Source organism: Primulina eburnea, chromosome 11 (assembly GCF_022965805.1).
Source record: "Primulina eburnea isolate SZY01 chromosome 11, ASM2296580v1, whole genome shotgun sequence".
In the NCBI taxonomy this organism is placed as follows: domain Eukaryota; kingdom Viridiplantae; phylum Streptophyta; class Magnoliopsida; order Lamiales; family Gesneriaceae; genus Primulina; species Primulina eburnea.
The window spans coordinates 38,142,852-38,287,030 of record NC_133111.1 but is presented as its reverse complement, the minus strand read 5'-3'; the positions used below and the strand labels follow the sequence as shown (position 1 = coordinate 38,287,030).

At 34.2% G+C, this 144,179-nt stretch overlaps 10 protein-coding genes, 1 long non-coding RNA gene, 1 other non-coding gene and 2 pseudogenes across 31 annotated transcripts; 7 read left to right on the top strand and 7 right to left on the bottom strand.

Annotated features, from left to right (window-relative positions):
* The first annotated feature begins 7,193 nt into the window (after positions 1-7,193).
* Positions 7,194-9,835, top strand: LOC140805827 (uncharacterized). The gene is made up of 3 exons (XM_073162146.1): positions 7,194-7,637; positions 8,678-8,794; positions 9,540-9,835. Exons 1-3 carry the CDS (start codon positions 7,290-7,292, stop codon positions 9,615-9,617), a joined length of 543 nt encoding a protein of 180 aa, XP_073018247.1. The 5' UTR covers positions 7,194-7,289; the 3' UTR covers positions 9,618-9,835.
* Positions 9,836-13,809: 3,974 nt separating this feature from the next.
* LOC140805826 (sister chromatid cohesion protein PDS5 homolog D-like) lies at positions 13,810-17,881 on the bottom strand. Of its 2 annotated transcripts, none has more exons than XM_073162144.1 (8): positions 17,655-17,881; positions 16,684-16,794; positions 15,862-15,947; positions 15,682-15,733; positions 15,327-15,413; positions 15,195-15,238; positions 14,500-14,551; positions 13,810-13,988 (listed from the first exon to the last, which is right to left on the bottom strand). In XM_073162144.1, the coding sequence occupies exons 1-8, from the start codon at positions 17,841-17,843 to the stop codon at positions 13,962-13,964; spliced, it is 648 nt and encodes a 215-aa protein (XP_073018245.1). In that variant the 5' UTR covers positions 17,844-17,881; the 3' UTR covers positions 13,810-13,961. The 2 variants fall into 2 exon arrangements, with proteins under 2 accessions (XP_073018245.1, XP_073018246.1); XM_073162145.1 differs by having other exon boundaries at positions 15,862-15,938.
* A 507-nt stretch (positions 17,882-18,388) lies between these two features.
* LOC140805825 (sister chromatid cohesion protein PDS5 homolog D-like) lies at positions 18,389-26,503 on the bottom strand. Of its 2 annotated transcripts, XM_073162142.1 has the most exons (7): positions 25,144-26,503; positions 24,254-24,416; positions 23,518-23,721; positions 23,185-23,366; positions 22,958-23,093; positions 22,701-22,868; positions 18,389-18,988 (listed from the first exon to the last, which is right to left on the bottom strand). In XM_073162142.1, the coding sequence occupies exons 2-7, from the start codon at positions 24,401-24,403 to the stop codon at positions 18,389-18,391; spliced, it is 1,440 nt and encodes a 479-aa protein (XP_073018243.1). In that variant the 5' UTR covers positions 24,404-24,416; positions 25,144-26,503. The 2 variants fall into 2 exon arrangements, with proteins under 2 accessions (XP_073018243.1, XP_073018244.1); XM_073162143.1 differs by lacking the exon at positions 25,144-26,503 and having other exon boundaries at positions 24,254-25,133.
* A 2,486-nt stretch (positions 26,504-28,989) lies between these two features.
* Positions 28,990-33,205, top strand: LOC140805824 (NAP1-related protein 2-like). Of its 2 annotated transcripts, none has more exons than XM_073162140.1 (10): positions 28,990-29,246; positions 30,615-30,737; positions 30,835-30,885; positions 31,103-31,174; positions 31,296-31,406; positions 31,487-31,548; positions 32,310-32,370; positions 32,488-32,547; positions 32,684-32,725; positions 32,858-33,205. In XM_073162140.1, the coding sequence occupies exons 1-10, from the start codon at positions 29,115-29,117 to the stop codon at positions 32,945-32,947; spliced, it is 804 nt and encodes a 267-aa protein (XP_073018241.1). In that variant the 5' UTR covers positions 28,990-29,114; the 3' UTR covers positions 32,948-33,205. The 2 variants fall into 2 exon arrangements, with proteins under 2 accessions (XP_073018241.1, XP_073018242.1); XM_073162141.1 differs by having other exon boundaries at positions 28,992-29,246; positions 32,491-32,547.
* A 7,084-nt stretch (positions 33,206-40,289) lies between these two features.
* LOC140805823 (uncharacterized) lies at positions 40,290-51,429 on the top strand. 9 transcript variants are annotated; one of them, XR_012112345.1, is made up of 12 exons: positions 40,291-40,706; positions 43,225-43,423; positions 43,841-44,061; positions 44,717-44,813; positions 46,319-46,471; positions 47,360-47,541; positions 47,814-47,949; positions 48,037-48,204; positions 49,451-49,621; positions 50,495-50,676; positions 50,948-51,084; positions 51,171-51,306. XR_012112345.1 is itself a non-coding variant. In XM_073162138.1 (11 exons), the coding sequence occupies exons 3-11, from the start codon at positions 43,958-43,960 to the stop codon at positions 51,196-51,198; spliced, it is 1,221 nt and encodes a 406-aa protein (XP_073018239.1). In that variant the 5' UTR covers positions 40,292-42,197; positions 43,225-43,423; positions 43,841-43,957; the 3' UTR covers positions 51,199-51,429. The 9 variants fall into 9 exon arrangements, 2 of the variants coding, with proteins under 2 accessions (XP_073018240.1, XP_073018239.1); XR_012112347.1 differs by lacking the exon at positions 49,451-49,621 and having other exon boundaries at positions 40,290-42,197; XR_012112346.1 differs by lacking the exon at positions 43,225-43,423.
* A 1,078-nt stretch (positions 51,430-52,507) lies between these two features.
* Positions 52,508-56,548, top strand: LOC140805822 (E3 ubiquitin-protein ligase SPL2-like). Of its 3 annotated transcripts, none has more exons than XM_073162137.1 (6): positions 52,508-53,045; positions 54,285-54,386; positions 54,608-54,772; positions 54,865-54,986; positions 55,519-55,638; positions 55,974-56,183. In XM_073162137.1, exons 1-6 carry the CDS (start codon positions 52,644-52,646, stop codon positions 56,032-56,034), a joined length of 972 nt encoding a protein of 323 aa, XP_073018238.1. In that variant the 5' UTR covers positions 52,508-52,643; the 3' UTR covers positions 56,035-56,183. The 3 variants fall into 3 exon arrangements, with proteins under 3 accessions (XP_073018238.1, XP_073018237.1, XP_073018236.1); XM_073162135.1 differs by having other exon boundaries at positions 52,537-53,045; positions 56,087-56,548; XM_073162136.1 differs by lacking the exon at positions 54,608-54,772 and having other exon boundaries at positions 52,523-53,045; positions 56,087-56,548.
* A 6,565-nt stretch (positions 56,549-63,113) lies between these two features.
* On the bottom strand, positions 63,114-64,571 carry LOC140804900 (ethylene-responsive transcription factor ERF114-like). Of its 2 annotated transcripts, XM_073161055.1 has the most exons (3): positions 64,164-64,571; positions 63,496-63,843; positions 63,114-63,390 (listed from the first exon to the last, which is right to left on the bottom strand). In XM_073161055.1, exons 1-3 carry the CDS (start codon positions 64,318-64,320, stop codon positions 63,236-63,238), a joined length of 660 nt encoding a protein of 219 aa, XP_073017156.1. In that variant the 5' UTR covers positions 64,321-64,571; the 3' UTR covers positions 63,114-63,235. The 2 variants fall into 2 exon arrangements, with proteins under 2 accessions (XP_073017156.1, XP_073017155.1); XM_073161054.1 differs by having other exon boundaries at positions 63,114-63,843; positions 64,164-64,568.
* Positions 64,572-75,248: 10,677 nt separating this feature from the next.
* LOC140805816 (probable alpha-mannosidase At5g13980) lies at positions 75,249-83,485 on the top strand. Of its 3 annotated transcripts, none has more exons than XM_073162124.1 (30): positions 75,249-75,549; positions 75,768-75,851; positions 75,931-76,019; positions 76,267-76,441; positions 76,632-76,751; positions 76,922-77,008; positions 77,093-77,164; positions 77,288-77,401; positions 77,612-77,712; positions 77,810-77,903; positions 78,003-78,170; positions 78,244-78,330; positions 78,587-78,652; positions 78,723-78,779; positions 79,022-79,241; positions 79,334-79,473; positions 79,639-79,704; positions 79,787-79,846; positions 79,934-80,005; positions 80,561-80,608; positions 80,699-80,818; positions 80,982-81,047; positions 81,743-81,855; positions 81,978-82,062; positions 82,254-82,364; positions 82,441-82,533; positions 82,674-82,721; positions 82,833-82,901; positions 82,998-83,221; positions 83,266-83,485. In XM_073162124.1, the coding sequence occupies exons 1-29, from the start codon at positions 75,307-75,309 to the stop codon at positions 83,193-83,195; spliced, it is 3,066 nt and encodes a 1,021-aa protein (XP_073018225.1). In that variant the 5' UTR covers positions 75,249-75,306; the 3' UTR covers positions 83,196-83,221; positions 83,266-83,485. The 3 variants fall into 3 exon arrangements, with proteins under 3 accessions (XP_073018225.1, XP_073018226.1, XP_073018227.1); XM_073162125.1 differs by having other exon boundaries at positions 78,723-78,783; positions 79,026-79,241; XM_073162126.1 differs by lacking the exon at positions 75,931-76,019.
* Positions 83,486-93,417: 9,932 nt separating this feature from the next.
* Positions 93,418-96,665, bottom strand: LOC140805814 (transcription factor ICE1-like). Its single transcript, XM_073162123.1, has 4 exons — positions 95,396-96,665; positions 94,206-94,442; positions 93,840-94,010; positions 93,418-93,766 (listed from the first exon to the last, which is right to left on the bottom strand). The coding sequence occupies exons 1-4, from the start codon at positions 96,491-96,493 to the stop codon at positions 93,683-93,685; spliced, it is 1,590 nt and encodes a 529-aa protein (XP_073018224.1). The 5' UTR covers positions 96,494-96,665; the 3' UTR covers positions 93,418-93,682.
* A 7,476-nt stretch (positions 96,666-104,141) lies between these two features.
* On the top strand, positions 104,142-111,566 carry LOC140805815 (ATP-dependent Clp protease ATP-binding subunit ClpA homolog CD4B, chloroplastic-like; annotated as a pseudogene).
* Positions 108,505-110,401, top strand: LOC140804441 (chaperone protein ClpC, chloroplastic-like; annotated as a pseudogene).
* An 8,706-nt stretch (positions 111,567-120,272) lies between the features above and the next one.
* Positions 120,273-120,379, bottom strand: LOC140806455 (small nucleolar RNA R71). The gene has a single exon (XR_012112529.1). It is a non-coding gene; the product is annotated as a small nucleolar RNA R71 (small nucleolar RNA).
* Positions 120,380-133,442: 13,063 nt separating this feature from the next.
* LOC140805808 (uncharacterized) lies at positions 133,443-142,832 on the bottom strand. Of its 4 annotated transcripts, XM_073162116.1 has the most exons (8): positions 142,672-142,832; positions 142,395-142,493; positions 140,428-140,501; positions 140,003-140,155; positions 139,328-139,374; positions 136,821-138,506; positions 136,116-136,308; positions 133,443-134,081 (listed from the first exon to the last, which is right to left on the bottom strand). In XM_073162116.1, exons 6-8 carry the CDS (start codon positions 138,419-138,421, stop codon positions 133,869-133,871), a joined length of 2,007 nt encoding a protein of 668 aa, XP_073018217.1. In that variant the 5' UTR covers positions 138,422-138,506; positions 139,328-139,374; positions 140,003-140,155; positions 140,428-140,501; positions 142,395-142,493; positions 142,672-142,832; the 3' UTR covers positions 133,443-133,868. The 4 variants fall into 4 exon arrangements, with proteins under 4 accessions (XP_073018217.1, XP_073018219.1, XP_073018218.1 ...); XM_073162118.1 differs by lacking the exon at positions 140,003-140,155; XM_073162117.1 differs by lacking the exon at positions 142,395-142,493.
* LOC140805810 (uncharacterized) lies at positions 134,356-136,105 on the bottom strand. The gene is made up of 2 exons (XR_012112344.1): positions 135,027-136,105; positions 134,356-134,951 (listed from the first exon to the last, which is right to left on the bottom strand). It is a non-coding gene; the product is annotated as an uncharacterized lncRNA (long non-coding RNA).
* Positions 142,833-144,179: the final 1,347 nt, after the last annotated feature.

Sequence of the window (144,179 nt, the reverse complement as noted above, 5' to 3'; positions counted from 1 at the left end):
AACGTGTTGTTGTTACACCTATCGAACATGCTCAAAGGTATAAGACTATGCAAAGTTTCCAACCTATATATCATATATATTTTTATGACTCATCATTCTTCCATATAATAAATTAAACATTTTACCTTTTTGACAGGAGTTCCATCGGACTGTATCCATCAAGTTTTACAGATTGCTCCTTACAATATAACCATGTAGTCGCAACAAATTGTTCCTGAAGTAGATTCTTTCATCAGCACTTAGCACAACTTTGTATTATTTCATACCTTATGGTGTATAATAAATAAGTTTTTTTGAAAATAATATATGAGAACGGCATAAGTTTTGGTTCTGTTATTCAAACATATATAATATTAATACATAATAACATCCTGTAGAAAAGAATGAACTTGTTTAGTTACTTATCGTAGCTGAAAATACAATACTCATCAACTAGAAAGACAGATATTATAAATTTATTTGAAAGAAAATTGAAAAAATGTCTGATGACTTCAACTTCCTTATGCCTTGCGTTTATGTAAGTCTCTCTGGATCCGAAACTCGGACTCCAAAAATTGTAGATAACTTTTGAATTATTCTTTGCGAGATGGTGCTTACAGTATCTTGTAGAGGATGGTTGAGTGGTTCATTCTTCCACTAGCTAATGACCCAATATTCCATTAATTAGTAGACCTATATTTTTGTGGCGGTGAGTCACATCTCACTTGTCTTCTTTATTTCTGCCAGGAAATTTTTTGTTTTTGAGGTCATGAGGAAATTGTTGTTTTTTTTTTGTGGTCCCTCACCACTTGGTCATGTCTCTACAAGATGCTTTCAATCAGTTTTTGGTCGAAAACCTTTATCGAATTCTGGCTCTTTTTGGTTTGGGCATTCTGTAAAGATGTTTTCTGATCATCTTCCTATATGAGTCATGTTAGAACTTTCTGGCAAATTTCTTTGTTCCCGGCAGTTTTTTTCTTTTCAAACATATCTTCTGCAAAACTTGTAAATTTTTATGTCATAGTATTTATCGGAAAAGATACATTTACAGAATTTTGGTGAAACTTAACTTTGTCCATCTTTGTGTGACAGACTCATAATCCCCATTCTCGTCGAGTGGAGATTTCATCTTCATTGAGTGATGAAACGAGAGGTGTTTCATTTTTTAAAAGATCATTGATTAACTTCAAAATGTTAATGTCTGGCTAGTTCTGGTTTTGGTGCTGGTGTTGAAAAAGTATAGTTCCAAAAATATCTAGTGCTGAAATATCTGGGAAACTGGGTGATGTAGTGTAAGGCGCATATTTCGCACATTCAAACACAAGCAATACTTTGACCCACAAGAACAAAGAGGTGGCTTATATGACAGACGGAACATAACAACATCCACAATGGGGATCCCGTCATGTAGCACTTTGACCATAGAGAAACAAGAGGTGGCTCACATGCATCCCACATGCAACACTTTGACCCGTAGGAACTAAGAGGTGGATATATCATCCAGAATATCACCAAAACATAACCAAATTAAGAATTCCAACAAATAAGGAACAATAAAGCACCAATAACAACAAATATGCATCCAAATCCATTATTATGGAGCTTTTGCGAAATAATGTCGGAATAGGAGTGTACGTACCTGAGATCTTTATATAAATTGTAATATTTAAGCATAAGTCTCGCGTAACACCAAATCTATAAACATATGTTATATGCATTAGCTAACATATCCTAAAATAATATTTCAAATCAATTTATTTTTAAAAACTATCAATAATATCTAAGACTCCATATCATTAAATAATTGGCTTCACTTAATTTAACAACACTACATACAATTGTACGTTGATGATTCGTATTATAATTACACTAACCAAGATATAGTTTTACCAGTATTCAAAATCGTAAAATATTCCATTATGACTTTTAAAATTATATAAAAGTGACGTAAATGTATGTCTAAAAGTTTTAAAATATAATAGTTTCTATTTGCTAATTGAAATATGATATACGTATGACTCAGAGCATCCACAATGCTAGGGTGTTATAACACCCACCAACTCATCAAAAAGCATGGGGTCCACTGCCGCATATTCATTATAACAACATATCTCTTTTACTCACATTCTTTTTAACATTCAAACTCATTATTTATGGGTCTCACTGCCGCATACTCATTATAACAACATATCTATTTTACACACATTCTTTTTAACATTCAAATTCATTAATTTAATATTTAAAATAAAAAATAAAAAAATAAAATATATACAACGATTTACAAATGAAAATTAAAAAAACCGGAAAGTCAAAATTTTAAAACAAAATTTGAATGAAAAGTAAAAAAAAAAATTAATTTTTTTGTAAAAAAAACCGGAAATTCAAAATTTGAAAACAAAATTAAAATAATTCAAAACAATCGGCGACAGTTTTTAAAATCCGTCGCTAATAGCGTCGGTTTTTTTTTAAAACCATTGTTAATTGTCCAATTTTTTTTAAAAAATAATCTGACAGATGAACGCCCACTCACAATGGAGAGAGATCCATTGTAAATGTTCTTATACCCAACAACATGAATTTGATATGATTTAGAATAATCCAAATAGATTATAAACTTGTAATTAAATACTAGAATCTAGATTTAGAATACCCGAAAGATATAAATTTGAAGACATCATAATTGAAATGATTTCCAATAAACAACCTATAAACTTAAACTTTACAATTAAATTTCAAATATTTCCCAATCACAACTTTAAATTTAATCTAAAATGTGTATTCCATCTAGGGATGTCAATTCGGGTGGGTTGGGTCGTGTTGAGCAATAACAATAATACTATTCAAAAATTGATCAACCTGAACCCAACCCGAATCGGAGCCAACCCAAAAACTCTGAACCCGAACCTGAACCCTGAATCAACCCGATCAACCCATCAACCCGTATAACCCGATTTTGAATTTTTTAAAGAAAATTAAATAAAATTCAAAAAAAATTATTTTAATTTAAAAACATAATAACAAAATCTCTCATATATATGATTTAAATTTGAAAGTCTAATCGTAGAAAAATAAAGTATATTTACTAAATCAAATAAACAATTATTTAAAAAATAAAAAATGTTCAAAATAAATATTAAATTATGAAAATTTATGATATAAATATACAATAAATATTTTTTCAGACAAAAATATAAAAAATGTAGGCAATATTTATTAAGTATATATTTTTTTAAAAAAATAAATTTTCGGGTCAACCCAACCCAATCCAACCGGATCATTTTTTCAGGTCAGCTATCAGGTCGAACCCGATCTGACCCGAACCCGAAAACTCCAAACCCAAACCTTATTCTTTTCGGGTTAAACCGTGTCGGGTTGATGAGTCGTGTCGGATTTTAACATCCCTAATTCCATATAATCCAATTTTTATTAAATATGTTACACCTAAAATCCAATTAAAACTGAATCTAAAATAAGCAAAAATGAACAAAAAGAAACTAGCATAACTTACTGTTATCAAGAGATGCTAAATTGATATGGTAGACTTCTATTCTTAATTCGATCGATGATGGGTGATGATTTTATTCTTCAGTTTTTTTTTTTTTTTTTTTTTGAACAATGGTGCATATGGTTTGGTGGTAAGGGTTTTACGTATAATCATTATAGAAAAGGGTTTTGTCTATGTAATTGGGTAATAACACAAAGTCCAACCCCAATAAAATTCAATTAACTAAAAAAAACTACTATTGACTTTATCTAAAAGTTGCTCATTAATTAAAAGATAATTCAAAAATCATGGTGTGGAGAACATATTTTATTTGATTTCACTTATTTATTATTCAAATATTATCTTGATCAAAGCTTATATTATTTTATCTAATTATATCGATTTTTCTTCATAATTACTTGGCTACTATTTCGGGTGTAACATGTAGTATAAATCGAGGCAAGAGCTCAAATTCATGTCATGCTTTGACTTCCTTTATATTGAAATTTGGTTTCATCCATATCTTATGATACTTTCTTATTGTATCCACTTGGATTGTAGCTAGGTTGATACATATTTTTGTTTTCAATTTCTCTCAGTTATGTTGATATACCTGAAATAGAGAAACTATAAGCCCGTTAGTATCAACCTTAGATTTTTCTTTGTCGGTTAGAAGTATTAAGTTGATCTCTCCATCTTTTATCCCAATGTGAAGGGTTGACTTGCAGGCTTGAGATAAGGATCTGGAGTTTCAATTTTTGTTTGGGCCGACTCATGTAAGGAAGATCGTGACTTATCACTTGAGCTAGGGGTACTTGAATCTCTTATACATGTATAAATCCATATACTTGAAAACTCTCCTTTTGAGAAGCCGTGGTTTCTCAGTTGTTTGGAGGATAGACTTTTGTATTATAGATCATAACTGAGTAAAAGCTTGTAAACAACCTATAATATGATCAGATATAGTGCTCTTATTAGCTTGTTGTACCATACCCACAATATCTGTATTAAGGACAAGCTTGTTGAACTCGTTTTAGAGAATCCAAGACTATTTATAGGAACTTATTACTCCGAATCATAAGTTTACCTTAGAAATCATTTATGTTTCTCTTTGCTCTTGATGTCTAATATTAGTTAGATCTTATTGTAAAATTTTCAAATTATTGGAATAATTCATGTAAATATTTAATCTCGAACCTAGCTCCGGATTCATGAATTTTACCTAAGCTTTGGTACAATTTTTATGGTTCAGTATAATAATTTCTTAATAAAATAGAATAAAAGATAGTTTGGGCATTTTTTGAAAATATTTAGGCTTTGAGAACCAATTTTTGGCAAATTCTTTGAAACATAAAGGACCAATTTGTGATAGTGGAAAAAAAAGATTGAAATGGGATTTTGTTAAACAATAGGGATCGGATTGGGTTTTTGTCCAAATTATATGGAACATATAAAAAGTAAATTGTGACATATTTATTTTTAGTACATTTATTATGCTTGCCAACACTACTTATAAAGTTATTGTGGGTTATCAATTTTCACATATTTATTTATGTAACATTATTCATCTATCACTATCTATTAATCTATTAAGAATCTCTCTAATAGAGACAACAAAATTGGTCTGTTTTTTTATTTCCCAATTTTGTCCTTATTTCATATCACAATTACATTTTTTTTATTTTTTTTAATTTCAAAAAACATTTTTTTTATTTTTTTAAATTATAATTACTCAAATAGCACTTTAGTCCCTCGATAATTTGTCAAATTCCACTTTAATCTATAGATAATTATAAAAAAAACTGTAGCAAAGTAGCTAGTATTAATTATGTGAGGTCCATAGATAGGGAAACCGAAATGTGGTCCAAATTTGTACAAATCGGTCGGATGATCAATAGGGTGGGTTTGTTATATATTAACTAAATCCACCTAACTAACAATCGGATTGGTTTTGTCCATGCTAGAGCACTAGAAGGTCTTGAATCATATATTAGGATAAGTGCAATAGTTAAAGTGTATTTTATGAGTGGGTTAACAACTGATGAGGCGATTCTTAATCTAAATCGATTCTTAACTTACCATGTATCCGATGATCACTTATTTTACTATCGGTTGATAAGTTGATCATTTTCTCTGATAGATGATCAAATTACAAGTTATTATATAAGCATATCAAGCTATCTATCAGGTCATTATCTTCTCAAATATTATATTTTCCATACTTAGAAAAATTCTAAGCGTTGCTTCCTCGAATAACTTTATCATATCAGCTCAAACTTCACTCTTACCAATTTAAGTTTTTCAAGAGTAGTTTGACTAGTTTCAATGGATTTTTAAATACATCTTTCTTAGGTGTCATTTAAAATATGCATGATTCAAATAAGTTTCTCAAATCAAAACAAATCATAATACTGCTAAATACTTTATTAACGTTTGTTGAAAAGAACCCTTTATCAATTTTTGAAGACTTAGCTTTATTTTTAAAAGCTTGAGCTAACTGTGACATTCAACAGGATATAAAATTATAGATTTTCTAACATATTTCAAAATATTCGCAATTTTAAAGATTCGTTAATAATAAATGTAATTTGATGATGGTTGTGAATATTCAAACATGATTTCATTTTTTTTAAACGTTTTTGGGAAATAATCGATACTACTCACTCTTAAATTTATGTTTATAAATGTTGATATACTTGTATTGTATGGTATTTTTCGTACACTTGAATGTTTTCTAAACCTTCAACTTATGCTTCAAATTGCATAAATTACACTTTTTTACACGAAAGAAGGCAAAATTGCTATAGTAAGTTAAGGTATATAAGTATTTTTTTAGTTGGAGATGAGTTTGTTACAGTTCAATGTCGAATCTGAGACCCCATCCCAAACTTAAGACATTTGTGTCAAGTGGACTAAAAGCCATCGAAGGGGTATCTTAATACATTTGTATCAAGTGGACTAAAAGCCATCGAAGGGGTATATAAACTTTTGGCTTCTAATTGGTTACAATTTAGTTTTAATGTAATAAATTAATTTTTTTTACCATTTAGTGCTTTTTCCCCCAAAGTGTTAGCATGGAATACACACCATATAAGCAATGATCGGTGTCATGTTTGTGATATATAACACCATATTGGCTGACTCTAATGAAAATTGAATAAAAATACCAAAGAAACCAAGTTAAATTTTGATTATTTTCTTCGGATTGCAATGCACTTAGATTTCTTCTGATTCTCTTGTTTTTTCCTGACCATCAACATGGAGTAACATATGTTTGGGAATCGGTTTTTCATCCTAACATGGTGCAACGAAAATTTAAAATTTTTATTTTGACTATCAAAATATGAAAACGTCATATGTATTATATATAAAACTATTGTAAAATCAGTTCACATAAAATTTAAGTCTGATAATGGCTCCAATTATTCCAATTTTCAAGTTGAGATTTTTTGTTTTGTTGCACCAAATTTGGTTGTTTGCTCCAGATCGAAATAACCGAATCAACTATTTGAACTACTGTCTGAAATCAATTGATGTTAATCGAAATAATCTTGATTTTAAGATGAGTAGACGGATCAACCCTATCGATATTTACAATAAAAAATAATACTTTAGCGTAACAATTAATATTTTTTTATGAATGACTCAAATAAGAATAATATATTTTTTCATAAAATACGACTCATGATACCGTCTCAACTAAATTTTTGTTTTTTAAATTAAATATTGTGTGATAGTTTATAGGTGTCCTACTTGCTGGCTACTAGCAAGTAGCAACCATATCCCAACAGTTGTAAATCTGAAAATCCAAGCTCTCCCTCTCGTCATGCCCACGCTAATCTCATCCCTTCCCAATCATTCATCGACATGGATCCAGAAATCATATCCATTTTCTGGGATCTTATTTAAGGGGAAGAGTAATCGAAGCAAGCAGAATTTCAAGCCATTTAACGCGAGAATTATGGCTGCCACTGAGGGATCTGCTAAGAACCAGAGCAAGTCTAAGGAAGAAGAAGTCGATAATGGCGATGACTCATCGGTTCCTTCGTGGGCTAGACCCGGTTCAGATGAGGCTCCTCCTTGGGCCCGCCAAGAAGCCCAGAAAGATTCAACCGGGTTTGAGCTTCCCTTCTATGTTTACTTGCTTTCATCTGCCGTCGCGGCCATTGCTGCGGTAATTGGCCATTTATTCTATTTGACTGCTGAGTTTAAGAATTTTATGTGTAAAGGTTTGATTTTTATATGATGCTACGAAAAAAAGTGACCAATTTTGAGATCTTGAGTGGTAACCATTGCAATCGAACAGCTCATGTCATCTCTCTATGAATAAAGCAAACTAGAAGGATCGTCAGGATGTCCCTCCGATGCACAACGGGATCGAACACGAGTAGAAATCGTAGTCTTTTGTGCTAATGAGAGTATATTGGCTAAACTTTTCGAGTTGTATCACTCCCTTATATATGGTTGTTGACTTAAGATTGTAATCAGTTGGGGATGCTATGGGATACTCCTCCTACGGCCGATACTTGGCTATAAGTTGGATTGGATTGAATGACTGAATTTGCTTAAAGCTCTGTGGAACCAAATTGAATGATTTTTGTAATGGATTTGGAACATCCTCTCAGTCCATCAATTTTGAATCATTAGGCTATCTCCAAGGCTTCATGTTGAGCTTTTTGCGTTTGAATTTGCCCGTCTATCCAAGTATTTGATTTGCAAAGAATTTCATATTAGACCAATAGTGGGAGGATTTAGAATCCATGACAATCATCATTGAAGGGAGAGTAGTATGAAATTGACATAAATCAAACCCGTCCATACAAGTAAAAGGAATTTAAAATCCTGGACGTCGAATTGAATCTCAGAGGGTCATGGAATATCAGCCTACTAACAGTCAATGTATTATCTGATTTGGATGTGGTTTTCATGAAATTTTGTCGATTATTTCAAGAGCTTGCATTCTCTTATCAAAGAATTCTATGATGAACTTTAGAACTTCTAATGAGCAAAAGATAAATTCCATTTGGAATACTAGATTTGTACTGCACTTTGGAAAAGTTGTAAGCTGGATGGGACATCCTCATAGTTATGACTCGCTGATCTCGAGCAACTAACCATATATTGCAATTATGGTGCCTATTTTCTTCAACATTCTTTGTCAACAATATTTTCCAGTGTTTACCCTATCTTATGAGTTTGAATGTTGGACTGCAGATTGGTTCAGTATTTGAATATGTGAACGAAAGGCCTGTTTTTGGAATTTTGAACTCTGACAGCGTGTTTTATGCTCCGTTGCTTGGCTTCTTCGTATCCGTAGGCATCCCGGCATCTGTGAGTTGTTTTATCCTGCCTTATTTATTCACTTTCAGTGAACAAAGTTTCATAGTCATAATTTGGCTAGATGTTCGAAGCTTGGCAATGCAATATTTCCAGCAACAAATACAGATATAATAAACAGGTATTCACATTTGCAACTGAAGAGATTCGGGGATTACCCATCTTTTCGGTCCAGTGTAGCTCAGGTAGAGAGTGAGCATCTGAAAGCATCCAACAAATAATTTTTGTAAGAAAACAAAATGACATTTTTCAACCTTTTGAGAAAAATAAAGAATTTTCATCATATGAGCAAATGGAAATAAACAAGTGTCCGAATTGACAATGGTTTTCCTGGACTATGTATGTCTGTATATTTCCGTTATTATTTTTGGAAAACAAGAGTGCAGGATCCTCCTGGTTGTGCTTCTCAAAACATCCAGAATGGGACAAGATCATTCAGAAAGATAACTCAAGTTCTTAAAAAATCGATTGGTTCTAGTGTTTTTCATATTTGATTTCATAAGCAAAGTTATTAATTTGTTTGGAACATGATTGACGAGGAAATGTTAATGTTGCGTAGCTCATTTAAATATTTGAGTTGCATTATTACCTTCACTTATAGATATTTTTAGTTCAAAGACAGTTGTTGAGTCCTATGGTTAATTTAATTGACATCAGGCTTTCTCTCTAGTTATTCGTTGAACTCCTCAAAACAAGGCAGATTTAACGCTTCCACTCGACTTTCATGTCATATATGCAGGCATTTCTTTGGTTCAAATCAGTTAAAGTTGCTAATAAAGAGGCCGAGGAGCAAGATCGAAGGGATGGGTTTTCGTAGTCTTCTTCTCATATTTTTTTCGCTGTATATGTCAATGTTCCCTACATGCAACTAATTCTGCGCTCAATCTATGTGAAGATGGATAGGATCACATTGGTGTTGACGCATTCTCATCTTTGCTTGTGCAGCCATGGTTAGGCTGACGCTTCAATGTAAATTACGATCCATTTTCTCTACGTTTTTTAATCCATTCTGAATCTTGCCTTGAGGCGCGACAACCCATATGTCTCATAGTCTTGTTTTCATGTACTTGGTGCAGAAAAAAAATCTTAATAAAAACATTTCTTTATACCTAGGAAGGAATGTTGCCACTAACTGTTCATTTAAGCATTCAACACAACTTGGCTCAACTTTTAACATGCTTGCTCAAATAATCAAAGGAAAATAAAAATTTAGGATTTAAGTAAAACATCAACAAACCAAACATGCAAGAACAAAGGATTTTATTTTGTTTGCTTCTGGGCACTAGGGGCAGCGGCCCCCTCTCCTGAAAGCGGGCGCCCCAACGCTACTTGGTCATCGGGGCAATGCCCCCAAAGCTCGGTGTTTTTTTATGGAGATCCTGAAAATTCCAAGGACAACATATTTCAGGTTACTAATCCATCCACAAAAAGATATCATGCTTTCATACTTAAATAAATTGTTTCATGATATGCATAAAACTCGTATAAAATGAATTACCTCACAAAAGATGTATTGAATTCAATCCACACACACCATGAAAACAAAAGTATAGATGGTGGTTATTGTTTTGATGGTATGTTAAAAATTGAATAAACTTGTCTTTCTTTGTTGGTTAGGAGCCGCGCTTTGTCTATGCTACCTCATAGCACTGACAATAACTCATCGACCTCGAGACACACATGTCCATCAGCCTTCGTTTGGTTCGTTCCCACAGACCTTATAGGCCAAGCGTCGAGGTTCAATTGCTCTCCTATCAGAGGCAATTTGTAAGGCTCATGGGCCTACCTCTTTTGGGTCTTGCAATCACATCTCTCGTGATACTCCATGGAACCTCACCCACAGAACTCCCCGCTCCTGGTAGTGGAGTACGTGCATGCCCAGGTCTTTTTAATCCAAGATTAAAATGACTTGAGTAGGCACGTACGCCACTGTCAGGAGTGAGGAGTTCTGTGAGTGGGCTCTATGGGCTATCATGAAGTCTGTGATTGCAGGAGCCAAAAGAGATAGGCATATGAGACTTACACAATTATTGTACCATAAGAATCTCGCTCTCCATAATTGCACTCATCACAATCCATGATAATCAAACCCATACCAAGACTCTGATACCAGTTCGCAGGATCAAGTGATTGCCGCTTTGGTTTTGTCACCGGATTACACCATATGAGTCGAGAGGTCTGCTTCGAGTGAACGATGTCCTCACATACCAACATAAGTCTTTTCAGAGTGGTTATGTCCCCTAATTCACATCTTTTTTGAAAGAAATTCTTTTGTAATTCCTTACACAAGGATTCAAAAAATACCATATCATCACCTACACACGCAAATTGTTAATAAAACTCCAAAATGCATTTTATTTTTATCTCACTCACATGCACCTTGAGAAAACTTCACGGTGACACCCATGTCAGAATTCTTCCATGTCAATTAGCAAGTTTAACTTTGGAGTTTTAAAGTTATGGGTTCCGAAAAGAAGATGCATTTTGATTTTATGCGTAATACATATCAATTCCTTTAAGCTCTCTCTAATCTGATGTGGAGTACGGAGTTGTTCGTTCTTGTTCTTTTCGCCTAGAAGCATCGTCAGGAGCCACACTTTGTTTTTGCTACCTTTTGGATATCGCTTGATTTGAATGATAATAATTTGAGTGATCAATTATAGATAAATAATATGATGTGATAAAATATATGATATTTGATATGATTTTGATAATGTTGATTAATTTTGTGCATTTTCTCATATGACCGAAATACACCTATGATTAATTATCATTTTCCCACTTCTTTTTTCTTGAAATTAACCTATCATTCTAGATTAAAAATTAATCTTATAATTTGAATACGCTTTGACAAGTAAATATTTTACATTAAAAAAATAAAAGGAATTATCACTATGTTGGTAAAGAATATTCAATTATATTATACAGCCGTTATAAATTTATTTATCTTTATTTTTGCTTAATAATATTATGACAAAATATTTTACGATGTTTCTTATATTTCAAAGCTAATAATAATTTTTAATAATTAACACACAAAATCATTTCAACTTTGCAAAATTCCCAGCCAATCCCCATATAAAAAAAAACATGTAATTTGCGATATATTATCTACCATGGAAACCAACTGTTCTTTTATTTCCTCCTCCACCCATAAGAACTCGCCCAATTAATTCTTTCAATTACTTTTATTGTCCAATGTTTCTCCCCATGCCTTCTTTTTTTTTTTTTTTTTTGAAGAACTCTCCGATGCCTCCTAATTTTGCAGCAAAAAATTTGCTAATTTCTGGTGTCGTCCATGGTGGTGGTGAGCATAGAGATTAGTATGAAATTAGGTTTTTGTTGCTGAATTCACGCTCATCGGCCCCGGGACACACATGCCACCAAGCGATTCACTTCGTTCGTCCCCACAAATCTTAGCAGGCCAAGTGTCAAAGTTCGATTGCTCTCTTAATAAGGGCAATTAACTACTGTAACCTTAAAATATCACTCTCAATAATTGCATTATTTGCAATCCTCTGATATCAGTTGGTAGGAGCGATCACTTGCGGCCTTGGTTTTGTCAGCGTTATACGGGTCGAGAGGCCTGCTTCGAGTTGGTGATGTCCTCATTGACCAACACAAGTCATTTTAGTGTACTAACGTTCTCACCCACACACACGGTAGAAAAATTCTCAATGGGTAACTCGTCCAAAATTACTCGACATACCAATTGTTGAAGTAACTTTTTTGTGATATGATGATCATCTTTCTTTCTTCTCATAGCTAACGTTGATTATAAGTATAGCAAACTAACAAATAAGTTCTCTTATCCGAATCTTGAAGTCCTTGTAAGACCTCCAAGTGTCGAGTCTCTTGAAGCTTGTTCGGATCCGATGATCTGACTTAGTCTCTTATCTGTATAATTCTCTGAGCTTCTATGATCTTCGGAGTGTCTTAATTGATATATATATACATAACATAAGCCAAAAACTTGTGTGAGACGGTCTCATGGGTCGTATTTGTGAGACAGATCTCTTATTTGGGTCACCCACGAAAAAATATCACTTTTTATGCTAAGAGTATTACTTTTTATTGTGAATATGGGTAGGGTTGACCCGTCTCACAGATTATGATCCGTGAGACGGTCTCAAGAAGAGCACAATATCATCCCAAGAACAATTTCAAACTGAAAATCTACAGTAGTATAAATTCTAGTTCAGTTTACCTTGCATCTTAAATTAAATCAACTCTATTTAAATCCATTCCAGAAAATCTCAATCAACCAAAGAATCAACATGAATCGATGACTCAACACTTGCAGCTATATTTTCATAACAATAACACAAAATTTTCCCTCAATTCGAAAGCCATTTGGTATTGAAAATTTTTAAAATAATATAAAATTGTAGCTTAAATCGAATGAAAAAGTAACATATCCAAGGAGATTTTACTTCAGGTGCAAATTACCTCAAAAATCAAAAATCAAGTCATGTTTGGAAAAACTGACTGGGATAAAATGGTTCGAAAAGAAGTTTTATTTATTTACTAAAATAGTATAATCACTTTTGGACAATCAAAATCGCCATAATATTAACTTATGGATTCTGATTAAATTAAGGAAGATAACACAAAATCAGAGTTTAAAAAGCACACAAAACTGCTTTTTTTATGTCAAAATCTAATAATCACTTTTTTTAATAATTGCAAACACTAACTTAGATTGAAATTATTGTCAAGTGGACTTCTTTTTTGAAATTTTCGTAACTTTAAATATATTTTCTAGATTAATGATGAATTAACTTTACTTCATGCACATTTTTTTGAATTAGAATTTTTTGTATAAGTTTATAATTCTTTTAATTGTATTTCTATAATTATGACATTTTTCTGATGAACCCATAAATAGCAGCCACTAAGATTCTCAAAATTGATGTACATTCATTCATGTGGTAAAAAATTAATTTGACAATTAAACAATTTTTAAACGACAAAATTTAATACAAAATTTTAGATTTTAATTCGAATCCTTATAAAATTACACTATAAAAGCTTGAAAGCATATACGACATTTATCCATTCGATAATATTTACAAAAAGAATAGATTGTTTTTTCAGAAAAATAAAATAAAAATAGATTGCTAATGTTGCCACTGTTCCATCTCGTGAAAGATGAGAACAATCAACCCAGAATTTGTTTCCATAGCCCCTAATACAACAACAAACGACTGAGTAATAAATTATAACAAAATTATACAAAATTATTTATATATTTTGTGTTGCACACTTTATGCGCATGGTATCTGAAATACGGTTGATTTCATCCTATATGTAGAAGCACTATCCCCATGATAGATGGGGATAGAATCAATGGCTCAAATTTAACCACACATACATGGGGTCCACTAATTTTTTTAAAACCACATATGTGTGTGAATCTTGTCCATCCAAATCATGTGGGGCAGTGCCACCACATGTAGCATCGACCTTACCCTGAAAACCCATAGCTCCAAATACAACAATTAAATGATTGATTAATAAATTATAATAAAATTGTTTATAATTTTATGTTGCACATTTTATGCAGAGGTGCACAATCCATGAAGTATCGACTCATGCAAGAACATTTACTTCGAAATACTTGAGCTAAGAACCCTATGATGTGCTATCCGAGTCAATTCAAAGCTACAGTTAGAGTTACTTTATAAAAGAACTCTCACCGTCGGTTTCGCCTCCGAAGAACGAGGAGATTTGCCTCTACGTCCATGGGATCTGAAATGTCAAAGAGCAAAAAAAAAATTCCACAAAAATTAGCAGCATTCTGAAAAACGAAGTCGGAAGCACGAGGAAAACAGGAGAGGAAATAAGAAACTGATGTCTGAATCCTTTGTGTCTACTCCAGTCATCCGGATGGCTTCAAAAAAATTTCACAGCAATTAAACTGAGAGCCATCCTTGCGATATAAATATAGGGGGTGCTTAAGCATCTTTAAGACAGCAAAAGATGTAATTGAATATCCGAATAAATTTGGTCTTTGTCTTCACATCACATACAAGTGTATGCAATGGTACTACTATCGACGTCGTTTCATTTATGTAAAAGAGAGACTCGGGCATGATACAAAGATATTTAGAAAGGTGTTCCAACTAGTTAATATGTTTCAATCACTTTTGCAGCTCTAGAAAATCCATCATTAAATTAAAACATCAGAGTTCCAAGATATCAAGATAAAGGTGGATAGACAAATAAATAAGCACAAACAAGAGAGAATTTACTACCTCTAAAATATAAGAACGAAAAGGAAAGTAAAAATACCAAATGGAAGGAAATTTTGTGATTAAATCAAGTAAAAAACAGTATAGATCGACTGGCCTAACCGCCTAAGAAATTGCAATCAAGTTGAAGATATACATACACGACTCTTGGGGCGCTAGGAGGTGGTGGAACAGTCTTCTGTTCCTGTTAGATTGATAGATTAAAGAACACCCGTGTTACATAACAGAATCATGTAGAAGAGGAAAAATAGAAAAGTAACTCCAACACCCACATGACTGCACAAATTATTATCATCTATCACGTCCCAAAGCTCCTTCGTAAGGTCCAGTATTTCTGTTTCACCATCATCATAATCAACCTGAATGAAGTGATAAAATGATGGCAATCAAAATTAGAATAAATGATTTCAGTGCCGTACAATCTAAACTTGATTTGTCCTGATAGTGTTATTGACAAATTAAGTTAATGCCACAATAGGTTCAGAGTTCATCTTTAAAAACAGTGGCATTCTGCATTTGCAAAGTGCGGTAACTTATGTAAGTACATAGAGAATCTGAACATGTCAAAGTAATTTATCATGACAAGTTAGATACAAATAGTAATATAGCTACATATGCAATTTTTACCTGGTGTGTCTCTTTCAAATGGTCAAAGGATGTAACTTTTCCTTCATAATACCTACAAGAAAAGAAAGTCATGGGGCAAACAGATTATTCTCACTGATTCAAGTGTTGATGGACATGACGAATCAAGAAATTCTATATATACATCCGTGCTGTCAAGTTACAATGATTTGAAGCACTTACGTCTCATCCAGAGGCCACCAAACTTTTATTTTGCGGCCAACCAGATTCTCATCATTGCTTTTTTTGGCACCGTTTACCTCAAAAGCCTAGAGATATTGTGTCTTATTAATTTAGAAAAGATAAAGAGTGAAAGAATATGAATTTCCAAAATGAAGATAGATTAAGTATAGACAAGGAAGATAAACCATAAAATTTTGGTGGACAAAATGCTTAACATAAGCAAAACAGGAAATAAATAAAAAATACACTTGGAGTTTGAAAGGAGTTTGAAAGCATGTTTTAAACTGGCTAATCACACTGCTGTAGAATGGAAAGGGAAATAAAAGTTAAGAAGACAGAATAAGCATTGGAGAGGTAAAATGATTTATGCATTAAACAAACATACTTGTTGAAAAGATGAACAGAGATGGTTAAGTATGGCCTCTACTTTATATGAAAAATCGCTTGCATGTGCAAAGGCAGATTTCTAGGACAGATTAAAGTTTTTCAAAAATTTTACAGATACGTGAACATAAGATAAAATGATGAGCAGATAAAACAGTTTTTAGAATAATTGAAACCTCAACACAAGGAAGCAACCACATTGATATACATCAGGATGGATAAACAGCAGTAGGGGGATGCAACAAATATTTCAAGGAGGCAAACAAATAGAAAACAATTGCAAAGTCAGCACAAATAGAATGAGATTTTTCTAGAGGATGTGGTTTTAGCCAAAGTTTGCACAGCTCGACAGATGTATAAGAAAATAAGTAAAGACTATTTCGACATGGTAAAATGGCAAAACCTATTCAACTCAGTGTCTCAGACTCTCAGTTATACCTTGACAATTGTATCTCCAGTCAGATTCTCAGAAACAATAGTCTTTCCCTTGCTTGTCTCGCCCAGAGCTTTCTTGGCCAAAGAATGTTGCCTTTTTTTCTTGGAAGAGATCTGGATTCAATCAGTTTAGAACCTCATCATTCAGTTGAATATAAAAAAAGGAAATTTTGAAAATATATATGTCGTGATAAAATGTAGACATACATGGCAATTACTACAAATTGAGAAAAAAAATTGATATCATAAATTGCTTGGCACAAAAACTCCGTGAAAAAATATACATTAACGTCTTTCCTGGGTATAAATTCAAAATATAATCAGATCGACAAACAGATCAAAAAAATGGAATTTAGGGTTGTATTGTACAACATTTTTAGTTATTTGCGAGCCAACACCAATTTTTATACCCAATTCAGCACAAGTGAAGTTGTAGCAATGCCTATTCGAAGGTTAGAAAACCGTTGAGAAAAATATTCATGATGTTCTTTTTTATTTTCACATGGATTTAAACCGGAAGTTAGATTCCACGGTGCTTCACCAAGTGGATCTAGCTACTACACTTTTATAGGCAGGAAATAAACAGCGGCGTGAGGATATAAATATATTTTATCTGATGAACAGAGAAAAAATTAATCAAATGCTATCCTTTATCATCAATAATTTTAAACTCACATTAATTTATCAAACAATTGCTTGGAAATTAAAAAGACAGGGCGATGAGATATCGGGTATCGAGTATATAACGAAATAATTAACCAAGACAGACCTTTTCCTTAGGTAAGATAACTACCTTCTGGTACTGTGGATTAGAGATTTCCACAGAATGAGATTCCCCTCAAGATGATTTGTTTCTTGATTGAGAACCAATGTCCGCACACCATAAAAGACATGTATGATGTAAAATTCCGAAAAAACAAAGAATATATTTTTACACATGAACAGCAACGAGATATAGCCAACTATGTTATTACCTTTCTCGGGATATCTCCTGATAGATCCTCAGATCTGACACTCTTGCACAGTTCCTTTTCTGATCGATCTACCTTGTTCAAAGTTCCTAGTCCTTTTTCCAAGTTTTTTGAGATCCCATCAATGCTGTTGGCTGGTAACCTTTTATCTCTGACCTTGCTCAATTCTTCCTTTAAATTTGTTAGCCTCATCTGAATCTTTTGAAGTTGTTGCCTCAAGAACTATATTTGTGTTCATCACTTTCTTTCTAGGAGATACCTTGGTAATGTATCTCTTCCTTTTCATTGGATTTTTCAGCATCCCATCAGTCGTACAAGCATGTTTATTTTTCCCAGACCTTTTCGCAAGTCTCTCTTTTATGCATTCCTCATCAGCAATATCTTCTGAAGTCATTGTTTCGCTTAAATTATTTACTGATGTCGGCAATAAAAATAGACCATTGTCCTGATCAAGAGTTCCATCTTTCTTCTCTTGGCTAAACTTCTTCTGAGGTTTCAATTCAGCATTCGTTGATTCCCTCTCAGGACTTGAGGATAACTGTGTTGACTTGGAAATTGAGTTTTTGTTCCTGCTATTTTTCCGGTGATGAGAGTCTTCATTTGATGCACATTCACATAACATCCATAAAGGATCATACCCCTCTTCTGCTCTTATTATAGAGCTTGGTTTTCGAATCCGTTTTCTCAGTATTGGAGAATCGTCTCGTTTCAATTCTTGTTGCATGTGATGTGTGCCTCTATTCAACAGGTGGGCCATTTATGAATGTGTCAGTAGAATTATTCTTCTCCAAAGAATCGTCATTGTGTTTTGCATCATGATGTTTCTTCGGAGAAACTTGTTCAAATGGCATCCAGGCAGAGCTAACACCCTGGGATGACCCTTCTCCAAGACAACTATTACCAATTAAAATGTCAGAATTTATCCTATCAACATCTGGTCCGGATGTGAAATTATTTCTGTCTAAAACACTTTTTTGCTGATTGATTTGATCACCTACATGTGTCACCATTCCACAGTATTCATTGGTGTTCTCATTATCCTGCAGATTATCATTGCCATTGTTCTCTACCAGCTTAGATAATCCACCATCTTCAGTTAGATTAACTTCTCCATGACAACAAGCTTCTATTCCCTTGTCTTTAGCCTCTTGGAGGACATTTTCTCGCCAATTGATTTGATCAAAGGAATTTGGCAATGTCTCATTATTCTCATTGATATTACCATAAGCTTTCGTATAATCACTGCAATTCTTCTCCACTAAATTAGCTAATACAAGATCTCCCGCCACACTAACTTCTCCACGACAACAAGCATCTCCTCCGATCTCCTTAGCATTCTAGAAAAAAAAACAAACAAACTAACATTTGGTCATTACAGACCACAGTAGCAAGGTCACCTTTGAAAAAAAATTATACATAAGCATGAACATAATTCTGCTTAACAATGTTCCACCATTTACATATAAAAAGAAATTACTGTTACAACAGTAATAGTTATAGAAAGAAACCACACTAGATCGTCTAAATTGGAATACTGGAACCTTTTCTCGTTTACATATCGAATATCATGTGAACATAGTCATAACTATAAATACCAAAAAAATATTGCAGAAGACTGGACGAACCAAATACAAGTTAGTAAGACGAAAGAAATATATTCCAGGTATAAAAACACAAATATCCATCTGCATTAGGAAAGTAAACTAATCGTATGTATTCAAGACACTTAAGAAAATAACAATGTACTGTCAATACCATAAAAAAGTGGAGCTACTTGTCAGCCAATATCGAATCACTATACATACACGGTAACTTCGCTAGGGACCTTGTAATTGTCATTCGCTAGCCACACAACTTCCCTATGATATTTTTTATTCAATTATCTGATTACAAGTCTACATCACACGTATAAGTTTTTAGATGCTACTCTGGTTAGACCTAGAATTGCAACAAAATTGACAGCTTTCAAAAAAAATCTTTCTTCGATATTGCACATGAAACAAATATTGATGAAATAATGATCTAATTATTCATCATAATTGAATACAGTACATAGAATCCAAAATCATAACAAAGATTCCTGAGATAAAGGAAACAATACAACTATAAAACTGACAAACCATCATGTAAGGGTTCTACCACATATAACATATATATTCTATATTGTTAATGAATGATGTTCAGGAACTCGTTAACTCCTCCTCAATCTATTGAACAAATAAGTCTCGGAATAAACTAGAAGCATACCCCATGTTCTCATCTAATTTGCCACCAATATGCACCTACCGGACATTGGTTGTAAATCCGATGGTTCTGCTTTCAAGGAAAGTTGGAACCACAACTGGGATCAGAATGGAACCATTTGGACGCGATTCCGATTCCGGTTCCTTGCGATTTTGCTTCTAGTTTGGTTGAAGTTTGAACCGATATGAATCGAAGTTTGTTCTTTTAAATTTTAATGGTATGGAAAAAATAACAGCACAATTTGTGAGGTAAACCAACTAAAGTTAATTATTTAATAACTAGTTACAAAATATTATGATTATTTAATTTCTCAACAAAAACTAAATAATAGGGGTTTAGATTTATTTAACCGTGGTAGGAGTTAGATTTAATAATAACGAGTTTCGATTTCCAAAAGACGGTTCCGATTTTGCTTCACGGTTGCAAGAGAACCGTGGGAGGGTCTACCAGTATGGGTTCATACTGATGTACGACTAGCTCTTCTAGATATGAAACAAGAGAATGAAAAGAGACTGAAATGGAAATGTATGGATCCAAATAGGTTCCTTCGCTCAATTCTCTTCTTGAAAAGGAAATTAACGTAGAATTACCGGTTTTCAAGAAAAGTGGAGTTTCAAGGGACATAAATAGCTATTATGATGGAAATAGCATATGTAACACTCTTCGGAAGAAGAATACCCCTACAAGATGGACCTAAATTGCTCTTTACAAAGTTACGCCACTATCTTAAAATATGCCAGATCCAAATATTTGAGGAAGAGAATCGTGGAGTCTTATGGGGGAAATAAATTTCTCACCAAGTAGAAGAGTTCAAATTGAAGAGCCATAAGGGAAGTCTCATGATAGATTTGCGGTAGTTAGCATAGCCTCAACCGCAAAACATTTGGAACATTATTAGTAAATATGATAGTGCATGTTATCAACAATGTGACAGTTTTTTCTCCCTAAATAATTTTGTTTAAGCGTGTAAGCACACTAATCATCAGAGCAAGATATCTTAATTTGTAAGATTATTAAAAATTACTTCTTGCCATTGTAAGTAGGAAAACTTGAACATATGTTTGAAAATATTCAAGACAAGGTATAGAAGTGTTTAAATATGGAATTGGTTTCAGATTTTCCTTCCATGGGATAAATCCAACATGATAAGTACAATTATTAATTAATGTAATAAACAACTTTATTCCAAAGATATTTGGAGGTCATGCAGGACCCCGAACATTACCATGAACAAGATGAAAACTAATACTTTTGTATATGTTTTGCAAAAATACATGTTTACATTTGAAACAAAGAATGTCTTATTGATAAAAAAAAGTCTAGATATAGATATTTTAAATAATTGAAGCTAGGATGATCAAGGAGTTCATGCAAAAGAATAACATCTGATTTGAGAACAGGAAGAAAGAATTTTTGGATGTTATTGGGGACTTGAAGTGGGCCTAGAGATAGTAGAGACCATTTCTTTCCTTGGAACCACCAATCATCGTCTTCAAAGGTAAACACCAATGACACCACATCCTTTTTTTCCTTTGACTTGTGGTTTTAGTTTTGGGTGGTTTCCAAATCTGAAACAAGTTGTGTATTCTCAATATTTGTGGAACGTAACACAATTCATTTAAAGTTTTCTCCCATCTTGGCTTCCAAAAGAGAAGCTTTGTTCCAACAAATTTCCCCCGAACTATTTTAAATTTTACTCCTCGAAGAAATGAAAAAACTACCGTTTTCAAGCATTTGGTAATAGTATATTGTCAGCAGACTATTCCAATCTATATTCTGCAAGACAAATCTATTTCTTGCCATAATTCAACCAGCTCATTAACTTGCTCCATGACTCATTTACTGCCTTGCTGTTTATTACGAATAGAGGAACAAAATTCAAGTCATTGAGATAAATTTTACAAATCAAAATTCATCTCCTGAGGCATTTTTGAAGAATAGATGTCCAATCAAATTTTGGATCCATTGATCTTATCAGCCACTTCATGACTATTGATTATCTACTTTCCATGTCCAGTAACCAGGATTTGCTGAATCTGGTGCAGTGACAACCAATCAAACCATTATCCAAAATTTGATCCATTTATTTTTTGCCGGGTTATTCATAGACAGTGGTCGATTTCGATGGATGATAAGAGACGTAGCTTATTGAGAGGAGAGTTTTGATTGGGTAAAAATCCAACGAGTTCTACTAGAGGATGGCTTGAACGTACCGACTACCGCTAAACGAATATTGAAGAAATAATTTTCCATCAGGTTTTATGGCCCCTAATTTGAATCATTTACTTTTGCTGGATTATTCAGACAGTGGCTGATTTTGATGATATGAGACATGTTGAGAGAAGAATTTGGATCTGGTAAAATCTAAGGAGCCCTACTAGAGGAGGATGGCTTGAACGTACCGGCTACAACTAAACGGCTAGAACTAAACAAATATTGAAGTAGTTTTCTATCCGACTTGCTAATTATAATGGAATACAATATATATGGCCCCTAATGATGAAAAAGAATCCAACCATAAAGGAAACAAGACTACTGTGAAACTAACAAATCACTATGAAAATAAACTCTTGGATATACTAAATAACAGAAAAAAGATAAATCTCCAATCTTGGGATTCATTATCATTCCAACAGAACATGAATGTCGGAAACATGGAAGCACAATTCTGATTTGCTAATACACTACATCTAAAATTCAAAGTAAACTGAATTTAAAACTTCAAACATGTTGTTTTCAGTCTAATTAAAGGCATAATTAATCTATCATTGATGAATAATCTGCTTAATTACTAGAGAAACACACCATGTCGTCACTTTGAGTCGTGCCATGCAATGACGATATAACAACATCATCATACTCCTGAACTGCTACTCCCATGTGTCTAACAGCTTCTGGGAGATAGTTTTTCAGGTCATTGGCACATTTCTCGTATACCTTTCTTGCAAGCTGGAAGGCACATGGTGAAACATTCTGAAAGCAAAAAATCGAGAGGATAAAAAAGAGAGTATGAAAATACTAAAGTAAATAAAATAAATCTAAAATAATAAGAGCAGTTGTACTTCATTTCCCTTCTTCAGAGTAGAAAGAAGGATCTTAGCAGCCTCCAGTGTAAACTCTTCGGAATCCCCAGCATTTTGAATCATTAGAACCATTATGTGTTCCATGCTAGAGGGAATTTCTTGTGGATGGCTCGATCTAATGTTAGCAAGGAAGAAAATGCCAGTAAGTGAAGAGGTAATTCATGTTTGGAATAGAAAATTGAGGAAATAAAGTGTGAGAGCATTACTGAATTCCATCCAAAAATAGGTGGAACATTTCAACAACTGTGTCATGCAACTCAAGGTCCAACATTAGAACACATGTTTGACAAGAGGAAACAGTCTGAATGATTGAAACAGCTTTTGAATAAGCACGACCAGCCAGGGAAGGCAATTTTTGGTAAGCAGTATTAACAAGCTTAAAAAAATCCTGCAGAAAAACCAGATAAATTTTATCAACTGTAAATGATCGATGGAGAAGATGAGACAATAAAATGTTTTTTTATTTTGAGTAATTTAAAACAACAGAAGCTGATAGATGAAAATGAAAAATGAAAGAACATCATCAAGCTCAGAATTACCTTCATTTGGTCTTCGTCGTAGGGTTCTTTAGGTGCTGTTAATCTTATGATCTCACTGATGCAGGATACCACTGTAATTCTGACATCGACTTCCTTGTGTCTCATAAGGGCATCGGAAATTAGTGCCTCTTCGGCAGGTTTAAGTGCCATTTCTATCAATGGCTTGCGATCTTGCATTAAATGTTGAAGAAGATGCTCTAGTTTCTGAAAGGCCAATAAGAAATCAAAGTTCAATACTGAGTTGATTTTAATGTTTTCAAACATAACCAAATAAAAGAAATCCAAAATGTTAATCTCGATCATCTCATCAGATTATGAAAAACATCAAAGATCCGGTTATTAAAATCAGTTGTACCCGGTCTGATATGTTGAAATTAAGACACTTATCTTGCTTTCTTCAGAAAAATTGCAATTAATTAATCTCCACAAGGGTACATCTTTGACGAGGTGATCGTTGAGAATTAGAGAGATTTGACGATGAGACATTCCTCAAATGATGTTACAAATATTTGAGTATAAAACATCTTCAAACTCGAAAAACTTCACATCAACAACAAGATTATCAGCAAGGATAACCAGTTTATATACATTCCGAATAGGAAGAAGAAAATCAACAATCCTCAAGAAGCTTGAATCTCAGTATCAAAGACCTATTAAGCCAAACTTTTTGGAAGTAAACATAGACAAAGATAAAGGGACACATCAATTAAATGAGAAAGGGATAATTGGGACCTACATCCAGTTTCCTTAGAAGCTCCTCAATAGAATCACCAGGTTTAAGAAGCCTGTTCCCATATTCAAGAAGCACTCTCTTCAACTCCTCCTCCATTTCTGTATTCCAAGCATCTGAGCTCACGTCTCTTTCTTCAGAACTTGGAGCGGCCATTTTCTCTCAACAACTTAAAAGTCAGGAAAATAAAACTCTTGTTATTCAAACTTTAAACGTACACAAGAGGATCGTTTATGTTGGAATGACGAGTGAAAATGACTCGGCTTTTGTGCAAAATGGAAAACATGCAGCAGCCTGGAAACGTGGCTTTATATACTTGAAAATTGTTTGCAATGTTTTGGAAGAACGCTATTGAATAGGAGAATGGCTTTCGGTAAGTAAAATCCAAAAAGATGATTTTGCATTCAAGACTCAAACAGAAACAATTTATGTGCAGATACTGGCAATTACAAGGAATTGCTGTAATCCTATGTGATTGCTGTAATCTTATTAAATTGGGTTGTGTGACAGTGTATATTTGTGCTTTGCGTCAGTTTGTATGCTCTTCTGCCTGCTTTACATTTTTTTCCTCTTATAAAATTTCTCGTCTTAATAATGACACTCATATTACTTTCCTAACCACTGATTTTTTTTTCCAAATTCTCGCAATATTAGGAATGAAATCACAATATGATTTTTTTAACATTATTTTCTAGTTGACTTGACCCTTTATTTGTTTCTCTTTTTTAGACAGATTACAGTGCCATTTAAAAATGCAGTAACTTGGCTACAAATATTCAGTAACTAAATTTTCATCAAAAACCAACATAAGTGAATATGGTACGATTCCTACAACTAGTTTTTTAAGTTTTTTTTTTCTTTTCTTTTCATATATTATTTTGTAACATAGTACTTACCAGGATAGATAAAGCGGATACACTGTAGGCCCTCCACCTTCCGGACTTGGATTTGTACGACAAAATAAATCAATCAACCAAAAGCTCGTCTCTAACACAAAAATATGTCGCATATTAACATCCAAGAGAAAAAAGGTCATGCCCCTGGTGTCTGTTGAATACTCTATCTAGCTAGAGTATTGTTCAGGTTTCCTACCGGCGATATGGTACACACCACTGAAAATGTACATTATCACCACCACCAATATGTCTGGCATTCAATTCCTCCAGAATCTCTTTGTTACTTTGGCTTTATCATAGCCCAAAAATCTCAATATATGCTAATTAGGATTGTACTTGCAAGCCTCTTTGAGAAAAATTTGGTGCCTAATACCATCACCTCTACTTACTGCAGTTCGTATACAACACACACACACCAAATATTCTCCTTCTAACCGGTGTCTGCAGCCGCCACATGATCTTGTTCAGAACCTGCCATAAAAGTCACTAATGGCCTTGTCCTCTTAAACCATACGCCACCCTGGAGGTTTAGGCATCTTCTACGGCACTAAACCAGGTCAAGAGAATCAATATGATCAAACCCGAAAAAAATTTCTTCTCCTGCTCCGAGAATTTCACATAAGCTCCAAGACACGCTAGAAGTCTGAACCATGTAACAGACTTCGGCATTGTTTGATGTTTCAATTAGAAAATCATTCATCGAGAAAGCAAATCTTTGTTCAACCAAATTAACCTGACTGTGTAACAGCAAAATATGGCAGTTATCCAAGACAAGCTAAATTTCTCAGTAAAAACTATGAGATATCTTTGAAAGCTCCAGTCCCTCCCTCCGATGCAAATTAAAACCCAGATCAAGCAAGGCAAATAAAAAAAATCAAAACTTTATGGATCAATGCTCTTAAATATGAGTTTCGCTAGCCAGGTACATTAAATTGCACACTCGACCGATAACGGGGTTGGCCCCTGCCCCTAAGCCATTCCATAATTTATCCAAATTCCCAAAAACAACACGTCTTCTTGAGAAAAGTCAAGAGTTAAAAGTACTCCAACAAGCCAGTGGCATCACTGTATCTCTTCAAGAACTCCCCACACTAGCTCCAACTCCTCCATTTTCGTTCACCCAGTAAGAAGAAAATTTAACCAAGACATCGAATCATTTCCACCGTCCACACCTTCATGGTGCCCAATAAATAAAGCCAAAAGCATCATATTCCCTGCATCCACATTTGGCTCAGTAATTTCATCAAACACCTTAATCGACCACAACATAACACTGCAATTATGTTCATGCAACTCTTCCGGCGCTAGCCAAAGATGGGAATCGTGAAAATTGATCAGCATTTTTTTTTTTGAAAAGACCCAATTAAAAAAAAATCCAATAAACCACTAACCATTTAAATCAACGGGAAGTTGGTGAAAAATTTTCAATCAAAATATTTCATTGGATTATTCTCTACTCACAAAATTATGGTATTATGTCATATAAAATATGGTATATTTCATACGGAAATATTGTACTATGTGAAAATATGATACTAAAAAAATATCCAAAGACTAAACAAAAGAAAAAAAAAAAATCGAGGGCTGATCTTAATTTTATCAAGAAATTAGTATTTTTTTCAAAATTAGCATAAGATATAATCAGGTGTTATACATGTCACCATGTGTGTGCATGTGTATATGTACATGCACGGGCGCGGATATAATTATTTTTAAAAAATATGATTTGAATATAATATAAAAGAAACTTTAAAATATTTTAAACTAGTATCAAATAAATGATTTTAATTTTATCAAGAAACTAGCATTTTCCAAATTTAGTCTAAGCTATAATAAGGTGTTATATTATACATGTGTGCTTATATATGTGTGCGCGTGGCGCGGATAAATAATTTGTTTTCGAGAATTTGTTGGTTTATTTAACTTATCAAAAATATATACTTAACATCCACAATCTATTTTATTATTGTTTTAAAACAAGTTCCGGATAATTTGGAATGAAGATAACAAAATTTTGATAAATTGGAACTTTTGGTATGAACTTGAGAATGATTTTTTCAGAAAAAATTAATTTTTCTTAAGATATAATTTTTTTTTCTTTAAATTCATATAAAAATATGATCGGTCACCGATAGGAATAAAAACGAGTCCAGGTTGGGGTAATTTGGCAAAACCAAAGACCCGCCCTGCCTTTCTTTAGACTCGACATGTCCCGCCCCACGGACCCGACGGTTCAATTTGGGTTGGAGCCGTACCCGTCAAAAATATATAATTTTATATTTATTCAATAAAAAATTTAAAATTAACAAATAATTTAATTTATATTAATATTATTCAGAACAAAAAAATATTATCACAAGGTAAAATATATCGATTTTTATTAAATTGATAACCAAAAAAATTTGTAATGATATATTTTTATACTAAACATATAATGATAAAATATAGAAATATTTTGGTAGACCTGCTTGTAGACCAGCTAGATCGGGTCTGGTATTATACTGATTTAAATATAATCAAGATAAAAACTTGTGTGAGACGGTCTTACGAGTCGTATTTGTGAGACGGATCTCTTATTTGGGTCACCCATGAAAAAGTATTATTTTTTATGTTAAGAGTATTATTTTTTATTGTGAATATGAGTATGTTTAACCCGTCTCACAGATTATGATCCGTGAGACGGTCTATCATGAGACCCACTCTATGATCAAACCAAATTTCAACATGTAATAATTTCAATTGCATATGACTCGCCATTAATTTTTATAATTATGATATTATCTCTATTTAAATATAAATCAAATTAGTTATAAAACTACTGTAAGCACGCAATGCGTCAATGTCACTAGTTTATTTTTAACATATTTTGTACATATTAATTATTATCGGGTGTTTAACTTTAATTAATAGTATAAATATTTCGTACAGACACATCAAAAATAATTATTATCGGGTGTTTAACTTTAGTTAATAGTATAAGTATGTACTGAGCACATATAAAATATGATGAAATTTATAACATATTAAATATTAGATTTGGTCGATGATAAATCTAGAAAATATTAGTTTTGAGGTATTCACAATTATATGTATGTGAATACATATTGTCTATGTATAAAATAAATAATATGTCGCTTATAAAATAGTCTCATAGGTCTATTTCTGTTAGACGAGTCAACTCGATTCATACGTAAAGTGAAAATTAATACTTTCATTATATAAAATATTATATTTTTATGAATCGGGTCAGGTTGGAGATCATCTTCCAAAATTGATGTATGAGATCGTCTCACTGAAGTTTTGTTATAAAAAAAAACTCGTATCCGACCCGTCACACAAAAAATATCACCTTACACATTAGAAAAACTTAAGGGTATAGTTAAATTAATTGCGCTATATAAATAAAGTCAAAGAAATTTTCCGTTTACTTCCTAATAAAAAAAAAGAAGGAAAATGACATAATATTTTATAATATGATTTTCAAATCTATTAGCTTAACTAATCTAATAGTTAGAGTATTTCATGAATCCAAAAATATTTTATTATTTATGAAATATGAAGGTGATTTCAAAGAATAATGCTAACATGTCTAATCAAATTTGTACGACAATTATTACAACACAAAAAATTCATTATCAAAATCTAACGATAAATTCAATATAAAATCTCAGTAGATAACGATAAAATATAACAATATAAAATATCATTTTACGATATATGGATCATAACTTTAGCATTACTCGATTTGAAATTGGAAATATGATTTCATGACGAAAGCCCAAACATTATTAGATAATTTCATCTTTAATTGGAAGTTATACCATTTTGCTTGTGATAATGGCGAGCCCACTCCATTTCTATATATAACTATTCCACATTAAAGGGTTAGGGTTTAAGAAAAGCCCTTGTGGAAACAACGGAACCCAAAACGATTTCCTTTCTTCCTCCAATTTTTAGGGTTTCAAAGAAGCATGGGGGTAGACAAGGGGAAGAAGCTGAAATCGGTGCAAGTAGAGGAAGAAAACAACGGCGCTGAGCACGTTGACGGAGACCTGGTTCTTTCTATTGAGAAGCTTCAGGAAATTCAGGACGAGCTTGAAAAAGTACGTATATAATTTTATTTAGTTCTCCTGGAATTTATTTTTCTTGGTTATGTTCATGTTTCAGCTGCCTCTGCCAGAAAACTCAGGAATTTTTTTAGGAAGGTTTTCGTTTTTGTTTCCTTTTTTTTGGGTTTGTAACTGTTAGAATGCAAATGTTATCGCGTTCTTGTGTTATACTATCGCACTGAGGAATTTTTGAGAAGGGTGCATTGTTGATTTAATGAGTATGATTAATGTTCTAAACCTTGGAATCTGATATTTGTGGATGAGCTTGATTAATAGATTTGTCCTCTGGAATGGGTTTTTTTGAATTCTGAACTGAGTTAAATGGGATTATATTGTATCCAGGGTGTTTTTTTGGGGTCAAATATGCCATCTTACGCGAGCTTCCGAAATATCTCGTTCTTTGTGCCTGTTACATCCAAACGACGTGTGTCAAATAATCTTATAAAATTCTTAACATTTTAAAATTGATAGGATATTTCGAATTGGTTTGGGTATATGCATGCATTTTGCAGTCAAAGATACGGTCATACGTAAGATCATAAATCCTATGTGGAGACTTGAACGTCTTATATCAAGATGTGTAAGCGATCATTCTTGTAAATTACTTTATCTATTATATATCGAGTATTTAGCTTCTCAATAATCTCATTCATGACTTTTATATCTTCTTTCTTACTAATTATAGAGTTTTGCCTGCATTGATGGAAGATTGTTTTGGAGATTAATGTAAAAATAATATGTCCTTTTGCGCCCTAATTCCGCGATTTTGAATCCGAAATTTGTTCCAGCCATCTAAATCTCTGAGCTTCATGTGCGGGCTTTCATATCAGCGAAGCAAATGTGTCTGCTTGCTTAAAAGAAGTTTGAAATGCTTTTATTTGTGGTTTCACTTTTTCTTTGTAAGTTATTTTTTTGACGCGCTAGGTTTTACCGATTCATGTAAGTACTTTAGTCTTGCAGACACTAATCTGAAATATTGATATAGTGTCGTGTCGTTAAACATTGCTAAAGATTTGCTATCACAGATAGGCCACTGGATTTTTTTCCATTTATACTTGGTTTGTATAAGCAATTATTCTTTAAATGTGCATTTTGACATTTGTACTGCATTGTTGTCTGTATTTGTCATTATGTTTTCTGGTGACATTGGTCTGTGTTAATATGCGTGTCATAAATTGTCCTAAGGGGTTTCACAGGCAATGTGTACATTTTATTAGCTGTAGAGGCAGTAGATTGATTTCATGCTACATAGGTGCATCTCTTTTCATTTTGAATGCATTTCGATTCTGAAGTGATCAGAAATACACAATTAAAAATTCTGGTGACACTACTGACTCAATTATGTTTGTTTTGTGCTTTCAGATCAATGAAGAAGCAAGTGAGAAAGTCTTGGAAGTGGAACAGCAGTACAATGAGATACGTAAGCCTGTCTATGATAAGAGAAATGACCTCATAAAATCAATTCCTGATTTTTGGTTGACTGCGGTTAGTCTTCAAGAGAAAGAAAAATTCATACTGGCAAGACCTTTCACCGCTTGAAATGCCTGTTTCTCCGTGATTGAAAATTGCCCTCTTTTTGCAGTTTTTAAGTCACCCCGCCCTCAGTGAACTTTTGACTGAAGAAGACCAGAAGGTTCGAGTTTTCTCTCTTCTGCTTCTCTAAGACTAAGTAAAAACACAGAAGCAGCTATGATTTGTTTAAAATGTACTGTCTTCACCGTTCCTTTTCTTCTCACTTTGAAGCAGTTGTTGCTCTTACAAAAGGTTCTACAAAGCTTGAATAGATGCTTTATTTAACCACATGATATTTTTTTCTAATGTGATCAAGTGGCTTCCTTTGTTTCTGTTAGATATTCAAGTACTTGAATAACCTTGAAGTGGAAGATTTCAAAGATGTTAAATCTGGATACTCGATTACATTTGTGAGTCTCCACTCTTTTCCCCTGTGGCTGTGGCAGTTCTTAGATCGCCAAAATTTTAAATTTTGGTTTAGTTTAAAAAATTTGTAGATGATTTACAATAGTTCTTTGGTTTTCCCTGCAGAATTTCAAACCCAATCCATATTTTGAAGATACTAAGCTCACAAAGACTGTTACTTTCCTTGAGGAGGGAACAACCATCACTGCCACATCAATAAAGTGGAAAGAAGGCATGGTAAGCTTCCGAGTTTTGGATTTAAAGAATATGAAAATTTCACTGAATTTCAATTCATTGTACATGCCTTGCTGTTGTAGGGAATTCCTAACGGTGTTGCTGAAGATAAGAAAGGAAACAAGCGATCTCATACCGAGGAAAGGTTGATCCTTCTCTATTGCTTTTATTTTTTTCCATTCTTGATGTGGTAGGAGGTGAGACTCAGTTCCTTAACAATCTTCCGTCCTAAATTTTCATCGACAGAGTTAGTCATCTATAACTGTTTTACAAGTTCACATCATGTCTTTTCATTTATATTATGATAATTGGTAATATGCTAAAGAAATAGAGTTTTGCATATTAGGGCTTATCATATTTTTGTATGATTTTTTTTCTATTAATTCTCTGTTGGGATCTAATATTCTGTAAAGGAGGGTGTTATTGAGTTACAGAATTGGTGATAATCAATGTTCATTATCAATTTTCATTCTTACAAAATAACTTCCTATATTGGAATTCTTAATTATGTAGTAAGATACTATGTTTCTAGAAATTTCTCTGACGATTATATTTTTTTCCTTGGCCTTTTTCCTAAAAAAAATCTCCACCAATGCTCTCAACTTGAATTCAAAAGTGGCTACTTATAATTTGCTTTATGGCGAAGATATTCACAGATTCTTCATTAACATTGATATTGACAGCATGAGTTGGTAACTTGTTATAGGTGGATACTGCTATTTAAAGCCCAGTACTTCCACTGAGATTGGGTTTTTGTGAAAAATATGTACTTTACTGATTCTCAGATCCATTTTAAAACTAAAAGATATAGATCCCTTTCAGTTAATTATAAATATGTTAGTTTGCACCATGCATGCCTTATAATGTTGCGTTAGTCACTTATTTCTGTTACGTTATCCAATTCAGCTTCTTTACATGGTTCAACGACACCCAACATAAAGGGGATTTGGTTGAAATTCACGATGAGGTACATTGGGCCTCAATCAGTTTTTTGTTTACAATTTTTTTATGAACTTGAGTCATTTTAACCAGCTTTTCCAACGGCACTCTTGTTTCCTCTTATAATTTGAAGCCCACGTTTTAGCAGGTTGCTGAAATCATCAAGGATGATTTGTGGCCAAATCCTCTCACATATTTTAACAATGTACAATTCATTTTTTACTCTTTTTTCAATCTTGTTTTATACAAGCGAATGCAAGTTTATTGCATGCTCGGCTTTATGTTCGACTTGCCTTTTATTTGTTGTATTTTTTTTTACTGTTTTTAACTTCTGCCTGTAGGAGGCTGATGAAGAGGAATTTGAGATGGACGATGATGACGAGGTAAGTGCAGAAAATTACCGTACATTTCTTTCTTCTCCCACTGAATATAGATTATGATGGGCTGTAGCATTTTTAGAAAGATATTTATATGAGATGACTCTACACTTATCCCGATATACCATGTCTTTGCAGGGAAAAGGTAGTGAAGAATCTGAAGAAGGCGATGACGATGATGGCGAACAAGATGATGACGACGACGACGACGACGAAGCTGAAGATTGAGACAAAGAAAACCAGAATATTTTAGGGAGTTTGTTCTCATGGTTTTTGCTTGTTAAACAGTAGCATTTGCGAACCGGTCTTAAGTTTAAGAGGGATATATGATAATCTACTTCATTTGAACCCATTTGTCGTTATGCAATTTTGTATGGACTCTCTTTTAGAAAGTTTAATTTCACTTGTTTTTCATAGTCCTGTAAAAACATCAGCGGGCATGAACCCGAGATTTTAGTCGCTTTTGCCTTTTGGCTGTGTAAAATATTTCCCTTGTCTTGTTCAGTGCATATCACTCGATTTGTGCGTGTCATCCTCGTGTATCGATCTTCCGGATATTGTTTTAATTTGAACCTTTGTTCTGATATGTATATCAGTATATCGTGTCGCTAAGGTGTGCATGCATGGTTAGAATAGTATCGTCAAGGACTCATTTTGATACACAAATAGATAAATGAATAGAACTTGTTAGTGATAATTATAAGTAGACACATTTAATTTTAAAATAAAAACAGGACCAAAAGCTTCAAACCCACATAAGGATGACAAAAACCCGGTTAAAACGGATTGCGAAGTGTGTTTGGAAATAGATCGAGGGTGGTAACGTGTTTTAATGGACCTGTCCTAATATATTAATAATATATTTTATATTAAATAATGAATGTCTTACAATCAGGCTGCGTTTGGTTGGAAGGATATGATAAACTAATGATTAGTATGTTGTTTTGAATTCGTATATGCTACAGATTATTGTGAACCAGTGAGAGTATATACAGTTCCAACCAAATCAGAGCTGAATTCAAGAGTTACAGTAATTCAGAAATATGATCAGAATGTTCAGAACTAGATTTCAGTAATCAGAGTCGAGTAACAGATATGTGATTTTGTATTTTGTATGAGATTGATTATCTTGTGATGTCAGATGTGTCAGAATTGTACAGATGAGCTTGATATCGATAGTCAGAGCCGAATACCAGGTAGGTATTTTCTTTCATTTATGTTATTAACTGATTTGTTTATATCAGTAGTTCGGATCTGAAATCACAGATAGGGTCAGAAAGGCACCTTAGTGGATTCAGTTTCCAGTTTGATGATTGAGAATATATTATATTCGAACAGATAGTTTTGATATAGACAGATGAGAGCAGTTATGACATAATTTGTACTGAAATGTTGGCAGAAATTATACTGATATGTCTGAATTGCTAACAGAAAAGACAAAAAGATAGAAATCAAAAGATTTATTACAGAATTTGTATATTTCTGATTAGACATGGGGAATATATTTCGATGAATTTCGTAATAAGATCATTGCAATACTTCCCAGATTGTGATAGGATATGATTAAGATTGACAGATTGTTCAATCTATATCTATCAGTTTGTACCAGATAACGTACAAACATGACCAAATGACACAGATCGATGTCAGAGAAGTGGTCAGAAAGATCAGAATGCCACAGTAGATTATGTCAGATTGTGATTTTGCTTGAATTTGTATTCGTGACAGAATATATCATGAACTCTCTCTTAGATTGTTTCACAGATTGACAGGCAGCCAGAATGGGTTATCCAGCTATTAGAAGCCTTTGATACAACTTTAGTACTGGATGTTAGCACTAGTTGTTATGACTTATTATCATTGTAGGAATTACTATATGACAATAGCTATTAAAACAGTTCAGAATAGACAGACTTAAGAAACCAACGTCGGATGATGACGATTGGTATTTGAAGCCAAAAGATTGCATATGTCCTTGATTGGGATAAACAGACTGGGTAACAACTACTGGCATTGGGTTGTTATGAATTGTGATTGGTTTATACGGATGTTGTATAACCAACATGGCAAGATTGATTTTGTCAGAAGGACTGGAGAAGTATTATGACATTATACTTAATGAATTCTTATTTCAGACTGGAATCAGATATTTGAGTTTGATTTAACTCTATTATGTATTTCCTCTAATATCTACGAAGTGATTGGTTATGAGTTCGAGGACGAACTCAGATCTAAGAGGGGGAGAAATGTAAGGCCCAAGAATTACATAATCGATAACCAAGATTATTAATCGTCATTAACGTGAGACTCGGACGATATGAGAATGCATGACATGCAATGAGGGAAGAAAAGACATGAGAAAATAGGGTTTGCAAGACCGCACCCTCGCCCAGAACAGGAGTGCACCCGCGGTCATGCAATGATGGATTTTTGCAAGAAAGGCCGAAGCCACCCCGCACCCGCGGTGCAACTAAGACCGCACCCGCGGTTGAGTAGCAGAAGGTTGGGGGTTTTTGGAAATGGCCAGACCGCACCCACGGTGCTAACAGGAGCGCACCCGCGGTGGTGTCACCGCACCCGCGGTCTGAGCTTTCGAGAAATGCCAGGATAGGCATTGCACGACCGCACCCGCGGTGCATGACATGACCGCACCCGCGGTCATGCGTGGTTGCTGAAAAATGATGCCACGTTTTCGGATGTTGCATGCAGTATATATATGAGCATGACACGTTGATTCCTTCAGAGAAACTCAGCAAAAGGCACGAGAAATTCTCCAGAAAATCCTTACGCATTTTAAATTGCGATTGAGAAAGATCCGTCTATCAGAATTCGAATCTGAACGCAGTATACTGTTCCTCGTGCTACGAGCTACACAAGGACGTAAGTTTTGTTACGTTTAGACTTGATTTGAAATTATGATATTGTCAAGAACTGAATATGATTCAGATATAGCATTTCTACTACCGTAGACATTGTATAATCGAAGTCAGATTTCAGAATAGACTGGTTATGCAATTGGTATGAATTGTGAAAGATATTGATTGATATTTTGATATCAGAATTGTGTTAGTATTCAGAGTATGAATTGTATTGACACAGATTATGAGTTCCAGTATTATATTTGTGATGTTCAGATTGACGGGGTTATTCAGATTGTATTGTTATGCCGTCGAAACACCAGTTGATTTATATTGATCAGATTCAGTATTGATTGAGATTGATCAGACTCAGTAATTATTCAGATTATATTGTAATGTCGATGATATGAATTCGATTGTATCTTGTTCAGATATTGATCAGATTGTATACTGATTTGAGTATTGATCAGAACATGGTGTGTATTGAGTTATTCACTGACACAGCGTATTAGATATTGTCATTTCAGATTTGATATGGACAGAGTTGAATACAGATCATCGTCTTCGTCAGACCGGGACGACAAAAGTATAATTCATGTGATATTTGGGAAGATACAACTCAAATAGATCCTATTTGAGTTTCCCAACAAAATCACATATTAGATTATTGTTATATTTTGATATGAATATGTTTTGTTTATGTGTTGATATGATATGCTTTCTTTACAGATTGTTATTTATTGCATTTAAGATAGGGAGTCTTGACAGCTATTGTCAATTATCTAGATGTTCGGTGTATCTCAGCTTAGGAGCAGCTCTGACTCCTATTGCCAGCCGTTGATACAGCTCAGACCGAAATCTAGGAATAAGACGTACAGTCACCCCGAGTGGGAGGGTAGGTGACAGCCAGTGACGTCTTATTCACACCGGGATCCCTAGAGTTATAGTTGAGTCGAGTCTAGACATGATTTGACTAGAACTACATGTGTTTATAGAGGTGGTTTCATAGACTATGGAACCCATGTTTATTGCTTTCAGTTATGATAGCATGTTTATATGATTTGATTTGAATGGCATGTTTAGCTGATTTGAGTTGCATGCTTATTTTGATTTACTTTCATAGACTATGAAATCTATTGCTTTAATTTCATTCAGGATATAATATTTCATGATTTGATTATGTATATGCATGTTACCATGTTTATTACTGGGATTTATTCTCACCGGAGTTATCCGGCTGTTGTCTTGTTTTGTATGTGTGCATGACAACAGGTGGGGCTGGATCAGGGTCAAGAAGACGATAAGAGAAGACGAGTTAGCGTGGTGATTCCGGACTTACTGTAGACTTGTTTCATTACTTGAACTTAGTAACTAAACTTTAGACGTAGGTTGAAAAATAATGAATTAATTTTAAGTGCAAAATGGTAAATAGTGACATATCTTTTTCATATGAAGCCCAAATGATTTGAGATTTGGATATAACGTAGAAAACTCAAAGATAAAGAAGTTTCATGTTTTGAGTATTGAAAAATTGGATCGTTTGACTGATCCGAAGGGATATATCGAAGTTAAAATATTAAATAGTATATATTATATTATATTATATTATATTATTAATACAATATAATATAATATATTATTAAAAAAATTAAAAAAAAAACATAAAATTGAGACGGTGGAATTGAAAGTTTCAATTTCCACAGTACATTCATTTCGTGCGACAGAGGTGAGAAGGGAGAGAGTTAGAGTTTTTCGATTTTCTTTTCGATCGTGCGACTTAACGGTTTATCCAATCGATGAACCGACTTCAGTTCTGGAATCGTTGACACGAGGTCTTCGATTTGAGGTATAAATCTTATGTTTTTGGTGATGTTTCAAATTCGTCGATTTTTGGAATAAATCCGATAAATTGTTAAATCATACAGGAACTGAAGATTGTTGAATAGTGTATGATTTTAACGAAGAAGGGATGATTATAGTGATGTTATTTTGAATTATTCTTAATTTATTATAATTAGAGAATTTTAATAGTTGGATTGAGATCGGAGAATTATTTGTCAGTTGTTATTAATTCTGATAAATATATGCGATAGAATAACCGACAAGAAACTAAGTTTTGAAGTCGGAATTGAATTATGATATGATTATGAGTTGATATGAATTTTTGAAGTTTCAAATGATATTTGAAACTCATATTAATGATTTTGGAGTATGTTATTGATTGGAATGAGTATGTTATTGATCTAGATAAAGTGTAATATCAATATCTTCAGGCTACATCAACTGGAAACGAAGAATTGAGGTATGTTGCGACCGGGTAACATACGACATGTATCTGTATTATATGATATATGATTGGATTGATTGGATTGGATTGGAATACGTGTCTATGTGCCTATTTGATGATTTGATGTGGCATACATGACATTGAGATTGAGTATCGATGTACAAAATAAATGTTTTGTTAACACACATCATTTTATGCATACATCGATACATGACATGCACGTTGAGCTATGATCCTTGGATACCCTGATATGATTTGATTGGATTCCGGGGTTTGTGAACACAATCGCTATGCTGGTATTATATGACCCGTAAAGCATAGACAATTGTGGCCCCATATGATTGGATATGAGATGTGGGATTGATGGCGCTTCGTCGATGCTATCATATGTGTATTCCCATATCGGCCGGTGTGCCAGATCGAGCATTGATTTGATTTGATAGCGATTCGATTGATTCTGACATGTGCTCAGTGGATGGGCATTTGACCTGATACCTCCACGACATACATGCATTGCATACCATATATCATTGTTTAGATACTTGTGGTATATATTGTGGTTGTTCCATACGGAGCTTTGCTCACCCCCAAGGGGGGCTGTTGTTGTCTTTGTGTGTGGACAATGGCAGGTACTCCAGGATATCAGGAGACCGGAGAGGGTACTTCTGGTGGGAGCCACAGCTTGGGCTGAGGTTTTATGTTTATGTCTGATTCCCAGTATATATGTATATGTATCTATATACCGGGGCATGTCCCGAGGATATGAGATGTTTGTATGTGATTGATTACGTGTGGGCGTGTTTATGATTTGAATTTAGATACTGTTTTTAGTATTTAAATATCAGAAGAGATATTTTGGGCTCATTGTAAAGAAATTTTAAACCCGTTTTCCGCTGTGATTAATTAAACCCTAATCAGATTGCATTGTAATAACGATTAGGAGTTAAGGGCCCCACAAAAAGTAATATTTTTTCATAGATGACCCAAATAAGAGATATATCTACAAAATACGATCCGTGAGACTGTCTCACACAAATTTTTGCCAAACCTTATTGGCGCCAAGCGTGAGAGAATGCTAGACGTCTGGTAAGTTCTCCCACAACAGGAGAAAGGATCCCATTGACGCAACATGGCTCTTCGAGTTCTGGAGAAGGAGACCTGACGATGCTTTGACTAGAGAAATAGAAGAGGAGTTGAAGAGAGTGGTTCTTGAATGTGGTAACATGATTTTTCAACCAGGTGATTTTGTTGAGGAGCTTCTGCGGAAACTTGATGTGATCCCCGATCGGCTCTTTCTCATTTAACTCGTGTATTTCCTTTATGCAATCATGTCTATTGTTGTGATAACGAAATTTGATGATTCATTTATGAGATTTGGGGCCAATCACTCTAATTTCTGAGAGGGTAAAAACTTATGTGAGACGGTCTCACTGGTTGTATTTTGTGAGACATATTTCTTATTTGGGTCATCCATGAAAAATTATCATTTTTTATGTTAAGAGTATTATTTTTTATTGTGAATATAGGTAGGGTTGACCGGTCTCACAGATTAAGACCCGTGATATGGTCTCACATAAGACTCACTCTTCTGAGAGCATGACGCCACTTGGCCTATTTGGCTGGTAGCGACTTAATTAGTTTTTTATATCAAGATTCGTGTTTTTTTTTAAAAAAAATAAGATTCATTGTTTTGAGGACAGATAGTTTTATATTTTTTGTTTATAATTACTGATAATTACGTTGATTTTTATTAATTTTTTCAAGTTAAAGATTCTTTTGTAACTAATGATTTGATCGACATGTATAGAATGACTCATTCATGATCCTCTATCAAAAACGGACCGGACCCATGATTTTCTCATTAGAGACTAATTTTTTATGAAAACAATTTATTAATAAAAATCGAGGGATCATACCTCTTTATGTTTGTTAATATTTTAACTTGTTTTATGTTAATAACGATACAAAATTTTAATAGATTAATATCCTAAATATTCTCTAAATTTAATGCTTGATGCTTTGAACAACTAAATTATTTTGTATAAAAATATTGCATGAAAATTTGATGGGTTCACGAAAAAATCATTTTCTACCTTTAAATTAACTTGCACAATTAATTTACTTATATTATTTTATACAAGGTGTAATTTTTTGAATTTAATGATATGCATAATAATATCCTTACTTTATATTTACAATGTTATTTTTTCTGCCCAAGACCATGTCATTGAATTTTCAGGTAAAGTTGTCCATATACACAAACAATATGGAAGCCCAAATAACTAAAGAAAAAGTCCATATAATTCTGGCCCAATGTAGATTGGGGACAGATCGGATTTCACTAAAACAGATAAGCCCATTAATAGGCCCAATATATGAAGCCCAATTGATCAAGCCCACAATAATTACCAACTCAATTAACACTCGTCTGTCTTCTTTTTCTTCCTCGGCCATTATCTGTGTAATAATTTGTAAAAATGGCATTGCGATCCAGAAAATTCATAGAATTGGTTGAAATTACGTTTGACGTGTGTCAAAAGATCGCATCTGGCGAGAATTTGGGAAGAATCGGGCTCCCGGATTTTGCTTTTCATGGGTTCCGAAATTCTGCTTTTTGGATTGGCGTCTCAGAAGTCAGAAACTAGAGCATCTTCTTCGACATTTGGTCCAAGATCGCAAGCAATTGATAGAATTGGATCTTAAACCCGATAAAGAGGCTCTAATATCAAATGCCCTTCTGTGACATGATGAAGTGGATGTAAGAGTTACAATGGTTTCTTGCATCACTGAGATCATAAGAATGTCAACACCTAATGAACCCTTCCATGAAGAACAAATGAAGGTATTCCAGGCTTGTCAAGATTTTCTTTTCCATAGATCGGCTTATGATGATGATATTGTTTCTGCTTTCTCCGATAATCACTGTGTAGTTAATTGAGGTTTCTTGTGTAGGATCACTTTAAGTTAGTTAACACTGCTTAAAAGTGCTATTTAAGATTGATTATTCCTATTGATCGTGATGAGTTTCTCTAGTAATATTATTGTTATTAATCAATTTAAGATTGATTATGCCTTTTGATCATGGGGGATGCAGTTCAGGAGTATGAAGATGTAATTGTATCATCATTCTTCGGTGCAACTCCAAGTGATAACACAGTGTGTTTCTCTAGTAATGTTGTAGATATTAATCAATTTAAGATAGTTATTTAGTGTATCTGGTAATTTTCCTTTTTGTAGATGATTGCTTTGTTTCAAAGTAATCTTATTTCTTTATCTTTCGATTGTTTGTTATTATTCTACCATGATGAAATAAATCAGATGAACAAATTATTTATTCCATATCTGCTTTAATGGATCAAGAGCTAGGACCTCTAGGCTATCCAGCTATCACTTTTTTCAGTAGCAATTCCAAAAATTAACAGAAAGTGCTACTCACGCCATCCTCCTTCAGTCCAGAATCTCCTTGGATCAAAATTCCTCATTCAGTACCCTATGTCCTTTATCATCACCCGAAATCAGCCACTCTCTAAAAATGAACTAAATAAATGAGTCAATTTTATGAATCACTTCAATAAGTTCTAGTAGCTATTGGTGATCCTAGTGCACAGGATTCTGCACCTCATACTTATTGGGAATGGGATTTAGATGATTCAATAATCATGGTATGTCTTATAAGTCAATAGATCCAAAGCTTTTATGGACATACAGTTTCGACAAAAATACCCTCAAATTTTGGAGGATTGTTCAAGACATGTATTTTGACTCGCAAAATTCATCTCAATTGTTTGAAACTCGTTTATTTGTTTGCAATGCACGACAAAGAAATAAATAGGTCACTTGGTATTTTAGTGAGCTGGTTGAAATATGGAAAGGAAATGAATTTGTTATATACAATATGAATTGGAAATTCTCAGTGACAACATATTTTATGAGCAAATTCTTGAGAAAGATTTTTAATTCTTTGAGGACTCAATAAAGAGTTGGAGGTTAGTTTAAGGGAGAATCTTTGGAACAAAGCAAGCACCTTCTTTCCAATTGTGACGCTTTCTCCGAAGTCACGAGGGAAGGAAGCTGAACAAAAGTCATGTTACACCCCAAAATTATCGAGTAAATGCAACTTGGTTTAGCTTTGGTAGCTACCCAAAACCACGACTCAGAAGGAAAGCAAGATGTGTTGTGATAGATGTGACTAACCTTATGGGATTTGTATTGTGGAAGGATGAACGGTAATGTTGAGGGATGAGATTTTCTCTACCACCTCCCGTTTTCTCACCAAGATCCCACTTAATTTGACAAACTTCTTCATCCGCTTTGGTGCTTTCTTAGTATGAAGGTTGGCATAAACACCTTTCATCCAAATTTCAATTATTTGAAACATCAGTTCTGGACTTAACGATCAATAAAGGTGCTCTTATTTTCCAATTTAACATTTCATTTTTCCAAAAAATCGTCCTCATTATTATATCAAGCATCAAAACCATATTTTGATCTTATTCGTTGTGACACTTGAGGTCTTGCATGATCTTAAAACATCGGTGAAATTTGACGGTTTATTACTATAATTGATGGCAGTAATGGTGTATGTTGGACTTCTCTCATGGAAAAGAACACATAAACATTGTTATATCCAAAACTTTTCCATCAACATGTCTCATATTTTTCAATCGCCATTGAGAGTCACATCAATGTATATTGAATTGCTGATACAGATATGGTAAAAACCAATGTGATCGGATCAAATATGGGATTCTCGCGATAAGTAAGAATTTTTTTTACGTAAGCAGTGATGTCATAATCACATCCCAATCTAACAATTAAGGTTGATAATTGTTGTCTTTGGAGCTATTTGGGAAAAAAATCTTTAGTTAATGTGGAAAAATTGTCACATTCTTGAAGAGGTGAGGCTATGCTAACTACGATGTATCGTGTCAATAGAGTTCCTAGTTGATTATGAACTTTTTTCATGAAAGAACTAGATTTCTCTTCAAAAAAGAAAAACTCTACCCAACTCCATAAGAAATTTTCCTCATGAAAGACTCCTTGATACTTGTTCTCCTAAAATGTTTGGGTGCATTATATTCTTTTTAGTTCCAACCTCTCATGAGAAAAGCTTGATTCAAGGAAATTAGGTCCATCTTCTAGGCATTTTATTCTTCCCGAAGAGGGTACAATTGTTATTTCTCATCATTAAATCAACTCTATTTTCATGTAGACAGACTTTCTTGAAAACCGGCCTTTCCATTTATTCAAGCTTAACTAGAATAAAAGATAATAATTAAACAAAAGATAATAGGAAGATCTTAATTCAAATAATGATAGTAACATCTCAATATTCTTTCATGGTTTTTCGTTTTTTCCAGAATGTTGAGGAGATGGGAACACATGCTTGTGGCCATGAACAAGTTAATCTGGCTGGAGATCTTATATTATCTAGTTTAGAGGAGAACTATTGCATTGATAATCTGAAAGATATTGAGAATATTGATGAGAATCACGGGACAGTGCCAAATTCCTATGATCATACCAACTGTCAAGAAAATGTTTCCCTAGATGCTCAAGGTATGAGAATAGAAACTTCTTAACATAAAGAAGTTAATCTACAGGATGATGAGAACCTCAATGAGAATCCCCAGAAAGTGGCACATTTAGGTGATCAAATCAATTGGCAAGAAAGTGATTTGGAAATGATTAATTCTACATCAGGACCAGATGGATTTGCTCCTTGCATAACAATAAAAATTTTGATGAAATGAAAATTTTTGGCTCTTTGACGGAACAAAATTTACTACCATCACATGCTACATTGACGCCATCTAGACAAGTTTCTCATGTGATAGATTGTGATACTATACATAACGAGGATTTGTTGGATAAACAAAATTCTCCGGATGCAATCAATCCGGAGTTAATATTTTCATTGGTTCCCTGTTTTTCATATTCAACTCTCTAATGAGTTGGTGAATTGCTGGGTTCCAGGCTTTTCTAAGAATCGGCAATGTTCTTTTGCAAAGAAAGCTCCTGGAGAAACAAGCAAGAGAAAGACTGCTGTTTCTGAGAATCAAACAGGAAATATCATTTTCAAGGTATAACTGAATGAAAGTGCAGACTTTGGGTAAAACATATCATCTGAACGAAAAGGTCATTCTAAGGATATCTCTGGTCCAAAACAATGGAGTGAAATTCCATACCAAGAAAAGGTATTACTTTATTGATGGTTTCACTACATTTGATATATGGTCACATATTCTGTTAAGTTTATTAACATAGATTTATCTTCTGAGTGCTCTTCAAAATTCTGGATGATAAAAGAAGTAACCTGGAATAGTTTTCTATTTGGTCAATCCCCTAAATATTTTTATCCCCCACCGCGGTTTATAACTCCTGATTTATAAAGTATAGTTGCTTCCTTGTTTTGAGGATTGAATAAGTCTTGTGCTCATATATTTAATGTCCGCAAAAAGTTAGATCCATCGTCCATCGATTAGAGGTTACTAATCGTAAGTGTTGAAACCATTATTATACAAGTTATTTCTGCAGTTTGATTACAGAAAATATAAAAAATATACTATCAACTCGAACTTCTCAACAACATTTAAGTATCTTCAAAAGAGAATTAAAATGCAGTTACCTGATAAGTTTTGAAAGCATCTTAGTATCTTACAAATGTATGCTATGGCAATGCCTTTTATTTATATTTTTTTTGTTCTTACCAATTTTCAATTGTATAATTTACTTTCTTACTTAGTTGTTAATGAGATGTACGTGACGTATTATAATGGATTTTATTATTTTGGAATCCATATTTTTTAATATATAACCCAACAATTATGGTAATGAATCTATGAATTCTAGAACTATACAAAGAGAAGGAAACATTCTTTGGCCAAGAAAGCACTCAGAGAAACAAGTAAAGGCAACTAATAATGAAATGGGAGATATCGTTATCAAGGTATTTTAGAATATATTTTACTTGGCAATTGAATTAAAATGATATATGAATTTGATAATTCATTATAATTGTCTAAAAACAAACAAATTTTCTTAAAGATTATATGACAGTTTATGTCTTGATAAAATGTAATTACTTGATAGGTATTATAATAATGTTGCTCCAATTAATTATTTCAGTGACTATATTATATTTTTATTTTTTGAGGGAAGGATATTATACTCTTATTTGTTCAATATGAGGGGAAAAACTTCTAGTTCAAATTACGATTAATAACTTTTAACTTTCAATCGATTATTACATAACTATAAGAATCATATTTGTCATGCTCATGGGTTAGAGATAGTTCGATCGCAAAAATTATTTTCTTGCAATCCAAAAGACTCAAAATAGGATCTTGATTATTTTACGTTTTAAACATGAATTCTCAGTCAACAAATTAAGCCTGTTTGTCTTTGCACCAAGATCTGCACATTTGCAGGTTGTATATTATGTTTTTTGATGAATGATTTGTAAATATTCACATGTCGGTTGCAGTTTAATGTTATTCCCTGGTAGTTGGTATACAATTCTATGGATGATCAAGTTGAACGGCCAAAAATTCGTGTTGTCACGGGGAAGTGGAAGGATGTCACCATAACGGTTAAGTTGAAGATGTATAAGACTATGTTTAAAATCAAGATGCTCATATGTTAATCGGAGGATATTACATTCATCATTCTTTGATGGAGAGACCTTAAGAAGAATTTGAAGTGTTCTCACAGTAACGAAACGAAGGAGGTTATGACACAAAAACCAAGTAAATTAAGCATGTTCTGGGATCTGTTGGGCTGTGGTAACAAATTAACAACAAATAGATTATGGAGAAATTAAATAGACATCATGCATGACCTTTGTTTTGGTTGATTGATTTTATTTTTTTATGCAAATGCAAGTCCAGGAGAATGAATACCTTCCTGTATTTGTTAGATTATCCACCTTCGCTAGGAAGAAGACTAATTCTATGACTATGAGTTGTAACATGTTCACTTATATATATATATATATATATATATATATATATATATATATATAAAAGAAATTATTACACTGAGATACAACACCGATACAAAATTTCATGTAATCTCAATGCAACATGATTACAACAATGAGATAGAATTACAACAATTCCTTGTAGTACTGCCCATATATATATTATATGTACATTGATTGTATTTGTATGTGTATGGACAGCGAAATCATTCTTTTGGATTGTACTTACCAAAAGCTATTCTCCTCTTCAATAGCGCTCTACCAAAACAATGCAACCAACTTTTTCTATGCAACAAAAATCCTATAAAAACCACATTTCCAGGTTGCTGTTTGTATTCCATTTTGCTCAAAAGCCGAGAAATATCGTCTTTCCAACATAAAACGAAACGACCCTATTGTGCATGTTGAAGCTCGCATAACATGAGTTTCAAGTTTTCTTTTTCTCTTGAGTACTGAGTTGTTACTACAAAAAGATGGCCACTCCGAATTCTGGAGAAGGAAAGGTGAGACACGATGGTGCTTTGACTAAAGAAATGGAAGAGGAGCTGAAGAGAGTGGGTCTTGAATCGGGTATCATGATTCTTAAATCATGTTATTCTATTGAGGAGCTTCTGCGGAAACTTGATGTGAGCCCCGATCGACTCTTTCTCATTTAACTCGTGTTTCCCCTTTATGCATCATGTCTATGGTTGTTGAAAAGGAATTTGATTTTTTTTTTTTGAGATTTGGGGCCGGATTTGACTCGAACTTGAGTAACTCTCATTTCTGAGAGCAGGGCACTCAACCTATTTGGCTTGTGGCAATTTAAATGGTTTTTGATACCAAGATTCATGTTGTTTTTTAAAACAAGATTCCTTCGTTTTAAAGATCGGTGATTTTATAATTTATATTCAGAGATGCTTATAATTTTGTTGATTGTTGTTAAATTTTTTGAGGTAAAGATGTTTTTGTAACTGATGATTTGATCAGCGTGTGTAGAATGACTCATTAATAGATCTCTATCAGGAGCGGACCCAAGATTTTCTTATTGGAAGCTAATTTTAATATGAAAAAATATTTATTAATAAAAATCTATGGATCTTATCTCTTTATGTATGTTTTTTTTAGAGTATTTCTTTCGTATGTTAATATTTTAACTTGTTTGCATTTTTTTATTTGAATAGCAATCATGCAAGTAATGAGAAAAAATTAATAGATTAATATCCTAAATATTCTCTAAATTTAGTGGTGAATGTTAGGCTGTATTTAACAACTAAATTATTTTGTATAAAAATATCGCATGAAAATTTGATGGGTCCATGAACAAATAATTTTTTATCTTTAAATTAACTTGCAGAATTAATTTACTTAGACCATAAGAATGACAACACCTAATGAACCCTTCAATCAAGACCAAATGAAGGTATTCTGGGCTTGTCAAGATTTCCTTTTCCATTGATCGGCTTATGATGATGATATTGTTTCTGCTTTCTCGAATAATCACTATGTGTAGTTAATTGAAATTTCTTGGGCAGGATTACTTTAAGCTACTTAACACTACTTACCGAAAATTGTCGTCCATGGATGGTCGAAATCACGCAAAATCTGTTTCAATCATCCAAGATGTTTCTGCTTGTCAGATATGCGTTCGGATGTTGGACTTTGAGTTGCACAACACCATTCTTGAGATTTTCCAACTTTTCTTGGACGGGATACAGTAATTACTGCTTATTTTTCCTCTCTTTTATTTCATCACATACTAAATTTGCATGCCAATATTACATATTCCTTGTTTCAGATAATTTAAGTCATTATCAGTCTCCACGATTGGGAAATAATATTAAAACTTTCTATTCATTGCACTTGTCATTTAGGAGAATTAAATAGATCGAGTCCGGAGCTTACAAATGATATCTTTACATCTCATGTGATATTTAATCTTATTTCATAGTTGGGAACTCACTTAACTTATCTTCTTTGTAAATTTAGATCGAATCAACCACAAGAAATATTCTCAAGCATGGAACACATCACGACTCTGATAATTCAATATATTGAGGAGTCTGATGAGTTCATGGTGGAGCTTACTAAGATCTTTCTTGTTGCTTTAAAGAAAGGAAATAAAGTAACTTATTTTAATCTTTTAGATTAATTTTTACTGATAACAGTATATCCTATAATCTCTTGATTCCATTACTTCTTTTTCTTTCAGAACATTTCACCATGTGCCTTTCAACTAACGAGAAAGGTATTTGAGAAATGTGCAGACATCATGCACAATTCTGTTCCAGAAGCTGTAAGACACATGGGGGATGCAGTTCAGGAGTATGATGATGTAATTGTATCGTCATTCCTCGATGCAACTCCAAGCAATGACATGGTGTGTTTCTCTAGTAATGTTGTAGTTATCAATCAATTTAAGATAGTTATTTAGTGTATCTAGTAATTTTCCTTTTTGTAGATGATTGCTTTGTTTCAAAGTAATCTTTTTTCTTTATCTTTCGATTGTTTGTTATCATTCTACCATGATGAAATAAATCAGATGAACAAATTATTTCTTCAATAGCTGCTTTTATGGATCAAGAGCTGAGACCTCTAGGCTATCTGGCTATCACTTTTTTCAGTAGCAATACCAAAAAATAGAAGAAAGTGTCAATGGCTACTCACGCCATCCTCCTTTAGCCCATAATCTCCTTGGATTTTCCTAATCAAAATTCTTCATACAATACCCTATATCTTTTATCATCACCTTAAGAAAAATTTGAAGTGTTCTTACAGTAGTGAAAAAATTGGCTCGAAGGAGGATAGGATACAAAAGCCAAATAAATTAACATGTTCTGGGATCTGTTGGGCTGTGGTAACAAATAAACAACGAAGAGATTCTGGAGAAATTAAATAGACATCATGCATGACCTTTGTTTTGGTTGATTGATTCAATTTTTTTATGCAAATGCAAATCCAGGAGAACGAACACCTTCCTATATTGTTAGATTCTCCACCTTGGTTAGGAAAGAAGAATAATCCTATGACCATGAGTTGTAACATGTTCACTTGTATTTGTTTTTAAGATGAAAATTTTGAAATTGCACTTATAGATCTCACCATTTATAGCAGTCTAAACATGAATAAGAAATAAAGGGGTCCACCAGAAATTTATGACAAAATCTTGAAATATAATTAACACCATATTTCATTGAATTTTATTCATATTCTAGTGATATTTGAAAGAGAAAAAAAATATATCACACTGAGATACAACACATATACAAAATTTCAGGAAATCTAAATTCAACAAGATTACAACAATTCCTTGTAGCACTATATGTATATGTGCACATATACATTGATTGTATTTGTATGTGTATGGATAGCAAAATCATTCTTTTGGATTGTTCTTACCAAAAGCTCTTCTCCTATTCAATAGCTCTCTTCCAAAACAATGCAACCAACTTTTTCTGTGCCACCAAATATCCTATAAAAGCCACGTTTCTAGGCTGCTGCTTGTATTCCATTTTGCACAAAAGCCGACTCAATTTTTCTCGTCTTTCCAACATAAAACGACCCTTTTGTGCATTTTGAAGCTCGCAGAACAAGATTTTCAAGTTTAGTTTTTCTCTTGAATACAGAGTTGTTACCAGAAAAAAATGGCCACTCCGAATTCTGGAGAAGGAGACGTGAGATGTGACAATGCTTTGACTAAAGAAATGGAAGAGGAGTTGAAGAGAGTGGTTCTTGAATACGGTAACATGAATCTTAAATCATGTGATTCTGTTGAGGAGCTTCTGCGGAAACTTGATGTGAGCCCCGATCGACTCTTTCTCATTTAACTCGCGTATCCCCTTTATGCATCATGTCTATCGTTGTTGTACAGGAATTTGATTTTTTTTTTTTTGAGATTTGGGGCCGTGTTTGACTCGAACTTGAGTAACTCTCATTTCTGAGTGCTGGATGCCACTCAGCCTATTTGGCTTGTGGCGATTTAAATGTTTTTTGATACCAAGATTCATGTTTTTTTTTAAAAACAAGATTCATTCGTTTTAAAGATCAGCAGTTTTCTACTTCATGTTTAGAGATGCTTATAATTTTGTTGATTGTTGTTAAATATTTGAGGTAAAGATGTTTTTGTAACTAATGATTTGATCAGCATGTGTAGAATGACTCATTGATAGATCTCTATCTGGAGCGGACCCAAGATTTTCTCATTGGAAGCTAATTTTAATATGAAAAAATATTTATTAATAAAAATCTATGGATCTTAACTCTTTATGCATGTTTTTTTAGAGTACTTCTTTTGTATGTTAATATTTTAACTTGTTTGTGTTTTTTTTTTTTGAATAGCAATCATGCAAGTAATGAGAGAAAAAATTTAATAGATTAATATCCTAAATATTCTCTAAATTTAGTGGTGAATGTTAGGCTGTATTAACAACTAAATTATTTTGTATAAAAATATCGCATGAAAATTTGACGGGTCCATTAAATTAACTTGCACAATTAATTTACTTAGACCATAAGAATGTCAACACCTAGTGAACCCTTCAATCAAGACCAATTCAATGTATTCTGGGCTTGTCAAGATTTTCTTTTCCATTGATCGGCTTATGATGATGATATTGTTTCTGCTTTCTCGGATAATCACTATGTGTAGTTAATTGAAATTTCTTGGGCAGGATTACTTTAAGCTACTTAACACTACTTACCGAAAGTTGTCGTCCATGGATGGTCGAAATCACGCAGAATCTGTTTCAACCATCCAAGATGTTTCTGCTTGTCAGATATGCGTTCGGATGTTGGACTTTGAGTTGCACAACACCATTCTTGAGATGTTCCACCTATTCTTGGATGAGATACAGTAAATCACTGCTTATTTTTCCTATCCTTTTTAATTCATCACATACTTAATTTGCATGCCAATATTAAATATTCCTTGTTGTAGAGAATTGAAGTATTATTTGTCTCCATCATGGGTAAATAATGTCAAAACTTTCAATCGATTGCACTTGTCATTTAGGAGAATTAAACAGATGGAGTCAGGTGCTTACAAATGATATCTTTGTACCTTCATGTGACATTTAATCTTATTTCGTAGTTGGAAACTCACTTATCTTATTTGCTAAATTCAGATTGAACCATCCACAAGAAAATTTTGTAAAGCATGGAACACGTCATGACTCTGATAATTCAATATATTGAGGAGTCTGATGAGTTCATGGTGGAGCTTACTAAGATCTTTCTTGTTTCTTTAAAGAAAAGAAATAAAGTAACTGATTTTAATCTTTTAGATTAATTTTTACTGATAACAGTGAATCCTATTATCTCTTGATCCCATTACTTCTTTTCTTTCAGAACATTTCACCATGTGCCTTTCAACTAGCAAGAAAGGTATTTGAGAAACGTGCATACAACATACACAATTTTGTTTCAGAAGCTATAAGACACATGGGGGATGCAGTTGAGGATCATTCCTTGGCTCAACTCAAAGCGATAACGTGGTGTGTCTCCTAGTAATCCTGTAGTTATTTAGCAATTTAAGATTGATTATGCCAATTGAACGTGGTGTGTTTCTCTAGTAATATTATAGTTATTAATCAATTTAAGATTGATTGTGCCTTTTGATCATGGAGGATGCAGTTCAGGAGTATGAAGATGTAATCGTATCATCATTCCTCGGTGCAACTCCAAGCGATAACATGGCGTGATTAATTTAAGATAGTTATTTAGTGTATCTGGTAATTTTCCTTTTTGTAGATGATTGTTTTGTTTCAAAGTAATCTTATTTCTTTATCTTTCGATGGTTTGTTTTCATGTGCCATATCTGCTTTAATGGATCAAGAGCTAGGACCTCTAGGCTATCTGGCTTTTATTTAGCCCGATTTATCTATCTAGACATGTTAAAACTAGTGGAAATTGTCCTGCTTGTCCATTTACACCCCTAAATGCCAGCATAATGTCATGTTTTACTTTCCTTTTTACCACAAAATTGTTCTCTACTCGCTTGTAAGAAATCCATGTCCTTGAATTTTTTTACCATTTCTAAATCAATAAGATCGTGTCTCAACTTTTTCTCTTGGATATCTTTATCTTGTAATGTAAAACCATGCCTGGCGGCGGTCTGATCGAAGAGACGACTCAAACCAGATATACATAGAAATATAGATTTACCAAATTGAAGTGGCCTATAGGCTACACCTCAAGTTCTTAACATGTCATACCGGGATTTTTATACAAAAATTATACAAACTTTTAAATATTTTTCATTCAAGTCGAAAACTGACAATGAATAAGTAGGACGTAGGGATGCTGATAAATACTCTGGGAAGATTTATAATATGTCTAAAAGATTGGCTTATGAACAATTATATTGGCCCCAAGTATTTTATGAAGACGAGAATCAACGAGTCTCGTGAAATAATGGAGTTGAGAAGAGTTTTGAATTGAAGAAATCTCGAGAGAAATCCAATTAATTTTTTTGATAAATCGAACAGTATCGATTTTTTTTTCTTTCTGAAAATGGAATAATCGGTTAATTCGGTTGTCAACCGTGAGTCCGTGATAACCAAAGAAGTAAAGCTCAAATCAAAGATTTGTGAATCGATTTTAACTTGTAACCAAAGAAGTAAAGCTCAAATCAAAGATTTGTGAATCGATTTTAACTTGTTTATAAATGATTGATAGGTGAATAGCTAAATGGGCCACTTCCATTGGGCCATAGTCCCAGCCCACTGTGCTTTTCATGGCCCACAAACATGAACAAATACTAAGCAATTATCCATTTTAGAGGCAAATTCACATCACGCGCGAAATCAATTGGGAAGCTCGATGTCCGCACACGATCGCGTGGTAGCTACGGTTCTGGCGCAGCTGTCGCTCACGGCTGACTGCGCATTCCTCGGAGTTGGCCTTGTTTACGTCGCGTTCCGCTCCATACGGAAGTTTTTGCTCACATCATCAGCAATACATAAAATTCGTCAATTGCCTTATTCTCAGATTTCGGATCTTCGGTCACTCTGTTCAGACGATAAATTTTCAGTTAATTATTCTCAAAATAGCGAAAATCACTCCAACAGCGAGGAGGGTGGAAATATAGTGATAGTTAGGGGTATCGTGGAGGCGCAATCTGCGGTGAAGGGGCAGTGGACGAATCTTAGGGGTTATGCGAATGATGTGATTGTTTCTCGAGAGTCAGGAGAAAAAGGCGTTGTATTGGAACAAACTCAAACTGTATGTTTCGTTTTTTTTTGTGCTTATTTGGTTTGATTTCCATTTGACCTGATGTTGCTGTTGGCTCTTTGAAAGTTGTTTTAGCTTGAATTTCTTCTATTTATCGGTTTCCTGAAGGTTCAATTTGAAATTGTGGAGTATGGGAAGAAGAAAAAGGTTTTAAACTTCACCCAGATTTGTATTTTGTGATTATATGTTGATGAATTTGTTGGTGGAATTATGTGTGAACTACTAGAATGATGTGTTGGAAGTTGAATTGAAAGTTGATTTGGATGAAGAGAAATGATAATGATGAGCTTGTGCAAGTTTAGAGGGATTTGATGGTGTCGAAAGCTTTGAAGGATTGGTACCGAAGATGCCGAGCTATGCGGAGTGGACACTCCTAATTTTTTTTGAAGTATTGGAAACGGATAAGAAAAGGCAAAATCAGTGTCATTGACTTATTGCATGTTTCACCAGTCGGATATATCATGGACACGGCTAGAATACGTCATGTCTGACATGACGGTGACATGTTTCGAAAAAAAAAATTGGCTTTTTTTTTAAAACTCTCAGAATTGTTTTTGGCTTTTTTTTAAAACACTCAGATTTTTTTTGGCTTTTTCTTTTTAAATCAGAGCTTTTAAATCAGCGCACTAAAGTTGTAAATTGTATATATTTACATAAATTTATATATATTTCTACAATATATTTATATAAATACGTGTATCTCTACAATTTTTAATATTAAATATATATATATATATATATATATATATATATATATATATATATATTTCATAATTATCGTATTCTAGTCGTATCGTCTCTTGTATTTTCAAAAATTTTCGTATCGCCGTACGTATCAAACCTGTACCCATATCCATGTAACATTGATGCTGAGAGAATTGAATCGAAGAATATCTGATTTTTGAATACTTATAGAAATATACAGAAGGTTGTATGTGGATTGTGGAGTACTGGCTTCATTTTGAATTTTGTAATAATCTTGAGCGGAATGTTGTTTCTTGACAGTAGCGTGATGCACATTAAGAAGTAGTCTTTTTGAGTAACCATCACTCTATGAAAAAACTCACGGTTGAAACATATTATACCATGATGCCAACTTCTATATGAGCATTCCTTAGGAATGGCAGTCTACTAAAGTTTATACCCTTTGTAGCATTGAACTGATTTTTCTTCATTTTTTCACTTTCTATTATTAATTGACTTATTTCTCTCATATTTATTTTTGAGGAGTATATATACAATGAACGGAGTGGAATAATAGGTTGGAATTCAGATCTACGCATTTTGCTTCCTAGATCTTGGAAAGAGGAAGGGTCGTCCTCAATCAGAATGGTAACTTGTTATGGTTTCATATATTTAGTTGCACTTGATTCTGGTCGATAATATGATTTAATGTGAGATTTCGCAGTTGTTGATGTTTTATTTTCCCTCTTTTTTTATGTAACATTTTAAACTCATGGTTTCATTATATATGCATTTCAGTATTTTCTCACAGAATTCAGCATCGTTAATGTTGATGTTGATCTGATGAATGACTGACATTTTCCCATCAGGTTCCCTTTGTTCTTGTTGAATCAGGAAAAATATCTGATTATGTTCATATCAATATGGAAGGTTCAAGACATCCATTACCGCTCATCACATTATATCGTCATGTGCATCCTATCAATGCTTTTCCTAGTACTTTTTTGCAGGCGCTTTTCGGGCATAAGTATCCTGTGCGTTCAATCTCGTGAATGCCCTATGATAAAAAGTTTCTTGAGCTGATTTTGTCTTACTTTTCCCTAAAATTTATTTATATATGTTGCAGGTTGGTCTGCTGGACGAAGAGAAAATACTTCCTCTTGGAAAGGATGTAACAGTTGTTGGTACCTGCAGTTTTAGAGATGGGATTCCTGAGATCAAATCATGCAAAGACCTTCCTTATTTTCTGTAAGGAAATTTTCTTGAAATTCATTTGATAGTTAAGATAATACACTTCAAGATTATCTTTATTTTGAATTTGTTGTAGGATTCTCAATCAACTCCTCTGAAAGTATGAAAATTATGCATTTTTTAATACCTCGATTGAATATTTTTGGTGGTTCTCATGAGATGCTTAAAATAACATACATTTGCATTTATTCTTGGGTTATTCTTACAATAACTATGTATACTGAGAATATGGATATCCTATTTTATTGACCTTTTACCGAAAAAATTTGTTTGCCACTTTTCGTTAGTCGGTCCACCAATGCTGCCAGAGAAATTCTATATTGCTGCATTCTGGTTATTTCATGCTTGAAAATTGTAGTGAATTTGTTTAGTAAAACCAAAGAATTGTTCTTTTGTGATATCTTATGTATTGGTTATTTTTAATAATGCTTCTGTGTTTTTATGGAACTGCAGCTGCATCAATCTTGTATATGTTTTTTGTTTCGCTAAATCTAATTTAGGGAGCTGACTGTAGCAAAGATTTATGTAGATCTGAAATGACCAAGGATCAGATGATATCAGATCTTTCCTTCAAAACTAAAGTGCTAATGTGGAGCGGATTTGTATTTGGTTCCCTCGGAATATGCGTCCTTGCCTACTCTGTTGCAAGGTAAAATTTATTAATCTAACCACGCTTTCTTAGAATTCAATACTTTTCCTAGAAGACATCGTGATATGTTTGATATACTTTGTCAGATGTTGGCACTTAAAGGAAAAGTTTGAATTATATTCTTTTATCCTCCACCTTACTTCCCTTTAAACTGATTCCTTGATGCTTACGTTCATCTTCATGCATAGTGTGCTCTAAATCATCAGTTTTATGTTGGCACAAAAGACACACTTATACTATCGTTTTCCTTTAATTTAGATTCCTTAAGACTGATAATGTTGATACGTTAATTTTAACGGATATGAGATTGTGTGCTCACCTTCACGGTTTTAAAGGGGCTTAAATGGGACAATTGATAATTTAAAATGGGAGATGGATCTGCTCGTGACAACCTAAAGGTTACGAAATAGCACTTTTTCATGACGTCTTTGTTTATTACTCTCTTCAGAAATTGGATGAAATGGAAAGCATGGAGACAACAGAGAGAAGCCCGACAGCAACACAATGATATAGAAGTTTCATCTCCAGTGGCTGTTGCAGAAGAAGAGTCTGCAGATGTGCCAGACGGAGAGCTATGTGTGATTTGCCTGACTAGAAGGCGTCACTCTGCTTTTATTCCATGCGGGCATCTTGTATGTTGTCAACGTTGTGCTCTATCAGTCGAGCGTGAATTATCACCCCAGTGTCCGGTATGCAGGCAGTCAATCCGAAGTTCAGTAAGGATATACGATTCTTGAAATAGATCATAGTTAGGACTTAGTTGTTAGGCAAGTGATCCACATTTTTTGTTGTATATTTTAGGACCATTGACATATTATGTAACAAGCTATATATGCTGCAAGAGCATTTTGTAAAACACGTTAATTTAAGACGTGGAATGCATGATCTGATTTACAGGTTCATACCAACACTTATTTACTAATGAAATGATTATAAAAAAAAACCCAAATAAAATTAACTAGTTAATGGAATGAAATTTGGTCGAATTATTAACTGATAACGAAATGATGAACCCAATACTTCGGCCCAGACAAGCCCATTATCTAGTATTATTAGATTGTATATATAATTTGACTTATAAAAAATATGAAGTATCTATAATTAGTCTAATAGTTAAAGACTTTCAAGGTTTATACATGTTGTCCGTGTTCCATTTTTCTTAGGCGTTGTCTGTTATAATACTTTTAAATATTCTATTTATTTTTTTAATTATTATATTCTTATTATTGAAATTTATATGCAAACATATAATAATTATTTTCTTATTTTTGTATGCGTGGGTTGGGGTGAGTCGGGCCCCCCAAACTTATAATCCTAGATCCACCCCTGTAGGTGATGCTCCCGATATTTCATGTAAGGCTTGTGCCCCGACGTGGTGAATATGAGTAATCTCAATTGGAGGATGAATAAGGCTTGAGGGGAGGCCCAAACCATGAGAATAATAGTAAAACTTTGTTTGAGTAGAGGATTTTATGGAATACAATCAAAGCTCCACATTAAAAGATTAAGATGGAGATCATGAGTTAATAAGATGAAATAATATCTCCATTGGTATGAGATCTTTTGAGAAAAATCCAAAAACAAAGTCACGAGAGTTTATGCTCAAAGTGAACAATAGCATACTATTGTGGAGATATGTGATTTCCATGCCGCAACATGAGTCATTTGAAATACATTCTATTTTGTGTATCTAATGTGTACATAAGTATGATATTAATTAAGAGTTCATTTTTTGTTTTATTGTTAAAAATAAAACTCTAATCAAAATACGTGGATTTCAAAATCATTCATCTTAATGCAATATTCCAATGTTGCGTTTGAATTAATGAATTTCAAATGCATAGACTTCAGTATATATTCAAATGTATTTCCATAGTTCAGAAAAAGAATATCATAAATTTCAAATAAAAAATTTTCCATGTTTATATACTGCTACATATTAGTTATGATGTACTTCAATTTCACTAAATAATAGATGCATTTAAAATTCATTCTAATTTTGTGTTACAATCATGTAAATAAGTAAAGTATAAATTTAGAATTTCGTCTATTATTTTATTATTAACACTACAAATTATAAATTTCAAATTCATTCGAACGTGCAATTAGACACCGAAAGGCTTGACCAAATCCTACAAACTTTTAAGCAGGCTTGGAAACTTTCAAAAAAAAAATGAAATGAATTATTATTAATTAACGTACAAGTGTCACGCCATGGCCTCCAAGTCTTGTTGGACCAAATGCATGCGATAAACAAGAAAATAAGTGCATGGGACCATCCTTCCTAAAATTTCTTCGAGAAAACTAAAAAAATAATCATTTTTTTTTTCCAAATTTGACTGCCTAATAATATTATTTTTAATAAATATTTACATAATCGCTTCTTTTTATATAAATAATCGGGCCTAAGGACTCGATTCACACTACTTCGATTTGAATTTCGAAATTTTAATTATACGAAATATTTAAATAAAATCAAATACTATCATTTTTTTTAAAATTATTGTTCATAATTATAAGCATGATTTCAAATTCAAAACAAGATTGAGTTCAAAAATTTTAAATAAATAAGCTAGATGCACGTGTGGAGACAAGAATTTTGTGGGTCGGCGCCGAAAAGCTTGTCGAGATATTAAAAAAAATTTCTTGCATGAAAGTGAAGCAAAATCAAGCTTTAATTAGGTACCTTTCATTCTTGTAAGCCAAGAAAGGAGAGGAAAATTATTAATATATCATGCCTTCTCGGATGCTCAATACCGAGATCGATGAGAATGATTGTTATCAATTAAATAAAAAAAATTCTAAGATTTTGGAAAATTTATATTTTTTGTCCCAAAATTATACGTTTTTCGTTTTTGGTCATGTTGTCAGTCAATTTACGGGTTTGATCCATTAATTTTAATCGGAATACGGACATACAATCGGAAAATAATGACATTTCACCAAAAATTTCTTGTTGTGTGCCATGCCAGAAATGAACAACAACAACAGAAACATACATGTTTAATTCACTGTGTTTATTTCACTAAGGTCATCTCCAACCCGTTACGTTATCTTAGTGTCGCACTAACTTTAAAATAGTGTAATCCCTACACCAAATATAAAATTCATCTCCAACCCATCAACTCTAAACTCTACACTAAAAAGAATATTCTCGGAATATTCCCTATTATTTTATTAACAACAAATAATTTATTTCACAAAATATTTATGAACACAATAATTAAAATATCATTAATATCTAAAAGCATTTCTATATTAAAATTAATTATATATATTAATGAATTAAAATATTAATTAAATATATATTTATAATTACTTTTAAAACAATTAATATTTTATATTATTATTTTAAATACTTAAACTTATTACTTAATTAAATGTAGTTAACTAATCATTCAAAAAAATTACGATCACACATATAAATATTTTGAACATAAATTACTAACATACAACCAATATTCAAATGATGCTTATAAAATAGAAATGACACACAAATATCCAACTTTTAATTAACGGAATTACTATATAAATCCCATAAATGGTCGATTAGTGCATCTCGTAGTGCGAAGTGAGCCTCTCCGTCCCTTATTTTTTTATAACGAGCAAGAAATTTTTGAAATCTTATATTTTGATCCGTAACCATTTCCAAAAAAAATTGTATCATTTTCTTTCATTTTCAAAAAATTAGTGTTTGAAATCTTAATTTTTTTTAATAATTGTATCTTTGTATTCAATATTAATTAATTTAATTATAACTACATAATTAAGATATTCATGGCATATTTTATACTATTTTATTTACTACAACTAATTTATTAACATAATAATATTGTCTTTATTAAGTATGTATTAAATTAAAATATCCAAGTTTTTTAAAATCACTTTTTTAAAATTTATTGTTTGAAATAATACATTTTAATAATTAAATTAGATTATAAAACTAATTATATAATATTTAGAGTTTAGGTAAAATAACATAAAAGACAATTACAAAAATAATAATAATAATAAGCAACGCTATTGCTACAATGTTGCACCACTGTAGCAAATCTCTATCTTGGTGTCAAACATAGCGCTGGGTTGGAGAAAGGAACAAACTACATCATCTTGCTTTTTACCTAATTTAGAGCTCGATTGGAGAAGCTCTAAGTGAAGTTGGCTTTATGAATCTTACTACTTTATTGTGTCATATCTATTATTATATTCTCATCTATATATAGATGGTGCGTACGTGAGCATTCGAGTGAAAAATAATTAATATTAAGAAGTAAATTAGTTGACTAATACCATAAATTGACCAATAACATTAACAAAAATAAGTGAAAACGTGCAAGTTACATGATAAAAATGTAATTCTCTCTAAAATTTAATGTATAATTTTTACAAACTCGTACAATGAGTTTAGTTAACGCGGTCTCTGATTACAGTGAAATTTTCACTGATAACAAGTGGACGTGTATAATATATACCCTAACATCTATTATCAATATCATAGACCAGTATTTTTAATCATGTATAAATTTTTAATCATGTATAAAATATTATATAAATAATTTCCAAAATGATTTTTATGTCTGTAACAAAATCGTCCCAAGTAGAACCTAAAATACAATAAAAACGTGCAATTCCACGCTTGGCATTTCAATCAATGTTTTTGTACTATATTAAATAATTTCGTGCTAGTGAAAAATGGATGTACGGAGCTATAATTAATTAGTGGGACGGAGAGATCGGCTAGACAAATTTTCAGCGGTAGCAAATGGACATACGTAAATTATTATCATTCTTTCGGCACTAAATTTGGACTTTTAATCCTAAAAAACCAATATTTTAATCATGTATATTATAAAAGAAAAATTGTATTTTTATTTTTTAAGTTTATATGTTTTGAGTTTTAGTCATGTAACTTGACGATATTTGGTTTTTATACAGTAACTTGAATTTTTTTTGTTTTAGTCTTTTTTTTTCGTAACAAGTCAATAAATCTTCAAATATTGTTTATGTCGGACCAAGAAAAGCAGGGGACTTTTTGGGCTTAAGATGCTTTATATTCTCCTACGATATTTTTAGTTGGATGAAAACAACGCTCCTAAATGAGACGTTACACTGAATAAATAAAAACAAAAAGAAAAAATAAGTCAAAACAATACTCAATATTTCAAAATGAGAGGAAAAAAACTTTTTATTTTGCTTAGATATATTTTAATGTGTATGATATAGAATTTACTCTCGTCACATGAACCATGTAGAAGAATATTGGTGTTAAATAAACAACATTTAAGCTGATTTGGCGAAAAAAATTATCAAAAATAAAATCTAACTTATTAAATAAAAATCAAACATTACAAGTAATAAAACTAAAACTCTATACATGTCAATTTACTTAAATAAAATTCCAATTTTCTCACACCACAAACAATGGGATATTTCATTTTCAATTAGATGACACGTCCACGCCTAGACCAATCTAACAAAATTTGTCGTATTTTAAGGAAGTGTAGCCGAATTGAAAGACTAGCTTACAAATTACAATGGTTCCATTTTCTACATTTCACATTTGGCATGCCTTCAAGACGATATCACGAATCTATTTTTGTGAGACGAACCACCATGATCAATATTAAAATGAAAAGTAATACTTTTATCATAAAATATAATACTTTTCATGAATCGAATCGAGTTGAAGATCTGTACCACAAAATTGATATGACATTATTTTGTGAGACAGTGTCACAAAAATTTTTGTGTATATACACTACAAAAAAAAAAGATACTTGTCCTTTATCGACGGTTTTCAAAATACTGTCGCTACATTTAGCACAGTATTGCAAAGACCGTCGTAAATTGTTTTTTTTTTTGTGGTGATATATATATATATATATATATATATAGAAAGAGAGATGCATACAGGTCATAATTTTCCAGACTTGGGAAATGCCAAACTAAAAAGAGAGAGCATCTGAATTAGCTTCCCAGGCAAGTATATTATACTCTTTATAAACTTTTGATCTTTCTTTAACTTTTGTTCTTCTTTCCTTATTTAGTTTTCAGACCAAATACGATAAAATTAAGTATACTTTGCTTCGTGTGTAAATAACGATTCTTAACCTTTTTGTCTTAATAATTATGATTTTACGTATGGACAATTCTCATTTCATGAATAAAATGTGATAAATTAACCAACCGACAAAACTACTTGTTACAAATAATGTCTTGTTGTTACATAGAAACATATAAAATGTCGACTAGTCTGGCTGACATTGAACTTGGTAAAATTAAATGGTTGAATAATTGAAAAATGAGATTATTCAAAAATACATATTGATGCTGAAATTACGCATTTAATTTTTGATAGTAGATCCATAATCAAAAAAGTGTTTGTGATTGGAAAAATTGGTTATGAACCTAATAATATTTTTCAGAGGAGGAGCGAGACGAGACCAAGAAATTAAACAGAGAAACATTAATAAAACTAGGTATATATGTCCAAAACATGATTTTCAAAGAAATTGTACATAAAATTTAACCTCTTTTTTCATTTGCAATTTATAAGGTATTCTACAAGCAGGGTTGCCCATTGCCATAATTTTATAATTTATGTACATATAACTTGTGAAGACATGTCAGTTTAAATCATATTATTTTTCATTCCAGGTGCAAAATAATATACCATATTATAAAATAATTAGATCATATTATATGATAAATTGGTATTTTTTTTTTTGCATATAAATTGATAATTTTGATACCATCATGTTTGAGTCCATTAAAAATCCAAAATTTCTATTTTTCAAACTCTGTGAACTTCATTGACCAGATTAACCTTGGTTAAATGTTTATTTATTTGTTTGCTACCAATTAAGTATTTTTTAATTCGCGCACAAATTCAAATCTTTGAATGTAAATTTGTTCGACGAATATTAACAAATATTTTTTTAACTGGTTAATTGATTTATTTATTTTTTTAGTTTCTCACCATTCATATCAACTATCATTCTTTTGTATATAATTTCTCCTTTTAATATCTTGACACCTAATTACTTTACCATTTTTAAGAGGGTTCGATTATAATATTTTGTCAAATTTTATCGGGGAAATTTTTTTTTTTAAAAAAAGAACACTCAAATATATGTGGATCTCACTAATAAACTTAAATTATTTATTAATTACCAATTATTCTGTTAAATAAGAATAAAAAATAATATGAATTGATGTATACCTTACGTACTTTATCATATATATAGTTTAACTTGATTTTAAGATAAATGTATCGATTAATAATATTACTAAAAAATTAATTATTCTATAAATACAGTTGCATATACGAATATATATATATATATATATATATATATATATATATATATATATATTATGCTTGAAATTTGAAACAAACGAAAAACATTACGTATATAATATAATCATGAAAATGAACCAATGTTTTGGCTACTCTTTCAAAAAGGCATAAACTCCAAAAAACAAGAAAAAAATAAATAAACAATAAAACTGAAATAAAATAAATAAAAAGAACATCCATGCAATGAATTTTCCTCATGAATCTTGCTCCACATTCTAGTTATAACCTTCTTGATCATCACTTGTGTCTCTCAAATTCTTCCCAATTTCGAATAGAATAATTAGAATTACTCGAACAAGAAGAAGAAGAAGATGTCGATGACGTTCCGAATTGTAGCTGAAACCTCAAGAAATCTTGTTCTTGCTGCTGATATGAAGAAGATACCATCGGTACTGCATTATTTAAAAAACCCTCATCATAAAAATAAGATCCTGCAGGTGCATAATTATAAGAAGTCGAAAAATTTCCGATCAGATTATTATTGCTATGAATCCCACCGGACGGCGCCAGCTGTGAATTATATTGAAGAACATTCAGATGATTGCTATTTTGTTGATGTGTAGCTGGAATTTGAGCACTACTTGTATTTCCAAGAGGATGTGTGATATTGTAATCGAACACGGACTTTTCGGCTTGAAGCCTTTCGGGGAAGTTGAGTTTGGCTTTGCTTCCTTTGAATTTAAGTGCCGCTTCATCGTATGCAAGAGCTGCAGCCTCCGCGGATTCGAAAGTTCCGAGCCAAACTCTTGCTGCTTTCTTGGGATCGCGTATCTCCGCCGCCCATTTCCCCCATGGCCGCTGCCTCACTCCTCTGTAGTGTCTTCTCTTTTGGTTTGAGCTACTCCCTTTTCATAAAAACAAGTCATAATATGAATAAACAGCTAATTTTATTAAAGAAAGATGCATTTTCTTGTTCTAAACAAGGGTTTTGACATATCATCTTGAAAGATATCACAAAAAAATAGTCTTTAGCTACACAACTCACACACCCACGCGCACACTTGTATTATGTGTGCATCGATATGTTGATGATTTTTCGCCCTGTCGAACGGTAATTTTTATCAGTCATTCGATGATTGTGGTTTGAAACGATAAAATTGATCGATGTATTATATATGACATTAATGTTCAAAGAAAGATTCGAGGGTAGTGTGGATATATATACCTTCTTCTTGAATATTGAGAGATGCCGGTGCTGCAGTTGACTGATGATGATGGGGTAGCCCTGCCCATGAGTTTAATACATCGACAGAACCGGGCAATGCTCGATTTTCTCCGGTGCAGCCGATGACTTGGGACAGCGCAGATACCATAGCAGACATGTCGTGCTGAGATCGAGCTGAGTATATAGGGAATAATGAGTCATGAACATTATCTTCTTTCTCCTCCGATTCATTGGATGAAAAGGACCTCTTCCCATTTCTTGGATCCACCGTGACTGTCTTCTGTTCTTCACTTGAAGTAGAATAATCAAACTAGAGTTGAGAGTGATGGATTGTGCTTATGGGAAAGCTAAGGTTTTGTAAGGAGGAAAGACAATTTATGAGAAAATATTTCATTTCTAGGGCTTACTGTTGACTATGACATGCTCTTTTACTTTAAAATGTTAATTGTTGACTTACAGCCTACCTCGTGTTTGAGACAAGCTTTCGGTTCAAATTTCAATTATAGCAAAACATATCAATTAGCTCAAAAAAAAATGTTTCTCAAGGGTTTCTACATTAAATTTCATCCGCATATATTTATAGAGTTTTGATATGCTGCATGTTTACCGTACACACTTATGTAAGCACTGATGAGATGACGCCAACATATTAGATATGTAATGAAATATATCAAACTATACATCCAATAGCTGGATGACACATGCATTATCGGTGCTGATCATATAAGTGTGCACGGTCAGTGTGCAAAATATATAGAGAGTATGGATTTCTGGCATCAAAATAAATTTAAATATATAATTATTGTATCATTTTATTGATTTATGTTCCTAAAATTAATAACCTTCCTTTAAATCTTTCAGTTCTTTTATTAAGAATATAATATATGTAATTAATATGAAATTATTTTTAAAATAATTTATTAGCTTTTTAATTAATTAAATTTATATCTATATATGTAAAATGATTTTTATGTTGGATGTGTGTGCTCTAGTACTAATTATTAATCAAGCAAGAGCATTATAGAGACTGATTTGGAATGGCACAACCACACAAAAAATCTTTCCTATTTTATTCTTACAACATATTTGTCATGTAGGTTTGCTTATTATCTAATTAAATGTATAAATAAAAGTTTTATTATCAAAATACATATTCAAATTAAATTATGTAAACACACGAAAACCGCGAACAAATGTCTGGTATTAATTAAGATTAAGATAATATATAGTAGAAGAAATTGTTATATATTATTTATGTGTGAAGATATATTTGTGTTGTTGAATCTCATAGTATAATGGTTTATTTTATATCATTTATTATGATCAAATTGAATTAATTAATTTATCGTCAACTTTTGAATACATATAGCTTGAGAGTTGGAAAACCTCAAACAATTATTTCAAACTTCAAACAAATTATTATTTCAGACACTATTATAAAACAAGCACAAATTTCTGTCTACTTTATTAAAAAAAAAATATCGTATTTTTGCTTTTTTTTTACTTTATTATATTAATGCAACAAGTTTCCAAATTACAAATGATTTATCGAAAATACTATTAAAAAAATATCGAAATTTTTAAATCAAATTGAGTTAAAAGAGATGTCCAACAGCGTAGAAATATCTGGTCTAATTTGGATATATTCCGATACTAAATCCAACACGTAAAAGCTTGGTGAAGAAAAATGGACAAAATCGATATTTATATTTATTTTTCTTTTGGTAGGGTAATCGATATTCATTTATATTAAATATAAGTTTTGGTTCATAAATTCCAAACTTCAACTGAAAAAAATAAGTCATATACAATTTTTTACAAATATATAGCTTGTGTATAAATTAAATTTTGTATAAAATATTTTATATATAATATATAATTATCATCTAAAGTATATTAAATCGTGCATTAATTAATTTTTTTTTAGCTAGGATGGGTGTTAAAGAAAATAATAAAGATAATATGCAGGCATAAGATTCAGGCCTTACCAAAGAATAACTCAGACTCTTTTTAAAGTGTTCTAGTTTACATAATTTTTTTAATAAAGATAATATGCAGGCATAAAATTTAGTTAACGTAACTATTATTATTCAAGAGCAAAATAGAAAATATACATTTGATGACCATGAATGTCACATATTTTTAAAAGAGTATGTCATTTATGAAACTGTCTTACAGATTTATATCCGTAAAATGAGACGATTCGATCCATAATCATCACTAAAATCAATATTTTGACATAAAAAGTAATATTTTTCATGAGTTGAGTGGGTGGGTCGAGATATGTCTCACAAAATTTACTCATAAAACGTTATCATAAGAGTTTTTATGTGCATTCTTCATTTTATAAATAAAATAAAATATTATTTGGTACAGGATATCAAAAGATGGGAAGATATAATATGGATGATATAAAAATTGATAAATATAGGTAATTTATGTAGTGTGATTAAATATATAGTGTTTGGTATGTAGGTTAAGTACGAGTTAAACATCAATGATCACCTTATCAACAATAACAAACTACACTGTTAACAACGACCAGCTGATTAATTAACTCGATAGAGAAGCATATTTTGTGCAAAAATTTTAAAAATAATATTGGAAAACTTTCGCTATTTTTAAATGAACATCTAAAGTCATCTCTTACTCATGAACAAAAAATTAAATACAAAAGATAATTAAGAATTTCATCTACCTAATCTTATGATCAAATGGTTACTGTTAGACTAAAAATTATAGTTGTAAGACAATAGCAACTTTATTTTTATACTCGTGACAACGTATAATGCACCTACTTGGTTATGAATGAATTAGAATGTTAAGCTCATGAGTTGGGGAATGTGCGTGTCTATCTGTTGGTGCTGTCTCATATCTCTCAGAGATCGGTCTTACCGTTTTTTTACAATTGGCCATGTTCGCATTAGATATACTTTTACTCGTTAATGACGTCATATTGTCGGCCATGTTCTTAGCAGCGACATTATTACACGTTAAGATCTAATGTCACTCTTTTACAGCTCATCTAGCAAATCAGATCAAGCGGCGCAACTTCAGCAACTTGATGCACGAGAACTTCCTAGGAGGTCACTCATCTCAGCACTGCTCTCACGACTTCACCAGCTTGACTCACGAGAACTTCATAGGAGGTGACTTATCCATTTATTACTCTCACTCATGTACGCTTAACCCAACATCCCCCAAAGAAATATAAAAATATGCTTATTGGGATAATTGAATCCATGACCTATCTTTGATACCAATTGTTAGGATCGAGTATTTACCATTAGATAAAAAGCTATAGTTTTTGGTCAAGATGCAACTTTATTTCCTAATACTCGTACTGGCAGCGTAAAGTGCATCTAATTGGGTACTAATGGATCAGGTTGTAAGGACCAGGAGTCTGGGGAGGTGTGTGTCTATCAGCTGAAGTCGTCTCATATCTTTTAGATGTCAGTTTTAATTTTTCCATGTTTTCGGCCCTGTCCCAATAAAAATAGTATTATCTGTTAAAATCAAGTGTCACTCTTTTACGGCTCACTTAGCCAACCAAATCAAGTGACGCAACATCAGCAGCTTAACGCATGAGAACTTTCCAAGATGTCACTCATCCTAGTATTACTCTCATTCATAGAGACTTAACCCAACATTCACCCCCAAGAAATATAAAAATATGCTTCTTGGGATAATTGAACTTATGACATATCTCTGATACCAATTGTTAGGATCAAGCAATTATCACTAGGCCATAAGATATAGCTATTAGCCAAGACACAACTTTATTTCCTTATACTCATAGCATAGAAGAGTGCACCTACTTGGGTGTTAATAAGTCAGGCTGTTAAAACTACGAATCCGGGGAGATGTGTGTCTATCAGCTATTGTTATCTCATATATTTTAGAGATTGGTTTTATCTTTTCCCTATTGTTGGCCTTGATATCACACGTTAAGATCTGACGTCACTATTTTATGGTTCACTTATCCAACCAGAACAAGCGACGTATTGTCAGCATTTTGACGTACGATAATTTCTCAAGAGGTCAATCATCTCGGTACTACTCTCACTCATGCACGCTTCTCATTATTTTCAAGTAGTTGTCGATTTCACTTAACTTCCAAAAAATCATGGTTTTTAATTATTTTTTTTATTTTTTCAGATTATTAATATTATAGTCATACTCATACCACTAACATAGATATAGATATTATAAGATATGCTTACTTGAACATGCGCATAGTCGCATAGACGCCAATTAATAGCACACATCTACTAAATTATTTTAACAATGACACAGTCTATTGGCATAATCCTCGTCGAGATGCCAGGGGTTCCAATCGAACCATGACAAAATCCCATCTCCTTGCCAATAAATCATTAATCTATATACCAACAAGAAGAGGAGTAGTGCATGTTCCAATTGATTTTATTTGTAGCAGGCAACTTGAGAATCTGCATCTCGTACGCTACATTCATAATAACTACGATAATTAAATTAACCTGTAATGCTTTAAAGATTTATGGATTTCTTGAACTCCTCCAAGTGAGGAAAACATGTACAGAGAGAGCAATAGGTTGCAAACGTATACATCTGACTAAAAACGTAGGCCAAATATATATGATGTCAAGTTTGAATGAGGAAACGAGACTACAATGAACTCCTCTCGGGCCAAGAGAATCACAGAGTTTCATCTCAAAGATCGATCAAGGTTGCTTTGGGGTAAATTTCACCGAGACTTTTGCGATAAGCGTGTTGGAGATTTAATATAATAAATCTATAAATCATGTGAATAAATCCATATAGCACAAACGTCAGGAATTCATATCGAATTATCAAAAAATATAAATAACAATAAACACGTACCAGAATCCATTAATTGATCTAGCGTCGAAGTTATGGTTCTTCCAAGGCAACAGAAAAGCGACCACTTTATTTATGTCTTTGATGGGAGAAGGAGAGAGATCTAGAATATGTGTGTCGTATATATTCTGTGTTTTTCTCTGTGCCTTGGGAACCATAACTTTATATAATTTTAGCAGTCTTCGACCCATCATAGAAGACCAAATTGGGCTGAGTTTCTATGCATAAGTTAGACCATATCAATTTATTTAATACTTTGGAAACTCATAATTAATTAAATCACTTTATTAAGTCCTTTATTAGATATTGTGTTCATGTACAATTAATTAAATTACGTGAGCTTACAAAATAATTCCAACAATCTCACACTTGGACCATATAAGTTATCCGTATATTGTATATGAAAAAATTGGATTGAGCTCTTGCTATCTAAACCAAAATATTTCTTAACAATCTGGTCTATCAATTATACTAAAATTGAACCAAAGCAGTCATCGCTACATTTGAAATCAATAGACCTATCAATGATCACAATATTAGCATAATCAATAACATAGATCAAGTATGAATGTGTAGCATGAAAACACATAAATGTGATCAAAGAATAAAATCTGCATTTCCAACTGGTCCTCCTAATGGCTCAAAGAGTCTAACAACAGATTTTCAATCAAATGCTAAACCGCAATGAAAGTCATCACTTTATTTCAGATTAATTCAAATAAACCTTACTCTGTACAGAAACGTAAATCATGTAAAATGAGTCAATGCTCAAATCGAATTCAAACTCCAACTGTACATGCATATCAACTATATGGACAACACCAATGTGTGTCACATGTCCATAAACATCTTGGGTGGCCAACTCATGATAAACGCATCCGCAATTATAGAGTTTGCAATAACACGTTCAATTGACACACAACCACTCTGAATTATTTCCTTCCAACTAGAAGCTTCATATCAAAATAATTTGACTTTGACAAGCTTCATTTGTTCTTCAAATATAATATAGCGGTTTTATTATCACAATTGTTTTTTAGACCAATTATCATTGCCGGTGATAAAACTCTGCAACTTTATTTGGAGTCCAAATATCTAACTATTTCTAAATGTTAGATCTCATATATGTGAGCATAAAATCTTTAGTTCACTTTATATACCGCATAACCCAATTAATGATCAAATGTTGGGTTTCTCTGCCCAACATTCCAATGATGTACACAAATCTAAACGGTGTCCTTTATAAATCCGAATGAGATTACGACATGATAAAATGTATACTACCACATATGTGGAGATAGACATCAATACGTTGGCTTCCAATTTACTCACTCCCACTAAAGTCAATATACGAAATTAATTTATATTTAATTTCATGATTTCATGCATGCGTAATATCGATGCCATTTAAAATATTGATGCTCAAATTTTCAACCTTATCGATTAATGAACTCATACCAAATATATTTGAATTTCGAAAAATTGAAAAGTTTCATTGCCACATGGATAACAGAAAAACTTCATTTTTCCAAACACGAAACTAAAATCAAATTTTGTCTAAAAAAACTGTGCAACAAAAGAGTTTTCCAAATTTAAATATCAGAAAATAAAAATTTCAATTCATAAATAAAGTTTTTAAAAACACCAACAGCCTTATTGTCGTTTTCCATACGATGTATCTTTCACCATCAGTTGGCAATCGGCTCCTTAGACAACCTTATTTTTCATGTCAATTGACGTATTTGAGACAATTCTTTTTTCACATGCCCATGAGTCCTTTTGCAAAAGAAACAAGGATTATTTTATCTAGTTTTTGTTGCTCCATATGCTGTCAAGTCTCAGAGTTTCCTTCCTTTTTGTTCCATTTCTTTTTCTTATTTATACAATTACCTTGATACTTAAATGTCAAATGAGCACTTTCAATCACATTTTGTTTCAATCTATCCTCCTCCTGAACGTACAGAGCAATAAATTCATTCAAATTCCACTTTTCTTTCTGGGTATCATAACTTATTTTGAATTGATTAAATTACGTAGGCAGAGAATCAAGACTAAATTCACAAATATGTCTTATGAAAATTACAACTTGAATGCTTCTAGTCGAGTCACAATATTTGACATTTCCATTATGTACTCCATTATGTTCCATTTCTCTTTATATCCCATTGAGACAAGTTTAGCCACAAAAGTACCTGTCTCGACCTTTTCGTTTGTAGGGAAATGATCTGCTATTGAGTAAGGAACCTTTTGGCATTATTTTCTTCAGGAATTGCAACCCTTATAATATCTGGAATAGAATGTTTCATAATAATCAAACTCATGCGATTTTATCGCTCCCAATTTTCTAAAGAGCCTTTTTTATCAACAGTTTCTGAACCGGTCAAAGGTACGAGACGATCTTCCCTTAATTCATAGTCCAAATTCATGCAGCCGAGCATTATCATAACATGTTCTTTCTTTTTCTTGAAATTTGAGTTATTAAGTACTGAAATGTTGTTAAGATTGGTTGATATAGAAGATACAATACCAAAATAGAACAAAAAAAAACATTCACAATAAATTATAGTTCATCACTGTCCATGCATATATTTAAATTAAATAAATCACAAAAATTTATGCATACAGATGGTGGACCAAAAAAATATAGCACCTATCACAACATTGATATTTAGTCTTTGAACAAAAATAACAATTTGTAAGTGGTACACTCAAATATCATGGTTATTAAATATGGATAATAAATCCGGCCAACAATATACTCTTCTTTGGACCGAGAATTGCATGCATAGATACATATAAATTATCATATATTGTGCTAAATTTGGCCAAAAGACAACCTTCCTTTGGGCCGATCATTTTCCCCACAAGTTTAACACAATTTAAGATTATATAATGTGTCTACAATTGACAAGAAAATAATCTTCATTTGGGTCGATTAATTTCTACATAGTTTTGATACGCTTTAAGACCACATAATTATATGTTTAATCTGGCCAAGAAATAATATTTCTTTGGGTTGATTATTTCCTGCATAGATATACACTTTTTTGGTCACTTATTATGTCTGCAATCTGGCCAAAAAATAGTCTTCCTTTGGGCGAACTATTTTTCGAATAGATATAAATTCACTTGAATAAGATATATTGTACACAAAATCTGGCAAGAAAATAATTTTTTTTTGGGCCGATTATTTTCTGCATAGATCTAGATGCACTTAAAAATTATCTATTGTGTATACAATTTAGCCAAAAAATAGTCTTTTTTGGGCCGGCTATTTTTTGCATAAATTAAAACACAATTTATTTTGAACTTTAACAATCTACATATCTCAAAAAATCACTTTATTAACATGAACTTTAAATTTAACCAAATTTGAGATATAATATAATAAGTTAACTTAAAATTTTCAAAAGAAAAATTAATTTACTTTAATTGGGCCAAATAAAGCATAGAGACCAAATATGCAAGAAATAAAATATTTGCACTTTATAATTATTCATCCATAAATATTTTATCGAAATAAACAGATTCGATAAAAAAACAATGAATAATTCCATATAATTTTATTTCATGCAATTAAATTTTAAATGGTCGAATTTAAATTTTACAAATCATAATTACGGGAGTCAAAATTTAATAAAATGTCAAAATTCTGGATTTCAAATTTGGTTCAAAGTTGGACATCCAAACAAGGCCTTAATTTACAAAAAAATAAATCCCCAAATTCGAAAATAACTTAACCCAACCACAAAATCCGCCTCTAGTCGCCGCGGCCGTCGCCGGGACCCCGACTTACCGCCGGGAAATGACAGCCCATAAGGTGGCGACCACCAGAGCACTGTCATCAATCGGCATTAGGCCTGAAATCTGCCGGAATATGCCCACATATAAATCATGCATGAGATCGCGATTCATGAAGAAAACGCGACCGAATTCAATCGATAAAGAGTCTTTTACGGCTAATTAACTGTAGGCTATGGAGCGCTTGAGTGTTAAGAACAAAAAGCCTAATCATTTGCCGTTGGAAAGTTGCCGGAGGACGTCCGATTCGCCCTGAATCCGGCGGCTCTATCGAAATATTTTGAATTTTCATTTTTTATTTTTTGTAAAATTTGAAAATGTATCTGAATTTTGGATGTAAAATTCGAAAATGCTAGATCAAAAGTACATGAATTTATTCAGATGCAAATTCAGAAAATTTTTAAAAAAAATCAGATCTGAATCCAAAAAATTGACATGCTATAAAATTGCATCTGATTTGAGAAGAAAACATGTTTTTTATGTTTTGATCCATCAATAAACAAAATTATCATAATTCAACATGGATGTGACTCTGATATCATTTGTTTGAGATTTAATAAAATAAATCTATAAATCATGTGATGAAATACATATATCACAAACGCCAGGAATTCAGGTCGAATTATCAAAAAATATAAATAACAATAAACACGTTCCAGAATCCATTTATTTATCTAGAATCGGAGTTACGGATCTTCCAAGACAACAGGGAATCGACCACCATATTATTACCTTAAATGAGAGAAGGGAAGAGATCTAAAATATGTGTGTCGTATATATTCTATGTTTTTCTCTGTGACTTGGGCATCATAACCTTATATAACATTAGCAGTTTTCGATCCATCATAGAAGACCTGATTGAGCTGAGTTTCTACACATAAAGTGGATCATACCAATTTATTTAATACTTTGAAAACTCATAATTAATTAAATCACTTTATTAAGTCATTTATTAGATATTGTATTCATGTACAATTAATTAAATCATGTAAATCCACAAAATAATTCCAACAACCTCTCGTCAGCTCAGTTTGCTTACAACACATAGACTGGAGTAGAATTACCGGGCAAGGTATTCCACAATCTTAGTCTGTTTGCATGTAAGATCAAGAACTACGAAATTACACAAAATGCCTCAAGAAAAATATTTAAAAAATGGAAAACTAAATAATATTTGTTACCTGTAAACACTATCTTCGAATTTCGAAGATTCAAAGTTGAGAGGGCAACAGTCAATTAAAAATTCAAAGATGAACACTGACAACATTATGAAATTGAGTAGTGAGTATTGCATCATCGATATTCACGTAAGTGTGTACGATGGATATGCAATTAAAAATATATATATACATAGAATAGGTTTCTTTTGAGACAGTTTCACGAATCTTTATCTGTGAGACGAGTCATCCTTACCGATATTCACAATAAAAAGTAATACTCTTAGCATAAAAAATAATATTTTTCATGGATGACCCAAATAAAATATCCGTCTCACAAATACGACTTGTGATATCGTCTAATACAAGTTTTTGTCATATACATATTTTTGTTTGGGCTGAACAAGTGAGCCCATATAGGGTACCTAACTAATTATACAGAGTGTGCCAGACTGGGCTTACATACATGCCAAATGTTAACATGTTAAAACAAATTCCACTTTCAAAAAATTATGTTCTTAAAGGTGTCTTCAAGTAATAAAATGCAAACTTCCATTTGAATATAACAAAATGATATGATTGATTTATTTTTGTAAAATTTTAACAATATTTAAGAATATTGATTTGATTTGGTTTGGTTATTTTCTTGCTTTTTTGAATGAAATTAATGAATCAGATCCATTATAGAATTTTTTTTTTCCACGGTTTTCGAATTAAATTTTCCAGCAATAAATATATGAAATCACAAAACTATTTGGTTACATTAATCTGGTTTTTAATTTATGACTCAATCTCCTTTTTTTTCATAATTCAATTAAATAATATCATTTCCAAATATGACAAAAACGCGTATGAGACGGTCTCACGGGTCGTATTTTGTCAGACAGATATCTTATTTGGGTCATCCATGAAAAAATATTACATTTTATGCTAAGAGTATTACTTTTTATCGTGAATATAGTTAGGTTTTACCCGTGTCACAGGAAAAAATTCATAAGACCGTATCACAAGAGACCCATTATCCAAATATTACAATTCCCTAGAAAAACAATATTCGGTTACTATAAATGATCAAGTCAATTAGTCAAAAAATCTTAACGGTTATTTGACTTTGGTCAAAATTACTCTAAGAATTCTTCGACGTTTATGGACCATTGGTCCGATCCGTCGATCACCGTCGATTTCTAGAGCTGGTGCTGGGGATCAACGGCTTCGGTCCACCGTAAAATTTTCTCCATGTGAAGAAATGGAGAAATATCTGCTCACACCCTGTCACTGAGCTATCATATCTAGTAGTTAATTCCGCAGCTCTCGAATCCATTCTTATGTTAAAACAGCTGAATTATCTGCAGTTTCCGGCAATGGCGAGTTTTCGAGGTTTCGGGTTGGCTCTCACTGCGTGTGTTGTGTGTGTTTTGGCGGTGGAGGCGAAGTACATGGTTTACAATACTTCTGGAGGTGTTGTTCCTGGAAAGCTGAATGTTCATTTGGTCCCTCACTCGCACGATGATGTAGGCTGGTTGAAAACAATTGATCAGTATTACGTTGGGTCCAATAATTCTATTCAGGTACTACGGCGTTTTGTTAATTTCTTTTTCCATGTTAAGTTGTGTTTCCAGCTTGTTGAATGATGGATAAGTCCGGGACGAAACGGTGTAATATGCCATTCGTCTATGTTTCATGTTGTTCGATGTTGACTCTCAGATGACTTATAGTGGAGTGGGGTTTTGATTAGATTTTTCTGTTATGGATTTGATTGTTTGGTGTGCAAATGCTGTATGTGTAGGTAGCGTGTGTGCAGAATGTGCTGGATTCGTTGATTCCAGCATTGTTGGCTGATGAAAACCGGAAATTTATCTTTGCTGAGCAGGTGAGATAAATCATATTTGATTGCGTTCATTTATATAATCAGTTTTCAGTTTGTGTCAATAATTTCGATTTTGTATTAGGCTTTTTTCCAGCGGTGGTGGAGAGACCAAAGTGAAGCAATGAAAAATACAGTCAAAATGCTTGTCAACTCGGGTCAACTTGAATTCATGTACTAACGTAGTTTTCATGAGATATACAAGCAAGCAATTTATTCAGTTGTTACGGTGAATGCGAAAAATAATATTTCAGTCACTGCTCTTCTTTTGACTAGTGTATGGTAGGTTTGGTCTGGTCCCCTCTATTGTAATCTTTATTTTTCTTTACTAATAAAATCGGCCTTAATTTTTTTTTAAAAAAATTTGTTGGTAGGTGATGGTGTTTTTCTTCTTTGTTCAGAAATAATTTTGTCTATGCAGAAATGGTGGCATGTGCATGCATGATGAGGCAACGACACATTACATTGATATGATAGATCAAACAACACTAGGACACCGATTTCTCAAAGAAGATTTCAATGTCACACCAAGAATTGGTTGGCAGATCGACCCCTTTGGACATTCTGCTGTTCAAGCATACCTTTTGGGGGCAGAGGTAGCATTATGAGTCTGTACGCGTAGATTATGGACGTGATTCTGCCTCCTCATTCATGTCCAAGTCTTTTTCTTAATCCATCCACCAATATGCTGAATGATATTTATTGTAGTATCAGGAATATTAAGAACAATGTCTTCTTATGTCATAGACTTCTTTTAACTGAAAATCATGGCGCTCTTTGGTATAGGTCGGGTTTGACTCTCTTTTCTTTGCTCGAATTGACTATCAAGATAGAGCCAAAAGGAGTTCTGACAAGACCCTCGAGGTTATCTGGCAGGGCTCCCAAAGTCGTGGTTCATCCTCTCAGGTTATCTTATAGACTCAATTTTGTACGCCGTACTTGTTTTTTTCTATGAGGTCATACTTGTGATTGCATTAGTGTTTGTGTTGATGCTCATAACTAGTTGTCATCTCTTTAAGCTATTTATCAACGAAAGTTGAGTGTTTCACTTCACATTTTCATTCTGAATTATTTAGATATTTACCGGTGCATTTTACGCGGGGAATTATGAGCCACCAACTGGTTTTTACTTTGAAATCGATTCTGATTCCCCTGTTGTCCAGGTATTTTTTTAGAAAAATAAAAATGTCCGAATCTTGACATTTACCTGTGAAATTTCTGACAAAGTCTATGCTTTATGACCAAAGGATGACATGGATCTTTTTGATTACAATGTTCAAGAGCGTGTAGATGCTTTTGTAGCTGCTGCCATCTCACAGGTAATTAATTACTGGCAAATGTATTTTTAAAGTTTCTTGTTTTCCATCTATTTGTCTTTCTTATTTTTCTGCATTTTCGTTTTTCATATTGATCTAAAATACTTACTCTGTTCACCATGACAGGCCAATGTTACACGTTCAAATCATATAATGTGGACTATGGGAACAGACTTCAAGTATCAATATTCACATACGTGGTTTCGGAATATGGATAAACTCATACATTATGTAAATCAAGTCAGTATTTCTGAATGTACAAGTCACTTTTTTGGCATTGTCGAGTGATTCTTAAGAGAGGCTTAATTATTTGAAATATTTTGTTGAGAATCATTTTACTTTTAAATTTGCACAAAAACTTCTTGTTGAAAACAACGTTTGCATTATAAATATGGTAATGTCTTGATCCTGTTCCTATTCATAAAATAATGATTTTCAACCTGATTGCAGGATGGCAGAGTCAATGCACTTTATTCAACTCCATCTATATACACTGATGCAAAATATGACTTACATGAGTCGTGGCCTCTTAAAACTGAAGACTACTTCCCGTTGGTTCAAGTTTTTAATTTTTCCTAAATATATTCAAAAAATGCACATTATTCTGCTAAAGTTATGGGGTGAGAATTGAATCATAATGTGTATCAGATATGCGGATCGAGAGAATTCTTATTGGACAGGATATTTTACAAGTAGACCAGCCTTGAAAGGCTATGTCAGAATGATGAGCGGCTACTATTTGGTAGGTCATGAAACCCTTTAAATATTTCTGATCATTAATTTAACTCTCTGATGCAAATGCTTTCAGTCCAAAATCTCACTTCTCTCCTGTCTTAATTAGGCAGCAAGACAGTTAGAGCTTTTCAAAGGAAGAAATGAATCAGGACCAACAACTGACTCGTTGGCCGATGCATTGGCAATTGTACAACATCATGATGCAGTTACTGGTACTGAGAAGCAACATGTGGCTCATGACTATGCCAAACGGCTTTCAATTGGTTACAAGGAGGTACAATATTTTCCAAACATTTTTTCTTTGCCACCATATGGTAATACATTAATCTTGAGTTTTATTACTGCAGTCCGAGGAAGTTGTGGCAACTGCACTTGGTTGTATGACACAAGCATCAACTTCAGAATGCAAGAGTCTTGTTACAAACTTCAAGCAGGCAAATGCCCCTGAACTTTCGGTTCTCTTTGTATTTGTGCTTATTTTTTCTTTGAAAACAAAATATTTAACTTGAGCAGTTGTTTGGTTTCTTCAACAACTTGTTTTGAACATGTGTTCAATCAAATTGAATTATCATATTCTCTCTCACCTAGATGTTTTACCTGCTATTTCTAAATACCGGGAGAGCGATCTTCTATACATATTTTGATGTTAATTAGATGCATCAAAGATTGAATGCGTTCTTTTCTCACCAGTGCCCCCTTCTGAACATAAGCTATTGTCCGCCAACAGAAGTTGACCTCTCTCTTGGGAAAAAATTAGTAAGTAACAATTTTTTTTATTGAAAAAAGTATATAAATAATAGATAAATCGTTCCCTTGCTTTCCATAGGTGGTACTTGTCTACAATCCAATGGGGTGGAAGAGAACGGAGATCGTGAGAATTCCTGTGAGTATTTTTCATTTGATCATTTTTATTTAGTTTTTGGTTTGATAGTGATGTCAAATTATCAGGTTTTCTTTGTCTATTCTTCTCGATACATCAGGCTTTGTCCTGGTCTGTGATTTAATAGGAAAAAAGACTGGTTTTAATACATGAATTGATATAATTGTTCAACTAAACCGAGAAAAAAAATCAAGAAATTTAGTTAGCAAATAATTAAATTATGTTATTTTATGCTTTTGATGCAGGTAGTCAATGACAATGTCAATGTTAGAGATGCTGCAGGACAATTGATTTTGTCACAGCTTATCCCTATAGTTAATGCTTCAATAGCCAACACAAAATCCTATGCCAGTGCATACTTGGGCAAATCCTCGAATGTCAATCCCAAGTATTGGCTCGCATTTACAGCTGTAGTTCCACCTTTGGGTTTTAGTAGTTATATGATCTCAAGTGATAAACTGGGAGGTTGTTAGACTGATCTTATTTGAAAGTAGTAATTGAGTTGTGCTTTCGTACTCGATGTTTTTTAAAATTTTGTCACTTGTTAACTCATGCAGCATCTGTTTTGTCAAAACAATTGCTGTACACTTTTGAATGGAGTCAAACCAGTCCTATAGAAATAGGTTCAGGCAGCTTGAAGCTTGTGCACTCTGGTATTAATGGAAAGCTGATGCAATATATTAATAGCAGGAGTTTGGTATGTCCTCAGAAATTAACTCATTTTTTTTGCCTACTTTAGCTGCGCCTTTTTTTCTGTCATATGCTAGAGTAGTCTTATCATCAGTAACTTGCTCTGTGAACTTCCGATTTGGTGCTGCAAAGTGGTGAACATACGTAATAGCATTTATATTCTGTAATGAAGGTAAACATTTCTGTAGAGCAATCATACGGTTATTTCACTGGATATGACAGGAGTGTTGATTTTCAGGTAACATCCCCATGTCATTTAGATTTATCTCCCAAATTGTTGCTGGTGGACTTTATTCAATAATTTCATTTACTTTTTGAAGGCTTCAGGGGCGTATGTTTTCCGGCCAAATGGCTCATTTCCAGAGCTGTCTGAAGAGAAGGTATATACATTCCTTTCTAAGTTAAGACTCCGGTTTGAGTAACAATTGCATGATAAAAAAAAGTAAGCTAATTAATATGTGTTTCAGGTTCCACTTACAGTTTTTCGAGGACCGCTCTTTGACGAAGTTCATCAGATGATTAATTCCTGGATATATCAGGTTTGCAGTAGATTCAGTAATTTATACATCAGATGACATTTTTTTTATTTCATCTTAACTTCTATTTCGAAAACATATATAATGTTCTGAGGGTACTCAATGCCATGATGAACGTATTTAATGAAAAAATTGATGCTCTTTTTACGAGCGGTGATTTTGAAATTAGCTACTATAGCAATCCTAACTCGGTTTCTCGTGACAGTTTCAAGAATCTATGAGGAAAACTGTTGGAAATTAGGATATGCACATAAAAAAATCTCGAATTGCTAAAAAGTGCCCATGAAAAAAAATGATCTATGTACTTCCGGTGTTGTCAAATCTTGAGCATTTGCATCTTTTGCAGGTAGATGTTTTTAGGGTTACGTGTGCTCAAATTTTGAAAATATGGAGAATTGATAGATCATTTTTTTCATGGAGAGTTTTCACCAACTTCGGGGTTTCACTGGTGTAATGTATGCAATTATCCAATGAAAAAACTAGAGATTTGGAAGTAAGATGTTAGTGTATTGTGATTTTTTTATTTGTTATCTGAACTTGTAATATGTCTACACATAGATTACCAGAGTGTACAAGGAGAAGGAACATGCTGAGTTTGAGTTTGTGGTAATTCAGTCCTCTTCTTTTTCTCTTTATTTTTTGAAAGTTATCCATCGTTATTCATCGGAAACCTTCCTAATTATTCTTTTTTTATAGGTTGGTCCCATTCCCACTGATGATGGTTTTGGCAAGGAGATTGTTACTCGCATAAAATCCAAAATAGGAAACAACAAAATTTTTTATACAGACTCTAATGGGCGTGATTTTCTTAAAAGGGTATGTTTCATCAACTAATCTGTCAGTCATTCATTTTTCTTTTCAAAAACTAATATACTGTTCAGAATATATTTCATTATTATTACAGAGAAAATGAATGGTTTTCGTTGTCTCTGACATTATCAATGCATTGATAGATTACTATTTGCTGTTTTTTGTTTAGATTCGAGACCACAGAACTGATTGGGACCTTCAAGTGAATCAACCTATTGCAGGAAACTACTATCCAGTATGTTTAGTCTAAAATAACCCTTTCTACAGTTTTCCTTTTGATTTTCATTCGGCAAAAATTTTATGTGAAGAAATTATGCTATCATGTTCTAGCTGCCAACAACATACTAGATGGTTATCAGCACAACGCTTTCTCACTACTTTCAAATGTGTTTCTTCTATTCTAAAGACATATATCATATATGCATATAGCGATACTCCAGGGGCATCTAACCTGATTTTTTATCACAGAATGAAATTTACTCAGTATATAGTATTTAGCCTGCATTCAGTTAAAAAAAAATCCATTATTTAACTGGTACACATTACAATAAAACTACAAGTAGATAATTGTTAGCTTCTGGGAGTTCCAATTGGCAGCACAATTTCCATCTGTGGTCCACACTTTGATGCACGATTGATTTATATTTTCGGGTTTGTTGCTTCCATTGAACACTGAAGATTTATTTATCTGTAGGTTGAGTTACTTCCCTTTCTGTCTTCACTCACCTCTAACTTCTAACTAGATTCTGAACACGGAAGAATAGTTGAAATATTTTTAACCTATCTAGGTTCACTTAGTGCTTGGACTATAACATTGATCCTATTAGAGAAGTCAAGGAAACAAAATGTCAAGAAGTTAATGAGATATTGTAACATCTGCCGACCAATTATCTTATTTTGCTTCATTTATCACATCTGGCATTCTTTCAGATCAATCTTGGAGCTTACATTAAAGACGAGAACTCAGAGCTATCAGTTTTGGTGGATAGATCAGTAGGAGGATCAAGTATTGCTGATGGTGAATTGGAGATAATGCTCCACAGGTCCTGCTCATTTTATCAGACTCCCATTTCATAATATGTTGATTGTCACAGGAATGAATCTAGTTGTTACTCTTACTTTTATGCTTAACTTTACTATTGTAACTTGAGGTCTTGTTTTATAGGAGATTGCTATATGACGATAGCAGAGGTGTCGCTGAGGCTCTAAATGAAACAGTCTGCGTCAAAGAGAAGTGCTTGGGCTTAACTGTAAGCATACTCTGTCACAATGTTGGAAAAAGCTGAAGCATCTTGTAGAATTTTGTTGTAAATATTAACTAGCTACTATGAAATTTAACTAATTATTGTATATCATTTGTATAAATTTAAGGTATTAGTTTTCTGTTTCATTTCAATCGAGTGTACCCACAAAACCAGATCAAATTCTAAACTTCTTGCAGATCCAAGGAAAGTACTACGTCAGGATTGATCCACTTGGAGAGGGGTCAAAGTGGCGTCGATCGTTTGGACAGGAGATATACACACCTTTCCTTTTAGCGTTCTCCGAGCAGGTAACCTGGGAATCACGCTGTTCTTTTTGCTGTTGAGTCAATATTTAATACTCAATATTTCCATTAATATCCGCAGGATGACGAGTGGACGAATTTCCCAACACCTACCTTTTCAGCAATGGATCCTTCTTACAGCCTTCCTAATAATGTTGCTATAATAACTCTCCAGGTAATTCTTCACACAAATATGATGACCAAAGATTCTTTAAATTGTGTATATATTTCGGGCCCCCGAGATGGGCTGTGGGGCATGACAAACAAGAAGTACTATGTAATATTTTACCACTGTTGAACTCTTCTGGTGCTCAGGAGCTTGAAAATGGAAATGTTCTCTTTCGGTTGGCGCACTTGTACGAGGTTGTCATTCTAAATCATTCAAGAATCTGTCATTTTCTCAACTCGCCTATAGAAAATATTCTCTGTGTTCATCTCATTTTTTTCTTCCTTATTTTGATTATCTTGTCATAGGTTGGAGAGGACAAGGACTTTTCGGTGATGGCAATTGTGGACTTGAAGAGAGTTTTTGCTAAAAAGAAGGTGAGACAAACAATATGAACTTAACATGCGTCAGTTATTGTAACCATTCCCATACAAATGCTTAGCAGTTTGTTTTGACTAATATGATCTTATCAGATAAACAAAGTCAAGGAAATGAGTCTCTCAGCCAATCAAGAAAGAGAAGAAATGGAGAAAAAGAGGTTATCTTGGAAAGTGGAAGGCTCGAATACAAACCAAGGCACGGTACCAAGAGGGGGTCCTGTAGATCCTGTGAAGTTGGTGGTAGAACTTAGCCCAATGGAAATTCGAACATTCATAATTGAACTCAACTGAAATCTATCTGAAAATTGAGAAATAAGGTAAGTTCCTGAAGTGTTTGGCACATTCTGAGCTCATATTTAAGGAAACACTCTCAGTTCCTGATCACCAAGGTTGTTCAATAAGAAGGCTTGGATAATGGAATATTGCCTGTTCGAGTATCTAAATGTGAATATTGAAGGCTGTTACTACTATTGTTGCTGCTGCGCTGTTCTCTTTGAAAAACCGTAACTTAAAAATGAATGGGCTTGTAAATGAGAACAAAATCAGCTCCAGATTTTATGTTTATGAAAACACTTTGATTTTGATGAGTATATTGCTTGTTTTCATCAGGTGTTACTGGTTAAAATACATGGACTCCTGTTAGGATCTAAGAATTAACACACAATAATTCCAGAATTGAAAGAACAAAAGGGAATATTATATTAAACGAAGAATGAAAAATCAGAGTCAAGCTCTGTACAATACTTTCTCCCTAGCCACTGCTAGTATTCACTCAACAATATTACAACTGAATGCCTTCTCTTTCCCACTAACTGGTATTTAAATCTCTCCCCTCATCACGTGTTTTTCCCTTGTTTCTTCTGGAATACACATTTACGATTTTGGGTTTGCTTGGGTCACTTGATGTACTTGGGCCCAAAGGGCCCAAGTCTCCCACAATTGATGTTGGGCTTGTAACAATACCGGCCTCCTCAAAAATCGCCTTGTCCTCAAGGCGAAAATCAGGAAATTGCTTCTGGAATTCTTCGACATCTTCCCAAGTAGCCTCTTCTGCAGATCGCCCCTTCCAACCCACAAGAATTTGTTTACAGGGTTGTCCGGATATATCTTTAATTCTTCCTGCTAAAATCATGTTGGGCTCGAAAGTCCAGATTAAGTCAGTGTCCATCTCCTCAAGTAATTTGATCTCAATATCTACATTGCCCACGGCTTTTTTTAAGCATGAAACATGGAAAACAGGATGCACCCTCGACCCTTCTGGTAACTGTAATCGATAAGCAACGGACCCAACCTTCTTCTTGATCTTAAACGGCCCATAAAATCTGTTAGACAATTTCTGTGCGTCTCTGGAGTAAACTGAACCTTGTCTATATGGACGCAATTTCAAATATACCATGTCCCCTTCTTGAAAGGAAACCTCCCTTCTTTTTTTGTTAGCATATTTCGTCATGTGTTGTTGGGCTCTCTCAAGGTTATACTTGAGTTGTCGTAGGATCTCATCTCTATCCTTGAGTGCTTGTGACACTGCTGCTATGTCGTAGGAAACCTCCCTTCTTTTTTTGTTAGCATATTTCTGCCCCATGTATCCACTGAGCCCAGCTTTTGGGTTGCTCTGAACAAAAACAGCGTAAGTAAGTCTCAAGACACTTATTCAGCGCTTCACTCTGCCCATCGGTCTCTGGGTGGTATGTTGTGCTCATTTTCAGTACAGTCCCTTGAAGTCTGAAGATTTCTGACCAAAAGAGACTCATAAACACGGCGTCTCTATCACTCACAACCGTCTTTGGGACCCATGCAACTTCACAATCTGCTTAGTAAACACCTCAACCACTGTACTCTCCTTGTAGGGATGTTTTAATAGCAAAAAATGCCCATGCTTGGATAGCCTATCAATTACCACCATTATCACATCATACCCTTGTGACTTGGGTAACCCTGTGATGAAATCCATAGCCAAGTCTTCCCAAATTATCTCTGGCAAAGCCAACGGCTGTAATAATCCCGTTGGTTTGGAGGCCTCATATTTCTGTTGTTGGCAAACTGCACAACTACTCACAAACTTAGTGACATCTTTCTTCATCCCTTTCCAATACACATTACCGACCACTCTTTTATACGTGTGAAATGCCCCTGCATGACCACCCATTAAGGTGTTATGGAACTCATTAACAATAGGGTAACCCATTTCGATCCTTGTGGAATCACCAACCTGCCCTTGTGCAACAAACACCCATTGACTAAGGTGTAATGGTCGCTGCCCACAGTTCCTTTTTTGATGTTGTCAATGATTTTTTTTAACCCTTGATCTTGTTCGACGGCTGTCTTAAGCTCATCTATTTCAATCTGTTCTGCCCTTGTTATGGCCATCAGATCCCCCTTATCCTCTCGGCGTGATAGAGCATCAGCGGCCCAATTTTCTGCCCCTGCTTTATGTTTGATTTCAAACTCGTAACCAAGTAACTTGGCTAACCAATATTGTTGGTCTGTGGTGGTAATCCGCTGTTGTAGGAGACTCCTTAATGGTTTGTGATCCGTGACCACCGTGAACTTGCGGCCCAAAAGATAATGGCGCCAATGTTGCACGGCCGACACTAAAGCCATCAATTCTCGCTCATAAGTGAACCTGGTTAAAGCCTTATCAGCCAGAGCCTTGCTGTAGTAGGCAATAGGCCGGCCCTCTTGAGCCAAGACCGCCCCTAGCCCTGATCCTGAAGCATCACACTCCACTATAAATTCCTTGTCAAAATCAGGCATGTTCGGAACGGGGGCGATGCTAAGAGCTTCTTTAAGCGTGACAAAAGCCTTATCTGCCATGTCATTCCAAGAGAAACTGTTTTCTTCAACTGATCCGTGAGCGGCTTAGCAATCTTCCCATAATCCTTAATAAACTTTCTGTAATACCCCGTCAAGCCCAGAAATCCTCTCAAGCTTTTGGTGTTCTTGGGCCTCGGCCATTGGCTAACACTGATTATCTTTTCGGGATCCACCATGACTCCCTGTCCAGTTATAATGTGGCCCAAATAGCCCACTTGATTCAACCCGAATTGGCACTTCTTTTGATTCAAAACCAGCTGGTTGCTCAGCAACACATCAAGTATTGTTTTCACATGCCTCAAGTGTTCTTCCCATCCTTTGCTGTAAATCAAGATGTCATCGAAAAAAACTAAGACAAATTTTCTCAGATATAGCCGAAATACCTCATTCATCGTGGCTTGAAACGTAGCTGGGGCGTTCTTTAAACCAAAGAGCATTACCTTGAATTCATAATGCCCGTCGTGAGTCCGAAACGCTGTCTTAGGGATGTCCTCTTGTCGCACCCGAATTTGATGATACCCCGACCTCAGATCCAGTTTCGAAAAGTACTTAGCACCGTGTAACTCATCGAACAATTCTTCAACTACTGGAATGGGGTATTTATCCGAAATGGTGATCTCGTTTAGGGCTCTATAATCCACACAGAACCTCCAACTGCCGTCTTTTTTTTTTACTAGTATGACAGGACTGGAATATGGGCTGCCACTAGGTTGTATGACACCTGCTTTGATCATTTCCAACACCATTCGTTCTATCTCGTCTTTTTGGTGATGAGCGTATCGATATGGGCGCACTGATACCAGTCCACACCCCTCTTTGATGTTAATGACATGATCTTGTAGTCGGCGAGGGGGTAATTTGGTGGGTTCTTGAAACACCTCTCCATATTTAGAGAGGAGGGTGTCTACTGCCCCCACCGAAACTTCTTTTTTCTATTCCCAACTCGCCTAGCTCTGTTTCCTTCCATCTCAACAACACTGCCCCACTGAATTCGACTTCTTGCATCTTGGCAATTGATTTCATTGATACCACGGACCTACTGAGCGTTGGATCTCCCCTTAATACCACCAGCTGCCCATGCCAATTAAATTTCATCTCCATATTAGCCCAATTCAGCATTACATCTCCCAATGTTCGGAGCCAGTCGACACCCAGAATGAGATCAAGCTCCCCCAATTCAAACAAATACCCCTCTATTCGAATCTGACAGAGTCCCAAATCTACTTCCACTTCTTTACACAATCCATGGCAAGCAATGCGGCCCCCATCTCCTAGACACACACAAAACCTTACTCCCTCATCCACCTTAATTCCCAGATCAGTGAACAACTTCCTCGAGACGAAGTTGTGGCTCGCACCACTATCAACCATCACTACCACGCCCCTTCCTGCTATCTTGGCTCTCATTTTTAATGTTTGTGGCTGGTTAATTCCACTGACCGAGTACAAGGGCAGTTCCAACGTGTTGTACTCAGCAATTGGAACCCCTGGCCACGCTTCAACTTCATTCTCCTGAATGCGCAACTCTCCTCCCGCTACAGTCTGCTCCTCCTCCCCCTCTTCCCCATCTTCTTCAGCTAAAACAGTCACCCTTAAACTCTTGCTTGCACACTTGTGTAGTGGATGGTATGGCTCCCCACATTTAAAACATAACCCCTTCTCTCTTCTGTGCAAGTATTCCTGATGCGAAATAATTCGGCCTTCACGATTCCTCAGTGCCGGGGCTTTCATAGCACCCCCACCGTTCCCACTTGGGGTTGATCGAGACCCTCCTCCGTAAGATGTCGGAGCGAAAGGCCTATGTGATTGTGGGGGACCAGCTGGGGGCTCTTTTTCAGTGGATTGGGCCTGATTAGCCCAATTCGCATTGAAGAGCCCTTTCTGTTCCACACTTGGGCCCAGCCCGGTTCGGTTTCTGCCTCGATCCATTACTTTACCAAACAACTCAACTTCCAATCCCCTCGCCAGCAGCATCGCACGATCCACCGTCCGCGGGCTGTGAACAATCATCCTTCTCCGAATCTCCTCCCTCAACCCACTCATAAAGTAACCCAGACATTGGTCCTCTTGAACGTCTCCAACCTGGGCAACCAACACCTCAAAGCGCTCAATATAGGTGTCGATCGGCTGTTGTCCTTGTCTCAGTGAGGCTATCAGCTCAAATGGATTCGCCTCGTAACCACCGTACCTCTTGATTAATTCCTCAGCAAATCGATCCCAGTTCATGTTGGGAATTCTCACCTGAAGCGGAACCCGTGAATCGAGGTTCCTTGCATACAAATGTAAGCCAATTTGAGCCTACATCCAATCGGGGTGTCGTGAACATCTAAATATTGTTCTACTTTCCCCAGCCAGCCCATCGGATCTTCTCCTTCAAACATAGGTAATTCAATCCGTCTTAAGGCCATTCTCATCTCCTCTGTGACCACTTCACATTCAACAGTCTCCGCACTCCCCTCCTTCTACGGTTTATCTGATTGACCGTGAATATTGCCTCCTCCTTGTTTTTGTATTAATTGCTCCATTAGCACCCCCAACTCACTGAGGCTTCCGAGCGTTTGATCGAGTTTCTCTAGTCTTCCTTGCACTTGTATCATGCTCTCCTGCAAGCCATTAACAGACCGTTCGATTGTTTCAAACTTCGCGTCAATCCTGGTGCTGGCCATCGTTTTTCAATCGTCCTTCGGATCCGGCAGGTCGGACCAATGTTAGGATCTAAGAATTAACACACAATAATTCCAGAATTGAAAGAACAAAAGGGAATATTATATTAAACGAAGAATGAAAAATCAGAGTCAAGCTCTGTACAATACTTTCTCCCTAGCCACTGCTAGTATTCACTCAACAAGATTATAACTGAATGCCTTCTCTTTCCCACTAACTGGTATTTAAATCTCTCCCCTCATCACGTGTTTTTCCCTTGTTTCTTCTGGAATACACATTTACGATTTTGGGTTTGCTTGGGTTACTTGCTGTAAAGGGCCCAAGTATCCCACAATTGATGTTGGGCTTGTAACAACTCCTAAAGTCAAATTCTTCAACTGTTTATACTTGAGTATTTTTTATGAGAATCATACCATTAGTTATTAAAATTGTTACAAAGTTATTGGAGGAATTTGATTTGCAGCAAATAAGTAGTCAAAAACGTATATTAATGATATTTTATTTGCAATCGATAGTCAGACACATTATATATGAAAAAAATACAAAATCTAACGTGCATATAAATAATATATGATTTCTAATTATGGAAATTAAATCAATATTTTTAGGTAAAAACTTGTGTGAGACGGTCTCACGGATTTTATCTTGTGAGACGGATCTTTTATTTGGATCATCCATTAAAAAGTATTGTTTTTTATGATAAGAGTATTACTTGTTATTGTTAATATCGGTAGGGTTGACTCGTCTCACAGATAAGGACTTGTAAGACCGTCTCACAAGAAACCTACTCCATTTTTTAACGAGTTCTTTTGTAATTCATTGTCTATCTTAAATTACTTTGGACATTAATATATATTTAATTCTTCAATTTACCAATGAGTTTTTTCTTTATTGCTACTAAAATAAGTGGATTTCTTCATAATTGAGAATGAATATTTAATGTTTCTATCTTTTCTTTTCTTTTACATATAAATATATCATTTTAATAATAAGTTGATTTTTAAATATGAACTAAGAAGCATCATACATGATGTAGATATTGAAATATGTTAAAAATTATTTGTAAGAATATTTTTTTAACTTAAAATATTAATTGAATTATTCCGTGATTGTGGTTTTGCAATAATTCCCTCGGATTATGTTTTCAATGAATTATTTTTTAATTGTAATTTTGCTACTTGTACCTCTCATTGTGCGAGGTAGAAAACGTGGTGCCGTATATAGATTTAAGCCAAATATAACTAATAAAATTTGTGAGCTCTTCAACCCTATTTCTCAGCTTTTTCAGACTATTATAAATACATTATATTAAATTTTATGAATTTTATAATTTTTATATATTTAATTTAATTATTTTTATTAATTAATATTTATAAATTTATGAAACTCTTGATATTTTTATATAGATGGTATGAAAGACTAAAAGTTGAAAATTATAATAAATGTTTAATATTTCAGATATAACTATAAAATTTTGTGAACTCTTCAACTCTATTATATGTTTTCAACTTTATTAAACTATTATAAGTATATTAGATTATTATAAAATAAATTTTTTTAAGAACATAAGAATTTTTATGTATTTAAATTAATTTTATTAGTTAATATCAAAAAATTTATGAAGCTCTTGATATTTTTATGTAGATGATAAGAAATGCTAAATGTTGATAAATTCCAATAAATTGATTTAAGTGATAATTAAAAAAATAGTAGCTCAATAAGATTTCACTTATGATTCATTATGTGTTATGATAATATTTTACAAAATAATGTTTTTAAATTTAAATTTCCTATTATTTTTTATTGTATATGATGAAATTATATACATAAAAATAATTTTTCATTTTTTTTACATATTAATTTCTCAAAATATATGATTAATTTATATACATAAAAAACTATTTTTCACATTTCATAATAATAAAATTGTTATTTAATATTACTCACTTATTAAGTTAACTAAGTTATGTTTATCAATTTATTGTGCATTATTATTATGATTGCAACTTAATGAAGCATATGTGAGGACATATGGTTGTCACCATGATAATTAATATTTGTGTTTAAATTATTATTATGAATTAAAATTATATTTTGTTCGATGAAGTTATTTGATTAATAAGAATAGATTTGATTTAAAGAAATGAATTGTAATATAAAATAACATCCATATTAGATTTGTTAGATGCAATAATTGTCTATGTTAGGTATAACAATCGAAATATGACATTTAAGTTGCTTTGATATTTTAAAATATTTTAGTTATCATTGAACTGTTACCACCAGTTATAATTTTTGGTAAAGCGGCAAGTGCACGATCCTATAATTAATATATATCATAGCCAAAGTTAAAATATTGATTATCACTGATTGCAAGAAGTATAATTATTGAGATTGAGATTCTTGGAGTGCAATAATTGTCTTTGCTGGATAAATCGATCGAACAATAACTATTGGGTTACTATATCGTTTAAAATATTTGAGTTGTACTGTTACCATCAGCTATAGCTTTGGTAAAGCGACAAATATCTGGTCCTACAATTGATATCAGGCTAAAGTCGCGAGTTCGATTCTCATTGATTGTAAATAGTGCAATTGTTGAGGTACAATAATTGTCCATGCTGGAATCAAATTGTGACGCTTGACCTACAATTTTAAAAGATTTGAGTTAACATTTAAGCAATGTTACCACAAGTTATAAATTTTAGTAAAGTAATAAACGCTCTATCCTAAAATATTTATTTCTATCGTGAGTCAACTATTATTATATTAATTTAACTAAATAATAAAGTTTGAATTTGAAATTTTACTTAAATACATTAAGTCAAACAATTGATACGAGAAAACTTTACAAATTGTTTTAGTAAATAAAATAATTTTTTTAATTTTTTTAATCTTTTTCAGACCTTGAATCATAAATTCTAAATTATAATTGAAAATTTTGGAATCTTTAGCCATTTTTCTCTATCAATTCTTAATTATTTTTATAATATTTCACATTATTCACTACTTTAAAAATATTTGTATATCTCTTAGGATAATTTCAACTATTTTATGGATTTATAAAAGTAGTAAAATTAATTAAAAATATAGTGAGAGTAGGTTAATTTTTTTTGTAAGATTCGAGATTATTCAATATATTGCTTTAGTATATATTATTTAATGGTTACATATACTTTATGTGTGTATATATTCTAAATTAGTTTTTGAATTTATGTGAATATATCCATATTTTTCTATATTTTTATGATGTTATGACTTAAATATAAAAATAGCATTAATAACTTTTGAAATGTTAATATTTATATCTAAAGATCTGGAAGTATCTCAATATTAATTTTTTTAAAAGAAGAAAATACAGTTATATTTTTGAATTTTCAAATGATGAATTATTTTGAATTTTTTTTTTCTCTCTAATAAAATATCTATCTACATCCCTTACCTCGGGAGAGTTTTTTTCTAATATATTATGTGCTCTTGCAATTTCATGTATTTTCTCCTAGTTTTTATATCAAATAATTATATCAATAATTTTAAAATTAATATATATATCACATCTATTTTAATCACTTCATTTTTGTCAAGTTTTTTTTATTCATTATACTTCAAAATTCAAGAGTACATTATTTCTCATTAACATTTAATTCATGGATCAAGATCCTCTACCGTGGGGAACCCCACAGTAGAAGGTGTTGTGCACTATTAAAAAAATTTATTTTTAAAAAAAAATCGATATTTTTATAATTTAATTATTTCAAAATCAAAATTATATTTTTTATGTTAAAATATGTGATTAATAATATAATTTAAAGTTACAATTTTATTTTGGTTACAAATATATATTGTGGGAATAAAATGATGTATCTCTTATTACCTTTTCTTTTATAAATAAATTTTGTACTTAATTATAACATATTATTTTTTTTATTAATTTCATTGAACCAATAATTAATTGACATATATAACATATTCAATTTGAAATTATTTTCAATATTTATATTAATAAATAAATTTACTTATTTAAAAGTTAAATCGTTTAATCTTTACATGTGTATATATGTGGTTTGTATGCATGTTTGTAAATTTTTTAAAATACATCAATTCTGTAAACTTGTTTTTAAATTGATAATATACATGTGAAAAGAATATTATTTAGTATTGTGTTAATATAATTTTGTATAAAAATATCATAACTTACATATTAATTGAAAATGCTAAAATAAATTTAAAAAATCATGGTTGTTACGAGACTATTCAATTATTAAGAATTAAGCAACATTATTTTGGATCATCTTTTATTATTATTGAATATCAATATCTTTTCGTTGACCAACAATTCCTCTTATGATAATTACATAAATTTATAATATCTATGACTTCAATTCTGATACCAATTATGATACATTTTTTTTTACCAATTTCCTAGTAACGGCTGATTAAGTTACTACTTCAAACCAATTTCCGGTAACTGCTGATTAAGTTACTACTTCAAACTGATGTCAAATTCCAGCCAACACATCATATTGCATGGTTAAGAGTAAGTGTCTTATTTTTCAAATGACACGCATGACCGCGGGTGCGATAACATTATGAACGCGGGTGCGCTCATGATTCGGCACCACTTCTATTTTTCCAAAAATGACGACCGCGGGTGCGGTCGCACCACTGCGGGTGCGGTCTTCTTGCGCCGCGGGTGCGGTCTTGCTTCGAATAAAATTTGCCAACTTTCTGTCATGCACCGCGGGTGCGGTCTAGGTTGCACCGCGGGTGCGGTGTTGCTTCGGCTTTTCTTGCAAAAATCCACAATTGCATGACAGCGGGTGCACTCATGTTCTGGACGCGAGTGCGGTCTTGCAAAACCCTAATTCTCATGTCTTTTCTCCTCTCCTTACACGTCATGCATTCTCATATCTTCCGAGTCTCATATTAATGACTACTAATAAATCTCGGACCTTACATTTAGAAGAAAGACCAGTTCCCAAGCCCCCCCCCCCCCCCAAAAAAAAGCGAAAGATGGTTAAAAAGATTTTCAAACTGGAACGAAAATCATAAAAGTTATAGTGATTCACCACATTTCTTCGGACTACATTAACAAAAACAAGAAGAAAGAAAAAAGGAACAACAGAAGAAGAAGATAAATAAACTAAACAATGGATCAACTTAAACGAAATTATGGAACGCGATAGACATGAAACTGGCTGATTCAGGTAAATCTTGGTTCTGCAAATGATCGTCACTCGAAAAAGGGAACATGGCTCCAAATCTGAACCACTTCTTGAACTTCAAAACATCAAACAGGCTCACACCATCCCATGAAAGCCAGACGACTCTAAGAGTACGGCCTTGATTTGATCCGGATGCAGGTCTTGGCCTTCTTTGCATTGCTAACAAATTTACAACAAAATCGAATAAGTGACAATCAAAATAAGCTAAACCCTTTAAGGAAAATATGGCTACCTCAGCTCGAAAAACATCCAACGCAAACCCATTGAAGCAGCTAATAACAGCTTGCTGAATGTCTAGCCCAAGGTTGTCCATGGCCCTCATAGTCGAGAGAAGAAGGCCTGGTCTGCGGCCACAGAACATATGGATGTTCACCGCTCTCCCTTCTCTTAACCTAACCTCAACCTGTCGTAATTTTAAAATTGTGTCAGTATGCTAATGCTTCATAATTACATTTTCTCATGTATGCATAGAGCAACTTTTTTTCTGATTTCTTAACACTCCGTGAATCAAATTTAAATCACCCAAGAGCTAGGAAAAGGCAAAAATTGAAATCCTTTTGATTCAAAGTAAAAAAAAAAGCATATTATTCATACGTACCCTTGCAGGTTGTCCCGTTGGGCTGGAAAGTGGACTAGCAAATACACTAGGGCAAAGCTCCTCCTTGATATGGGTGGGAAGGCCGGGAGTTGTAGGCGTCAAAGGGTAGCAGCTAGTGGACGGAGTCATTGAAGAGCCACCAGGGATGGACTCAAGCTCATTGTGAAGATCATTTATCTTTTGCAAAAGTTCCTTTAAGTATTCAATTGCATCCCCAAGTATCGAAGCCCTGTCCATCTACCAACCAAGAGTATCGAAAGTATGTCAAAGTAGTTAAACCGGTGAACGGAATTTATGTTATCAAGATATTCTGTTATCTCAAGCTGTAAAAACGTCCATGTATTTTAATCAAGAAGTTTCTCAAAGAATGTAATTAGAAACAATGGTATGTATAAACCTCCATTCAACTGTCTTTGTTTTTGTCTCAAGTACTCGTTCGTTAGAAAAGGCCAATCACATATTTGTCGCGACTCAAACCCGAGACTTATGTTTCGAAAAACCAACAGGTCTGCCGTTTGGTTGGTTAAAAATCAGTGAAAAAAATTTACCAGTAAAGTAATCAACTGTTAGTGGTACAACATTAATATCACTCCTCCAATCCATAGGAGAATACACTGATTTTAAGGATTCTTCCTTCTTAATCTTAAAGAAAGCACGAGCATCGGAATAGTAGAATTTTGAATACGTAGAATAGAAAGGAAAGGGAGAAATAATATAATGGAGACGGGACCTCATGCTGGTTGGTAAGAAAAAAGTTCAAAAAATATAGGGAAAGACGTATAACAAAATTTGGTTTAAAGTAAATATCATAATCAATATGTCAGTCAAGAAATAAATACTAATTGTTAACTCTTTCATTTTGTAGCACTCAAACAATGACATCTCGTTTACTATCTGTGGTCCAAATTGAGAGATGCAATTTGAAATGAGCTCATAGATTCCATGTGAGTGAATTAAATGCTATCATACAACTTTAATATGCATGCCTCTCAAGTAAGGAAGTGCCAGTTAAAATTGGCTACTGAACCTCATTAATGATCAAACAACTGCAAGATACTAAATTAAGAGAAAATGAAACACAAACAAGAAAAAAAATCAAGAAACATGGGAAAGAAATGATGTCAAGAACTAAAACATGCCTAAAACTATGTTCTAATTCACGAGAAATTTGTTGGGAAGAATTCTCATACCTTGCTGATCTTTGGCACAACAGACCTCAACATGTACAGCCTATCGTTAAGCTTCTTCCGACGGCGCCTTTCGGCCATCAAATTTTTTGCAGGCATTCCTTTTTTCTTGCCCTTTTGATCCCCACCAGTGACAGTGCTATTCGCATGCGAGCTATTTCCGCCATTTTTGGTACCATCTTCAAGCTTATCCGTAGGTGTATTCTCCCACAATTGATCATCTGAATCATAGTTCAAATTTGAACCACCAATGCTAACATCCTCAACATCATCGCCACTGCTACTTTTCCTTTTCTTTTCACTAAAATCCCACTTCTTATCATATTCTTCCACACAAATAGCACTAGTTCGAAATTGATTCATACCACCACCTAAGTTCAAAGAACCTAAATGGCTGCCATAGTCACTGCCAAGATTCTTCCTAAGGGCAGCCCTCTTTTGAAAGAGTGTTGGCTGTGCTCCAGTTGAGGCAAAATTATCGAGGGGCTTAAGAACATTGGGCCTGTTAAATAACAAAGCATTCCCCTGCATAGGATCCTCCCCAAATCCAAATCCAATCCCACTACTACCTTGCGGCAAATGAAGCAAATTATTAGCTGCAAATTGAACATTAGAGCTCAAATTAAAAGTGCCCATTTGAGAGTGAGCCCCCAAATTACCGAACCCGCCTCCCACAATTCCGCAGCTTCGATTCAAAGCATTTTCAAGATACACACCCTCACAACCTAAATCAAAGTTCCCCTCTACAGGGTTGTTTGGTATCAAAGATTTCGGATGCATATAGTGGTTCAAGGGGTTATGGGACGGGTCAAGATGGTTGAAAACAGCAGCTGAAGTTGGCGAACATGACGCAGAAGAATCAACTGCATTCAAAAGTAGCTGATTGTTATCAGCAGCTTCGAGGAAACCCGCTGGAAACGAGATGTCATGCATGGTCGCATGGTGGTTGACACCGGCTGCGGTGGCGTTCGTGGCGTACCAGTCATCATTCTCAGCCTCAAGCATGGATTTGAATGTAGAAAGTGCACCCATTTCCATTTCTGGCTTATTTTCCAGTCCGCCATTGTTGTTGTTTTGAGCCCATGAAGCTCTAGACAACATAGTTTGTTTTGCGTTGTTTGTGTAAGAGAAATCTGCCAGTGGAGTGGAAAACACAGAGACTAGGCGAGAGGAAATTATAGCGGAAGGGTGAGAAAATGGAACGTTAAAGAAAAGGGAATGGTGGGAGGGGAAGGAAAAGGGGATTGGCTTTATCAGAAATACAGGGCCATTTTTAAATTTTTTTATCGCCAAATATGTGAGAAATAACTGTGGCTAAGGAATATTCTGTATATATTTACGTGATCAATGATAAAGTGATACTTATTTATTAGATATGACGAAACATATATAAATTGTACATTTAATAGTGAGTTTCATTTCATCGATACTCGTATAAATATACACGATGAATATGCAGCATGTATATATATAAAGTGAAATTCGATAAATTATGGGGGGACTAAATTGAATTTGAATTGTTGAAATAAAAAATAAAAATATAAAAAATGTGTGTTGAAATTTTAAAAAACAAAACAAAATTATAATATTAATATTAAGGATAAGTTGGAAAAAAAAATTGATATCCTTCTTAAGTGGTTAGTATCATATCTTCAATTTTAATAAAATAAAATAATATATATATCATCCATTGGTGGCTCTCTTACTATGCAAGAGAAACAAGATGTTTATGGCGATAAATTATAACACATTTTGTGTTAAAATCTAATGTTTAAGACGAAATGTCAGATTCAAGACTCGATTATAATAACCGCATTCGTGATTCTAAAAGAAAATTTGTAGCATGTAGGTTGGGATTGGTCTCACGTATAAACAAAAAAGTGTATGTATATATGAGCATGTATATGTGCGTTTTGTATATGTGCGTTATGGCGTGTCTATAAAATTATCACAAAACTCCTAATCTAAAATATCAAAAAATTGTAATAAATACTATAATTTTTAAGTATTATCTTCAAAATATTAAATATATTAATCTAATCTCTAAATTTTTTACATAAACTATATTTAACACCAAAAATATAATAAAAACTAATATATATTATATAAAATACTACTTATTAATAATATGTATATACGTGTATATATTTGGAGGTTTGTGCAAAGTTTATTGCTTTTTATGGGCTAATTGTGACGTAGGTTGTTAAGGCAGCAAAGTGCATATGAATTCTGGTTTTGCTTTTTGTAAGTATGTAAGGTAATGATTACAATTCTCTAAAGCTTTAGATTTTTGGGGCTTTAAAGCAGCAGAAAAAATTGCTTGAATTGAGTATAAATGTGAATGGCCATGTCATAAAAATAAGAGAAAAAAGGATTTAGTTGCTTGTTCAACATTAATTTTTTAATGGTTTTCTACTAAAATAAGACAGAATAGGATTCAAAATTAATTTTGTGAGACGAATCACCGACCTAACTCATTAAAAAGTATTGATTCTATTTTGAATGTATTATTTTTCGCTACAAATATGAATTAAGTCAACTCGTCTCACGGATATTGATCTGTGATACCGACTCATGATATACATACACTCAAAATATTAGTCATAAATTGCTCTTAGAAAGTGACTGGCTCTGATTTTTTTGAATTTGCCAGTTTTGAGAAGTTTCCCTATTAAATTTTAACTAGCTTGTTGCTTGAGTATAAAAAAATACATAAAAACTCTTTTATAGAACATGATAGGATAAACATGTGATATATAATATAAGGATAAGTTAAGGATAAATAAGATGTAAGATATCATATTTAATGTTTGGTAGGATTTTAATAAGAGTGATTAAATTTATATATTAGATTGTCATGACAAAATTAACCTTATCATAATAAACTTTATAATTTCAAAGTTGTTGCTCGACTTCATATTATTTATTTGTTCATGCGTCGATAGTGCTTGCATGATTTATTTATTTTTACTTAATTTTATATATTATATTATATGATAATTGAGCCTTTGATTTTGTGAGTCAAGTCAAATATCTTATTGAGATTTATAAAAATCAATTTATATAATTATCATTTTATATAATATATAAAAATAAATAAAAAAATATTTATTTGATTTAATTTCTACCTAATAGCATAGATTTATAAAAATCATTTATAAATTGAGGGTAATTAAGTCATTTGCAGTGTATTTTATTCTTAAATTAAAAATATCACACCTAATAGAAGGGATATTTTATCCTTCAAAAAAATTATTTATCAAGAGCCCATGATATTATCATGAGCTTTTTAAAAATATACCAAACATAGGATAAGGAGGATTATTTATCAATCCCTCGTTTATGCTATGTACCAAACTATGCTTTAGATATAATATTGTTGACTATGATACTAATCAGTTGGCTGGGCTGGGATGTCTTCTCCTTCAAAATTATGTATTTATCACATGCCCAAAGATAAAAATGGGCCGGTCAATCACTGAGAAGAACAAATGATCACAAATGATTATGAGACAATCCACTTGTTATCTAGCAAACCAAACGAAGCGTTACAACTTATACATCTCGACTGGCACATTTATAATAAAAATCAGTTCTTCTTTAGTATGAGCTAAATGAACGGCAAGAATATTGTTGATATATATTTTTGAAAACATTTACATAGTTAACAATAAATGTTTCATGTATTTTATCGCTTTTTAAATTTGTCGGTACTGTAACTTTCCATTTGTGTCTATTTTAGTTAAAACGTGAATTGTGATATAAAAGATATTATACATCGGTAAGTTTGGTTGATCGAGAAACTTATTATTCAACACGATATCAACGTAAACAACTGATAGAGTAGTTGATATCTTATTTTACAATATTTACCTAGTTAATGTGAAATCACATAAGGTTATATTTGGATCATGTCATTCGAAATCATAGATTTCGAATTTATAATAATTGTTAATTGATTTAAACAAAAAACAAACTGAAATTCATCTCTTACTTATTTACATTCTAAATACAATAATCATAATGAATTTCAAATAACTCTCTATTAGTTCAAAGATTTGAAATTCTTTGTGATTAGTATAATTAAAATATTAATAAGAATGTAAAAACTTGTGTGAGATGGTCTCGCGGGTCGTATTTTATGAGACAGATCTTTTATTGTGAATATCGGTAGGATTGACTCGTCTCATAGATAAAGATTCGTGAGAACATCTCACGAGAGATTTACTCTAATAAGAATATATATAGATAAATTTGAGTTTATTTTGTTTAAGTTGTGTAAATAAAGAAAATGCAATTCAAAATCATGAAATTATAAAGTCCCACAATTTTGATATTGCACTCTTAAATTAAGTGAAACATTTTTTATCCAACAATTGATATAGCATCGCCCACTGAATACTCCAAAATGTCTAATTGCATATAGTCATAGGTGAAAAACCAAGCTTTATATTAGGATAAACTAAATTACATATGAATCCTAGTGAAAAACAAATATATTATAATTTTTATGAGACGGTCTAATGAATATATATTTGTGAAACGGATTGACAAAAATTCATATTTACAATGAAAAATAATACATTTGATATAAAAAAAAAATGATACTTTTTTCATGGATCGAGTCACCTCACAAAATTGACCCGTGAGACAGTCTTATTGGAGTTTTTGTTTATTTTTTATTGCAGGTAAACTAAACTAAACTAAACTAAACTATATTAACCAAAATACGAATCATAAAGAAAGAAAAATAAAAAAGAGATAAAATATTTAACTAGTAGCTTCATGACAATTTTAAAAACAAAACCATGTAATTATTCTTTAAATCTCAATTTATTAAAAATAAAAAGACAAATTAATAAAACTTAAGAAACTCATTGATATTCAAATTAATTTGTAGTCAATAAGAACCAATTGAAACGCTAGAGCTCCAAATTCACTCTTTTGATGATTCACCCATCACCATATATATACATCAATAAATAAAGATTGCATATCTCAAAATTCAATTAAAGGGAAATAAGAATAATTCAAATTTTATTTATTTAATTTTTTGGATTGTGAAAATCCAAAATCTAAGCTTCCCATCATGCAACAAAAAATAAAAATCCCAAAAAATCTATATATATATAAAAGCTGAGTTGTGCTTAACATAGCAAGTTCCCGCCAAAATGACAATGTTAAAAAAAGAAAGATATAGATATAATAAATCTCGAAATAGGTGTAATGCAATAAATGATAACTTCAATTATTATTTGCATTGATTATATCAATTATTTTCTAATTCAAATTTGAATTTTATTATTTTTATATCAATTTAAATGTAACTTATTATTTTCATTACCAAGAGGCTACAATTTTTTTCCATATATTTTATTTTTTTGATATAGATGTATTATTTATATTTTTTTATTTTATGTGGTTCACACATATATGAAATAATCAAGCGTCCGATCATGAAAAAGAGTGAAATATATTCTCAAATAATGTCATATATATATATATAAACATAGTTTTTGTTCTATTTAAAAAGTTTCCGCCAACACTAATATGCTATAAAAGAAAAATGATAATTATTAATATATGAATATTTGAAACAAATAAGAAATAAATATGTATTGAAATGTGATTTTTTTAAATTTATTTTTTAAAATTTAAATTTAAATTTGATGTTTTTTGAAAAGATAAACTACATTTAAGTATTTGCATTTGATTATATCATTCTATTTTATTTCAATTATATTTTTAAGTTGTGTGTTATTTTTATAGAGTTAATTTTTACTACTTTATATCATATTAAATAAAATATCAAATTTAATATAATATTAAGTTTTCAACTATTTTAAAAATTGTCATTAATTTTTGAGATATTAACTGCCTGTGAAATGTTATTATTATTATATATCTTAATAGAATTTTATTATATGTATCTTAATAAAAATTTAATTTAAATATTTTTAATATTTTCAAAAATTAAATAAATTTATTCATCTAAATAAGTGACATAAAAATTTAATTTTTAAAAAATTATTTATTTATTATTTAAAATTTTGATAAACAAATAATATATGATTTTTTAAATATTTTTTATTTATTAATAATAGTTTCACTTAAATAAAATAAATAAGTCAATTTAATGACAGAATATTGTTTTCATCATTTGAGTGTTATCTCAAATGACATAAATATTTTGATATGATAACTTTTTATAATAATATTTAAAATTTAAATATATTCATTATATTATATTAAGTATTTTAAATAATTATTAAAACATTAATACTTACTAATTTTAATCATTAATTATATAAATCAACACTCCGTGCATAGCACGGGTGAAATGCTAGTTATGAAATAAAATACAAGTTATCTGTCCACATCATAAAATTAATGGAAGACAAAGTCATTTCTAACCTATTTGATTCCAATGACTTAATTTGTATATAAAAAATGCTAAAAATATATTCCACCCTAATTTTTAAAATATAAAGCTTAACATAAAATTAATGGAAGATAGAATCATTTATGTGAAAAGAACTCATAATTAATTAATATATTATTAATTGAAAGTAGCAATTAAGGACTGAGTTTAACAAGAAGAGAGGATTAGATGCAAATTGGGAAATTGGGCCCAAACCCTGTGTGGTGAGCATAAGGACCAGCCCAAACTTAGAAGCAAGAATAATTTCAACAATTTGAATTAACTACAACTATCCCCCAAATATATCCAAAATATATTTATTTTTTGTAGGATTATATTCTTTTTTATACTTATGATAACAAAAATATATTACAATATGAAGAGATTATAAGTTTCACTAAAATAAGTTCAATCAAACATCATTTTAATTACATCATTATAAAAAAATCCAAACTATCGAGTCATGGACTCTACAGATTCTCTCACATTAGTAATGTTTGTATCTCGACAATAAATATCTACTAATGCGACGATGATTGAAACTTAACTCTTATAAAACAATTCACGCTTTTCGACCAGTTTCAACACCAAAAATTCGATAAATATGTGAATCAGATCATATCGGAAATCGAAAATCTAGATATATTCAGTCAAGACTTTTAAATATTCTATAGAATTATAGTGATATTCAAAATGGACTTTCATATAGTTTTAGAAAGTCGAGTGGTATTCAACATTGACATTAAAAAACTCTATTAAAGTATAGTTGTATTCAAATTTTCAATAGACTTTTAATAATTTCATGAAATTTATTAACATACAAATATTAAAGCTTAAGACGGAATTATAAATTGTCAAAATTTATTTTTGATTCAAATCTAAAAATTTAGATGAAATGTTGACATTTTTAACTTTTACATGATCTCATTTTTTCTCTTTCTCACCTAGGGTGTAAACGAACCGAACACGTTCACGAACTTTTCGAGTCTGTTCGAATAATATTTGGTTCGAATTCGAAATTATTGAATTCGCATTTTCGAATATTTTTCGAATCGAATTCGAGCTAAAATTATATTGTTCGATTGTTCGCGAACTGTTCGCGAACCTTAGCATTATATTTAAAAAATAAATAAAATATTATTAAGTACATATATATATAATTATTAAGTACATATATATATATATATATATATAAAATATAATATTATCAAGTCAAATCGAATTCGAACTCGAGCCTCAGTTCGAATAAAAAATAATAAAAATTCGAGTTTCGAGTCGAGCTTCAAATATGTTTATTCGGATTCGAGCTCGAGAATAGGGCTTTAAACGAATCGAATCGAATCGAATTCGATTCGTTTACAGCCCTATTCTCACCTCACATAACTTTACTTCTCTTTTCATCTTCTCTTCTCTCATCTATCTATAGAGTGAGTTTCATGTGAGACTGTCTCACAGATCTTAATCTGTGAAACGGGTCAACCCTACCCATATTCACAATTAAAAGTAATACTCTTAGCATAAAAAATAATATTTTTTCATGAATGACCCAAATAAGACCTGTGAGACCGTCTCACACAAGTTTTTGCCCTATCTATATCACTCTCTCTAATTTTCAAAATATATCTCTATTTATATTTTCGTTTTTCCTTTTCAGATTTCTCATTTTTTGGCCGATTACTTATTTAATAATTTTTTATTTTAATATATATGAAATTTTGTATTTGAGAATTGATTTTGTGATTTTTAATTAATAATTTATACAAATAAATATAATATTTAATAATCATAAAAAGTGATTAAAAAAATTATGTTGCTTAATTTTTAATAATTGAATAGTCTCGCAATAAACATGAATAAATAATAAAAATTAAGATTTAAACTATAATTCAAAAAAAAATTATTTATCATATACTTGATAAAATAATTTTTTTTTATCATTCAAAAATTATATTTTATTTTTTTATTTTATGAATTTTAATTTTAAAATTCTAAAAAATTTATAAAACTAGAATTATAATTTTTTAATAAAATTATTACACTAGATATAAAAATAATAAAAATTTCTTGATTCATGAAATTGAAAATAATATTAAATTTTTTAATAAATAAATTAAATTTTGTATCAACTTAAAGTAAAAATTGATTTTTAATTTTTTTTTGTATTTTAAATTATTCTTATATTCACCCAATCATTAATAATATCATTTTCACATTATATATAATGTCATGATTAAGTACAAAATCTAATAAAAAAATTTAAAAAATCTATAAAAATAAATAAAAAATCTATTAAATAGACAAAAAAACTATAATTTAATTAAAAAGGTAAATAGATCAAAGCTATCAATTTAATAAACAACGTATGTTTGGCTGTGTCGGTGTTGCTGGCTGCTCTTGGGCTGCTTGATTTTGGGTTTTTCTTTTGAAAAATTTGGTCTTTGTTTGTGAGCGGAAGATTGTGATTTGAAGGTAGTGTTGTTAGTTAAATCGATTGTTGTTTGGACTTTTGAATTTTTTTTCTGAATAGTTGTTGACAGCGTTTTGAATTTTTTGAATTTTACCTGATATTTAGATTACTCTCGTTGGAATAAATGTTGAAGCTTTTTAACTGTCTTTCGTTAGTTTTGTTTCATGGTGTCTGCTTAGTCACTTTAATATTGAATTGCGCTGTAATGGTTCAAATCGTTGTGTTTTACTGGGTATTGAGACTGTTTTCTTATGTAGGTTCTGAGTGCAATTGGTAGACTGCTTAAATTGATCTTTTGAGAGATTTCTCAAGTGTAAAAGAAAAAGGTATACAGTGTCGAAAAAAGAAGAAAGAAAAAAGAGACAGCAGTGGTTGTAAATCATAGACGAGTGCAAAACCACTCTGTAAAAGATTCTTTTTTGATGTATGATGGCCAGACAGAATTTTCCAACCTTTAAAAATAAGAACACTTTAATGTGCTTGATAACCCATAGTGACTAGTGAGTTTAGTGAGGAGTTCAGGTGGCTCTTTTGTCAATTGTGCCATGATTAAGGCTATTAGTTTAGTTAGAATTTTAGTTGGTGTGATTTTAGTTTGGCATGGGAAATTTTATGAGATTATTGTCGTGGATGAAATCATGGTTCTACTTTTTCAATCTCTTAGATTTTGGTTCCATTGGGAATGAGTCTGTTGGTTTGTCTTATTTCTGAAATTCATAGATGGTGCTTGTCTTCTAGTTTTAAATGCTCTGTAGTGCTATAAGATGCATCAAGTTGGTTTTTGCTAATGGTAAAGACTCTGATGAGTTCAGATATGTTCACCTTTTAGTTTTTACTTTCATATGATTTTGTAGCCTTCATGTTGGAAATGATAATTTTGATTCACAACTTCATGTCAAGTTTCAATGTCATATAGCACTTCCATACTAGAAGATCTATTGAATTTGCACGTCTCCTTTTGAATTTATTGATACACTGTGGAGCTAATTATGTGGTTGCCACATAGAAAACTAAAAAGCACTTGAATTATATGCCATGTTATGTTTAGTCTCTCTCTTCTTCCTTGGCATCATCTTGTTGAAGTTGAACTGTTGGACATTATTTTATTTGCCAAATGGAAATTGAAACTTTAAAAACTCCCCTTTCTGTTGTATATGGCCTTTTTTTGTTATGTATGTGATCTGTGATAAATTTTCTGTGCAAGTAGAATCAAGTAGGAGCATTTTGCGTGTCGATTAACCTCTGATTTTTTCACGTATGAAATTTGACTGTTTGATGTTATTAACTGCACTGTGAATCTTAAAATTCTGCTACTATCTTTCTAATTGCTGATAACATGTATGCAGATCTCTCAGAGGCAAACAATGGCACATGCTTTAGTTCAATCGATCAACTTACCATCTTCAGTGGGCTTGATAAATAATCTGAAGTTAAAGGATTCTGGTAAAAGAAAACAGTCATCTATTATGTTCTACAGTTTACTGACTACTCCTGTAAGGTTTAGGAGTTTCTCTGGGTTGCGGAGATCTAATTCCCTAGACATATTGATACGGAAAAGTGCCCAGACATTCCAATCAAAGGTATTTCCCCCCACCTCTAGGAAGCAAAGAAGAAAAACATGAGTTGCATCACGAGCCATGTTTGAGAGGTTTACGGAAAAAGCAGTAAAGGTTATTATGCTTGCACAAGAGGAGGCTAGGCGCCTTGGCCATAATTTTGTAGGAACTGAGCAGATTTTGTTGGGGCTTATGGTGAGGGTACTGGAATTGCTGCCAAAGTTCTTAAGTCAATGGGAATAAATTTGAAAGATGCTCGTGTAGAAGTTGAGAAAATAATTGGGCGATGCAGTGGATTTGTTGCTGTTGTGATACCTTTTACTTCTCATGCAAAGCGCATATTAGAACTTTCACTAGATTAAGCTCGCCAGCTGGGTAAATTGTTTTTGGTCTCGTGTGCGCTTTTTGACTTTTATTCGGATTGTCCTCAAACTGCTGCAGTGTCTATTGGCACGTGTGCTTGTTCTTTGTTTGTTGATGCTCAGGGACCTTTTCAGCTATCCTAGTTTGCAATTTTCATGTTTTTGTGTTGCTATTTTTTCATTGAGGTTGGTTTAATTAGATGTTTACTTTGGCTTTGGATTCAGGCTACAATTACATTGGATCAGAGCACTTGCTGCTGGGATTGCTTAGAGAAGGAGAAGGTGTGGCAGCACGTGTCCTTGATAATTTAGGTGCTGACCCAAGTAATATTCGAACTCAGGCAAGCGTTGCTGCTTTTTCCATCTTGTTATTTTATGATTTTGAGCAAATAACGCTTAAACTCAGGATTGCGTTGCAACTTTTTTATTTATGATTTCGAGGAATCCGAGGGAATGTTTCATTTGCGCAAGTAGGTTATAAGAATGGTTGATGAGAGTGCGGAAGCAGTTGGTACTGGTGTTGGAGGTGGAAGTTCAGGCGGCAAGATGCCTACGTTGGAAGAGTACGGTACCAATTTGACCAAGTTGGCTGAGGAGGTTTTTTTAAAATTTCTGATTTCAAAATTAATTTTGGATTTTGGTGGATGCGTCTGACAGGATGTGTGGTTCTTTTCCTTTTTAGGGTAAACTAGACCCTGTTGTTGGAAGGCAAGCTCAAATTGAATGTGTCACTCAAATCTTGGGCTGTCGTACCGAAAATAACCCTTGCCTCATTGGAGAACCTGGTGTTGGGAAAACAGCTATTGCAGAGGGCCTTGCGCAAAGAATAGCTAGCGGGGGGATGTGCTAGAGACGATTGAAGGTAAAATGGTAAGCTACCATTGGTGACCTAGAAAAGAAATTGTGCAATTTTTCTTGTTGTTATCTTTCGTTCCTTGACTACATATTGGAGTTGAGAGTGCCGAAATTCAGTTGGGTTGCAAGCTTTCTGAAATAGCTAGGAACAATCACTTTGTTTGGTTTTGATTTGGGAAACCAATTTGCTTCTTCCTAAAATAAAACCAAACATTACCAGCAATTTCATTCTCCCCAATCGTAAAAATATTACCAAAAGAATTTTTTTTTTACATTTTTCAATCTTACATGTCAGAAATCATGGAATATTTTGAAAGGAGAAGTTGTATGCATTTTTTAAAGTAGAAGTTGTATGCACTTGATCATACATATAATGCTTTCATTAGCATATCGTTTGAGTAGGGAATGTGATTCATGTGCTCTTCGTGAAGAGCGACGACAAACCTGTTTGGTATTGTGCTTGTAGTTTCATGCTCTTCATTGTTTTCTGTTGACTGAATGCAACTATTTTCTCTGGCATTATATTTTTAAAAATTGGGTATCTATTCAAAGTTTTCCCAATATTTTTATGCAGGTGAAGTATAAATGTTGTTTTTAGGTCATTTCAGGTTATAACCCTGGATATGGGTCTTCTTGTTGCTGGTACGAAGTATCGTGGTGAATTTGAAGAAAGGTTAAAGAAGCTTATGGGGGAAATTAAGCAAAGTGATGACATTATACTTTTCATCGATGAGGTTCACACATTGATTGGAGCAGGAGCTGCAGAAGGGGCAATTGATGCTGCAAATATCTTGAAGCATGCTTTGGCTCGGGGTGAATTACAGGTCAGATGCATTTATAAAATAAGGTAAAATTGAGAAAATATGACATGAAGATGCACGTGACTCTGATGTTGTTGCACGTTTAAAATTGGGAAGATGGTATCTATTTGTAGTTGCTTTTGATCTATTTATTGATGTGTATTTCAACTTTTGAGGCAAGGCAATATTTGTTGGGAGATTTACCTTATACTGATGAAAGATTGTGGAACGTGAAGGTTCTTGTTGGTCCTTCTAAAACATCATCTGTGTTCTTAAAAGTTTCACATTTGGAGCTCGAAAATATGCCACTCGGTGATTTATTTCTTATCATTTTAGACATGGGTAATGTTTGGTTTGATCTGTTCTATCATGTTGTGTAATTCTAAATGCATTGCAGTGTATTGGGGCTACAACACTAGATGAATACAGTAAGCACATTGAGAAGGATCCAGCTCTAGAAAGACGTTTCCAACCTGTTAAGAGTACCAGAGCCCACTGTAGACGAGACCATACAGATTCTTAAAGGGCTTCGAGAACGCTACGAAATTCATCACAAGCTTCGTTACACTGATTAAGATTTAGTTTCTGCTGCACAGCTTCCGCATCAGTACATCAGGTAGTTATTGCCGCACTGTATGTTATTCTTTACTAATGACTCGGTGCCTGTTATAAGCCTGGAAATATTAATCACGTCTAATGAAAATCATCAATTTTTTGTACATACATCATACGTAAAGCTGAGGTTGCTGATTTTGTGCATCTATTCTTGCTGACTTTTGATCCGGATAAGGTTAGTATACAAAGCTCTGAGCTATCTGCTCATCTCTAATGCTCTTTGCATATTTCAGTGACTGATTTTTACCTGATAAAGCCATCGTGCCCGTGTTGGGCTAAAGAATCCCAACCGTCCCATAGCTTGTTTCATCTTCTCTGGTCCGACTGGTGTAGGCAAATCAGAGCTAGCAAAGGCTCTGGCTGGCGGCTGCCTACTACTCTGGATCTGAAGAAGCTATGATTCGGCTTGACATGAGTGAGTTTATGGAGAGACACACTGTCTCAAAGCTCATCGGGTCACCTCCCGGTTATGTTGGTTACACAGAAGGCGGACGGCTTACTGAGGCTGTTCGGCGCCGTCCTTACACAGTTCTGCTCTTTGAAGAACTCGAAAAGGCTCACCCCGATATCTTCGACATGATGCTTCAAATTCTCGAGGATGGGAGGTTGACCGACAGCAAAGGTAGAAAAGTAGACTTCAAGAACACGCACTTAATCATAACATCAAACGTCGGAAGCAGTGTAATTGAGAAAGGTGGACGTCGCATAGGTTTCGATCTAGATTATGATGAGGAGGATAGTAGTTAAAATCGGGTTTTTTTTAAAAATAATTTAAATTTTAAAATTTATTTCAAAACTAATTTGAAAAAAAAAGGTTTTGCAAAAGTAATGCAATCTGCGCTTGGTAAGCCCGGACGCTGCCGACGTGGAGGGTAAGCGCGGACGCTCCCACGTGTCCCTACCCCATTCCTCAAATCCTTATCCTACCGCGCCTACGTGTCCTTACTCCATTCATCCAATACTTATCTTACCTGATTCCTTCTTCGTTCCTTCCCTCCTCTTCTTTCCTCCTCTTATCTTTACTATCTCATTCTCTCATTCATCGGTTTCTCAATTCCTCACCGAAATTTTTTTTGACAAAGTTGAGAAGATCTAGAGCATAGTTCAGAATGGCAGATAATCGAAATCCAGAAGATCCCAATGTCCTCTATTTACAAGCGACACATATGTCATCAAGCGTGTCTTCGTTAACAGTTGATGATATTGTCAAAGTGAAGAGGTCAGACCATTTGATTTGGAAGTTGTATACTGATAATTATTTACACAGGCGTGTACTCGCATATTTAAATCATATGAGTTTTTATGGAGTTTTAGAATGTGGCTTTCAAGTTCTTGATAATCATTTGATTACTGCGCTTGTTGAACGTTGGCGACGCGAGACACATACGTTTCATTTTACATGTGGTGAAACAACAGTGACATTACAAGATGTTTCAATAATTTGGGGTCTACCAATTGATGGTGAAGTAGTAACTGGAGTAGATGTGTCACATAAAGTTGATGAATGACAACACATATGTTTGGATATGTTGGGATTTTTGCCAGCTTCAAATTATTTGAAATGTGGTCATCTATCTATGACTGAACTACACGATCATTGTATATCTAACCTTGTTAATGATGAAACTTCAGAAGCAGATGTGAAATTTACTCGTTGTGTTGCGTTAATGATTATCGGAGGAATAATGTTCCCTGACTACCAAGGAGGATCAGCTAGACTTATATTTTTGCAACTGCTACGAGATGTTGATAACGTGAAGTCTTATAGTTGGGGTAGTGCAGTTTTAGCATTTCTATACCGTGAGTTGTGTAACGCATCACGTATAGAGAAGAATACAATGGCTGGACCTTTATGTATCCTCCATGTATCATTAATGTGATGTGAATATTTAACATAATATTTTGGTTAAATTTGTTAATTTTTTTAATTATTATAAATAGGTATGGGCATGGAGCAGAATTAAATGTGTTAACCTCGATCGAAATGGGTTAACATTAGTTGTACCTCCCGTTGATCCGGATGCTTTCATTCCAGTTTCTCCATATGGTGCACTGTAATGTTTAAAATTTATGGTGGTAATATCATATATATCTTGTCTATTTTATTATAAATAGGTATGTGCATGGAGCAGGAATAAATGTGTTAACCCCGATCGAAATGAGTTAACATTAGTTGTACCTCCCGTTGATCCGGATGCTTTCATTCCAGTTTCTCCATATGGTGCACTGTAATGTTTAAAATTTATGGTGGTAATATCATATATATCTTGTCTATTTTGTTGATATGTATTTGTTTTTTTTTTATAATTGTAGGTGGAAATATGGATTTAGTTACACACATTCGCCAACATATTCTGTAAGAATTATAAGGGATTCTCTAGATCGTATGAATAATAATGATGTATTATAAAATGTTAATACGTAATAATGATGACACGGAGACTATTTTGTTTTGATTTATTAAATGAATACTGACATTTAATTTACTTTTTTTTACAGTTTAATTGGAGCATATATCAGAAAAATGACATAGATGTGAAGACGATTATTGATTCATATGACAATAAAATATGACGATGTGTTTGTCCCTTTATATGCTTTGACTTCGTGGAGATGCATCGTCCTAATCGTGTAATGCGACAATTTCGAAGACGACAATCAATTCCAGGGTCTGTCGTCGACAATGACGATATGCATAATATCACGAGAATAGGACATCGAAACACCGATTGGAGAGAGTATCATAGAAATTCAATTGAGTTGTGGAATAATCGGCTCAGATATGTTAGTAAAGGGGTGCGACACAGGCGATCGATGCAAACTTACGAAGACTACTTTCAATGGTACAATCGAATAACTGTGCGCACCATATCACCTGCAGTGAATGTCGTTGGTTTTCAACCATGTCCGTACAATACTTTTGTTGGAGAAATGAATGTTCAACAAAATTTTAGTACGCCTTCTCCGTTTTCGCATCAGTCATCATTAGGATGGGAAAGTGACATGGTTAGGCAACCAAGTGGGTTTGCAGGAGACTCTACGATTATTACGTCAGCTGAATTGAATATTGCAAGAACCTCTAATACTCAATCTGATTTTTTCAGTGATCCAAGGTTCGGTGATTTGCATCCGTTTGGTCAAACTGATTTTCAGACTCTTTATTGGTCCAACACACAAAGTTTCACGAATTTGCTTAACGTTGGACCTCAGTATATTGTGCATGACACTCGACCACAGAGGAATGTTATTTCCCCTGTCACTTATCCAGGTTACTCAAATGAGCAAATTCCTGAAAATGTAGAATTGCGGAGAGGGACGAGAAGACGCAATCCACCTGATTGTGGAACAGGAAGCCATTTGTATCATTTTAATTATGACGATGATTCTGCTAATTAACTGTAACTTTAACGTTTTTATTTTTGTACAGTTTGCATTGTTGCGTTGTCTCTATTTTATTATTTCTTCAGTATAGTGTTAATAAACGAAAGATAAAATGAATATAAGTGCAGGGAAAATAAGACAAATAAACAAAGATTAAATAAAAAATATAAACATAAACGTTCCAATTTTTTTAAAACTTTACAAATCTCAACAGAAGAAAATACACAATCGAAAGTTAATATGAAACAACATTATTGACGTCCATCTCCTCAAATTTGTTGTTCTTCTTTTTATCATACTCATCTGCGATAAGTAAATTAAAATTAAAGAACCAAAAAACACAGTACTATACCAAGAAGAACATGATATCACATACCTTATTCAGCTAGCATCATGAATCGTTGATCACTACTCATCCTCGTCATTATCTGGTGGTGGCACTCCTGTTGCATTCCCTTGCGGCTGATAGTCATATTGAAAATTGAACGGAGGAATGAACGGAGGAGGTAGATGGATGGTCATTGGGTCAACACCTATCTCGACCATCGTTGTCTGCATCGTGGACTCGATATATGCGAGATGTTCATTGTGGTTCAAGTTAACTTGTTCCTGATGAGCCATGAAGGCAAGAATCTCATCTACTTTGTCGTTTAGAGACCGTCTGTGGGGTTGTGTTCGACGCGGGGCGGCGGTACTCGATCCACCTGTATCTCCATCATCCGTCCTGAAGTTTAACTGTCGTTTAGCGTATTTCCGCTGCAAGTCCTGTGCACAAATGGCCTTAATTGGTTGCAGCCACTCTTCATCATCACGGAACATAACCCCTGTCATCGCACACAACTCTAATATGATACAGGGAAAGAAAAGCCCGATGTGTCTGTTATGAACGCTCATCAAAATTTGAGAATTGATAAGTTTTCCCACATTGATTGGGTAACCCTGAGACAAAGCATATAGCACCACGGCCTGCTCTTTTTGTAATTCACTTTTGTGTGAGACTGACATCATTCTCCTCGCAAAAAACAAACACCAGAGAGCATTATCGGCCGTCAGATATTTTTCATCAAAACAACTTGGTGACCTCCCTATTGGTTTCCATATCGCCCCTGGATGACACAGGGTGTTGATGATCACAGTATAATCAGGGTTAGCAACCAAAGCCTGGAAGGCGGAATCATCGACCTCGGGCGTTTCTAAAAAAACATTGATTATACCCGAATCAAATGACACAAGTTTACCTCGAACAAAGGCCTTGGCATCCATCCTCTCACCCGTATTTGCATAAAACTCTCGCACCACCGATACCACCGCCGCTCTCGGTTGAGTTCCAAATTTTTCCCATCTGCGCCTCTCCAACCCCAAAAGAGGCCCAACGTATCGATCTTCTCTTTGTCTACGAAATCCCCGCTCGGTAATCGGGTTTCTATTAATTATTGCATGTTCATACCGCGCCTGCGCCGCATCACTAACAAATCTATTTCTATCAAACGAAGAAGAAGAAGAGCCGGGATTACCTTTCACCTTCTTGGGAGCCATGGTTTGAGAATGAGATGGTTTGAGAATGAGATGAGAATTTGGTTTGAGAATGAGATAAAGAGAAGGGGAATAGAGAATGGTGGATTTGAGATAAGGAAATAAGGAAATGGGTGGAGAAGAGGAAATATAAGGGAAAGTGAAAGGGAGATGGAAAGAAAAAATAATGGGGAGCCCGTGCTCGAGCGGTAATTTGTTACCGCTCGAGCGCGAGGGGTGCGCTGAAACAATTCACTGCTCGAGCGCGAGGCGTTCTGGAAAATTTTCCCGAGCACCTCACGCTCGAGCGGTAGCATTTGTAAACGAAATTATAAACCAATTTTTTTTTTTTTTTGCACTTGAAATAAAAATTAACAAAGTAAACAGGAGGTAAATAATTAATTTCTCATTTAACAGATCATTTGTTATTAAATTTAACAAAACAATTTATCAATGTTGTCTTTGTCTAGAAACAATTGTGTCCATCTCATTTCTCAATCGAGTTGTTCTATCTCTACCAACTCTTCTTCTTTCACGTCTAACAGGGTTGTGGTGCAATTCGAAAGTTGGAGGATCCCAGTAGCGCTCATCTGCAAGAGGTTGAAATATGCCTTCGTAAGTCGCTAAGTACTCAGATATATTATACCATGGCTACACAAGTGTCGTGGTATCAAACGAGTGCCACTTTGCGGTACAAATAGCATGAGAACATGTATGCCAAAAATCATCCATTTACCACACGAACAATCACTCGTTGATAACTTGACCACCTGCATATGTTGGCCACGACTTGGTCTTCCTACAGTTGCAACCAAAGCAGTTTGCTCACGTACATCATATTTGGCAACACGATGTTCATTAGATTTTCTCGCCCACTTGTCATACATCCGACATGCATAATCTGACCACAGCTGATTTTCCTGAACCATACGACCACCTCTACTCACACGTTCAATAAAATATTGTACGCACCTCATAAGTGTCAAGTGTACTATGGCAGATACAGGAAGTCTACGAGCACCCTTCAACACACTATTTAATCACTCCGACATATTGGTTGTCATCACCCCACGACGCCAACCACCGTCATGAGCCAAACTCCATTTTTCTTTCTCAATTCCAGCCAAATATCGGTGCGCCAAAATGTTTTTATGCTTGATTGCCTCCATTATTGATTCAAACTTACAAATTTGATTTTGTGTGCCTGCCGCCCAGCATAAATATTTCAGATGCTCGTCTTTGAATTTACCGCTCGAGCGCGAGAGGTGCGCTGGAAAATTTTCTTGACTACATATTGGAGTTAAGAGTGCCGAAATTCAGTGACTACATATTGGAGTTGAGAGTGCGCGAGAGGTACAAATAGCATGAGAACATGGTATGCCAAAAATCGTCCATTTACCACACGAACAATCACTCGTTGATAACTTGACCACCTGCATATGTTGGCCACGACTTGGTCTTCCTACAGTTGCAACCGAAGCAGTTTGCTCACGTACATCATATTTGGCAACACGATGTTCATTAGATTTTCTCGCCCACTTGTCATACATCCGACATGCATAATCTGACCACAGCTGATTTTCCTGAACTATACGACCACCTCTACTCACACATTCAATAAAATATTGTACGCACCTCATAAGTGTCAAGTGAACTATGGCAGATATAGAAAGTCTACGAGCAAGTGAAATCCAATCCACGAAATAATTTGATCTATAAATATTTTTTTTTGTATTATACACACAATTTTTGGTAGGGACTTATAGGTGCCTTCAACACACTATTTAATCACTCCGACATATTGGTTGTCATCACCCCACGACGCCAACCACCGTCATGAGCCAAACTCCATTTTTCTTTCTCAATTCCAGCCAAATATCGGTGCACCAAAATGTTTTTATGCTTGATTGCCTCCATTATTGATTCAAACTTACAAATTTGATTTTGTGTGCCTGCCGCCCAGCATAAATATTTCAGATGCTCGTCTTTGAATTTAGCGTTAAAGTTTGAACACACGTGTCTCAAACAAAAACGATGCACACCGTATGGAGGTTGAAAATATGGTAGCTCTGCAGTTGCGCGCACGATTCCCTTATGTCTATCAGAAATAAGACACACGTCGTTTTCACCACGAACAGCGTAGGAAGACAAGTTGTTCCTACGCACTCTCAACTCCACGAACAGCGTAGGAAGACAGCGTAGAAATAAGACACACGTCGTTTTCAAATTTGTAAGTTTGAATCAATAATGGAGGCAATCAAGCATAAAAACATTTTGGCGCACCGATATTTGGCTGGAATTGAGAAAGAAAAATGGAGTTTGGCTCATGACGGTGGTTGGCGTCGTGGGGTGATGACAACCAATATGTCGGAGTGATTAAATAGTGTGTTGAAGGGTGCTCGAAGACTTCCTATATCTGCCATAGTACACTTGACACTTATGAGGTGCGTACAATATTTTATTGAACGTGTGAGTAGAGGTGGTCGTATGGTTCAGGAAAATCAGCTGTGGTCAGATTATGCATGTCGGATGTATGACAAGTGGGCGAGAAAATCTAATGAACATCGTGTTGCCAAATATGATGTACGTGAGCAAACTGCTTTGGTTGCAACTGTAGGAAGACCAAGTCGTGGCCAACATATGCAGGTGGTCAAGTTATCAACGAGTGATTGTTCGTGTGGTAAATGGACGATTTTTGGCATACCATGTTCTCATGCTATTTGTACCTCTCGCGCACTCTCAACTCCAATATGTAGTCACTGAATTTCGGCACTCTTAACTCTAATATGTAGTCAAGAAAATTTTCCAGCGCACCTCTCGCGCTCGAGCGGTAACTTGTTACCGCTCGAGCGCGAGGGGTGCACAAATTTTTCAGCGCACCCCTCGCGCTCGAGCAGGAACAAAGTACCGCTCGAGCGCGGGCTCTCCATTCTTTTTTCTTTCCATCTCCCTTTCCCTGTCCCTTATATTTCCTCTTCTCCACCCATTTCCTTATCTCCTTATCTTAAATCCACCATTCCCCTTCTCATTATCTCATTCTCAAAACAAATTATCATCTCATTCTCAAACCATGGCTCCGAAGAAGGTGAAAGGTAATCCCGGCTCTTCTTCTTTTCGTTTGATAGAACTAGATTTGTTAGTGATGCGGCGCAGGCGCGGTATGAACATGCAATAATTAATAGAAACCGGATTACCGAGCGGGGATTTCGTAGACAAAGAGAAGATCGATACGTTGGGCCTCTTTTGGGGTTGGAGAGGCGCAGATGGGAAAAATTTGGAACTCAACCTAGAGCGGTGGTGGTATCGGTGGTGCGAGAGTTTTATGCAAATGCGGGTGAGAGGACGGATGCAAGGCCTTTGTTCGAGGTAAAATTGTGTCATTTCATTCGAGTATAATCAATGTTTTTTTTAGAAACGCCCGAAGTCGATGATTCCGACTTCCAGGCTTTGGTTGCTAACCCTGATTATACTGTGATCATCAACACCCTGTGTCATCCAGAGGCGATATGGAAACCAGTAGGGGGTCACCAAGTTGTTTTGATGAAAAATATCTGACGGCCGATAATGATCTTTGGTATTTGTTTTTGGCGAGGAGAATGATGCCAGTCTCACACAAAAGTGAAGTACAAAAAGAGCGGGCTGTGGTGCTATATGCTTTGTCTCAGGGTTACCCAATCAATGTGGGAAAACTTATCAATTCTCAAATTTTGATGAGCGTTCATAACAGACACATCGGGCTTTTCTTTCCCTGTATCATATTAGAGTTGTGTGCGATGGCAGGGGTTGTGTTCCGTGATGATGAAGAGTGGCTGCAACCAATGAAGGTCATTTGTACACAGGACTTGCAGCGGAAATACGCTAAACGACAGTTAGACTTCAGGACGGATGAGGGAGATACAGGTGGATCGAGTACCGCCGCCCCGCGTCGAACACAACCCCACAGACGGTCCCTAAACGACAAAGTAGATGAGATGCTTGCCTTCATGACTCATCAGGAACAAGTTAACTTGAACCACAATGAACATCTCGCATATATCGAGTCCACGATGCAGACAACGATGGTCGAGAGGGGTGTTGACCCAATGACCATCCATCTACCTCCTCCGTTCATTCCTCCGTTCAATTTTCAATATGACTATCAGCCGCAAGGGAATGCAACAGGAGTGCCACCACCAGATAATGACGAGGATGAGTAGTGATCAACGATTCATGATGCTAGCTGAATGAGGTATGTGATATCATGCTCTTCTTGGTATAGTACTGTAGTTTTTGGTTCTTTAATTTTAATTTACTTATCGCAGATGAGCAGGATAAAAAGAAGAACAACAAATTTGAGGAGATGGACGTCAATAATGTTGTTTCATATTAACTTTCGATTGTGTATTTTCTTCTATTGAGATGTGTAAAATTTTAAAAAAATTGGAACGTTTATGTTTATATTTTTTATTTCATCTTTGTTTATTTGTGTTATTTTTCCTGCACTTGTATTCATCTTATCTTTCGTTTATTAACACTATACTGAAGAAATAATAAAATATAGACGACACCACAATGCAAAATGTACAACAATAAAAATGTTAAAGTTACAGTTAATTAGCAGAATCATCGTCATAATTAAAATGATACAAATGGCTTCCTGTTCCACAATCAAGTGGATTGCGTCTTCTCGTCCCTCTCCGCAATCCTACATTTTCAGGAATTTGCTCATTTGAGTAACCTGGATAAGTGACAGGGGAAATAACATTCCTCTGTGGTCGAGTGTCATTGATAGGACTCGTTTTTACGTGTTTTTAGTGTTGGTTTCGAGTCGCATTCATACATCATATTAGCTTGTTCTAGTTTATTCTTGCATTTTGTTTGCATTATTTAGCATATGACTGATTTCGTGTGTTTTGTGGTATTTTGTAGGAATGGAACCAAATATAGCAGAAAATGGGCACAACAACGAAGAAGCCTCGCTAGGGCGGTCAAAACTGACCGCCCCAGCGAGCATTCTAGTCTTACCGAGGATATCGAACAGAAGACCTCTCGCTAGGGCGGTTAAAACTGACCGCCCCAGCGAGACTGCTAGCCTGGACAAGAGAATTTAACAGAAGATCTCTCGCTCGGGCGGTCAAAAGTGGCCGCCCCAGCGAGACTAGAGAGAAGGCTCAAAGTTTTTATTCGAGAGTCACTCGCCCCAGCGGTCAAAACCTACCGCCCTAGCGAGTTACGCGATCCAGCAAGATTCTGCGAGATTTGTTTCTATTTTCATGGACTCTATCCAAGACCACTAACCTAATACACGAGATTGGGCGCCGTTTTTCAGACTTACACATCATATTTTCATCATTTTTTCTGGGAGAGAAGGCTAGGAGTAAGGAAGACTTTCGAAGAACTCGAGAATTCCAAGCGTCGCAGCCATCTTCCATCGTCATATTTAGTATTTTATTATTCAGTATTTTATTCTCTTGCATAGATTGTTGATTTTTAGTATGAATTTGGTTGGCTAAACTCTAAATTTGTTGGGATTTGAGGGGATCCTACCCATACTCGTTGTTTAACATTATTTCTTGACATTTTTACAAGTGATTTGTTTATGCTATTGTTATTTCTTGTTTCAAGCGAAGCCTAGCTATCTTCCTTTGATTATTGCATGTTGTTAACGATTTCGACAGACTAATTAACAATAGGATCGCATAGTATAAACCACGGACTTACAATTTTAGTAGACATACGGAATTGGGTACGTGTCGATAGTAATAGTTCACCCGGATGAAAGCTAGTGGATTCCATAGAACGTAATGCAATCGTGAACTGTTAAATAATTGAGGACACTTGATTACTGCATGTTTATGATTAGTATTAATATAGCTCGACAGAGTATATTGATTAGTCTAGGGAATTCCGTCGAATGCACGAGTAAAAGTCGAGTCTAATTATCTGAACACGAGTGGTAGGTGAACTGATAATTCCCAACAAATTCGTTTCTCATTTGATTTTCATCCAATTTAATCATTGATTTCTTGATTATTTGTTCTTGCATTTTAATCATTTTAGTATTAAATTCACTTTAGTTTAATCACCAACTCCATCTATCGTTGCTAGAGAAATTTAAGTGAAAATAAGAATAGTGTAACGCAGTCCTTGTGGATCGATACTCGTATTCACGTACGTTTATTATAACTTGACTATCGTGCACTTGCGATATTTTAAATCGAGCTTTCATTTATAAAACAAATTTTGGGACTATTCACTGTGCAAGTTTGGCTCGATCAAGTTTTTGGCGCCGTTGCCGGGGACTGTTGATTCACAATTTTTTATTTTTCATTTAAATTCTTTAGTATTATTTATTTTATTGTTAGTTGATACTCCTATTCTGTTGCAGATTTTTCTTGTGGTGCATGCGAAGATCACTCGACGTGGAGCTTGAATTTGACCCTGAAATCGAAAGAACTTTCCGCAGACGAAGACAGCAACAAAGACTCAAAGAACAGATGGAAAGACACGAGCAAGAACGTGGAGAGGAACAGCGTGACAATAGACAAGTTGAGATACCACGTCGCATTCCGATGATGGATTATGCACAACCGTCTCTTGAGGGAGCACGTCCAAGCATCGTGAGACCAGTCATCCGAGCTAACCAGTTTGAGATCAAGCCAGCTATCATTCAGATGATTCAAAACACTGTTCAATTTGGGGGAAGTGCACTTGACGACCCTAATTCTCATATAGCTGATTTTCTTGAAATTTGCGATACTTTTAAGTTTAATGCTGTGTCTGATGATGCTGTTCGTTTGCGTTTATTTCCATTTTCACTAAGAGATAAAGCTAAGGCGTGGTTAAACTGTTTGCCTGTAGGGTCTATCACTACATGGGAGGATATGGCGAAGGCATTCCTGACCAAGTACTTTCCTCCGTCGAAGACTATGAAGCTGAGAGCCGACATTACTACTTTTGCTCAATATGAGCTTGAGTCACTTTACGAGGCGTGGGAGCGATACAAGGATTTATTGAGGAGATGTCCACACCATGAGCTACCTCTTGGGTTAGTTGTTTAAACTTTTTACTACGGTCTGCTTACTTCTAACCGTACCATGATAGATGCTGCTGCCTGTGGTAATTTGCTGAGAAAAACGGCTGAGGAAGGATATGAATTATTGGAGGAGATGGCTGCTAGCAGCTATCATCCTCATTCTGATAGGCAGAAACGAGGTGCGGGGGTTAATCAAGTTACTGATTTGTCTGCGGTGTCAGCACAGTTGGAGGCTTTGAACAGAAAGATTGATGGGATGAGTGCGAGTGGATCGGTTATGCGTCTGCAAGAGATTTTCTGTGATAAGTGTGGAGGTGAGCATGACGTGCAGGATTGCCAAGATGGCAATCCATTCTATGTGCCTGAGGGAGCAAAACACGTGGGATTCCAGAACCGTCCTAGAAATGACCCTTATTCAAACTCCTATAATCCGGGATGGAGGAATCACCCAAACTTTTCGTGGGGAGGTCAAAACAACCAAAACCGCCAACAAAGAGGGCCACCACATGGGATGCACCAAGGATTCAAGCCAGAACCACCTAGGGAGGAGAAGTCAAATTTAGAGCAAATGATGACTAAATTTATTTCTGCAACCGAGACGAGATTTCAGAATCAGGATGCATCCATAAAAGGGTTAGAGAATCAAATTGGACAATTGGCTAAGTTAATTGCTAATAGGGAGCAAGGAACTTTGCCAAGCAACACGGAGACTAACCCGAGAGAGCATGTGAAAGCTGTGGAATTGCGCAGTGGAAAGGCACTTGAGTCTAAGGAGGAAAAGAACAAGCAAGGTGAGGATGAGGTGGAACAGCAAGGAGGTAAGTCTTCTAACTCTACTTTTACACCTATTGCACCGAGTAAAATTGTTATCCCCCCACCTTTTCCTGCAGCACTGAAAAAAGCTAAGTTAGATGCACAATTTGGTAAATTTCTTGAGATATTCAAAAAACTGCATATTAACATTCCTTTTGCTGATGCTTTACTGAATATGCCAAGTTATGCAAAATTCTTGAAAGATATCTTAGCAAACAAGCGGAAGCTAGAAGATCATATGACTGTGAACTTGACTGAAAATTGCTCCGCTTTAGTTCAAAACAGGATGCCTCCTAAGCAAAAAGATCCAGGGAGTTTCTCTATACCTTGCATTATTGGTGATATTAATTTTCATAAAGCTCTATGTGATCTTGGTGCGAGTATTAATTTGATGCCGTATTCTGTGTTTAGGAGACTGGGATTGGGTGAACCCAAGCCAACTAGGATGTCATTGCAGCTGGCTGACAGATCTGTCAAGTATCCACGTGGGATTATCGAAGATGTCTTGGTGAAAGTGGATAAGTTTATTTTTCCTGCAGATTTTGTAGTACTTGATATGGAGGAAGATTTGGAGATGCCTTTAATCCTAGGGAGACCATTTCTGGCTACAGGGAAAGCACTGATCGATGTTGACGAGGGAAAATTGAGACTGAGAGTTGGAGAAGAAGAAATTATTTTTGATGTCTTTAATACTCTCAAGCACACAATGCACGATGATAGTTGTTTTCGCGTTGATGTCTTAGATTCTCTTGTTTGTGATTTTGTGCAGGATGGATTGCAAGAGCCATTGGAGGCTACTCTCACTACTGAAAAACAGGAGGACGAGCTGGACAAGGAAAGGATGGAGATGGTAGCTCATTTGAATGCCATTCCACCTTGGAGAAAGCAAGTGAGGCTTCGACTAGAGGAATTGGGGGATAGAAAAGATTTAGTGCCTCAAAAGTCAAGCCTAGAGGAGCCACCCACTTTGGAGCTCAAACCACTACCTCCACATCTCAAGTACGTATATTTAGGAGAAAATAATAAACTGCCTGTTATTATTTCCTCTTCTTTGACAGACGATATGGAGAGTAAGCTCTTGGGAGTCCTTAAGGAGCATAGAGGAGCATTCGCTTGGAAAGTTTCGGACATCAAGGGGATAAGTCCTTCGATCTGCATGCACAAAATCCTAATGGAAGATAAGTACTCACCTCTAGCACAACCACAAAGGAGACTCAATCCAAAGATGCAAGAGGTAGTAAAAGCTGAAACGATCAAACTTCTGGACGCAGGTATTATCTATCCTATCTCTGATAGTGCGTGGGTAAGTCCTGTACAATGTGTGCCTAAAAAGGGTGGGATTACTGTTATTACCAATGAAAAAAATGAGTTGATTCCCACTAGAATCGTTACGGGTTGGCGTGTGTGCATGGATTATAGGAAATTAAATGATGCAACCCGTAAAGATCACTTCCCCTTGCCATTTATTGATCAAATGATTGAACGATTAGCCGGTCATGAATTTTACTGTTTTTTGGATGGATATTCGGGATACAACCAAATCACAATTGCACCCGAGGACCAAGAGAAAACTACTTTCACTTGCCCTTATGGTACTTTTGCGTTTAGGCGTATGCCCTTTGGTCTATGCAATGCACCTGCTACATTTCAAAGATGCATGACCGCTATTTTTCATGACATGATTGAGAATTTTCTTGAAGTTTTTATGGATGATTTCTCTATTTTTGGCTCTTCATTTGATGAATGTTTAAAAAATTTGAATTTGGTGCTCATTAGATGTGAAGAGAGCAATTTGGTGTTAAATTGGGAGAAATGTCACTTCATGGTGCAAGAGGGGATTGTGTTAGGACACAAAGTATCGGAGAATGGAATCGAGGTCGACAAGGCCAAGGTGGAAGTGATCAAAAATCTACCACCACCTTCATCGATAAAGGGAGTTCGAAGTTTCCTAGGCCATGCGGGTTTTTATAGGCGTTTTATTAAGGATTTTTCTAAAATTGCTAAACCTTTATCCTCTTTGTTGATGAAAGATGTTGAGTTTAATTTTGATTCTACTTGTCTGCAGGCATTCGAAGTACTCAAGAAGAGCTTGGTGACAGCACCTGTGCTGACTGCCCCTGATTGAGAGTTACCGTTTGAGGTAATGTGCGATGCTAGTGATACAGCTGTTGGTGCGGTGCTGGGTCAAAGGAAGAACAAGGTATTTCATACCATCTACTATGCAAGTAAGACCTTAAATGATGCTCAATTGAATTATGCTACTACTGAAAAGGAACTACTTGCTATAGTATTTGCTTTTGAGAAATTTCATTCATACCTTGTTCTGTCTAAAGTGATTGTGTATACAGATCATTCTGCCCTAAAATACTTGCTTGCTAAGAAAGATGCGAAACCTAGGTTAATTAGGTGGATTTTACTATTGCAAGAATTTGATCTCGAGATTCGAGATAAAAAGGGTGTAGAAAATGTGGTTGCTGATCATCTGTCTAGGCTTGAGGATGTTAGAATTAATGGCTTTAACACTGATATAGATGACTGGTTCCCTGATGAGCAATTGTTTGAGGTAAATGCGTGCCCTTGGTATGCCAATTTCGCAAATTTTCTTGTCACTGGCACACCTCCCCCAAATTTATCGTTTCACCAAAGAAAGAAATTCTTTTCTGACGTGAAATATTATTTTTGGGAGGAACCGTTTTTGTTTAAAATCTGTGCAGATGCCATGATAAGGAGATGTGTAGCGGAGGAGGAAACCAGTCAAATTCTGAACCACTGCCATGACCGTGAGGTAGGTGGTCACTTTGGACCCATACGGACGGCATCTAAGGTACTCGAATGTGGCTTCTATTGGCCAACTCTTTTTAAGGATGCTCGTTTGTATGTTCTCAATTGTGATAGATGCCAACGCACAGGTAATATTTCTAACCGTCATGAGATGCCTTTGAATAACATTATTGAGTGTGAAATATTTGATGTGTGGGGGATTGATTTTATGGGTCCTTTTCCTGCGTCTTTTACAAAGAAATTTATTTTGGTGGCAGTAGAGTATGTATCTAAATGGGTGGAGGCGGAGGCTTGTGCCACGAATGATGCACAAGTGGTGTTAAAAATTTTTGAAAAAACACATTTTTAATCGATTCGGTACACCACGTGCAATCATAAGTGATGGTGGCACCCATTTTTGCAACAAAATTTTTGATAAACTGATGGGCAAATATGGTGTCACCCACAAAGTTTCCACTCCATACCACCCTCAGACTAGTGGACAAGTTGAAGTGTCCAATCGAGAGATTAAGAGGATTTTAGAAAAGACGGTTAATGTGAATCGAAAGGACTGGTCCATTCGGTTAGATGATGCTTTGTGGGCTTATCGTACTGCGTTCAAAACACCTATAGGCACTACACCATATAGGTTAATTTTTGGTAAAGCATGTCATCTACCCGTAGAATTAGAGCATAGAGCATATTGGGCGACCAAGGCACTGAACTTTGATTTTGCTCTTGCAGGTGAAAAACGACTGTTGCAGTTGAGTCAGTTGGATGAGTTCCGAGGTACAGCGTATGATCTTGCCCTATCTTACAAGGAACGCACCAAAAGAGCCCATGAAACACATTGTAAGAAGAGAATTCAAAGTGGGTGAAGCGGTGTTGTTATACAACTCTCGCTTACGACTCTTTCCGGGCAAGCTGAAGTCAAGATGGTCAGGACCATTCGTTATAGCCGAGGTGTTCCCATCAGGTGCAGTGGTGTTGCATGACGGCAAGGAAGGGACGTTTACTGTGAACGCCCAAAGATTAAAGCACTATATTGGTGGCACGATTGAGCCACAAATTGGAGTCACTCGGCTCCAAGACAGTCGTTAAGGACATGGGTGAAAAGTCGAGCTCTAGACGATAAATTGAGAACTACTTCTACTCCTTATTTTATTCTTTTCGTAGTTAATTAATTGCATCATTTGCATTTAGATAATTGCATGGCATTTGCATTAAAATTTTTTTTCAAAATGATTTCGAAAATACCTCACTAGGGCGGTTCATTTTAACCGCCCCAGCGAGAGGTTGTAATTTGTAATGGATTTTTGGCCGAGCATGCATCGCTAGGGCGGACACTTTTGTCCGCCCCAGCGAGGAATCGAAATTTTCAAAAACATTTTTTCCCGAAAATCCCTCGCTAGGGCGGTCAAACTTGACCGCCCCCGCGAGTGTTACAACTTTTCAAAATAATTTTAGTCGAGGATGTCTCGCTCGGGCGGTCTAAACTGACCGTCCTAACGAACACTCGCGTCTTTTTAAAATTTTTAAAACCGAGGTTCTCCCGCTAGGGCGGACACTTTTGTCCGCCCCAGCGAGCACTCGTAATTTTCGGGCAGACAGACTCTCGCTAGGGCGGACACTTTTGACCGCCCTAGCGAGTCGCGAATGTTTAAAAGCTGCGCCCTCCCTTCTCTCTTCTCCCACTCGCAAAACCTACACTTTTCTCTCAAATTTTCGCCCCTCCACTCCAGATCTGAAGCGATTGACGTGGTTTCTTGCCAATTTACAGGTATATTTGTGAATCTCCATTGTTGCAAAGCCCAAGACGCGATTTTCCCGGCCAAATCTACACTCTCCGACCACCACCCACGCCGCCGCCTCTTCACGTTCCGGCGAGCTTCCAAATTTTCCGGCGACTTCATATTACTTGTGCACTCTACTCTTACCATGGCTTCCAAACGCTCGAAGGTAACCCGCGGTGCCTCTAGTTCTCGATCCACCCCCTCTATATTTGTGAATGATAGGGCTAGGGAGCGATTTGAGCAAGCTAAACTCCATAGAAAACCAATCCCTGAGAGGGGATGTACTTCGTGGATTTTAGATAATATTTTTGAGGAGTTCCAGGTTGCAGGACGAGGGTGGACGAATTTTTTAGCACAACCGAATGCGGCTGTGGTGCCGGTTGTACGTGAGTTTTACGCTAACGCCCCGGAAGGGACTGAAAATAAGACTAGGGTGAGGGGACGTCAAGTACCATATGATCCTAAAACGATAAATGATTTGTTGGGTTTACCGGCAGTGGATGATTCGGTATTCCAGGCTTGGGTGCTGAATCCGGATTACGATCTGATCATTCACACATTGTGTTATTCGGGCACTACGTGGAAGCAGCCGGGAACGTATACGGTGTTTCTTGAGAAATTTTTGAAGGTGGAGGCGGCACTTTGGTATGCCTTTCTATCGAAGAGATTGATGCCGGTAGGGCATACGAGTGATGTACAGCGGGATAGGGCGGTGGTTCTTTATGCGATCTATACCGGGATGCCTATTGATGTGGGCAAACTCATATTCGGGCAGCTGACTATCTGTATCAATTGCAACAATTTAGCCTTTTATTTCCCCACTATCGTGACTGAGCTATGTGCCCGCGCGGGTGTGATTTTCGCGCACGATGATGAGTGGCTACCGCCACTGAGATCCATCGATGAGGCTCTGCATACCTCCAAGTACGCGAAGAGACGGGATGAGCTGCCCGCTGATGTATTTTACGGTCACGTGCAAGCCGCTCCACCACCGCCGGTCGTCGGACATCCACCACCACCGCAGCCACGCCGCCGTGCCATTCGAGACCGAGTCGACGAGTTGGGCGCTTGGGCCACCTACCAGACTCATTATCAGGCCATCGACCAAGCCCACACTCTGAACATCGAGTACTTGGTGCAGGGCATCTCGACTCACTTGGGCTTAGACACTTCCGGCCGGCCGCCTGTTCCAGCATACCCGCCACCTTTCCACTTCCAGTACACGTATCCTATGCCGCCTGCAGCTGACGAGGGCAGTCCACCACCTGAGCATGATGAGGAGGAGGAGTTTTGATCAGGGGAGTTCACTGTTTCCCCTTTCTTTTTCTTTTGCATTTTCTATTGTTGCATTTGAATTCATAAGTTGTTATTGTTTTTCGTGTCTGTTTCGTTTTGTGCGATGAGGGCATTGCACAACTCTAGTATGAGGGGGTCGGGTAGTTTGTTTTGTTTGTTTGTTCAGTTATTTAGTTTGTTAGTTGGGTTTTTAAGTCGGTGTATTTTCGTTGTTAGATTGTGAGTCGTTTATGGTGAGTTGACATGATTTATGAGCCGATGATGATGTTGCTTTGAGAAATATTGATTGGGTCAATGCATGAATGATACTCTGGATTGTTGAAACATGAGTTTTGGTGCAAATTTTGAACTTTTTGAGCACATATGTGTGGGGCCTAGAATTTTGTAGGAATAATGGTGAAATTTGAAATTCTTGTTGGTTAACTTGAAAGACATCACGTATGAATTGATTTAGCATGAAAACCCGTGGAAATAAGTCACTAATTGAGATCGTGCATGATAGCATTTGACTGACCTTGAACCGTACATATGCCCCCTTGTCAATATCCTGAATTCAAATACAGTACTCCTAACCAGCTGTAATCCAAAAAGATATATTCTTAGCCTAGGGAGTACATGTGTGAAAATTGTGCATCAAAATGTTGAAATAACAAAGTTCTTGTAAAAAGAACTTTGTGAAAAAAGGAGATGTAAGGTGAGGGGGAGCCGAAAATAAAAGGAATGAAATTCTATTCCTAGGCTAAAAGTTGGAGATGTAAGGAGTCGAGGAAGTCTGACACACAGTCTTGACAATTGCACAATGAAAATGATCGATGTACTCCCAACTTTTCGCCACTTGAGCTTATTTTCTTTCCTTTCGACACCCTTCTATGCACTTAAAAATTGACTAAAGTTCAAAATGATGGTTAGTGATGAATGGACACGGGGATGCATGCTAGTGAGATTTGTATTGAAGTGTTAATTGAGTGACTTGCATAACTTGACGATTGATCTATTTGACGTACGAATGACTAGACCCACCATGACACACACACGTTCGAATTAGTGCCAAGACTTATTTGTAGATGAAAAAGAGTATTTATTTGTGAAATGACTTGATTATGATGTGAAAAAATTTACTGAGGCACGAACATAAAATTGTTAACTCACCATTAACTTTTTCTGGTGTTGGTTATTTCGTTTTTTTTTATTTATTTTGTCTGTTTAGAATCTCGTGCTTTAACCTATTTTACTCGAGGGCGAGCAAAAGGTTAGTATGAGGGGGTTGATAGGACTCGTTTTTACGTGTTTTTAGTGTTGGTTTCGAGTCGCATTCATACATCATATTAGCTTGTTCTAGTTTATTCTTGCATTTTGTTTGCATTATTTAGCATATGACTGATTTCGTGTGTTTTGTGGTATTTTGTAGGAATGGAACCAAATATAGCAGAAAATGGGCACAACAACGAAGAAGCCTCGCTAGGGCGGTCAGTACCGAGGATATCGAACAGAAGACCTCTCGCTAGGGCGGTTAAAACTGACCGCCCCAGCGAGACTGCTAGCCTGGACAAGAGAATTTAACAGAAGATCTCTCGCTCGGGCGGTCAAAAGTGGCCGCCCCAGCGAGACTAGAGAGAAGGCTCAAAGTTTTTATTCGAGAGTCACTCGCCCCAGCGGTCAAAACCTACCGCCCTAGCGAGTTACGCGATCCAGCAAGATTCTGCGAGATTTGTTTCTATTTTCATGGACTCTATCCAAGACCACTAACCTAATACACGAGATTGGGCGCCGTTTTTCAGACTTACACATCATATTTTCATCATTTTTTCTGGGAGAGAAGGCTAGGAGTAAGGAAGACTTTCGAAGAACTCGAGAATTCCAAGCGTCGCAGCCATCTTCCATCGTCATATTTAGTATTTTATTATTCAGTATTTTATTCTCTTGCATAGATTGTTGATTTTTAGTATGAATTTGGTTGGCTAAACTCTAAATTTGTTGGGATTTGAGGGGATCCTACCCATACTCGTTGTTTAACATTATTTCTTGACATTTTTACAAGTGATTTGTTTATGCTATTGTTATTTCTTGTTTCAAGCGAAGCCTAGCTATCTTCCTTTGATTATTGCATGTTGTTAACGATTTCGACAGACTAATTAACAATAGGATCGCATAGTATAAACCACGGACTTACAATTTTAGTAGACATACGGAATTGGGTACGTGTCGATAGTAATAGTTCACCCGGATGAAAGCTAGTGGATTCCATAGAACGTAATGCAATCGTGAACTGTTAAATAATTGAGGACACTTGATTACTGCATGTTTATGATTAGTATTAATATAGCTCGACAGAGTATATTGATTAGTCTAGGGAATTCCGTCGAATGCACGAGTAAAAGTCGAGTCTAATTATCTGAACACGAGTGGTAGGTGAACTGATAATTCCCAACAAATTCGTTTCTCATTTGATTTTCATCCAATTTAATCATTGATTTCTTGATTATTTGTTCTTGCATTTTAATCATTTTAGTATTAAATTCACTTTAGTTTAATCACCAACTCCATCTATCGTTGCTAGAGAAATTTAAGTGAAAATAAGAATAGTGTAACGCAGTCCTTGTGGATCGATACTCGTATTCACGTACGTTTATTATAACTTGACTATCGTGCACTTGCGATATTTTAAATCGAGCTTTCATTTATAAAACAAATTTTGGGACTATTCACTGTGCAAGTTTGGCTCGATCAGTCATGCACAATATGCTGAGGTCCAACGTTAAGCAAATTCGTGAAACTTTGTGTGTTGGACCAATAAGGAGTCTGAAAATCAGTTTGACCAAACGGATGCAAATCACCGAACCTTGGATCACTGAAAATACCAGATTGAGTATTAGAGGTTCTTGCAATATTCAATTCACCTGACGTAATAATCGTAGAGTCTCCTGCAAACCCACTTGGTTGCCTAATCATGTCACTTCCCCATCCTAATGATGACTGATGCGAAAACGGAGAAGGCGTACTAAAATTTTGTTGAACATTCATTTTTCCAACAAAAGTATTGTACGGACGTGGTTGAAAACCAACGACATTCACTGCAGGTGATATAGTGCGCACAGTTATTCGATTGTACCATTGAAAGTAGTCTTCGTAAGTTTGCATCGATCGCTTGTGTCGCACCCCTTTACTAACATATCTGAGCCGATTATTCCACAACTCAATTGAATTTCTATGATACTCTCTCCAATCGGTGTTTCGATGTCCTATTTTCGTGATATTATGCATATCGTCATTGTCGACTGCAGACCCTTGAATTGATTGCTGTCTTTGAAATTGTCGCATTACACGATTAGGACGATGCATCTCCACGAAGTCAAAGCATATAAAGGGACAAACACATCGTCATATTTTATTGTCATATGAATCAATAATCGTCTTCACATCTATGTCATTTTTCTGATATACGCTCCAATTAAACTGTAAAAAAAAGTAAATTAAATGTCAGTATTCATTTAATAAATCAAAATAAAATAGTCTTCGTGTCATCAATATTATGTATTAATATTTTATAATACCTCATTATTATTCATACGATCTAGAGAATCCCTTATAATTCTTACAGAATATGTTGGCGAATGTGTGTAACTAAATCCATATTTCCACCTACAATTATAAAAAAAACAAATACATATCAACAAAATAGACAAGATATATATGATATTACCACCATAAATTTTAAACATTACAGTGCACCATATGGAGAAACTGGAATGAAAGCATCCGGATCAACGGGAGGTACAACTAATGTTAACCCATTTCGATCGAGGTTAACACATTTAATCCTGCTCCATGCCCATACCTATTTATAATAATTAAAAAAATTAACAAATTTAACCAAAATATTATGTTAAATATTCACATCACATTAATGATACATGGAGGATACATAAAGGTCCAGCCATTGTATTCTTCTCTATACGTGATGCGTTACACAACTCACGGTATAGAAATGCTAAAACTGCACTACCCCAACTATAAGACTTCACGTTATCAACATCTCGTAGCAGTTGCAAAAATATAAGTCTAGCTGACCCTCCTTGGTAGTGAGGGAACATTATTCCTCCAATAATCATTAACGCAACGCAACGAGTAAATTTCACAACATCTACTTCTGAAGTTTCATCATTAACAAGGTTAGATATACAATGATCTTGTAGTGCAGTCATAGATAGATGACCACCTTTCAAATAATTTGAGGCTGGCAACAATCCAAACATATGTGTTGTCATTCCTCAATTTTATGTGACACATCTACTCCAGTTACTGCTTCACCATCAATTGTTAGACCCCAAATTATTGAAACATCTTGTAATGTCACTGTTGTTTCACCACATGTAAAATGAAACGTATGTGTCTCGCGTCGCCAACGTTCAACAAGCGCAGTAATCAAATGATTATCAAGAACTTGAGAGCCACATTCTAAAACTCCATAAAAACCCATATGATTTAAATATGCGAGTACACGCCTGTATAAATAATTATCAGTATACAACTTCCAAATCAAATGGTCCGACCTCTTCACTTTGACAATATCATCAACTGTTAACGAAGACACGCTTAATGACATATGTGTCGCTTGTAAATAGAGGACACTGAGATCTTCTGGATTTCGATTATCTGTCATTCTGAACTATGCTCTAGATCTTCTCAACTTTTTCAAAAAAAAATTCGGTGAGGAATTGAGAAACCGATGAATGAGAGAGTAAAGATAAGAGAAGGGAAGGAACGAAGAAGGAATCGGGTAAGATAAGGATTGGATTAATGGAGTAGGGACACGTGGGCGCGGTAAGATAAGAATTGGATGAATGGAGTAGGGACACGTGGGTGGCGCTCCACGTAGGAGCGTCCGCGCTTGGTAAGCTCCACGTAGGAGCGTCCGCGCGGATTGCATTAGTTGTGCAAAACTTATTTTTTTCAAATTAGTTTTTAAATAAATTTTAAAATTTAAATTATTTTTTAAAAAAAACCCTGATAATGCCACAAGTTAATTTTGATCTTCTTTTTGTGTTCCAACTCCCCCATTTCCTTCAAAAGCACTTGTCATGCACATGAAGATGGATTTTAAGCCCATGTTTTTGAGTTTGCCCGGGTAAATCCTGTAAAAAGAAATATAATATGTCTCTCTGTTTTAAATCACATTCTACTAATCTTCGACTCAACCACCTACCTAACTTCAAGGAACAATCTATACTAAAAATAAAATAAGTTGCACAAAAATGGCATTTGTTTATGAAAAATGTATCTTGTTTGGATGTATAAATTAAAAAGAAAAAACTACTCACGCACAGTAAACATGCATAAATAAAATCCGCTTATTCTATATCCGGAGATTCAATAGTAATTTTTGTTACTTATCTTTTTTAAATAGTTTACGCTGGCTTGCTCGGTTCTAAAAGAAGAGTTCGGAAAAGAGTCAACCTAGAAGAGGAGGCCTATTACTTTAATTCCCTTACTTATTGACCTTGAGGGCTTTACCTAGAGGTAAAGCCGGGTTTCCTTTCGTTCGGTAGGCTAGGTTTGCTCATCCTTTTTCATCACAGCTCTGCTAATTGGTTGTTTGCGGGGAATTTCAATTCAAATCACTCAGTGAAAGTAGAAGCATATGAGATATCAGATAAGTTTGATTCAGAGCTAAGTAACATTCTACTCTGGTGGAATAGAATAGTTTGGTTGAAATACATTCAATACAGTCTTTACTTAGTTGTGGTTATTAAAAACTAACTAGGTTCATAACGACTGAGGTGAGATTTTAAAACAATTATAAAGTACGAAACATTGTGAGATCTTACACGAGATTGAGATCTTAAAAATGTTGTTCGCTTTATTCGTAGATTTTATGCACAATGTGTAGAAAATCAACGATGTGAATTTACTGGTAATACATCAAGTCATTAACACTTATTTTAAAAGGCATGGGCAAGTCACTACTCTCTCTCTCTCTCTCTCTCTCTCTCTCTCTCAAATTGACTTTTGAAATACCTCATTTCTGTTTTTTCTTTTTTTTTTACACACATTAATATTGGTTGTTCGACAAGTGTAAAATTTGTACTTTCGATTTATTTTCTTAATTTTACACATCTTTCATTGGTCCCAAAAAAGTTTTAGGCCAACATACCTTAAGATGGCCAAATCAATATAGGAATTGGTGGAAACACTTCTACCTCGATTGGGGAAAAAAACTCATAATTTCTATACATCTTTTGAAGAATGCAAGGTGAAACCATAAACATTTACATTTTCCTTTTGAGGCCTTGAAGAATAGAAATTTACATTTTTCCATAGTTAATACAAATAATGTACTTTCCTACCATTTGGTATTAAATTATATCTTCGATAATATATCTATATAAATACACAAATAACTCCGATTTTAATTTCCTAAATTACCACAAATTATATATGAATAATCAAGATCAACCGCAAACAAGCATGCTGCTATAATCAACCAGTTGCTAAAACAACAAATTACATTCTTGGGACTAAAAAGGTTCAACAAAAAACTTCTCTTGACTGACTAAATGTTCCTTCTTTCATCGCAACCTGTGGTACTATACGAGCTCCTAAATTTGTATAATCCATTCATTTCGTTCTTGACTGACTAAATTAAATATGATGCTCCAAGAACATCGTCGGTAGCAGTTCGAGATAAAAACTGACCTAAAGGGGCATCAAGAGTTCCCGCAATACCAAGAGTGTGAGGTAGACTACAACTTCTTCCATGTCCTGCTTAATGCATGACCATGGTCGTGTACATACATAGCTGATACAAGAGTATTTGTGAATATATCTGCGTGTCATTGAGATTCAGCAGAAGATACATTGCCACCAGTCGGAACAGGATGCCCAGGAAGATCTGAGCAGTCAAGGCTTTCTCGTAAAAGACACGCTCTGCTGGGGTTCATTATAAGAAGTTGCTGCAAGTCCTTTGGAAGAACTTTAAATACAATTTGGAGATCTTTCTTCAATTTCTTGCAGACATCTTCAGTATCTTCATTTGCTTTTCCGTACTGCAATGTGAGATAATGAAAATAATTGGGAAATACACATATGGATATCTGATATAAAAAAATGACAACAGCAACCAGCAATGATAAGTGCAATATGTTGAAGAATAATTTTAATATGCTGTTCGTTATGGGTAAACACCTCTGTATACCCATTAATCCTATATCTCTCCTAATATAGGCGATCACCTGTACGTTTCAATTATATTAATTCACTTCTTTTCAAGGTTTTCTCTTACATTGTTCCAAAATTGTACACCCGATAATTTTTTTGAAAAAACAATTGTGCATTGGTTCACGTGAATAGTAAATTCGTTAACAACTGTTCACGTGAACTGTAAAATCGGAACTGTTCAACGGCAGTAACAAATTTTCTTTCCTCCTCCCTCCTTTGATGTTTCTTTTTGGTTCTATACTACTTGATTGATTTTCACCAAATCCTTTACTGGCACCATAGTAAAATTGCATAAACAGTCCATCTCTTCATGGAGATATCCCTTTTCATGTTTGTATCCTAATACAGCTAATTTTTCCTCGATATCTAGAGTCTATGAATATGTGTACTTTGTTCAAGATCTTCGACCTAGTCTTGATAAGTTATCCCCTCGATCTATCAAGTGTGCATTTTATGGATATTCTCATACCCTAGAGGGGTATTATTATGATTCCAAGTCTTATCAATACTTTACATCCATTGATGCACTTTTCTTCGAGTTTTCTCCATATTTCATATTTTTCAATCCTCTGAAAAGTGATGTGAATGCTTCCGGTCTCTCTGTTCTGCTTCCTCAACCTATTGATCCTCCGACCAAGGATGTCTCTATCTTGGCCCACTTCAAATGCATCAATGAAGGAATACACGCAGTGTTCCTCCTGCAATCCTGATCAACGTTGAGTCCTCAAACATATATCTCAAATATCAACCACATTCTTCTTATTTGGATATACCTGTCATTACTCGCAAGGGTAAGTGCTCCAACACTGCTCATCCTTTATTGAAAATTCTTCGCTGATCAGTTTCCATGAGTTCGTTTCTCTTTCTCTATTGTTTTTATTTCTAACTACTGTCAAGAAAAAATGGCCCATCGGTACTGGAGAGGCAATGGATTGTGAAATGTATCTCAAGGGACATGGGGCCTCAGTCCTATTTGTACAAATCCTACATCTAGGTTACAAGTTGGTGTTTGCTGACGAAGACAAATCTAATGGTACAATCGATTGGTATAAATCAAGATAAGTTGCAAAAGAGTTCACACAGACATGGTGAAAAATATATATACATTGTTCTAACACCATACCAAATATAGAAGAGCCAAAAAGAAATAGACGGAACCAAGTAGATGGGTTGCATCAATTAGAAGATTAATTAACCTAAAGATTTTGAACTATCTTAGAATTTCAATTTTCATTTATTGAATAGTCAACTGCTCACATATTATACATATCAGATGAATAGACGGTGATGCCTTTGCACTGTATAATGAGGTTCAAGAATCATCTAGCGGATTTCTCCCCAACAGGAGGCGGAAGGAACATGAGAATTTAGACTTTGATCTCCAATAATTGTGTTATTTATTTTTGCACATTTTACTTTTTTTATGCATTTATTTTCTCATCTAGTAGGGCACTTTCAAATGCATTTCAAATACTGAACCATTCAATCGATTAACCTCCTCCAGCATTTCTCAACCAACTGCTATTGCCACATCATTCCAGTTCAGATAGTCATAATGTGTGTGCCCCGATTCCAGAATCCTATCAAGTACATTCCACTGCATCCCACTTTTTGTGAAAAATCAAACAAGAGAAATGGAAGACAAGAAGAACAAAGAAAAAATAAAGATTGGTTCGAATACTTTCTTCCAATGAAAAAATCCATAGAAGGAAAAGCAAAAGGACACAAGGCAGTACGATATTTTGAAACAAGATAAGGGATTGAGGAAAATATATGCACGAGGATTTAAATAAATCCTCGACAAATCATCACATACCCAAGTTAATATAATTTTTTTTAAGAAATTACAGAAAGAAACATGCCTGCATTTCTCCTTGGAGGTTTCTCTCAATTGCATTGAAGGAATCGACTATTTCCAATTCAGACATCTTAGCTATCAACTGGTTTATGTTGCTCTTAATTCTAGCTTGTCTCCACATTTTATACTGTTCTTGCTCAGCAACAGCACGTTTTCTACGAAACCATGGCAGAAAGTTGTGTCCTTTCAAGAAACGCCTGCATTTATGTAAAATAAATATCCATTTTAGAAAGTCACAAAACATATAGACAAAACAAATATTCTAGACGAGTAAATATAGATCAAGGATATCAAGAGCAATATAAAAAATTTAGGACTCAGCAGATAAGCATGAGGATAAAGCATCACTAGAAGCCATATAAATTTTGTAGCCCCATCTGGTAATGTTTATATTGACATTTTAAATATGTATGACAAGGACAGAAAGAAGTGGACTGAACATGATTGCCAAACATGAAAAAACAATTCATTTCAGACTGAAGTAATATAAGGAGAAACGCTTCATGTGATAAACATTTCTTTTCGATGTAAAAATAATTTTGATAGAAAGAAGACCAGAGAAATAATTCCAAAACCATTAAACAATATTTCAGGTCCAGTTGGGAGAGATGTTCTCTTCACAGATACTTTAAACAAAAAGTTGAAGAATTATCTATCGAGAGAAACCCTTCTCATAGCAGGTGGTGAATGTCTATCCCTTATTCAGTACCTGTAGAGATCTAGCCAATTTGACTTCGTTCTCTTCAGTATAAACTTCCCAGGACCTCTTTCTGATAAAGTTGATAAGAATTCCTCAGTACTGAAAGACGGTAGAGAAGGTGGGTCAGAATATGGAGATGAACCTTCAGATGGTGTATTTGCTCTAAAATATGGACCAAAAGGGGCCAAAAAGTTAGTAGTCAGCTCCAAAAAATGGCGGCGTAATATATCATTGTTAACAACTGACATCGACTCCTCAACCCTCGGAGATAATCCAGCATCAACAAGTCTATTCAAGATAGAGGTATCTGGCTTTGTCACTGAAGCATAATTCGACCATAAGGCTTCTTTGTGTTCTGTCATTAAACACAAAGGACCATCTCTTTTCAACTTTACTGCATTCAAGAAATTTGCAGCAGTAAACTTCCTCACCGAAAGATGTTGGAAGTTCAATCGTTCTTCTTGAGCAGAAATTCCCCCATTTGAAGGCCTTGAATCAAAGTTCAGACGACCAGAATTTGAAATAGGAGTTCCAACTGAAACTATGTGAGGCATGTTATGCAGTGCTTTTAAGAAAAAGAGGTTTGTGACACCTAAAACCATTGGAGGAAAAATGGCCCCCTCTGGGAGAGAGTTCAAAATGGAAAATTCAGGGTCGTGTATAGTAAAGTAAGGCCTGAAGTCAACAGAGAAAAGTAATGGGGCAACCAAACTAACTAGACCAGCAACTGCTTCGCAGCACTGGGGAGGAGTCGGTGCTATGATTAAAATGGGTTCCCCAATGAGTAACACCTCCCAGAGCTTCCAAAGATGCATCAAGAGTCCCCGGAATGTTCCGAAAAGATCGGAGTCATGAAATAAACCCTGTGGAACTGATAGTTTTGAAGGGAGAAGTGGAGCCAGTGAGGACGCAGAGTCTTCAAAAATCCCACTATCTGATGGCAAACTGTGAGAAGGGGGGAGGTTCACTTTCAGTAATGCATTCCCAATAGGAAGCACCATGAGATTACCAGGTTCAGGAGTAGGCCACATCGACACACAGTTAGCAATATGAGTCAATGCTTTCTTTCCGATATCAAAGTACAAAGGGCCCATAATTTGTAGTAAAGGCCTAAAAACACTAGAGTATGGACTGTGAGAAAGAATAACAACAGATTTTTGTTCACCTCCTCGCTTTAGCCTCTCATCATGTCTCTGCCTATTAAACACAAAACCATACAGGTACCTTGAGTCATTGTGATTTTTACCCTTTTGTGGATCTGCATATAACGGCCATTGCAATATTGAGTTATTATCTACTTCATTAGTCTTTGATGAACCAATGTTTGAAACTGGAAGTTTTTCATGCCTCCGTATACGGAAGAAGAAAATACAATCATGAATACTTGATCTGTTAAGGTGCTGTGAAGCTGAATCTGGAAATGAACTAAAAGCAACTTGAAGCTCCTCATTTTGGGTTAGACAGCCAGGTGGATAACACTCATCAATGAGCTGCCCCTGCTCGAGATCAAACCTAATGATACAAAAGGCAGCTACCCATTGATGCAAAGCTTTTTCGTCAACTTCTGATACAAGTTCCGACTTCACAGAAAATGATGGTGACCGGCTCATTTCCAGATACTTGGCAATCACTCATCAATGATATTAACTCAACATTGACCACCAGAACTGATAAAAATTGAAGGAAGTAATCTTCCTGAAAATACGTAGAAAGCTTGTCACATCAACCAATTAAACAATAAAACAACATTGTATTTACAGAAACGAAGTAGATTTTCACATGGAAAAAGCAATTAACTTCACACATACCCCATACTAAATGAATGAGCATCCATCCATTATACAGAAGAATCAAATAAGAATCAAGAGTATATTATCCATTACAAATGTGAACCGCAGAAAATAATAAAAATAAAAATCAATAGTAAATAAAAGTATATTAATATAATTTTTCATATCTTGTCAGTGGAAGGAAATATGGAAAACAGAAAACACATCCTCGCATAGTTAATTTGAATCCCACAATGCAACTACATATGTATTGGAATGAACTCCACGAATACAGTGGCAAGATCTGAACTTTCAATAGAATAAATGGTCTACAGTTGGGAATCCTATATCAATCAAACAGCAAAATGCCTACCCCAGTAGTCTAAACTGTAAAACACAAACATTTAAAACTATTATGATCTTAGACTTCGAAATCACTCTTTTACTCTTTTCTCCAATCCCTTGTGGAGACAGGAGAACCATTGAATTAATAAAGCCACAACTGATAACTAAACAAAACAGATTAATGCCAAAGTTTCTCAAAGCAATGGACGATGGTGCAAGTCGATCTCTTCTCTAATTTACTCTTAACCAGGACACGATTGATGAAGATTAAGGCAAAAATGAAGGGAAAAAACTTCAAAGCAAAATTGGCAAAATGAAAAGGCTACATTTTACCCACAAGTTATTTGTCAAAAAATTCAAAAAAAAAAAATTAAGGAAGGTCATGGTGACTAACTTAATTACCTGGACTCCGGAATCCAAAAACTAGAATTTCTAGAAGCAGCTTGGATCTGAAAAATTGGCAAAAACAATTAACTATTGACAGGCCATGAGAAGATAAATTAACAAACTAGGGCTTCCAAAAAACTGTTCAAAACACAGAAATCGATTTTGGGCATCATGCTAAACACATTAACATTGTTTCGATGATTTATTATATCATTCCATTTTTTTATTTATACAAAGCCATTTTATTGGTGCGTCTTTTTTCTTGTCTCCATTCTGATTTCTAATCAAGAGTGCGTTTGGTTGAAGAAGCCAATGGACTAAAGACACTTTTTCCTTAAATAATAATAATAATTTTCTTAAAAAGTATACTGTTTGGTCGCAAAAACTATTGTTTAGATGATAAAATTTCAGGCTTTTGGGTTTCTATATCTACTTCTATTTTTTAAAAAACACCTTTTAATATTTATCTAAATGTCAAAACTACATCTGCGTTTTTTTTTATAAAAGCACTTTCAAAAGCTGAAGTTATTTAAATTTATGTGATTTTCCTAAAGGGTAAAAAACAATGGGTGTAAAGTGGGTTTACAAGACGAAGATCAAGGAAAATGGTTTTCGAACTCGCCCTAAATAGTTTTCAAAATCTTAAGAGATCACAAGAAGACATAATAAATTAACTTGGGTTCATATTACCTCCAATGTGGCACGTTTACCATTTGGTATACTTTGGATCATTGGTGAGTCGTTAGTGAAAAGTAAACAAAATACCAATCATCCGGCTAGGCTTCCTTTTGCAACATGCAATTCTCTATTTTCATGCTATGGTTGCCTCTGTGTCAGGTTTGGCTAGCAAAATAAACAAATCATTCAGAAAGAAAAAACTACAAAAGTATTAAATAATTATTAATTGACAGTTTATAATAGCTTCAAAACAATGGCAAAAACTTTTGAACGCATTTGTAATGCACCACAAAGAATCAAACTAAGGAAACTAAGCAAATAAAATAATAGTGTACATTGAATATTTATTAAATGAATCAAGCAAACACTACTTTTCAATCCAAATAAGTTATAATCGAAAGAAAATAAACAAAATATAAATAACTAGGCAAGGTTACCTTTGAGTTGATGAACATGGCACATCAACCAACTTGGAATCCAAATGCTCTATGCAGTAGTCCAAAACCCAATGCTGTCAGTTGGATAAAAAGTTTGCTAAATCAGTAAATGCATAGAAGAGGTGACATAAATAATTAATAGGCAAACTCTTCGACTTGTAACACACAATTTTTATGCTAACTATTGTCATTTCGATAGATAGTACATAAACATCGATATGGTTAAGCATATGTCATCGTGTCAATTTATAACAGACAACGTAACAAAAAAAATTAGCATCTTTTATAATCTGTCTTAAAAAACTTTACTTACAAAATGGCATAGTATATTTCCAAATAAGATCCTACCCTTCAGAATCATGCTGAAAGATGTAACTGTGTCTGGATCCCTTGTAATACAAGTAACATAAATTTTTTTGATGTTTCGATGAATACAAATTAGAAAGCATCATAAAATTGAACCAGATTCCTGGTATTACCGTTTCAATCATAATTGTTAATTGTCTCACATCGGTTGGTTAAATAACTTTTGAGTGGTATATATGGGCTTGGACAATCCTCCACCCTTGAGCTAGCTTTTGGGGTTGAGTTAGGTCCAAGTTCCAATCTTAACATAGTATCAGAGCCCGAGTTCCACCGTTATGTGTTGGACTGCCTATAATTAGGCCACCCGTTCTGCCCATAATTGGGTCATTTGTAAACTCCACGCTCCAGATGTTCATTCCTGGGCGTGGGAGGGGTGTGTTAATTGTCCCACATCGGTTGGTTAAATAACCTTTGAGTGGTATATATGGGCTTGGACAATCATCACTCTTTGAGCTAGCTTTTGGGGTTGAGTTAGGTCCAAGTTCCAATTTTAACAATAATGCATTTTCCTAATGGCATTTTATGACAAACCTCCTATTTGTCATATGGGCAAAAGAAGAGGCTTAAAACTATAAATGCTTTCACTAGGAAGAATTGCACAGACATGTTTCTGTCAATTTTTCTGCTGATTAAGAATGTAAAAAAGAAAATTAATAGTATGGTTGAAAAAGTGGAGCAAATTAAAATTTAACACGTTGAAATGAATAAAAAATTCGAAGTCGTCCATAAATATAGAAAGTTTCACCAAAAAATTAAGGGAAGAGAAATTAAATGTAAATGTTTCAGATTGGACATTAACCATGCAAAACAACCACTGTACCCCATACAGGATCAGATAATTGACTTGACATTTGAACTAAATGCGCGATGACTTCTAATTTCAAGGACCCTACTACATAAAAGGTATATAATAACAACTTCAACTGGTAAGGAAGCCTCACCCTTTTTTCCTTTTGAAGGACAAATTTTAACCAGTATGGTTCTTCCAATCTTACCCATTTGACAGACAAATTTTCAATAACTTGGACTTTCAGATCTTAAAATTCACTCAACATTATTTATATGTATAGAAACCAAAAAGAACTCATTTCTTTCATGAGCACGAGAAAAAAATTGTCCCGCTTATGATTCATCGAACATTTAACTTCTTGCAGGCTTATTTCTTGTGGCAGCATAATAACACTTGAAGGTCAAAACTAATAGGTTGTTGAAACAAAACTACAAATATATAATCGACTCGAAGTATAGAAGAAAGACTAAATATAGAATCAACAAAGTTTATCTTGGATTCAACAACATAGGGAATTTAAAGTTATCGTTGATTAGCTGATCTCAATTCGTTTTGTATAAATAATTCTAAAACGAAATTTATTGGCATGAAACATAAAAGTTATCATAAACATACATAATATCAACAACAAAGCGATACTTTACTTGCTCTTAGCCGTTAGCACACAGTAATAATTAACCACCGTATTCCTAAAAATTAAAATGATGTGCAAATTAGAAACCCATTTCACTTTTCTATTTCTTGTCCAACGGGAAGAAATGTGAGTAAAACGGAGCTAGCCAAAGTATCACGAAGTTTTATCTTATCTTACTGGATTAAATGCGTGAATTAAGGTTCTGAGCTTTGCCACGCTGGGTTTCTAAACATCTATCGATCTCATCCACAATCTTCACCTAAGAACCATCACAAACTACAAGAAGTGACAAAAAACCATAGTCCGGAAATCGTAAAATTACATGATTCCAAAACCAAGGAAAATAAGAAATAAAATAGAAGGCAGCGCAAAGATTTGTAATCGTTTACAATACTTACGACGATTTCATCAATGCAAAACACTAAAAATCTAAAATTTGGGAGATGAAACCTACCCATTTTATTTATATGGATAACAAAGCAGGATTGAAAATCTTCTACGCCTTCGCTGAAGATTGTTCAGCCTTTGGCTAAGCAGATTAAACTGCGAAATCCACGAATTTTGATGCGAGTGAAGAGTAGTTAAATGAATAAATCTGTCTGTTTTGTTTTGTTTTTTTTTTTTTTTTTTTTTTTTAATCGAAGTTGGCGGTTTGCAATGGAATGCCGGGGGGCAAATTTGGAATTAGATACTCTTGTTATGATACGACAAAAACTTGTGTGAGACGGTCTCACGTATCGTATTTGTGAGACAGATCTCTTATTTGGGTCATTAGTGAAAAAATATTACTTTTTATGTTAAGAGTATTACTTTATATTGTGAATATGAGTATGATTGACTCGTCTCACAGATTAAGATTCGTGAGATGGTCTCACATGATACTCACTCGAATGATATTAGGCTCAAATTGTAGTTTGACCCTAAAAGTAATTAATTATTAAACTTTTGTTATCACATGTTTAATACTGATACATGTATTTACATCGAATTTTATTGATATATATTTACATTAATTAATAATTCTAGTTCACTACAAAAGTGTGATACTCGTTTATCACAAATATAATAATTTTTTTTATAAATAAATAGTCTTGAAAATAAAATTGTGTATCTAATTGAATTTAATAAGAGTAATTGCTCTTACAAGCATTATAATTTAAGGGCAAAACGGACTTTTTAGTTGAATCATTTACCGACTGAGCAATTTACTATAATTCAGAATTTGAAGTCAAAGATTTTAAAGTTATAATAAGCGCATTTGTTTGTATGAATCAATTTATTTGACAACTGATTTAAAATCCATAGCTTGAGCAATTGATTTAAGAAACTTTCTCATATTCAAACGCAATTTAAGAAAATATAGTATGTTTTTTATGAGACGATCTCATATATTTATATTAATGAGATGAGTTACGTAACACCCTTGGATTTAGTTATTCTAAGTTACATGATCAACATAAGTAGATGGGTACAGTCATTCGTTAAATTTATTTAATTTAAGCTTAAGTAGGCTCACAACACAAATCCTCAAAACTCTCTTGCTTAGTTGTTGTGTATTTACGACTAGCCGTAGCTCGTGTTTTCTCCAAGGAATACGCTTCTCGTATTAGTCGTCTGAAGTTGCTCATTGAAAGACCGGTTCAGGTCTGATTTGATTCGATGATGAGTATTTAGTGAAAGTTCAGGCTAGCAACCATTTTATTACAGCAATGCACTTCTTGTTTCTGTCTGTCAATAGACATAATCTCATGTCTAGTGAACTTTTCGAGTATTTCGTGATATTTCGACAGCCACCAAGACTGATAATTACTCGCAAGAAACAACACATCTCATTTGAAATCAAAAGAAGTTATGTTCAATGGAAGTATCAAATCCGCAAAATCGTGGAAAAGGTTTCCTGCACATGCGCTTGTTGAGAAGAGTATGACAAGAGTTTTATGAATTTGAGTACACTTCGGAATG

Coding starts and splice junctions, on each gene's coding strand:
- LOC140805808 (XM_073162116.1), bottom strand. CDS start 138,421: ATGAGCCGGTCACCATCATTTTCTGTGAAGTCGGAACTTGTATCAGAA. Junction 136,309..136,820: donor AATTGGCTAGATCTCTACAG/GTACTGAATAAG, acceptor ACATAAATGCAG/GCGTTTCTTGAAAGGACACA. Junction 134,082..136,115: donor ACCTCCAAGGAGAAATGCAG/GCATGTTTCTTT, acceptor CTCACATTGCAG/TACGGAAAAGCAAATGAAGA.
- LOC140804900 (XM_073161054.1), bottom strand. CDS start 64,320: ATGTCTGCTATGGTATCTGCGCTGTCCCAAGTCATCGGCTGCACCGGA. Junction 63,844..64,163: donor TCTCAATATTCAAGAAGAAG/GTATATATATCC, acceptor TTTTATGAAAAG/GGAGTAGCTCAAACCAAAAG.
- LOC140805823 (XM_073162138.1), top strand. CDS start 43,958: ATGAAAGTGCAGACTTTGGGTAAAACATATCATCTGAACGAAAAGGTC. Junction 47,542..47,813: donor CTTTTCTTGGACGGGATACA/GTAATTACTGCT, acceptor TTGTAAATTTAG/ATCGAATCAACCACAAGAAA. Junction 47,950..48,036: donor CTTTAAAGAAAGGAAATAAA/GTAACTTATTTT, acceptor TTTTTCTTTCAG/AACATTTCACCATGTGCCTT.
- LOC140805824 (XM_073162140.1), top strand. CDS start 29,115: ATGGGGGTAGACAAGGGGAAGAAGCTGAAATCGGTGCAAGTAGAGGAA. Junction 31,175..31,295: donor CTGGATACTCGATTACATTT/GTGAGTCTCCAC, acceptor TTTTCCCTGCAG/AATTTCAAACCCAATCCATA. Junction 31,407..31,486: donor TAAAGTGGAAAGAAGGCATG/GTAAGCTTCCGA, acceptor TTGCTGTTGTAG/GGAATTCCTAACGGTGTTGC.
- LOC140805816 (XM_073162124.1), top strand. CDS start 75,307: ATGTTAAAACAGCTGAATTATCTGCAGTTTCCGGCAATGGCGAGTTTT. Junction 78,653..78,722: donor TCTCTCTTGGGAAAAAATTA/GTAAGTAACAAT, acceptor TGCTTTCCATAG/GTGGTACTTGTCTACAATCC. Junction 80,819..80,981: donor GGCGTGATTTTCTTAAAAGG/GTATGTTTCATC, acceptor TTTTTTGTTTAG/ATTCGAGACCACAGAACTGA.
- LOC140805822 (XM_073162135.1), top strand. CDS start 52,644: ATGTCCGCACACGATCGCGTGGTAGCTACGGTTCTGGCGCAGCTGTCG. Junction 54,987..55,518: donor AAAGACCTTCCTTATTTTCT/GTAAGGAAATTT, acceptor AGATTTATGTAG/ATCTGAAATGACCAAGGATC. Junction 55,639..56,086: donor CTTGCCTACTCTGTTGCAAG/GTAAAATTTATT, acceptor TACTCTCTTCAG/AAATTGGATGAAATGGAAAG.
- LOC140805814 (XM_073162123.1), bottom strand. CDS start 96,493: ATGTTGTCTAGAGCTTCATGGGCTCAAAACAACAACAATGGCGGACTG. Junction 94,011..94,205: donor CAACGGGACAACCTGCAAGG/GTACGTATGAAT, acceptor AAATTACGACAG/GTTGAGGTTAGGTTAAGAGA. Junction 93,767..93,839: donor TGGATGTTTTTCGAGCTGAG/GTAGCCATATTT, acceptor TAAATTTGTTAG/CAATGCAAAGAAGGCCAAGA.
- LOC140805826 (XM_073162144.1), bottom strand. CDS start 17,843: ATGAGGCTAACAAATTTAAAGGAAGAATTGAGCAAGGTCAGAGATAAA. Junction 16,795..17,654: donor CAGGAGATATCCCGAGAAAG/GTAATAACATAG, acceptor GATTGAATCCAG/ATCTCTTCCAAGAAAAAAAG. Junction 15,239..15,326: donor ATAATAATTTGTGCAGTCAT/GTGGGTGTTGGA, acceptor TCAATCTAACAG/GAACAGAAGACTGTTCCACC.
- LOC140805827 (XM_073162146.1), top strand. CDS start 7,290: ATGCCCACGCTAATCTCATCCCTTCCCAATCATTCATCGACATGGATC. Junction 7,638..8,677: donor CCGTCGCGGCCATTGCTGCG/GTAATTGGCCAT, acceptor GTTGGACTGCAG/ATTGGTTCAGTATTTGAATA. Junction 8,795..9,539: donor CCGTAGGCATCCCGGCATCT/GTGAGTTGTTTT, acceptor TCATATATGCAG/GCATTTCTTTGGTTCAAATC.
- LOC140805825 (XM_073162142.1), bottom strand. CDS start 24,403: ATGGCCGCTCCAAGTTCTGAAGAAAGAGACGTGAGCTCAGATGCTTGG. Junction 23,722..24,253: donor AGCTTCTAAGGAAACTGGAT/GTAGGTCCCAAT, acceptor TTGGCCTTTCAG/AAACTAGAGCATCTTCTTCA. Junction 23,367..23,517: donor ACGACGAAGACCAAATGAAG/GTAATTCTGAGC, acceptor GTTTTTCTGCAG/GATTTTTTTAAGCTTGTTAA.